The sequence below is a fragment of the Ruditapes philippinarum genome, unplaced genomic scaffold (genome assembly GCF_026571515.1).
Source record: "Ruditapes philippinarum isolate M1 unplaced genomic scaffold, ASM2657151v2 ctg1794_1_1_1_1, whole genome shotgun sequence".
NCBI classification, from domain to species: Eukaryota; Metazoa; Mollusca; class Bivalvia; order Venerida; family Veneridae; genus Ruditapes; species Ruditapes philippinarum.
The window spans coordinates 87439-212641 of record NW_026855931.1 but is presented as its reverse complement, the minus strand read 5'-3'; the positions used below and the strand labels follow the sequence as shown (position 1 = coordinate 212641).

At 33.2% G+C, this 125203-nt stretch overlaps 3 protein-coding genes across 3 annotated transcripts; 1 reads left to right on the top strand and 2 right to left on the bottom strand.

Annotated features, from left to right (window-relative positions):
• Positions 1-3650: 3650 nt before the first annotated feature.
• On the top strand, positions 3651-19898 carry LOC132744895 (uncharacterized). Its single transcript, XM_060733688.1, has 6 exons — positions 3651-4540; positions 8993-9260; positions 11857-11980; positions 14215-14375; positions 16106-16299; positions 17905-19898. The coding sequence occupies exons 1-6, from the start codon at positions 3932-3934 to the stop codon at positions 18169-18171; spliced, it is 1623 nt and encodes a 540-aa protein (XP_060589671.1). The 5' UTR covers positions 3651-3931; the 3' UTR covers positions 18172-19898.
• A 3612-nt stretch (positions 19899-23510) lies between these two features.
• LOC132744894 (phospholipase A and acyltransferase 3-like) lies at positions 23511-70239 on the bottom strand. Its single transcript, XM_060733687.1, has 4 exons — positions 70097-70239; positions 41696-41882; positions 36538-36667; positions 23511-23865 (listed from the first exon to the last, which is right to left on the bottom strand). Exons 1-4 carry the CDS (start codon positions 70209-70211, stop codon positions 23764-23766), a joined length of 534 nt encoding a protein of 177 aa, XP_060589670.1. The 5' UTR covers positions 70212-70239; the 3' UTR covers positions 23511-23763.
• A 39773-nt stretch (positions 70240-110012) lies between these two features.
• On the bottom strand, positions 110013-117737 carry LOC132744897 (phospholipase A and acyltransferase 2-like). Its single transcript, XM_060733691.1, has 4 exons — positions 117620-117737; positions 116002-116170; positions 112454-112586; positions 110013-110090 (listed from the first exon to the last, which is right to left on the bottom strand). Exons 1-4 carry the CDS (start codon positions 117735-117737, stop codon positions 110013-110015), a joined length of 498 nt encoding a protein of 165 aa, XP_060589674.1.
• Positions 117738-125203: the final 7466 nt, after the last annotated feature.

The window sequence follows — 125203 nt, the reverse complement described above, 5'->3', positions numbered from 1 at the left end:
ACAAGTAGAGAAACAAACTGATAGCGAACAGCATGGATGCGCAGGCTGGTCTGGATCCATGCTGGTCGCAAACCCATTATGTTGGTTTTGTCGTGACGCGGCTGATTTCTTCTGTATAATTCTTCTGATAGTACATCTCGGAAGGTACCCATTCCTAGTATCCCAACATATAATTGTAAACACGTTAGAGTGTTTAGAATATTCGGTACTTATGTGTCTTTTCCGTTGATTTTTCCCCAGCCATTTTTAGTCACACAGGGACACACAAGTAAATACGGAATGAATAGGATCTCCAAGTCACAGAACCTCTGGGTTGACGTTATTACCTGAGATGCGACAGTCTGAAGTATGACGTAGAGCCGAAAAAATATGCGAGTCGTATAATATATAAAATATTTAAAAGTTATTTTTACATATACTGCGTGTTTTTAAACAAACTATTGACAAAACTGTTTATTATTTCCAAATTCACAAAGAACCTTGAAACGTAACTCGAAACCTATAGATCTATTTCATTAATTTTTCAATGAACTCATTTACGCCCAGCTCGTGATGTTTACAACGTTCAGCCCACTAAAGGGGGATTGTGTGATGATTGTACCAAAAAGAAATTTTACAAAATAACTTCAGTGCAATTATCTATAACTATATGTAATAAATCAGAGGAAGAATAAATAAATGATTACGTCATCATACAGTCATTATACATGTAGTTACATGAACAGAACAAAGTCCTTTTCAAAATGCAATTAGAAAAAAAAACATTGAATCGTTCTTACTGTCCATAATTATGACATAGGCCAATTCAAAGAATGTAAAAATTCGGTATATATTTTAATGCACATGTTTTAACGATTCGCATTTTTTTTGAGATACTTTCTCTATATGCACTGTGGCAGACTTGCCGGAGTACTGCATTTGATAAAATGGTCGGAAAACAATTTAAATAATAGTGTCTAAAACGGATATATGTTTTACAATTTCTGTACTCATATATATACTGAGCTGTTTGAACCTGAAAAACTAGAACAAATAAATGATAATAATCTAAATGCACATATCGTGAGAAATACTGAAAAAGGCGGAGATATGGTATTAATTGATTTTCATCGATATACTCTCACATTCCACAACAATGAGTGAGTGTCTTACACATGTGTACATGAATCACTATTTCATTTCCTCAATAATTATCCCATACCCGACCACAATAATTTAAACACTTAAACATTGTGTGTAATAAATACAAATGTAGACCAAAAGGCGGGACAGGGGAACTGTGACTAAAGCGGACCAGTTTGTTTCATAAGTTTCTATTGCTTTTGTGAACTATGATAACATGTATAGCGTTCGTATCGTATTAAATTGAATTGTATAATGTTTACTATTTATTATTTAAAAACAAATAGTTTTCTATCTAAATACAAATAAACGAAATCGTTTATCTTTATTAGATAATAATAATAATAATCATGATAATGATGATCAAAATAATAATAATAATTATAATTATAATAATAATAATAATGATAAACAAAACCAAACAAGCAAAATAACCAATAAGACAAACAAGAATGACTAGAAAATCACGCTCACCAACATTCTTGTAAATTTTCATGCCTTCAAGTCAAATAATATGCATGAACAAGTTGAAAATTGCAAATTTATTCTAAGTCAAGGGCATTAACAAAACTGAAAAAAAAAATGAAATGCAAAACTCCAGGTTCACTTCTTCACAGTGATCATTTGGTCATTATTTCTCTAAAGTTGGTTGATTCTAACTCAAGCACTTGATGTGAAAGGAACACATAACATAACATAATGGAACGAGTTTAACTTAGTCACGGGTAATTACTCTTCAAATACTGAATAAATCCACATTCAAACCCCAAGGTGCACAACTACATATGCCAACCAACATTTCTGTAAAGTTTCATGACTTTATATCAAATACATTTTAGCTACACACAACCCATGTTGAAAAAGGCATTCTTTTACAAATTCAAGCGCAATGACTGTAGAAATGCTGAATAAATCCACAAGCGAACCCACAAGTGCACAACTACACATGCTGAGCAACATTCCTGTAAAGTTTCATGACACTAGGTCAAATACTTTTTGAGCTATGTGCGACAACATTTTGAAAATTGCAAGCGACACGCCAGGTGCACAACTTCACATGTCCCAGGTTCACAACTTCACATGCTGCTGAACGACATTCCTGTAAAGTTTCATGACTCTGGGTCACATACTTTTGAGTTTCGTGAGACACAAGTTGAAAATTGCAAATTTTTACTAAGTCAAATAACTCCACACGCAAATACTTACATTTCTGTGAAGTTGCATGACTCTAGGTCAAATACTTTTGAGCTACTGCCACACAACATTAGAACGGACGGACGGACAATGGTAAATCTAAACCCCCCCCCCCCCCCCCCCCACACACACACGCACACATAAAAAAGATGAAATGAAAGAAATCGGCATGTTTTGTTTTTGAACTTGTTTAAAGCTGTAAAGCGTGTTTTATTTAATTATATGAGATATGTCCACATGTAATCTGGATCATGTCCCAGATATATGTATTTATTCTTGGTAGAGCTATTAAGTTACGCTGTAATATATAGCAATTGTGTAAAGATTGTGTTGCACGAGATTTTCGTGCATCAACTAAGCATATCTGATTTCTATATAAAGTATCGAAAGGTTTTTTTTTTTCAAATCAATCGCATTGCTTTATTCGCATGTCTATTTTCCCATCCCATGCCTCCCACCCCTACAATTTGATTGAGGACACCGGTATCATATCAGGTTATTGTTGTAAAGAAAAAGCTCATTTCGATGGGTATTCATTTCCTGTTATATTTAATAGTTGATGCTTTCGTTCAAGTATGGAGTGAGAAGAGGCAAAGTTCAATTAATGATTTATATTTAAATTTATTTCTGTATTTCTGATATAAAAAAGCAATGAAATTGGCCAATCCTAATTATGTCTCGTTGTTTGTTATGCTTAATAGCTTTTAAAGAGAATAAATAATTTATTTTCGTTTGAACAAGCGAATTAGAAAATAAAATACATACCTTACAGTTATATAGATATTCGAAATATGAACTCTATTTACAGCATTACGTACTTTCATTAATTAAAGACTATACATGCTGTATATGAGATCATATGTGAGTTATTTTGGTATCATTTGCTAATATGTGTAATTTTTCTTTTCGAGTATAAATGTATAAGTAGAATCTATAAACATATGTTGATCATTGTATAAAGCTGTTCCCTATACTAGTAATTAGTTTTTATTGTAAGCGTCTTTTATATCAATCCCCTCCCTCTCTCGAGTTGTTTATATCAAAAGATTCATTAACGATCTCTGTCAGGTGGCGATTCTATTGATCTATTAACACCGCTGTGAACCCCAATCTTTTTATTTACTATTTACGCGCCACCTACTAAATATTAGGCCAAAACCAATTTTCTTTGGTTTTTAAGAATGCGCAAAAATACTGTATAAATATTACAATATAAAATCTAATAAAAATGTAAATCGAGGACAAAAAGAGCTGTTTATCAATGTTTATTTTTCCTGGGGATAGAGAAATAAATAGTTTTGTAATATTTTGGTGTCGTTGAGAACAATAAAATCACTTGATATGCTGGTGAAGTGGTCGTAAACGGGGTGTTTCCTTTTAAGAAGTGTATACATGCGCTCGTCATAACCGCATGAACATTAATGACGTATCCATATCGATTTATTTATACCTGACTTTAGTCAAGCATATTTCAATTCAGCTTCATCACTCGAGGCGAAAGGAAGAGATCGTTTCATTATTTTGGTGTATTAGTAAATAATCACTTTAAACGCTCTGTTTTGCGATAATAAGAATTCAACATTTATTTCACCTGTGTTTAAACGGAAAAAGAAGTATGTGGACTTACAGTTTTTTGGTTTTAATATTTGTCGTCGTCGGCGTTTTAGCTGAGGATAAGTCCGTGACTGTCGGTAATATAACGACAAAGGTTAAAGGTCAGTCTGGGAAAATTGCAGTCTACAGAGGAATGAATGAGAGCGATGGTATAACGATCACTTTCGACGCAATTGAAGAAATAGACACCAACGACGTCAAAATTCAAAGCCATTCGTACAACAACTTTGCTCAGCTTACGTTTACCTTCTCCAACCCTGAAAATACTACTTACATCGATTCCAACGTTACCGTCACACAATTTTCATTCACGTCGAGTATAACGATAGACGGAACTACCGCAATGCTGACTTCATACGTTTTTATATTTACGTCGGATGGTAATATTACAGTAGACGGGAAAAGCGAAGAGGTCATGGCCGGGGATATGAAGTTTAACGCGGAGATTGAGAATTGGCCATTTTGTAATACTTGTCAGAAAGGAAATCAGCAATATACTGGAAAGTACCTCGATTTTTCGGTTGAAATCAAGGGAAAGAAATCGCCGAACGCCACAAGCGGTGGCAAGTACGATCTTGGGGACGGATTATCAGTGCTGACACCAAAACAGGTGAGATTTATTTTCTGTTATAGATGTACATCAAAAATGACGTACAACGTATGAATGTACCTGGAGATGAATGCCAAATTGTATTTTGTAGCAATAACTTTTACTATCTTATAAGTGAAGACGTACTTAAGTTAGCTATGGCATAATTATATCATTAAAATTGGAATAAACTATGTTTTTAGATTATCATAGTACTGCACGTTTGTAACGTCGCTTTTCATTGGATAATTGTGACGTTTATATAGTTTTATATACACGGTTGCTGTCGATTAATTAAAAGAAATCTCGCTTTAAATATTCCTCATAAAATGATGCTTGCTGTATTATAAATTCGTTATAAATATTTCTGACAGGTTATATGGCCGTTTATACACAAGATTTACTCATGAAGTACGCAGAGTGGTTTAATTTGACTAGTACGAGTTTAAGAAAAATAATATATAATTGGTTGCTCATCCCATATAATGAAAAATACTCATTTTCAACTGTCACGACTGTTGATTATTTGGACCACAAGTTAAGGAACACATAGTAGAGCTGTTCTTGCCACTAGATCTAGAAGAAAAAAATATCATAAAATAACGTTGAAATCCAATTCCTTGAGTTAGTTAACTGTATCAAGACGTACACAATTTTGGGTAAAAACAATGAAAGTTTGGTCAACGTTAATACTAGGTTATTTTGATCCAGTGTCAGGTGTAGTTTTATGGACTAAATACGAAGCTTTGATCAAGTGGAAATAACTTTATATAACCATTGGTATAAAGCCTATCTCATAAAGAATACGACACATTTCCTTTTAACTTTGTCTTCAAATGGAGATTTAATGCATTTGAATATGCATAAAAATGTCATAAAATTGCTATCCACTCGTGACTTTCAAGATTACAAATGTACTTCCGGATTTACCTTATTCATAGCACGCGGCGGGTGACGCCACCTCTATATTATTGTATATGTTACCTCTACATACTGATTAGTCGCCGGTAGAAACCGGCGACTATATTTGTAATAGTTTAATATTATACCTATGGTAGGAGAAGCCCTTAAAATCTGAAAATAAAAGCATATCAATCATTGAACAATTAAAGACAACAATTCTTTTTCAGTTATCACAAAAAATCAAACATATGATAACTTTGCTCAGTGGAATGAAATATGTACATACTGACGTCTTAAAAAGCAACATTACAATTTTCATAAAATGAATCAATAACGTATCCCAAAGGATCAGTCATTGAATATTAGAGATATTTTTACTTTTTTCTATGTGTCAAGCATTGCTATTTTATAATAAATAAATCATGAATGATATTTGAAATGACACTTTAGAATTATTTGGTTGTTTATTTTTTATGAGACCTTTTATATTACATTATTTTATCTAATTATAAACAAATGCTCCCTGGTCTTTCGTAAGGGGGCAGGGGACCTAAAAATGAACAATTTTGTATTTCAGTGTGACCAGAAACACAATTCCAAATATTTCAAAATCTGTTTCACAGGCAGATAACCAGTTGCACAGCATTATTCAATGATATATGACATACATTGAAGAAAATAATAGTTTGCATGCATTGCTCCTTCAAAAAATGACTGACAGCAATTTATATTTACCCCCACCCAGCGAAAATCACACCTAAAATATACCAATATGAGCAATCTTCGTGAAGGTGCAGCATACTCTAGAATCCGCCCGATTCCTTTAAAAATATCAGTAACACGCAGTGCAAGCTATGGCATTTTCAGAAATGACCAATAAAGTGTCTGTCATACGTTTAGATTTTTCACAAAATTTATCTGAAATTTCTTACTTGTTTGGCGCCAACTGTCAAAGCTTGATTTTTAACTTTTTCACCTCCATTCGGAGAGTCAGAAATACATATAAAGCTACCAAAATGCTTAGTTTCGGGTAAAAACCCAAAAATACTTCTCATTTCCTACACACAAACAAGAAAGAATTACAATGACAGAGAAATATCAGAAGTTATCAGTACCTTCAAAACACCATGTCTGAGTTATAAAAAAATTTGAATATGTCATTCGAATATGTCCCCTGCCCCCTAAGAATCACGTGACTACATGTTTATATATGTTGTATATCGTTATAAAATCTATTAATAGTTACAGATTGCTGATAAGACAGGTAACTTGTTAATGGTGGTAACTGATAAGATGTACATGTATATCATTGCAATTTTGTACAGATAATTACATAAGTTATTTTTCATTAATCAGGTTCATACTTTATATCATAAGAGAAACCTGTTTACATTAAAAATACATTTTCAAAACCTTTTCCTTTCTTCTTGGTAAAGGGTTTAACTTGGCCCTTTCTGTCAAACATTCGACAAGAAAGTTCATTTGTTTACTTTAGGTTGAACATCCCAAAGTAATGTTTAAGAGGCACATTATTGAAATATATAATGGTAATAGTTGATTTCGGTATATTCCGTCGGTTTCCGTCACCCAGGTTTCCAAAACGGTATGACGTCAGGGGTCCGGAATCGTATTAGATACATGAAAAATTTAATAAACTATCTTTGTGTTGATAGTTTATCGCACTGAAGGGCAATTAAACGTTAATTTTATATATCGTATGTAACGATTGGAATACGTGTATTGATTTCAACTAAATAATATATTTTTTTATAGCACATAATAATGATGTACAGCACTTTTACAGTAAAATTGTATTGTTTCATGTAATAATTAAATATATATTTTCATAGTTACTTTGCAAATATTTGATGATCGGTAATTATTTGTCGGAAAGTATCTGAATCTGAAAAAGTCTAGTAACCTATACGGATTTCAATGTATGGTACAACAGTATATGCTTAAAGTATAATTACAAGAAGAATTACCAGCATAGCACTTGCCTTACAAGCCTCAGTGGCAAACATTACTCAACTCATTGTTCCTCTTATTTTAATTTTATACTTGAACCATTTAACTTATATTGTACCATCTTATTTCCTACAAAACTTCTACAAATAAAAACTAAAAACACTCGAATGCAATATGCGAGAACGCTTGTATTTAGGGACAGTACACAAGATGACATAATAAACGTGCAAATACATGTATAGCATAAAGCAATAAATATTGTAATTGGTTAATAAATTTTATCTCTGTCATATAAATGTTTTGCAAATCGTGGTCGACTCGTCCAGGAAAAACCAAAAACAAAAAACCCCTTTTAAAGTTTTTGAATTGATTTCAGTGTTATTTAAGGGAAAATATTTTTGGAAACCTGTGCCCATTTGCCATCACAGGAAAGTGACTGTCAAATACCACCGAATGTTGGGCCTCATCCTTGCAAAACATTTAACATTTATACAAAACGATGTAAAATGTCTACACTATGTTTCCGTTAAAAATTAAACAATACATTTTATTTAGGCAAAGCTTGTACGCTTTTAAAATATTGTACATTTCACATAATAATTTTGGCATTGAATTTGAATGTGTGAGTGTCCCTAAGAGTTGCTCGCTAGAAACTGATTTCCGAATATGAAAACCCCGATTAAATACAGCTCGAATCATTCGAGCGAACAAAGAATGTACATAAACCGGTTTTGTATTAAAAACGCTAGTACAAAGGTACTCATCTATACGTTGTAACGATGAGTACCAAATATTCTTATATTTATGATAATACAATCGTTTTTCTATCCGGCGATTTGATGCTTTAGCATCAAAATCTCTACTTGTTGTCACCTTTTACAATATAATTAACATTGTATCGATCTTGAATGCAATCTATGATAAGAACCATTAAATCACCATGGAAACTTGTAATTCATCATATCACGTCTTATAGATTGATTATAAGAGCTTGTGATAACGGTTCATTATTCCATCGTATTTCACAAACCAATCAGCATTAATTAGATAGACTGGTTTTGTTATAGACGGATGTATATGTCAAATAAGCACGACAATTTGTGACACAGTCTGTCCAAGCACGTGTCATAAGAATGCCATTGCATGCAAGTAATTTAGGCGCGGGGAACATCCAGTAACATAAAAAAAACTCCTTCATCGATTTTATAATGATTTAGTTGATTTTTCAGTTGTAGACTGATTGTTTCGCCGTAACTTCCGGTATATTTATCTGGTTTAATTGTCCCTTTCCTTTTTTCGCAGACAAATTTGCTGGTTATTCACCATCATTTACCCAGTACCCATGCAGTATTTTCTGCATAATGCCATTACTAAATATCAGACAAAATTATTGCTTTTATTTTGGTGTCAACAGACAAGGATAAAGTTGGATCTATTGTTGACGATGTACTAAGCAGCCAATGTTTCATGCACGACTATCTATTTTTAAAGATACATCGTGTGTAAGAAAGACTTCATAGCTGGCACCTTTTTTAAGCGACAGCTAGCAATACAATGTTAGATCTACTTAATACAATGAAGTTGGGTTTTTTTCATCTCAAGGTGATATTTGACAACACGACTACTGAGGACATGCCAAGTGGCTACCCAAAACTAGAAGTGAAAGGCTCTAAACAAACTTTCATATTCCGTTTCCGAAAATTCGACAAGTCAGCACTTTATGACCCAATTGTCTCCGTAGGAAATGAAGATGGCGGTGACGATGGTGGAGATGACTCCGGCACTGACACAGAAACCGATGTTGCAACATCAGGAATTTCTGCAAAAGTATTGGGGAAATCCGGAAAAATCACTTTGGCACAGACTAAAGGTATATCGTTATTTCATCTACATCATAAGTCAAGATATGTTTTAATAAAGCTAAGGAATGAATTCTAAAAAGAAATCAAGTCTTGTACAAATTATAATATTAAGATAAATTTATAAAACATGCATCATAAACTTGTAAATGTTCGTCGTATTTCCTCACTTTCATTGTCTGTATCTGACCGCTGTCGGAATAATTGATACGGAAAATGACGGAACTCGCCGAATATATACTTAAACGAATTTTTATATTATATTGATTATTGACAAGGTATTCTGCCTCTGACACTTAGTACTTATTTTAATGTTTGGTATTAGTATGTTTTATTTTGTAAACCAGTGTACCAATCATAATATTACATAACCCCCTAACTTGATCATAGCTCTTTTAGCTTAGTGCAAAATATTCACTTTAAACAGGATATTCATTAAAAGAAATTTATTTAATTGTTGTTATATCTTTTTGTTTTCACCGACGCAAATTTTATTTTTGTTTATTGGAACATATCACTATGCAACATGGAGTTAAGGCTTTAAATTATATATAACCCATCATAACTGTAAACAACTCATTTAATTATGTCTTGTTAACTTCGGCATCAAATATTGGAATAAGGCTAAGCACGATTCTAAAGTTAACGCTTTACTAGCACTAGTATATAAAATTTTCTTTGTTGAAACCAAAATTTGAATAACTGTTTGTATAAAACTTTAAATAAGGGAGAAGGAAGAAATGAAGGCTGTAATCATTTTTATTAAGTTTATTGTCAAGTTTCGAATATGAATTAAGAAGTTTCTGTAATTGGCTCACCCGCACAAAGCTCCCTTTAAGATATTTCTGCCTGTATGAATTAAATTGAATTTCATTTCGGCAAACGGCCAACTATCTTTTCATATTCTTTAAAATTTTAACTTTATATAAAAGAATGAATAAATAGAAAATTTATGGAATATTTAGTAACTGCGCAAATTATGTGTCAAAAATATTGATTCATGGTGTATTTCAACATCGCAAATAAAGTATGGAGTGTCTGTATTGGTGTACACATGATGATATCTCAATAGATGTCCATCACTGATTGCCAAAGTTATGGCGTCTAAATGTCACGAATGTGGTTCATTATATTGTCGTAAATGAGATCACTTGGCTACCGGAAGTAGATATTCATATCTCACAGTCAGGAAACACATTTCTAGCCACACTTAGACAGATCAATGCTTGTTTATGGACAAACTATGATCACTTAAATATATTTCAAATGTTTATCATTAGCTTTGATATATAAGAAGGAAGTTAACGGAACGTTCAAATATATTATTCATAATTCAAAAATAACAGCAAAGGATATAAAATGAAAACCTTACACCAATACACTCACGTTATGTGAACTTATGATTATGATACTTTGACGATATTTTTCCAATTTACGTTCCAATTCATGCATTTGTTATAAATGGGTGTTACTCATAATGAGTGTAAACCATTTTACATGTTAACGCTTCGGTACAACTTTGATTGCCATCATCTCTCGAAAATAGTTTAAATATTTCGACAATCCTGTTCTTTCAAAATAGCTGAAATGAACGTTTTTGAATGAATGAGTTTCGCGCATCACTTCATTTGACGCTACTCTTCCTTGTTTAATTTAACGCGGCTAATAGTTAAAACAAAATCCCCGTGTTTTGGCTCGTCTGCTTCGATTAAAAAGTCGAGCTGCGGCGTCGTTGTAATGTAATCGTCGTCTCGTGCAAAAACTATTTTGTAGCACATTATTAAAACAATTTAAAAGGTATCAACACGAAACTTTGAATACTTGATTATTATGACAATTCACGAATTAACAATTGTGAGTCTTGAGGCATTATCCTTAAAGCAATATTTCTAGGAAGACATGCCCTTTTTAACTTGAATGTTGGTTCTTGACAGCCGTTGGTCTTAACAGACGAGAGTTTTATTGTACGTTATGTAGTTTCTGTAATTTGTACCATTGCTCACACTGTGCAACAAGCGTTGTCCAAATTTGATAATTTAACGAAGGATATATGTGCCTTGATATATTATATGAATATGACCAATTAGAACTTTATTATTTTTCTGACGTAACAAATGTTCCATTTACGGTTACAGCGAAAAAAATACCCCACCCACACCTGCAGAGCGTAAACAAATATTTTGAAGTAAATTACCAGCGCAAACTGATGATAAATTATTCAGTCATTCTCGTAGGGAAGGAAAACTTCCCTTTTATTTCTTTTACCAGCATTTCATGATACATTTCATTAGTGAAATTAAAGCGAATAAGTTATGTATTTGTTGATAGTGACTTTTTTGAAGGGAAAAGGGTGTGTATGTGTGCGTGCGTAGTTTTGCATGTATAAGGTATCAAATAAATGTAACATAACTGATCACTTCAGGCGAAAGTAAATGGGGTTAAGTCTTTTTAATTTAAAAAGATGTGAATTTGTTTTTCACTCTTTAATATTTTATCCATTTATTTTGAAGGGGTGAACTTTTCAATATACATATTAACAGAATAAGTACCAAAACAAACGTGATCATCCCTGTTTCATTATCAAAATTCCTTTTTTTATAAATTCAGGGGAAGACAAGAAGAGTGTTACTATAGAATTTGATAACCTCAAGGAGAAGAAGGACAACGGAGACGCCGTCAAAGATTCCGGCCACTTATTAAATACATTTGCGAATCAGGACTTTACATTCGAGTAAGTACATCTACTTAATTAACATAATTATGTTGTTGTTCCGGGTCAGAGTTTATGACAATAATAATCCTATAGGTTTCAAATTATGCTTTTCCGTCATGGATTTAGATTACATACAACGAACTAAATTAACGAATCTTATGACAGTATGTAATTAGAATATAGCTGTTGCTTTATTTTATATACTAATCCATTTTATTCCCAAGAAACTGGCTAAATCCCGTCACAATGCACCGTCACAATGTACCGCTGTTGTGCTACCATTGTGAATATGATTTTTCTTGATTCATCCGAAATCATACATCATATTATTTATTTATTAATTTATGTATTTATTTATTTGTTTATTCATTCATTCATTCATTCATTCATTCATTCATTCATTCATTCATTCATTCATTCATTCATTCATTCATTCATTATCCCCCGCCGAAAAAGCGGCGGGGGATATAGTAATAGTCTCCGTCCCTCCGTCCGACCTTCCGTCCGTCCGTCCGTCCTTCCGTCCGACATTTTTGTCCGGAGCATATCTCTAAATGTATTTGAGTTATCAACTTGAAACTTCATAGGTGGATAGACCTCATTGAGGAGGAGTGCAGTGCACAAGAATGATAACTCTACCCTGCATAATTTTTGAGTTATTGCCCTTTGTTATTTTTCAAAATTGATTTTTGTCCAGAGCATAACTCAAAAAGCCTATGAGATATCAACATGAAACTTCATAGGTGCATAGATCTCACTCAGGAGGTGTGCAGTGCACAAGAATGATAACTCTACCTTTCATAATTTTTGAGTTATTGCCCTTTGTTATTTTTCATACTTAATTTTTCACCTGAGTGGAGCATAACTCAAAAAGTGTTTGAGATATCAACATGAAATGTCATAGGTGGATAGATCTTATTGAGGAGGAATGCTGTGCGCAAGAATGGTAACTCTTCCCTATACAATTTTTTAGTTTTGGCCCTTTGTTCTTTTTCATGCTATTTTGTCCTGAGCTTATCTCAAAAAGTATTTGAAGTATAAACTTGAAACTTCATAGCTGGATGGATCTCATTGAGGAGGAGTGCAGTGCACAAGAATGATAACTCTACCCTGCATAATTTTTTAGTTATTGCCCTTTGTTATTTTTCAAAATTAATTTTTGTCCAGAGCATAACTCAAAAAGCCTTTGAGATATCAACATGAAACTTCATAGGTGCATAGATCTCACTCAGGAGGTGTGCAGTGCACAAGAATGATAACTCTACCTTTCATAATTTTTGAGTTATTGCCCTTTGTTATTTTTCATACCTAATTTTTCACCCGAGTGGAGCATAACTCAAAAGTGTTTGAGATGTCAACATGAAATGTCATAGGTGGATAGATATTATTGAGGAGGAATGCTGTGCACAAGAATGATAACTCTTCCCTATACAATATTTGAGTTATTCCTCTTTGTGCTTTTTCATAATATTTTGTCCGGAGCTTATCTCAAAAAGTATTTGAAGTATCAACTTGAAACTTCATAGCTGGATGGATCTCATTAAGGAGGTGTGCAGTGCACAAGAACGATAACTCTACCCTGCATAATTGTTTAGTTATTGCCCTTTGTTATTTTTCAAAATTAATTTTTGTCCAGAGCATAACTCAAAAGGCCTTTGAGATATCATTATGAAACTTCATAGGTGCATAGATCTAACTCAGGAGGTTTGCAGTGCACAAGAACGATAACTATACCTTTTATAATTTTTGAGTTATTGCCCTTTGTTATTTTTCATACTTAATTTTTCAATTCAATTTTTTTCTTAAAAGTATTTGAGGTATCAACTTGAAACTTCATAGGTGGATAGATTTTACTGAGGAGGGATGCAGCACACAAGAATGATAACCTACCCTGCATTATTTTTCAGTAATTGCCCTTTGTTATTTTCAGCCATCAGTATTCACATAGGTTTCAAATCTGTAATCACTATAGCCATCAGTTTTCATTACCAAAAGACCTTAAAATGGAGTTATTCTGCTCTTCTACACATACATTCTTCCAATGAGCAAACACATTCAGCGGGGGATGGCCATGTTGACATGGCTCTTGTTCATTTTTAAATCAACTGTCAACAAGGATCCCAACGGGATTCCCTACAGCTTATACTTATTACTTGTGTTCAATACTTATTCACGACTTTGTGACGGAGAAAGTTTGATGTGGGCACTATTTGTGTAATATTATAAAATGCATTTCTAACTATTTGAAACAGGGCTCCAGCAGACGACACATATCCGGGTACCAGTATTTCGGTCAAACGATTGACCTTCCAGTCAACTTTGAATAACGGAGCGTCCCTTAAAATTCATATTTATATCTTTAAACAAGCTGGCAACATTACCCAGGAAAATGAAACTGTGGCCGTTACAGAAGGTATTCAGTTTTTCTCTTTCATTTTTAATGAAAATTCTAGTTTTTATAAACATTTGAGCCGTGTCACGACAAAACCAACATAATGGGTTTGCGACCAGCATGGATCCAGACCAGCCTGCGCATCCGCGCAGTCTGATCAGGATTCATGCTGTTCGCTTACAAACCCTATAACAAGTAGAGAAACTGATAGCGAACAGCATGGATCCTGATCAGACTGCGCGGATGCGCATGCTGGTCTGGACCCATGCTGGTCGCAAACCCATTATGTTGGTTTTGTCGTGACGCGGCTCATTTGATTATGATTGTGATCTTGTAACATGTAAGTTTCGTTAATATGCATGATTATAAACTTGTTATTTTAGGGCCACTTGAAACATTTGTTAAACACTAAATATTAAGTTTATAGAATGGACATCTAATATTTAATATAATTTTAAAAGGTCAATGTTAAGATTATAAAAATATAATAAAACATGTTACGATATAAAGTTCATTAATGAGTTGAGCAAAATTCGTTGTTTTTGTATTTTCTGATCGCAAGATCAGTAAATACATAGCTAACATCCACGGTCTAACACAAATTTTCCTAACAGACCTAACAACGCAAAGTAGTTCTCACTCAGAACTGCTTAAAAACCAGCAATTTAAAATAAAGAATAATTTTTAATGTATGCATTTAACGAATTACAGTGCATTAAAAGTTTAGAGTAGTTAATAGAAACATGAGGTTACAATCACAAATTTCGCGGATGAATATCTTTTTTACCCAATGAAAAATGTTCGGCTATTTCCGTAAAGCTTAATCAATGAAAATGCTATTTTTAGCTATGTCGATTACCGAATACTCCAGAGCGTAGTACACATAAATCTGACTGTCGAGTAGTGGAATATATACATGTCGTACTGTTTTAGCGAGAAGATTTTCGCTAAATTATTTTCATCAGTGTTAAACAATAGGTTTATAGTGAAGAAAATACCTTGAAATTAGTAAGGATTACAAGCACGGAATGGAAATTCTCAATTTAGAATTACAATGTATTTGTTATTATTCAAGCTACATATGTATTACTTCACCGTGGTGCAGAGGTAGCGCGCTCGTTTTGGGTGTGAGAGGCCCAAGGTTCAAATCCTAGTCGAGGCAACTTTTTTTTTTTTGAAGTGTCTTTTTTAAGGAAGTAGCCACGATATGCAAGGATAAAGTATGGCTGTCATAAAAAATGAAAATGACCCTTTTATGCAACTCTAGTCATGCAAAATTCCATATGTATCAATCTCAAACTGTTATAGACGCAGTCGCTGCGTAAGATTAATTATAGTATATAAAAATAAACTTATATAGGAAAATACATACAGATAGTCAGTATGATTTAGATTGCAAAGATCAGAAAATACCACAGAGGTTGCAGCCCTTTGATTGTTTAATGGAATGTCAAATGTTTTTATTAGATGGGAAAATGTCATAAAACGTTATTTTCAGATGTCCGAAATGCAATATTTAGATAATATAATGGTCATTAAATTTTTTACAGAATGCAAAGTGAAATATTAAAATTCAGTTTAAAGAAGGAATTAAATTTTTTAAAATAGTAAATGCCAAATTCAATATTAAAAAAATATATAAACTTGAAGTATCCATTATCGAGAATTCACAGTTCAACGATTAAATTACGAGTAATCTGGAATTGTCAATTTAATATTTTAATTTCACGAGCTAATTATTTATATTTCAGGAAATGTCAAGTTCAATATTGAAATAATGAACTGGAAATTCTGCGGTGGAGCAGTATCCTGCCAGCAAAGCGAAGTAGGCAAATACCTGGACATTGATATTGTGATGAAGGGTAAAAGTGGCAGCACCAAGAAAGACGATACTGATGCCAAATACACCTTGGGCGACAGTGGAAGTGTGATGCTGTCAAGAAAGGTAAATACTTTATACATTACTTTACATTGCACCGCATCAGGTCACATTACTGTACATTACATTACATTACATTACAGTACAGTACATTACATTGTAGTACATTACAGTACAGTACATTACAGTACATTATATTACAGTACATTACAGTATAGTACAGTACATACACATTACAGTATAGTATATTATAGTATATTTAAGATAAGTGAATTATTAACTTACACAGAAATGATATACTCACTATAAGCTGTAAGGAGTATCTTATCGTCTATTTATTATGTTTATGTTCTTATTTTTGTTTCATTATATTTATTTTTGGGGGCGGTGTGGGGTGCTATCTTGCCGTCAATTACAAGCGCCAGTTTTTCTCCGGCCAGGAGCCTGTTTTACCTGAAGTAATACAGAGAGGATTGCCGTAGTTTTCTCAAAAATCCAAACAAATATATATTGCTTTTCATTGTCACCGTGTTGACTTATGACATGTATGAAGCATGCTTTTATTAGGGCTTTTCCCTATGCTGTAAATTCATTGAAGAGGTTAGGTTTCTACATAAATTATTAAGTGTTAAGTAATTGTGTCTTAGATTTATAACTTGTTTGAACAAAAGTTTTGACTCAAGGAGATAACAACATGTTGTAAAAATGTCAATCGTTAAAATATTAGTGAATTAGTATTTTGTATGGAAGTCAAAATACTACTTTGTTTACATTTTGCTACCTTTACAACTAATAACTACATGTATGGCGCTACTTTTTCAGTTGTTAAACATCTAACATGCACTTAATCCATTATTTAAACATTATTAGGCGCATGTTTGACATCTTTAAAAAAAAATAAAAATATGGATTTCTGAGGCATAATGTACCATTAAAGCCGATATTCACTTTGACAATATATGTTTGAAAATTTCCCATATGTTGTGAGTCATATGATATGATAGGAATCAGTAACAGATGTTTTACGTTCATGTAAATGTATATATATAAAACCCAGTTGTCGCATGTATAATCATTGTGACTAATTAAAATCGATCAGTCTATAGGAAAAAAATAATTCAGTAAAGTTAATTACAATTGTAAATTTTTATGATCTCAAGTGTTATACATGTATATACATTGTAGTATAAATTACCTGGTTTTGCTTAACACTATGTACTTCGCTAAGGGAAACAAAACAAAGATTGAACTATATAGTATATATCAATCATTTCCGCCATCTTTACAAGTTTCACTATCATGACGTTAATTAATTAAAACTGGCTTATGCTCGTATTTTCTTACTTTTACATGAAGGACAGTAAAATGTCAAGAATGAGCTGATTTTAATCAGACTGTTATCACCTACTTGACCTTAACCTTGTTCAATTTATATGATAGACTCGTCCATTTAGAAATGATTAGTGTTGATTAATTGCGATTCAGAATACATCAGACGAGAATATAAGGTTTTATCAGAATGTCGTCACGTGTATTCAAGCTTTTAAATGGCGACGTACATAAATCATTGTCGCTGATAGCGTTCTGTACAGGAAGCTGGCCCAGTCTATTTCGTATTGATCGAATTTGATAATTTACTGAATTAATTGAATATTTGATTTCTGCTTTTAGATTAAAGTAGATGGTGCAAGCGATCTTGTTGATATGGAACCTTCCTATCCGATGTTTATGAAGCAGGGAAGCAAAGACATCTTCCGGTTCCGGTTTCCCAAATTCACAACCAGCGTTCTTTATGATCCAACTATTTATTTGGCTGTTTCTGACGACACAAGCAGCGCTGTTCAACAAACCGTGTCCGTTTTTATGTTTGCAACGATGGCCTTTTTTGTATTTTTTGTTATAATTGAACCGATTGAGGTAGAAATGTTGTCCTTTTAAATACAAAAAGCAATAAGAAGTGAAACCACTTCGTCAAGAAAAAAGTGTGATCTTGGTATCATGTTTAACTTCAACATTCGTTCTCTTTGATTAGAAACTATATTGGACACAATAATTCTAAATCATCTAAGCCAGGAGTAGTATTAACAGATAAATTTAGGAATTTACAGGACACAACTGAATGAATGCATTAACAATGTGATCTATTAGATGAAAACAAAAATTAAACCGAAATAATACGAACTTTCTTTTAAAACACATTATACTGTGAACATTAAACTGTCGACTGGCGAAATGTATGCACAGATGATCAGTCACAACAAAGCGCATGTTTTTATTCTCTTACCTGTTTATTTCCCTTTTCACACAACGCCAGTAAGTATTTCAGCATTACATCCCTTTGTATTTCTATTTCGTCAACGAAACTATGCGATACAATAAAACTCGTTTCGTCGTTTAGTGGTATTCGTTAATGAGCTAATTTTTGTATTTGATACAATATTTGAGCCGTGCCATGATAAAACCAACATAATGGGTTTGCGACCAGCATAGATCCAGATCAGTCTGCGCATCCTCACAGTCTGATCAGGATCCATGCTGTTCGCCTACCAACCCTATTACAAGTAGAGAAACTGAGAGCGAACAACATGGATCCTGATCAGACTGCGCAGATGCGCAGGCTGGTCTTGATCCATGCTGGTCGCAAACGCATTATGTTGGTTTTGTCGTGACGCGGCTCATTTTATAAATAATGTTGATGTTTTTTCTCCTTTTGCTATAAGGGTGAATGGTGAAATTTGATCTTTATGTTAACTGTTAGAAAGGTGTATTTCTGTTCGTTGTTCAAATCTGTTTGTTGTTCAAATATCATGTGTTCTTTAAAACGTTTTCTACAAGTTTTGCTTGAAGTTATAAGCATTTCATTAGTATATGTACTTCATTGACTCGGACATAGGGAATTGTCTATGAATCATCTTATATTGCAATTTCATCTTACACTTCATTCTATTATATCTTAATTATTTTTACTCAACAAAGATATATAAACTTATCTGAAACATTGTTTAAAGTGGAGTGGTCTACAATGGACATAATTATTTTCCATAAGTATTTTAAATATTAATACAAACAATAGCAATGTATTATTATAATATTTATATTTATATTGCTTGAAAAAAAGTTGATTATTTAGTATGAACATTTTATGATGAATAATAAATTTTATCGGAACATTTTATTTTCTACTATGTAAAGAAACTTGTTAGATCGGATCACGAATCGAACATTTACCGACAACATCCATATATAATTATTTCGTTGTTTAAGTCTGATACTAAATACTATCACAGTAATTATTTATTGCATTACAAACCTGCCATTATAGACCAATTCACTTTAAATATAGATTAATGTTTACAAATAAACATTAATAAAATTAAGTAAGTAAAGAACGACGTAGCCATTTGACCAATTTAATTTGGCAACTGCTTACTAATGAACGCTTACCAATTTAGTGTTTGGAATTATTTCATAAACTGGCGTTTTACTAAACTGATTGAACCGCCTACGTGGTCGAGGGGTTAGAGTCGATGACTTCTAATCCAGTTACCTCTCTGGCGTGGGTTCGATCCCCGGGAGATGCTTTGGTAGTTTAGCGCGGAGGAAGGTAATCTAGTACTGGTGTAACTCTCCAGGAACGATGGTTAGGAAACTACCCGCCTATATGACTGAAATACTGTTGGGAAAAGGCGTAACATGAAACAAACAAACAAACAAACAAACAAACTAAACTGATTAATAGTTAAGCAATTTACCAAACTAAGTATTTATGATTTATTTGGAATACTTCAATCATTTTGGTCAACAAAACAATTTAAATACTAAACAATTGAATGGTGCGAAGTTGGCACAACTTTTAATGCATGAAGATATAAAAAATATATATCTGACATTAAGTTAGTTGTTATTTCGCATTAATAATGAATGATAATAAAACATTAAGGTTACGAATATATTGGAACATTTTGAAATTGAGGTAAATTGAAATGTTTTTGTTTTCTCCTATAGTTATTTGGTATTGTTACAGTTTTTCTTCCAGATGTAGTTTAATTGTCGTTAAAATTACATACGAAATGCCTTCACCACGTTTGTGAATTTGGTATTAATTAAAGATATTTACATGAAATACATTTTGTCTCAGATTTCATGTATAGGTTAGTGTTAATTAGTAAGCATTTCAGCTATTGGACCAATTTTATTTGGTAAATGCTTGCTAATGAACCCAACCAATTTAGTGTTTGAAATTATTTTAATTAACAATCGATATAAGATATAATAAATGATTACTAGTTAGCCGATTTACTAAAGGAAATGTAAATTTATTTGAAATGCTATTATCCTATTGGACAACAAATAATTTCAAACACTAACACTGTTTTGTATTTTTTCATCACACTCTCATAGTTTTGTTAATATCAAAATGTAAAATAGTCTCTTTTTGTAATAAAACAATATGTTATGTTTATTTGGTTTAGTTTGTTATATGTTATCAAACTCCGGAAAAAAAACACATTTCCAAAATTTGGATTTTGTTGAATAAATATTTTTAACCTGTCGTTGCTTTGGAAGATGGAGACTCATTGCTATTTTAAGTACAATATTTTTGACTTTCTGATATATGCTGATGGTATTCTAAAAAACGAAACGTATTTTTCTTGCCTCGTCATAGGGGAAAATGTAAATAATAGTTTCACTTATCCCATTAATGCTCGTCTTGAAGTTTTACATGTTCAACACACCACCTTGCCTGAGCAATGATTAATTTAAAGCGTTGCTACTGAGTAACAATAATGTATTAAGTAACATCAATTATCATATTTATGTAACATTAATCAAACTCAGAAATACAAAGCTCTTTAAAGTAGTAAATCGTACATAGATGCAAAACCCTGCCGTATATGTTACACCGTCTTGGTTTTGGAAGTTTGAATATTTCACCGCATGGCGCTTATTCTTCTTGACGGTTGGCACAACGATAAAGAGTCTTATTCTACGCCTAAATGGGTATCTTATGTCGTATCACAAGGTTCTTTATTTGTTCGTCCGTCCGATTGTACATACTGTGTATCGGTGAAAGGGACAGAGATTAAAAATATGAATTATAAATGCAAGGGAAGATCAAGGAGCCTTCTTATACATGACAACGCCTCTGTTAAACAATCTTCTCTGGCTTCCGTTGTGCACCCTCTCCTGGTGAACAAAATCTTAAAGATATGTCATATAAAAGATGGCAGTGTTTTATATCGGTCCCTCTAACAGTAACATGTACTGGAGGACGATTCTTATCTGCTTTTTACGATTTAGAAGAAGGCGTGTTTTGGTAAATGTTAAATACGTTAAGAGGAGGTGGGCCATATCTTATCTCAAAGTATGTATAATAATAATGATAACTCGTAGCTATTAAAAATTCTAACCAAAGAACAGAACTTTGTGCAGGACTTTTGTATCTCTTGAAAGTGGAGAGATATTTTAATATATATTAAACTATTATTGATGTCGAGAATAAGTGAAAAACTTGTTTTATGGACGATCCATTTTATGGATAAGGTCATTTGTGTTTACTATAAGGAACATTGTTGCAATTACATACTCAACGACAGACACACATCTAGTATTACAAATTAGCTACGTATACCAAAATATAAACAACAATATCAACAAAGAAGGACAGCTTCAATGAACGCATCCCTAAACACCGGCAGGGAATCCAGCAGGACACCATACAGTACAGGACACATGGGCAAAACCACGCAAATGCAGTTGGTCTTTGCACATGGTTTGTTGTTGCTTTAACAAGGGTTTTATCTGCTGAAGTTTGAAGTGACCTTCAAAATCTAGGTAAACTCGGTACTGGGTCATTTTTAATAATCCGACAAACATCTCACCAACTTGTCGGGTTTATTTCACAGGGTTCAACAACGAAACTCATTTTTATGTATTTAATAGTAACAAAAAGAACATGAATTGCAAACAAGTGTCACACTTTATTTAGTCAAAAATTCACATGAAATCTACAAATAAATTTTATCAAGTCAGTCTTTATAATAAAACTCGACAATGAACTAGAAATAAACAACTTAACAAGGAGAATATATCAAAGCTTTATACATGCATATTTATGAAAAATGAACAAAAAAGTTAGTAAATCTACACCGGGTATTCTGATATTTGCACATGAGATTTAAACCATAAGGGATAGATTTGGTGCCGATTCTATTGCCCATTGTCAGGGGAAAAAAAACACTCCATTAAAATCGTATTTTACTTAACTAGAGTTTGCACTTATATTAAAATTTCTCATAATGATATAACTTTCTTAGGAGAAAAATATAACGCCTTTTATTTCCATATGACTATTTTATTAAAAGTGCCTTTATTCATGATTCTCCCAGCACAGAATTTCAAGAGCTTTTGTTGGATGCCGGTGTATAGCCAATGACTTTCCGTTTCCCATTACCCACAAGATATCCCATTATCCACAAGATATGTTAATAGTCAAAACAACGAAACTTCATTAAAACTTATACAAGCAAAAATTCAATCACGTTAGTAAATGTAAGAGCACGAGTCAAGACCACCTAATTATGAAACCATACACATTCCAATTCATAGAAAATAGACAATAAAAACAAAACTGAAAACAGTTGAAAATAAATTTAACACCACAACCTGATTGTAAATATCACAAAACTACCGTAATCTATGACAATAATCTATATACAACACTTTAATTAGTAGTAGAAAGAGCATCGGAACACGAGGCTATCTGAATATTTATAGATTGCCGAGTGTTTTTTTAAGAAAGTCTAACTTTATTTGACCTATGATAGGGAACGCAGCTTCCCATTCATAGTTTATTCATTTGGACATGTTCAGTAAGAATTTCATAGTTTTCAATAAATTTCTATGATAAAAATATTTAACTAAAGGATGAGCAAAGTATAGCTTTATGATTCAAATTTATTTGTTAAAGTAAGTTAAATAAAATTTAACCTTTGACATCTATAAGACCGAATGCAATTATCAATGCAACAAAGACATAATATATTCTTCAGTATTTTTTCGCAGACCTTAAACCTGCACATAAAATATTTTTTGCTAAAAAAAATCAAGATATAAAATTCAAATACCTTTTTGCCTTTTGTCCTAAATATTTAATATTTTCATCCCTACAGCACCTAACAGTTTAGAATTTTCATGCCTTATCCAATAAAAAGTTTTTCATGTCTTTTCCCCCAAAAAATTAAGTATCATATGCCTTTGATTGAAAAAAATATTTGACAATATGAGAGTATATAAATAAAAAATTAAAAATGCACATTGGCTGGTTTATATGTCAAGATGATTTATTACATTATCTATTTATAACTACTATAAGTACGTTCATGTATATTCATTATGGTGAAATGTTTTTTTGACATATGATATAAAAGCTGGACAGTCCAGTTGACGATGAGAGTTGAGTTGAGCTTACAGACAATAAGGCTCGACGTAGATTTTATATTGTTAAAACAATGCCACATCACAAAGAGTCTATCTGTTTTGTCTTCGCACAAGTACAACACCGACACTCGCAGCAAACGATAAAACACTCGATACAAGTGTTAGTATGCCTGACAATATTGCAAAATCTGCCTAAAATATACAGAAACAAGATAATTACGGTCATAAAAATTACTTTTTTAAAATTGCATGCTCACAGAAAATGTTTTACATCTCATTAAATTATTAAGATGGCTATAATTGCCCTTACTGCTCACCTGAGATCCATTGCCAGTCCACAATAAGGCTGGGCAACATTTTAAACAAGAATGTCATTATTCATATAACTTTAATAGAGGTTCACAAAGCAATACTACAAGCAAATTCTAACCTTTAAGGCAATGTAATCTTAAACAAGAAGATTTAAATGTGTTTTCCTATATTCAATTCTATATTAAACATGATACCTTAAGGAGTTGAGCAAATGCAGACACCATGGTTATAAGATAAATATCCCAGGAAAATACCGCATGCTATATACAAGTATCTAAGCAGGAAGCATTGTAATGTAGTTTCTGATGAATGGATTTGAAAAAGTTACTTTTCTATGTTATCTAATGAAGCCTAAGAGACTTCAGTGACATGCATTTTTTTACAACAGGAGTAAGACTTATAGGTCATGCTAGATAGAGAATACTGAAACAGTTCATTAAAATGTATTTTTAACTGTCTGCCATTACCCCATTTGGTGCCTATTTTGGTGCAGTTACTGTCGGATACTTTGGAAGACGGTCTTTAAAGCTTGCCCTGCCTTTTTGATCTTTATTTTCTTATTTTTGTTCAGGGCATGACTCATTTTGACCAATTGGCATGATTTATAACGTTTTTTTTTTTTAAAAAAAACCCACAAAATCACACTTGCCATAGCTTTAGCGGAAGCGGTGGGTCCATGGCAGCGGCATTGGACTCTTAACATGTTCGTAATTAACATTGACTTGTATAAGATATAGACTATTAAACTATCTTCCAGTAAACATCAATGTCCATAGAATCGAAATCTTAAACAAAGCAAAATTTTCACACTGGCAATAGTTTTCGCAGTAGCAGTAGGTCTTTGGCAGCGCCTATAGAATGTTCGTCGTAGAAGCGATGAGAAAAAGTGGGTTTGCTTCTGCCGGTAAGTTTATGACTGAATTATACTTTATGTTCTAATGTTTTACTGGAGACGATTTGAGGGACAGGAGCCCGCATTTGTACTCTCCAAATTTATTACACGTACACGGTGCAGTTCATTGCCATTTATATGCAAATACTACTTTACTGTCTGACCAGAGACGTTACTTTTGTCTTATATAGGTTGGACCACGTACAAATGAGTGCAAAGCGACTGCTAAATACACTGGCATTGCATCGTATGTATTATACTTAAACAAAAACATCTATATCTTTTAAATACTGGAAATTGTAACTGCCTGTTTATACCGGAATTGACAAATATGGTTACAACACAGACGGCGGTGAATAGTGCGGTGGGCCAAATACTATTTATGTAAATGTTAAGGGTTTAACTTGACATAATGCAATAAGTTATTGAGTACAACCCTATTGTCACTTAGACATCAATTAAACGTGTTTATTAGGTGCTTAAAACAATATACATAAATAGATGTCCGATCTTGCTTCCATTCGAATTTCTTTAGCGGTATTATCATAGAAAAGTCCACGTTCAACAAAGTTTTTTTTTCCATACAAATATATAAAAAAGCATACTCGTAAGGATTTACATAATATGCCACTGTTTTATATTACCATACTGTGAAGTAGTACTTTCATTAATCAATTTTTATTTACTTCATCCTGACAGCGGAAGTTATATTTGTGGAAAGATTTTCTGTTCATTACTTAAAATCACATGCGCGTAATAAAGATTTGGCAATGATATTGTTATAAACTGAGCTCGTCATGCGAAGCTGCATGTCTTATTATAAATTAATTTTGTTTTGAATGGTACACTTTTTCGGGAGATCTACTGCCTGTTTTAGAGAATTTATAAATGAAAGTATATTCTGCAATAAAAGGGTTACTTTTGAAGCACACAGTGGGGATCACTTACCTCCATGCCATGTCTATGGAGTATTAGCCAATGATATGAATTTTGAGTCGAAAAAAGGTCACTATACGGAGGTCAATAAGAACCTAAATGTACAGTAACCTGAGACAATAATGAAAAGAGGGGGTGCCACAAAGTAAACCATTTCGTAAATGCTCAGAAGTGCTTTCAGTACTTTGATTTTTACATAATTCATAAATGCTCAGAAGTGCTTTCAGTACTTTGATTTTTGTAGTATTCTATTTTCATGCCGAACCTCAGTTTTATTCTTAATCCAATGTAAATTATTGTATCATCTTTTTGTAAAATTCAGAGTTATCGAGTGAAATTACTTATTTCACTATTTTTTTTATTGCTTAAACTTCTTGGTATCATTTCAAGCATTTTGATATATTTTTCATAAAATTCGGTCCAGTAATAAGAAAGTTTGATTTTTGTGATAAAGTGCAAATTTATTTATGGTCTAAACATTTGTTATTACGGGCCTGTATATTTTGTTAAACATGCTGTCTGGAATGCAAGAAAAAATGAAAGTTATGTTTCACGCTTTCCACTCAGGGTAACTATGCATATATATTGAACGATTTTAAATCTTCTTTGGGACTCACATATAGACGTTTAAAGACGCACAAGGTCATTATGACAGACATATATATTCTTGTGATGTAAATTTTTAAGCTTGCGCAAGGTAAATTTTTCTTTTCTTGTTGTTTTATTTAGTAAACTTTTGATATTTCAGAATATCGTATTTCAGTTAAATTTTTCATTAAATATTCGCTTAATAGAAATTTTATTTTGCATTTTGACAGTAATTTTTCGTTCTCTAATATTTCGTCTTCTGTTGATTTATGACTCTAGTGTTTCATTAATTACTTGAATATTGGTAATCTGTTTATTATTACTGATAGTTGTTGTTATGTATGGAAGTCCGTAAACGCCTTGAATGCACGTTATTTTATCATGCATATGTTTCATTTATATTTACTTAAATAAGTTTTCATGTTCTTGTTTAATACAGAAAAAGTCATTTAAAATTTAGCCTGCTGCAGATGTTCTCTTTATATAATTTCCTATTTCTTTAAGTAATTTTCTTATCACTTCATCATCATTATTTTTTGTACGAAATAATATGGATTCGATTTAAAGATTTCGTGGCAACCGGTCTGGCTTCGTGTTTTATATCTTACAAAGTGATACGATATATAATCAACGTTGAATACATAATACCAGTGTGTATGGCGTTCCATAAGGGACATTATATTTTTAGAAGCTTTGTTTATAGGAATCCGACAAAGGTCCGGCTATTCTAAAGGGACATACTTATATCCTTATATTTGTGTACAATGGATATTTACTGTGTTTTATATTTTGTAGCTTCTACTCGGAGGATTCACCTTCAATTTTGAATCACGCATGTGTTCAACATAGCGACGATAGTGGAGATTGTGACGTAGCGAAGCAGTCTTCGATCTTTCTGCTTTGAATGGGTCACATCTGGAGATTGTGACGTAGAGACCATACATCCACAGTCTTGGATCTACACTCTGTAGACAGTACATAATCGATCTTTCTGCTTTGGATGAGTCACATCTCAAGCATCAGTGAATACGCCACCGGGAAAAAGTGCTTTTCGACAGGACATTAGAAACGTGACACGGAACTTTATTTCTTTTTCTTTTTTCAGTCATTTATATCATTTGTTTTCATTATAAATAATCATTTATTTTTTGTAAATAAATTTGTTAAATAGTTTGCACTGAGTTGTGCTTTGTTTTGTATGGTAGTTGTGATCAGCCTGTGTTCCACCGTAGTCCATATTGTGACAGGGAGTTGGTTTTTAAAAGTATCATACATACGATGCAATGCCGGGTTATTAAGTTGTCGCTTTACACTCATTTGAACGTGTTTTACCCAACATGTCTTGGCTGTGATATGCAGGCTTCATAACCTCAGATCCCCCTTGAAAATTCCATTATATTTAGTTCCGCCCATTGTTTTCTAGTTTAGGGCACACACATTCTTTTATGTGGGGACCATACGCCGCTTTTCATGGAATGGCACTACTGTGTCACATTGAAGGTTCCATGAAAACCGCCGTATGAACACATCTACGGATGTTTTTACATTCAAAATTTATCATTTTCGTATTTTAATGTTGAATTCTGCTTAAGCCGGTGCTAGGGGGCGTGAACGGTTACCTGCACTTTCCATTACCGTTCATGAACAGGCTCAATCAAACCGAGCCTGCAACATTTTCAATTTTGCCATGTTGGGCTTTCTTTAGGGATTCTGTTTTTCTCTATTTTACCCAAATAAGGTAAAAGTGAAGTCCATCGTCAAACAGAAGAGTTTGCCTAAATGGCAATAAATTGCCCTCTGTGCGTGTTATAAATTGAAAGAGTACATATGTTGGCACCTGACCCGCTAAACGTTTCCAGTATAAAGCATCATTCAGTCTACCAACATTAGCAAACGGCTTCTTCCTACCGCTTCTGCGACGAATACTCCTTAGTCGTTGCCACAGACCAACCGCTATTGCAAAAGCTATAGCCAGTGTAACAATTTTGCTTTCTTTTAGATTTGGTAGCTGTGGACATTGTTATTTAAGGGAAGATAATTTTATAGTGTATACCCAATATTAGTCAATATAAAATACGAGAATATTTAAATACTGCATTTGTATATCCTAACAGATTGTGGCCTTTGAGAGGGTGGGATGTATGGGTAGACAGTGTCTTATCTCTCACAACTAACGCGAATGATATGTATACACAAGTTAAAGGCTACCTATTTTCGGTAGGAACCACAAATCAGTTCAAATTGATTACCAAGTTCATAGCACAATCGATTCATTCGATGTAGAACATTTTTCAAAAAAGATTGCATTTTTATTTCTGTTTAAGGGCCTGCTATTTTATTTTACATAAAACGTGAACCAAATTGTACATTTATGTAGTTTTTGTCGATTGTCAACTAAGTGTACTCCTATAAATTTTGTCAGAATCTACAAGGCAGATGTTGTGTAAAGATTTTAAGCCTCGGTCTCACTTACTCCCGGCAGAGCCCAGGACCATCCCGGTAAGTTACCGGGATGATCCGGGACGATCCGGGATGAAATTATTTTTGCAGTCACACTTACCCCGGCAGCACTACGGTAGTTCCCTACTAACCACCCAGGATGCGCTCCGAATCATCCAGGCAGAGCCCAGGTGAAGCTACGGATCATGCCGGTGCTTCCCCGGTCGTTCCCGGATGACGCCGGAAGAGCCCCGGTTGACCCAGGCAGAGCCCCGGTCGATCCAGGCAGAGCCCCGGTCGATCCAGGCAGAGCCCCGGCAGAGCCCATGACGATCCAGGTAGAGACCCGGTAGAACCCCGGTGGATTGAAAACGCCCGAAAATGATAACATTGATACATAATTTTTATTTAAAGGAATAGGAATGGATGGATTGATGTCTGTCTAATATAAATATTCATCATTTAAAAAGAGGTACCATGACAGTTTTTCTGTCGACATCAAAACCCTATAAGTGTAGAAATTCGTGTTTTTAAGACAGCTATTTTTCACTTGAGAACCCGATCCATTTTGTTAACGTTCTTGATCATTCTTCTCATCCATCAGAAGGCAAGACGAGACGATCGTAGATTTAGTGCACCGTGTCCTACATGTCACCCCACAATACTACCGGTTAATAGACGGTGTTAAAACAACAGATCTGTACATAGACCAGATATGCGACATATCTATGATTACTTCATCTGCTAGATAAGACGGAAAATAGATCCAACCCCAAAATAATTAACAACATCTATATAAGATACACAATACTCTAATTAAAAATCACCACAAATGTAATTCGATGACACAATCACTTAATACATATATACTAGATATAGATATCATAAAAGTAATACAAATGCAATCACAAACGTCTAGAAGATATAAGTTGGGCAAATCATAACATAAGTGTCAAAATTTACCTGAAATAGTGAACATTTTAACAATATATTGTGGCCTTTTCAAATAAATCGGCTATTCAATAATATTCTTATGTCAACATACAAAAGTCATTGCACCTTATATATAATATAAGACATTTCCAACCCCCTTTTGATGCCCGACCTTGAGAATAACTTCATTCGGGCTCAATAATCTCGCGATAATATATTGCACTGACAACATAATCTAAAAAAACTCTGGTATAAAATCCTCAATTTATCCATACATTTATGACAGAACACATTAAGTCAGTTTACTTCATAACAGAAATCAGAAACATTGAACATCTACTTTCACTCACTAGAATAAATAACATTCAAATATCACACATTACTACGTCTTAACTGAACTACATGACTCTCTTACGCACTCCGACGGAATTAAAATCCTCAGGATCATCTATTCATTCTTTTTTGCGTCTACTTTGCCCTTTATAATTGCTTGCTTGGAACTCTTATTCTGCAGCCAACTGCACTTTCGTCGGTGGAAACTGTCCTTACAATATCGATATAACTGTCACCTTCTGGTTTCGCATCCTCTAAACTGATCTGGTGACCCTCAAGCTCCGAATCACTTAAGTGAACCCGTAACATCCTCTTGCAAAATTAGAGGTACTCCGTGATACTTAAATTACCTGTTTCCAAATAATTAGATTGTAATCGTAACCCAATCATCTTCCAGACCTGATAGCGTACTCTCGGCATTCCCATTACTCTAAGGACGCATATATATAGCTCCATAAGCCTGCTCGACATAATTAGAGACATCTTTAATGGTACATCTGCCGCGCGCATGTGTCTTATTCCCCTGTGACATACTCTGTACATCTGATTTGACACGATGCTCTGATATAAATATCAACTCACTAACCTTTCCAACTCCGAATATTGTACAAGATACACTCCCTCTCTGGATAGATCGAGCCGATTAATTAGTCCGCCTTCATTTTACGCTTATGAAAAGTAGTTCCAAACATATTTAAATAGTCACAATCCATTACGATCTCATTTCGATCATACAGAATATCCACATATTAGACAGCATAATAACTATTATTCCACATCTCCATCTAACGGACTTAAAACATTCACACAAAAAAAGAAAAAGTACCCCTCGACGTATTCATTCATCAACAACGCTCACTCACACATAATGTACGGCATCTAACTAAAGGACTTTCGGCATCCAAACGAATTTATATCGCACTTCTTGTGTACAAACTATACTCTCGCGCTACTATTTAGCTACATTCATTTCTACAAACAGTGCTCGGCTTCCCTCAACTAGAGCAGTCATATGGAATACAGTCTCATCAACAATAAAATCATTCTCCCTTAACCCAATAACCGTCTCACCCGCGCGCTCCCCCTCCTCCTCCTAGAGAGAGACACTCACTCCGTGTAATAAGTTGTACTCTATTTTAGGCATCCTAGTAACATTGCTGCCTTATACCAACTCCTCAGCAACAGGTTGTCCCAGTGTCCCCTAGATAACTAATTTAAAGGCATTTATTTTCTCTTCTTGGAGACTTTGGAGAGAGCCCTAAGCTTTTTTTGCATTCTGTAATATTATATCTTAGCTCGCGAATGCGCTTATCGCCATACTATGTTCACGCAAGTACTAACGTTTAAACATTACTATCCATCGTATCGTTAATTTAAGTCACTGATGTAGAATCTAGACATGAGAAATTGTAATAGAAATCTTTTGTAGATATAGTCATCTTCACGGAAAACATGAGACTCTATGTACTGTAAAACAATTATATCTAATATACTTGTTCCATTTCATCTAGGCCAGTTAATAACAACTCTCTAAGGATATATTGCATATTGTCCACTCTCGTCATCGCAAGCTTGCTAACATTTTATATGTGTTATTTGACGCTCTACGATACAATAAGAAACTCAAACAATGCATCATTATCACCAGTTTTAACTTCGCGCACGTATCTTTTTAAAGTATAATTCTTTGTATACTTTATACTATTTCAATATAATTATAATCTTAACAGTCATAAAAGCTTCAAGTAGATTGGTAACAGAATAAAACTATGCAATTGCAAATACGGAAAATCGTGTAAGTAATTGTGTGCAAATCTTTCGGATCAGTGTAATATTATTGGGAGTTACTGTGACAACACACTATTGCATCGTTCTGTATGAATAAATGACCGTGTTAATTCATAAATCTTGTGCAGTTAAAGAGTCAGACACATTGCGTTCGAGTCCTATTCGGTTGGGACTTATGCATCATCGCAATGTAACCTGTCCTTACATGTAATCACTGTTAGCACCACACGCGTAGTGCCATATCTCTAATATATTATAACATAGCCCCTTAATAATCGAAGTACCACAAGCACAACTCAGAATTATTTGTAGATGAATTTTAGATCAATCTAAACATTTATGATATTAGTTATGTCTCTAAAAACGTCATGATTCTTCATAACTCAGAAAATATTAATGGACAAGGGACCGTGAGTTAACCCAATCCTGAAGGGTGTAACACTCGTGTAATAAATCTCCACGCTCCTCCTCCAGCTTGTACAAACACTTAAGCCGTCCTATCGTTAATACATGCACAGAGATACAAGACAATTGTTTGTCGAACATTTCATATCAAAATCGTCTACAGTACACAGTGTATAGCGCGACGCGCAGAAGACTCTCTGCGCTCGGCCAAATAAGACTCCCTTTTTTTCTTCACAGATGTTGGGTGTATCAGTAAAATGGATTTTTTGATGATTATAATGAACCAAAAAAATATAAGAGAATAGATGTGGACATAATGACACCATCTCCCCTTGTAGATTATATAATAGATAATAAGCTCCCGTCAAGTAACAGTAATACTCTTCTAGCATTGAGTGAATAATACATCTGATAAATTCCGCCATAATTTATCTAGATTATTCTCTATCTTGAGCAGCCAATATAGAAAGACATGTTTTGCACTGCCATTTAATTATTAGGTCTGTTTGTGGTGGCTACTCTGATTGCGTCAGCATCATCGCCTTGAATCAGACTTGGTTTACAATTTACTTTTTCAAAAGAGAATTAAGCTAGATGAGTAGAGCTTTTGATAAATGTCTTGTACTTCAGCTATTATACATTCATGTTCATACGCTCTTTTAAATCGAATAGCTCTTGGAATCTATAACTGATCGAGAGAGATAACTCATTGTAATCATACATCGATAGAATCACAAAGTTTTTGATACTCTTATTTAGTGTCTCATTGACACTAAGGCATGTTGATAGAGACTCTATACTCGTATGCTCCCAGTATTGAATAAATCAACGCTAATGTCTGAAGTGAATGTTTATATACTAATAGATTGATCCCGCTCAGAATTGACGAAACTATTTAACATGCCAATATTCGCGATCGCAAGTATTCGATTATGGTAAACTTAATTTACCTCATCTCGACATGTGCATTAACTTGACTATATATCATCCGTGACAACCTTAGTAGCTTAAACCCCTCACATGTGTAGTAGGATTCCCTCCACTCCTGAGTGTGATAAGAAACCGGTATGCTCTGTAGGTCTAACATTTCCTAAGATGAGCATTTAATGAACCACTAACATTGTTGAGCAACCAGTGAGATTATTACGAGGCGCGAGTGCGATTCTGACGCTCGACAGGGTGGTGTGCTAGAACCTGAGTAGCCGGCGCGCTCTGATGTGTATTTTCTAATGTTTTTCCTTACTCTTTATCTTTCTGGCTTATTGCATTCGTCTGTGTATTACTATTGATTACTCTGTGTATGTATGGAAATCTCACCATGAAGGAAAACCAATATCTCCCGTCGCATATACCGCTTCCACTCTCCGTGGATTTACAAATATTAATTAGTTCTAGGTCAATATCACCGTAGCTTGTAGTGTTGATACTTCAATATTTCCCGTAACGTATTATACGTGAGAGTTATATCATAAATCTAAAGGAGTATGTATAGGCATGCCAGATAGACCATCTCATCACCGTGCCGCAACATGCGTCTTATCTATGCACGGCCGCGAAAGTACACAAAACACTAGGACGCGGGTCCCTGGGGTACTTGATTCTAGTTAGTACATCGTCGAGACTGGTCATCGACGTGTTCAGTCGGAGTTGTACAATTTTGTTAAGGTCATTCGATATTCCAATGAGGTATGTGCATTATGCCGAGGCAGAGCAGAAGAAATATTGTATAAAGACTTTATGATAGTTAGAGACTATAGGTATTTCTTATTTCGTGAAGCTCCCAAGTTTTCTAATATGTGTGCTTTATATACCTGTCTCTGTCTCGCTCCCTCATAAATATGCACCCTCAAGATATGTTGTCCAGACAATGTACAGAGGACAGCAGCCCCGTGAGATAAAGTAACTACGGTTGATCCAGAATAGCACCTGACAACCCGATCATTTCATACTTGAAAATAGCCGCATCACAACTATTATGCGACATATTGCACTAATTATAAGACCGCTTTCCATTTCCCTCTATCCAGTAATGGCACCAAACCAAAAATCATCATGAATACTTCGGAAACCAATAATATATCAAAATAACTCTAAACAGGGAAGAAAGACAAGAGTTATTAGAATAAACTTGATTCTCAGGAAAAAAAAGGAATAATACTATAAATAATTAAAATTCTACAAATTCGGCCGGCCAAATAAAATTAAAACCGAAAACAAAAACAAATAAACCTAAACAAACCACCATCAAACAACCCCTAAACACAAAAACCTAAACCAGAAAATTATAAAATAAAATAACCAGAACAATAATTCCCAGAGAAATACGTCAAAACGAAAAAAAAAAATAAAAAAAAACCCAACGACCAGCCACATCACCCATTTTCTTCTCCCAACCACACCCAATAACCAAACAAAACAAACAAAACACAACCAACACCACACACCAAACAAACACCAAACAAAACAAAAACAATAGAAAAAACTCAAGTGCCCGATCCTAGCTATGAACCAGAAAACCTCCATAGTACAATAAGTCCTGGGAAATCCACACACCATGAGCGAGCTAACAAAACGCTCAATGGCCAACCCCTAACCGAATAGTAAAACCAATTGCACCTTCTTAACCGAGTAATCACACACACCAACAAAAAAAAAAACTCGATAAAAACAAAAAACAAAAAACACAAAAAACAAACAAGCAAACAACACGAACATGTGTTGATCTTCCAAAACCCAATAAATAAATACTTAATAGAAAAAACACTAATATGAAAAACTTAAAAAAAAGGAATCTCATATCAATCAGCGACTCAATCTTTCTCAACCAGATATCTACAAACTAACTTCCGCTTCGAAATTGTTTGGATGATTTTTTCAACTACAATTCATGATTGATTTTCTGAAAAATCTTATGCACATACTGGATAGTAAGGGAAATGGAATGGCAATTTAATAATAACAACCACAAGTAGCCAAATCATTTCGCAAATTGTCGTTTCATTCTGTTTAGAACCATGACCCGGGCTTTGCCAGGGCTCTTAACCCCGGATCAACGTCGTACAGCTCTACCTTTATCCTCCGGGGCTCTGCCTGTACCGATTTACCGGGGCTCTGCCGGCATATACCGGGGCTTCTTACCGTAGCTCTACTTGCTATATCATACCCGGATCATCCCCGGTTTGTGCCGGCAGGAGCAGCTACGCGTGGCTTTTCCCGGTATAACCCCCGGTCGTTTCCCGGCAGCAGCTATAGGGATGAAGCCGGCAAAGCTATACCTTCCCGGATAATCCCGGACCACCTGACTCCAACGAAGAGTGTAATTAGAATTTTGTCATCCGGGATGCGTAAAATGCTGCGGATTGTATTCTCACGGTATTTCTATAACCCGGATCAATTCAATGTGGAGTCTTGTTGCCGGCAGAAAGTTACGGATGTATCCCGGTATGATATCCCGGTTCGTACCCCTGTATCTCGTATCCAGCGAAGGATTACCGGACAGTCTACCGGGGCTCTACGGCGGCTCTGACCGGGATGTAAGTGAGACTTAGCCTTTACTGATTTGAAAAATCAAAGATTCTATTAACAGAACATGCTATTCCCATAAGAGAAGTGTGAACATTTTAAAAGCTAGACGTAAGGAATACATGCTTATCTGAAGCCATGCCATTCAAAACACAGATTCAAGACTCCCAAGATGATGTCTAACTCGAAGTGTCAATTAATAATGTTCTTATTGACTTAAAAAATTACAGGCTAGAATTAGTTTAGAAATAATTGTGAAAGTATGCATATGATACTACAGCAAGTACTAAAAGGTGTCATAAATTATGCTAAAGATATGGGTAATGTTTAGCTCACTATTTATTATTCTGTTTTTTTATTTCTATTTGCTTCGATACCGTTCATATTGTGTGTATATATATGTGAGAAAAATAAGAGGATTACCAATTGGAAGGTCTTGCGCTCCTTTATCTCCATGTAATAAAATGCCCAAAATGTTTTTTCTTCAACGGGTCTTATTTATATGAATATTATATAACTACTTCGTATCACCTGCATTATCAGAGGATAATTCTCGCCGCCTAAAGCATGATGTCCTACGATCTACGTTTTTAGAACATGTGTTGATCTAAAATTCATCACACAATAATTCCCTGTGTTGTGTCTTGGAATTGAAGGCATAATTTAAGCTCGTCCATATTTTAACAGAGGACATGATGTTCAAAACTATAACTCACCTGGTCACTTTTATACTTTCCATATCTACAGAACGATGCAAAATGTTCACAGTTACTCCATAAAACATTGTAGTCAATATTACCGAGCATTTCAAGGCCTTTTTGTACAATCTCTTGAGCTTTGTGAGGACTAATAATGAAAAGAAAGAAGAATTATCTTTAAAAAAAGATACTCGGCCGAAGTAAAACTGGTTAAATTGCATACTTTAGTTCTTAGTATTCTACGCAAAAACACATAAAAATGTTAGCAAAGCTTGCATGACAATGACATACAAATTTCTTTTAGGGTTATTAATCTTGAGAAATGGAACAGTATAAGATTTATAATTATGTTTCTTAACGAACATGTCCTGTTTCGGTAAGTGAACTCAATTTCTTACACCAATATCTACACAGTCGATGGCTAGATATTTTAATTAATACTTGAACAATATCGTCCGACAAAATTACAAGTAGCGTTAAGAATTTGTTTATTTCAGATGGAAAGTGCAATAAGTAGTAAAGAGATATTTTGTTTTTCTTACAGTTAAAGCGACATGTTTAAAAACATGTACGCAAAATTAACAGAAACATAAATTTCGTCAAAGTCCTTTTAGATGGTACATATGGAGACTGTGAATGAACGACTTGCTGTGAATGAACGACTTGAGGATAAAGTGAATAATATTATAAAGAATCAATTGAAAATTAGTGACATTAAAGTGACTTCAGTACAGCATATTCCTAACCATAATTCCGATTCTCAAACGCCTGGAGTTGTGATAGCAAAATTTAACAGTGAAAGTGAGCGGAACAAAATATTACAAGTGAAGGGAAAACTCCAGATAATAGTATATAAAGACATGTTTATCCATGCAGATCAGTCGAAGGATGAACGACTGAATCCAGTAATTTACGCGCAATGGTGAATGCTGTGAATAGGGGAATGATGAGTCACACACTCAGAATAATAGTACCTATCAAGCAGGCACACAAACTCAGAATTACAGTACCAATCAAGCAGGCAATAATCAGTTACCTTCGAATAGTGCTTCACAGGGTAACGCGGGTTCTAGTCATCGAGGTCGGGGGAACTGGGGTCAGCAAGGTCGTGGGAAAAGCAACAGAGGACAAGGACATGGCGGTCAAAGGGGTCAAAGTCAAGGATATAGAGGGCAAGGACGAGGAGGAAGAAGATAGATGGCTTCCGGTTTCTGGAGTGTAAATGGGTGGAGTACAGTTAAAGACAGTGATAATTTTATTTTAAGAAGTGAATGTGTTCAGTTTTTAAATGTTGACATTTTAGGTGTAACTGAGACTCATTTGTGTAATAATGATATAATTGAATTACCAGAGTTTGTTTGGTTTGGTAATAATCGCAAATCATTACATATAAATGCAAGGTCGGGCTCAGGGGGCGTTGGATTTTTAATTAAAAAGGAAATGTTGGATTTTGTGACATAGAAATTATTGATAGCAGTTTTGAAGGCATATTATGGTTAAAATTTTCAGATAAAGTTTCAGGGTTAAAATTTTACACATGTGTATGATATTTGCCAACTTATAACTCTTCTAGACGTTTGATTGATGTTAATAACTTTTATGATACTCTATTATCTAGTATATATGTATATCAAGTGATTGTCCATTATACATTTGTGGTGATTTTAATAGTCGTATTGGTGACAATAGTGATTTTATTATTGGGGTTGACGATTTGCCAGATAGAAATAATGTTGATTTTTCTTGTAACGCTTATGGTGACAAGTTATTAGCTTTCCTGATAGATAGTAACATGTGTTTATTGAATGGTCAAAATTATATAAAGGATGATTTTACATCAATACCTGCTAAAGGATGTGCTGTTGTTGATAATTGTATAGTCGCACATGATAAAGATTTCACAGTTATTAGAAGTACTGAAATTATTTCTTACATTCAGGTAAATACTGGCCTTATACCTGTATCCACACCAGACCACAACCTATCTCGCCTATGGAACAAACTATGTGAAGCTGGAAGAAAATGGTTGAAGGTTCTATTGGACCAGTTAAAAATCATTTAAAGGGTGTTTTCATATCTGCTAGAAAAGATTTTGACGGAGAAGTTCAAAAGTGTAAGAGAGCATATTGGGTTTCTTTACAGAATGAGTTACTTCTTGATTGTGAACATAATCAACAGAAGTTTTGGAAAACCATAGGCAAGATAGGTGTTGAGCAATCAAAGTAAAAGGGTATACCATTAGAAGTAATTTGTGAAGATGGTTCTATTACCAACAATATTAGTACAGTTTTAGATAAATGGACAAATGATTATAGCAGTTTGTAAGTAGACAATGCAATGCTGAAACTACCGTACTTAATAATGGTTGTCAAAGTAATCGCTCTTGTGATAGTTTGAATGAAAATATATCTATAATGGAAGTAGAGAAGGCTGTTACCAAAGGGAAGTCTGGTAAATCATGTGGTATAGACTCAATACCAGTAGACATTTTGAAAAACCAGTGTCCAGTGTCGTTTTTACAAATTTTATATAATGTTTGTTATAGATAAAAGTATACTAATATTATTGATACTAGAAAAAGGCCAAAAATCTACTTTTTGTGCATTTATTGATTTAAAAAAAACTGTGATTTTATAAATAGGACTATTTTATGGGACAAATTAATGAATTCGGAAATTGGGTTTAATGGAAAAGTGATGAATGCTATGAAATCTCTTTATAATAGTCAAGTAACAACTAGTGTTAGGGTTAAGGGTTTTTATACAGATTGGTTCGATGTTAAGTGTGGCTTAAGACAGGGCTGCTCCTTATCACCTTTGTTATTTAATTTATTCGTAAATGATCTGGCAGTATCTATAAAAGCAGCCGGAAAGGGTATTGTATTGATAATGAAAAACTATGCATCCTTTTATATGCAGATGATATTGTACTTATAGCTGAAAACGCAGAAGATTTACAGTTCATGTTAGATATGTTAAATAATTGGTGTAATAAGAATAATATGATTTAAATCCTATGAAGAGTAATATCGTTCATTTTAGTCCTGTTTCTGTTCCCAGAACTGCATACAGTTTCACATGTAGTTAACACAGTCTGAAAGTCGTTGCCAACTATACTTACCGAGGTCTGTTACTGACCGAGATGCTTGATTTTAATATCATGGTGAAATCTGTCGCTCAGAGTGCTGGTAGAGCCCTTGGTCTCCTTATAGCTAAGTCCAAGTCCTATGGTGGCATGCCATATAAGGCATTCACAAAACTTTACGACAGTACAGTATGCCCTGTTATTGCATATGGGACATCTGTTTGGGGAACAAGATCCTATTCTTGCATAAATTCAGTGCAGAGTCGAGAAATGAGATTCTTTATGGGGTTGGGTAAATATATATATAAATATGCAATTTATGGTGAGTTTTGTTGGCGCCCCCCTCATGTGAAACAGTGAAGATCTGTGTCTCAACATTGGCAAAGAGTGAAGTTAATGGATAGTGAGAGAATTAATTTCAAGATTTTTAGATTTTGTGACAGTAAGAGTAATAATAGTTGCAAAAATTGGCAAATTCTGTATAAGAAACATCTACATGATCTATTGTCAAACAATTTATTGAATATATTAAAAGATTGTATTAACATGTCTTCCAAACAGTTTTGTGATAAGATAAGTAAGTGTACCATGGATACTTTCATTCATGATTGGAGAACCAGTTTACAAACTGTCACGGGTCCCTCTGGTAGAGGTAGGAATAAACTTAGGACTTATACGCAGTTTAAATCTGTTTATGAAACTGAAAAGTATGTTGAATGTACAACTTTGTCTAGTAAATACAAGTCTGCGTTAGCTAAGTTTAGATATGGAGTTGCCCCCTCCGTTTAGAAACCGGGAGATATGTATATATCCCAGAAGAACAGCGTCTATGTCCAATTTGTGATCTTGCAGTGGAAAATGAAGTTCATGTGTTATTCCCTGCCCATTTTATCAGAGTCTCAGAAATGATATTGTTAAAAAGGCTATTGAGATGAATGCCTCATTTAACAATTAAAGTGATCAGGATAAATTAAACTTTGTACTCTCAAATGAACATATGTTAAAAGAAAGTTCCAAAACATGCTTTTTGATTTTAAAAGCCAGAAACAACCATTTATATAAATAGGTAAACAGACTACATTTCAGGATTAGTCATATATCCTTTTTATTACAAGTATTAGTAGCGTAAATAGTGAAAAGCAAGTTATATTATTTCATTCTATGTAGGAGATGGGGTATGTATACAGATACTGACAGTTTAATTTTTTTCCTGAAAATAATATTGTATTAAATAAGTGTTAGTCTTTAGAACATTTCTAAATTCATAAACAAGAGTGTCCGTCATGTCTGTATCTCACCTCCTGCCTGGAGTGAACAATTAATATAATTTTAAACACATAGAAATTTTAATATAGAAATATGATATATTTTAAATTACATAAATAAGTTGTTTTATCCCTGTGTTTTGATAACAAACAATTTTCTGAATGAAAGACATATCTCTATCAGTATTAACCTGTGTTTTGAAAGAACATAATTATATGTCAAATATAAACGAAACATGTGATACCTGTGAGTCTATGGACTCACTTAGGGGATAGACATAATTGTGTTGTTACTTTGACCTTCTTGATCTTTTTCAACCCTACAAGCTACCTTTTATATTTTCAACTAAATAACTACTGGCTGTACTCAATGAACATCATAATGCTTAACGAAATGGAATAAGGGACTTTTTCTTTTGTTATTATCTTTTGTTTAGTAGAGGAGAATTGGTCCTTTATTTTTATTCCTGAATGAACTTTATTCTGCGTAATTCCTAAATACGTCATGAAGGTATTGAGGCGTATAGTTATTATTGTTTTATATAAAGAAAATCCTTTGCTAAAGCCGTTTCAACGACACACCATTTTTCCTTTGTTTTAGGTTGTACTAAATTTAAGTAACATCGGTACGTTTTATTCACAGGTCAACTTCTCAGCTTTATTGATAGAGGAAGACGTCAGCTGAGTGCATTATGTCAAGACTGCCTTCCGTTTATCATTAAAATTTAAAGTAAATATCTGTTTCATGCACTTACACGATTAACCGTAATTTGATTTTATAAATCAATTATAATACCGGTAAATTCTACTAAAAGCCGAAAGCCTACCTCAATTTCTTATCTTTGGAATTATTTTTGACGCATTTGCAGCCATCTACAACTTCCCAAAACTCTTCGAGTTTGACACGAGCCTTGTCAAATGTTTTACCACAGATGGTAAACACACTGCCAGGAGTGCTAAATGCAGAAGATCCACTATTGTCATCACCAGTCAAGTGAATGACCATTTCCTCACCTGAAAAGGAAAACAACAACATAATTTTACACAGCTCTCACGGATTCAGTGCAAGGCATACCAATTATATATTGATATCGGATGACAAAATTTATGATCAACAATACACCGATATATCGACATTGATTTATTAATTCACTTTCATACGCGTGCACATGATTCAATAAAATACATGTTCTGTGCATACAATTATGATGATCTTGTTTAATTAATGCCTTTTGTCATCACAGCTATAAAATATTTCCATAACGTATTGACAGCATAGTTTAAGACAAGAATACCTGTTTCTGTAAATGTTTAGTGAATTTCCATAATTTCTTGACATCTAATTAATAAGTAACATTTGTTGATTTGTTTACATGTGTTCAGATTATTGATCAACAGAAAATAAATTGATATTGTTTCTATCGATGACAGCTGTACGAAATACCATTCTTTAGTATAATATTATGAGGCTATAATTATGAGCTAAGTAGAATTTGTCAAGAGTTGTCGTCCTAGGATACGCAGGTTCAATTAATCTGAGATCTAGATAGTAAACTCACAAAACATTTTCTAGATAAAAATACTATTTGATTTACAGATTATCTTGATCATGATCAGAGCTGCATCAGTACTAAGGATGTAGCACTTAAGTACAAGTGCCAGTGCTTGCCAAATTATGCAGTACTATTACCAGTACCAGTACAAGATTTTAGTTCGGTTCTTCAGTACCAGTACATTTTTTAGGGGGGGGGGGGGGTGGTGGGGAGTAATTAAGTATCAGTACATTACTTTTATTTATTCATCAAAGTTTGAATAAATACACAGTGTCAAAGAAAATAATTGTAAACATTATTTATAAAATAAATAAAATCATTATCTACTTTAAAGTAAACATAAATTTTTACAGCTTTAATGATTTAACATACTTTTTACAAACAATATTTTCATGTTATATCTTACTGCGTTAACTGCCCTTTCCGGGTAGAGGCATGGATTTTCAGCTCTCGTTATTTTTCGGAATAAAGTGTAAAATAAAAGGAATTTTAGTCACATTTTGTTGACATTTGGACTACCTTATAAATATTCTCATGCCACCGAAAGAACACAACAAATAGAAAAAACAAGTGGAAATAAGAAACGCAAGTATATTTCGCCTTTATCGGATACATGTATACATCCATGTGTAAGTACAGCTGATAGTAGTAGTCACGTTGATAGTACTCAGCAAACCGGTTTGACGGGTACTAGCTCAGCAGATAAACAACTTAGTAAAAGGGTCAAAGATAAGCCTTGCTCGCCTGAGTACTTTACATTTGACAGTTCGCACACAGTTTATTATCAGCCTGCAATGATGAATCGTGGTCAACAATACGACAAGGCCCTTTCATGCAGGCTTTGCAGTCGCCTTATACATCGCCACCATCGACACAATTTTTACAGCCGGTACCAAAAGAAAAAATACCTTTTCCACCCTGAGCGATCTCTATTACTGAGGACATCAATAGCATGAATAATCTGCTTAAGGTATCTATGGCTAAAATTTGTTATGTCGCAAAAAACAGTAAATTCTATTAGACTAAGTACTAAACTCACTGATTTGAAAATTAAAGTGAAAAATATAGCTGAAAGGGTGGCGGACGTTGAAAAAATCACAAGCGTTCGTAAGCAACCAATATGATGAAAAAGCGTAGACATAAAAAATACTCAAGATCGAATTGGCAGTTTAAAGAAAATTTGTGAGATATCAAATAATTTGATGAAAAACAGAAAACGATGAATAATTTAATGTGTGATGCTGAAAATAGTAGTATGCGAGAAAATCTCATTTTCATAAAGACATTCGAAATTTGAAAGTACAAAAATCGCATATTGATAGCATGGACATTGCCCAACCGGAACTGGAAGTGGAGAACTGTAAGCTGGAGATGAAAGCATTCATAGAGGATAAATTAGTAATTGATTGCAGTAAAATGCTTTTTGACAGCGCTCATCGACTTGGAAATCCGTACAAATCAAAGAAACCTCGCCCAATAATTGTCAAATTTCATATAGTTATGTTGAGCGTGAACGTGTTCGTACATCAGCAGTCAATTTAAAAGACGAGCTAAAACAAAAGATCTCGGGTTCGAGTTGAAATTCCTAAGGAGTGGCGTGATGCGCGTAAACCATTATATTCTATAGTCGATCAGGAGCGAAGAAGGGGGAAAAGTGCGATTTGTTGGCGATCAACTGCTAGTCAGTGGAAAACCATGTGTTTTATAATCAACATAGAGAGGTCACAAGGAGCAATTAGACATCGTCTCGTGGAACATTAACGGACTTGTTCGCAAATTATTAGATATTGACGTTTTAGAACTAATTAAATCACATGATATAATTATTTTGAGTAAGACTTGGTTGTCAAAAAACTTGCACTAAATTTAGATATTGATGGTTTTTGTTCGTACCATTTGTTTGGTAACAAATCACATGGAACGAAAAAGGGTGATCTAGTGGGGGTATATCAATTTATTACAGAACATTTTTACGCGATGAGATACAGATAATTGATACACATAAATGTGGATAGTTTTGGTTAAAATTATACAAAACTCTTTATCATTTCAATGTTGATATATATCTATGTTGTGTTTTTATTCCACAGTTATTGTTAGAAATGAATTTGATATTTTTGAACAAATTGAATTAGGAATAGAAAAACAAAAATTACTAGGTATAGTTGTGTTAAACGGAGACTGTAATAATAGAACTGGTACTAAGGTAGATTTTTAAAATTTTGATAAATTTTTGGATAGCAATACCGAATAAGAAAGAAATTCATTTATTTTTCACAGAAGCAATATATATAAAATCTTAGATGTTCAAGGCAAACGACTTATTGAAATGTGTAAGACAACTAACTTATTAATAGGAAATTGTCTGCTTTTTATGAGCACATTTGTCTCGGATCACATTTGTCTCACGAGGTGTGACCGATGTGCTCGTAAACATTCATATTTCGACAATTTCGAAATGTGACAAATGTGTTCGACACACAATAGAAATGACAATCGAAGCACATTTGTCTCACATTCTTCCGTAAAATTCTAAAAAGGTAATAATCATGCCCGTCCGTTCACCGGCTACCAGCCATAGTTCTGTGTTCTCTGTATTAATAATACCGTTTTAGGTCACTTCCGGGCAATAAAAAACTTTCTGCCTCTGCATATGGGTCATATATTAAGTTAGAGAATATCCCTGCTCTGAAAATTTATGCTGGTGCAGAACCCAAACACATATTCAGAGAGTTTATTTTCATCGTTAATTGTGACACGTTTCTTTCCGATACGTAAAGTTTTATAATATTTAAGAAATATTCTAAGACACAACAAGGTAGTATCTATGGTGGCATAAAAGGAACATACTAGGCTGATCTTATTCATTACTTGAGCACGCGATAGCTATTACGTGGGCACGCGGCGATACTATTACATGCGCACGCGATAGCTATTACGGTCTAAGGCCGCTATTCCATTTATACGTGATCAGTGGTCCGCGTCCGTCATCCGCATCCGTTACCGATTCGCTAATCAAAGAATACGTTGAATCTATTCCTTTTGTCCGTTTACCATCCGCTTCCGCGACGGCATCCGCGACGTTTCGCAGGATGAGCGATTTTTTACGGACGCGGACAGTCGCTGACATGTCTCATCCCTACAAAATACCTTGAACGAAATTAAATACTTTATCGATTTCGAAAGAAAAAACTAAAGAAGTCACCAAAATAGTGTAGGAGAACATATAAGCTTATGATGCAGCAATGACAGATTAAAAAAAACAACATCTGGTCATCGGTTGCTAAAGAGATGTTATTTGAAAGCCTAACTGATATTCAATGTTTGTTACCTAATTCTTTGATGTTACAACTGTTTTTGGTATTAGAATGAAATTATATCATATTCTATAAATAATTATCCTCTGTTCGCTATACTTCAATAATAAGTATATAGAAAATAACGTACCTATGGAATAATACCCACGGACATGCCCGGACACGGATCACTGACGCGGACCACTGATCACGTATAAATGGAATAGCGGCCTAAAGGAGTAGATATTGCGTGCGCATGCGATAACTATTACGTGCGGATACGGATACAAATTCCGCGTTTGGACCATGGGCGCGCTTTCTCGCCCCGAGTGAGTGTTGGACCTTCAGCGGTTAGAGGCAAGTGTTTTTTCTCACTCGACCACGGAGGCTCGTAAATGATCTAATACCCCGGTCACATATTCACGGAATACGGCCACGGAAGAACCATGGATTAATTCCGACATCGTCCGTAGCTACCCGGACTGGTCATTAGCTCTCCGTATTGTAACCGTACAATCGTATTAGTACTTGTATATCCGTAGTGATCCTTAACAATTTTTGAACATGCATAAAAAATTGCTATGGAAGAATCAACCGTAGCGTATTCCTACTAATCCGTATTAAAGCGTACTGATACGTACTGTTCCGTACGAAAACCGTACTAGTCCGTACTGATTTGTAGGCCCCAACGTGTCAAGGATTTCCACGGTTTGATACGGATACCTACGTATTTGTACGGTTATCCTACGTATAAGCTACGGTTTAATAAGGATTAATACGGCATTGTCACGGAATGCCACGATCGCAATACGTAATACTACAGAGAGACAGGGATTAGCACGGTCTTATTCGGTTTATTGCGTTGCAACATGAAACGGTATGGAATGGTACGACCCACCACTGTTTAGTACGGATAAATTAAGTATCATGAACTTATTAAGGGTATAAATACTACCTTCTTGTTAAAAACAGACATACATGTATTGCGTTTCCATGTCATTCAATAAAAGATATTTGCCATTAACTGGCTGTAACTGTACATTGATATGGCCCAGAATGCGGAGGCAGTGGTCCAGCTGCTTTATTACATGCATAGAGGTATAATATGTTTGAATATCGTACTACAATTCATTAGTAATACAATAACATTTAATGTTACATATTTTACAAAAAAAATGGATCGTGAAATTGGAGTAAATATGTACATAAAACGACGTGTCTCATAAGTCTCAGACGCTGGCCGTTGAGTGATAATAAGATTAATAAACAAGTTTTTTAAAACATAAACATTCACGATAATTAATTTAATTGTAAAATGAACAGCCAATTTTGGAATCAAAAGAGTATTGATCAGCATTTTTCATTAATAATTATTTATGTGATCAGGTAAGAGAAGATAGAGGAGATGGTGGACTAGAGATTGGCATTTACGAAAACCCCGTCATGGCCACTATGAGGCTCTCATGGCCTACCTTGTTGCTGAGAATCCGGCGTTCTACAAGAAACTCACTAGAATCGGACCTAAAATGTCGGACGCGATGAGGCCGAATCCTCTCCGCTAGAAACATTGAACTCTGCAATAAGTTTTTCTAGATGTTCTTTTCTTGTGAGGCATTTTGAAAATGAGCATGAAAGAGGTTGTGGACGGATATAATAGGTCCGTATAGATCCGTGGCTATTCGTTCTTCTCAGTATCAGACCGTACTTATTCGGACTTACCCGTGCTTATTCCGTAGCAGACCGTAGTGTATCCGCAAAATGTCCGTCCTGATTCGTGTCGCTCCGTATCAAATCGTGTCGATCCGTAGCAATCCGTGTCTCTCCCGGGGCTTTTACCTACATTTTGGCGGTAAATCCGTCGAACTCCGTACTCATACCGTTGTGTTTCCGTACTGGAACCGTGGCGGTCTACGGAATTTGACATTTCCGTTGAAATTCGTGACCGATTTTAGACTGTTATAGTAGCTCTTCCGTGGCGTTATCCGTGAATATGTGACGGGGCATTATAGGAAGAAAATGAGAAAACCATCCCACATTTTGTTTTCATCATATATTAATATATATAATCGCCATTTTCCAAGAATTGCTGCTTTCATTGATGCCAGCACTATTAAGTGTTGAGAATTGAGTACCGCTCAAGCCGGTGCTAGGGGGCGTGAGGGATGTTGCACGAATCCATTATCCCTCATGTACAGACTCAATCAAACCGAGTCTGCGATTCTCTTGTAATTTTGTTGTGATTAATGCTTCCGAGGGATCACTTTGTTTCCAGATTTTTATACATCACAACAGCAGGTGTCAAGTGTTGTGTGGCAGCTGTAAAAAGTTGCCCCGTACTTCAGTTCAGTGATGTTATATTTTTCTGGTCCTTCGGGATCATTGATGCAAGTACTATAAAGTGTTGCGGATTGAGTACCGCCCATGCCGGTTCTAGTGGGCGTGAGGGATGTTGCACTTTACATTATTCCTCATGTACAGACTCAATCAAATCGAGCCTGCAATTCTCTTGCAATTTTGTTGTGATTTCGAGGGATCACATTGTTTTCAGATTTTTATACATCACAACAGCAGGTGTCAAGTGCTGTATGGCAGCCGTAAAAAGTTGCCCGTACTTCACTTCAGTGTTGTTATTTATTCTGGTCCTTCGGGATCGTTGATTTCAGCACTTTTAAGTTTTGAAATTTGAGTACCGCTCAAGCCGATGCTAGGGGAAGTGAGGGATGTTGCATTTTTTTTCATTATTCCTCATGTACAGACTCAATCAAACCGAGTCTGCGATTCTCTTGTAATTTTGTTGTGATTAATGCTTCCGAGGGATCACTTTGTTTCCAGATTTTTATACATCACAACAGCAGGTGTCAAGTGCTGTGTGGCAGCTGTAAAAAGTTGCCCCGTACTTCACTTCAGTGTTGTTATATTTTTCTGGTCCTTCGGGATCATTGATGCCAGCACTATTAAGTGTTGAGAATTGAGTACCGCTCAAGCCGGTGCTAGGGGGCGTGAGGGATGTTGCACGAATCCATTATCCCTCATGTACAGACTCAATCAAACCGAGTCTGCGATTCTCTTGTAATTTTGTTGTGATTAATGCTTCCGAGGGATCACGTACTTTGTTTCCAGATTTTTATACTGCAAAACAGCAGGTCAAGCGCTGTGTGGCAGCTGTAAAAAGTTGCCCTTTACTTCACTTCGGTGTTGTTATATTTTTTTGGTCCTTCGGGATCATTGATGCCATCACTATTAAGTGTTGAGAATTGAATACCGCTCAAGCCGGTGCTAAGGGGCGTGAGGGATGTTGCACGAATCCATTATCCCTCATGTACAGACTCAATCAAACCGAGTCTGCGATTCTCTTGTAATTTTGTTGTGATTAATGCTTCCGAGGGATCACTTTGTTTCCAGATTTTCAGATCCGCCATTGAAAAAACAATTACAACGTGCATGAGTTTTAAAAAGAATCCGGATAATGCCATAATTATTGAATATCGGGTCTCGCAGAATCGGTTGAGACGGCACGATAATAAGTATCCCGTACCTGGAGATTTCACGGTAGAATATCGTGTCCCGCTTCATGTTTTGACGGAATTACGCTTTCCGTGTCTCTCAGTATTGCGCATCGCTTCGTGTATGTGCTTCTCAAAGGCCCGATTGTGGTAAAAGAACCAGCTTGGGAACCATCTGGTCTTTTTGCTAAATGGCGGACAGGTTATTGGACACTATTTTTTGTTACTCTGCATGGCCATAGAGGTCTAAATGTAAGCTGTTTTCTGTTTAAATTTCGTCATGCATATGTTTTTGACATTTTGGTCGAAAAATGCGAGCAAATGTTGTATTTGATCAAGTGAATTTAAATTAGAATATTGGTAGTTCTTCCACGTCATACGAGAGTAACAAATGTGATGCTAGGAATTTTTCATAGAATATACATGACCCCTACTTTTCTCATCATTTTATATCAGTTTTGTCAAAACTCTTTAAAATGAGATGAAGATTTGTTCTCGAAAAATGGGTCTAGCTATGTTTTGTAGCTCTGACGCAAGAATCCGGCGAGACGTGAAACGATAAAATAGAGAAAATACCTATCCCCAAAGAAAGTACAAAACGGCAAGATTGAAAATGTTGCAGGCTTGGTTTGATTGAGCCTGTCTATTAACGGTACTGTCAAATGCAAACTTTCATCCATGCCCGCTAGCACCGGCTTAAGCAGAATTCAACATTTTAACATGAAAATGGTGAAATTTTGTATAAGAAACAGCCGATGATCGTTTAATTATCACCCAATTACGGTGTTCCGTTTTGACATAAGTAACATTTTTGTCTCCCTGAACCGCTATGTACGATAGTTCAATGATTAAGGCGTGATGGTACAAGGAACAATGATGAAACAACGATGGCACGATGGTGAAATCACAATAATGCGATGACTCAATGGTGAAAATAATATCGCGTTTTCATCATGATACCATCGTATTTTTACCATCGTAGTATTGTCTTTTCATCATCGTACCATCACGTTTTTATCATTGTGCCTTTGTTGCTTCATCATCGTACCATCGTTGTTTCGCCATCGAGCTTTCACCGTTGTACAATCATGAACGGGATTGCATATATTTCAATGTACGACTTCAGGTTCAGCTAATCAAATTTCTTGAATTAGAGATATTAGAATTAATAGTTTAATTGTAGGTTTTAAGTTTAAGATTTCATAAAAAAGCAGTAGCAAACCTATTGATGATTATAATTGGACATGAGGTAATACGGCGAACCTCGAAAACTTTATCAGAGCACATTTGTCACACAAATGAGTTTTTTTGGTTAGACATTTGAGTTCCCATTTGTCTCATGTGGGACATATGCGACCGCATCGGTCTTACGGAAGACAAATATGCTCGGATACGAATGTTCTCCTACACTGCTTAATGAAAATGATTTTACATTTAACAATCGAAATGGAGAAAGTGTTGTAGACTACTTACTATTATGTAAACCTGATTTTCCATATATTACTTAGTTTAGTATTTTGCCAATAACTGAGTTTTCGGATCACTGCCCGTTTAATTTTTATATAGAACGTAGAAGCGTGCCGAATGAATCACGTGACAATGACCCGGATCAGGAACAATTTCTCGCATTGGATGACACGCGTGTTGATATGTTTAGATCGAAACTGTTGAATGATATATCAATTCTTGATCAATTGGTTACGGATTTAAATAGCAATTCTATTGATGAATCGGTTAGCAAATTTACTGTTTTAATGCAAAACAACTCGTTTTGTGTATTCGGAAAACACAGGTTTAAAAAATCTACTACAAATATTGCAGGGAAAAAGAAATGGTCTTAAAAAGAAATGTTATGACGCGCGTAAGCTGCTAAATAATGCAAGAAATATTTTCCTAAGAAAAAAGTCTGTTCAAAATAAAATGAGTTTTTGAAAAAAAAACTAAGTTATACAAAAATAAAAAAAAATGTAAACGCATATTTCAGCGAAATGAAGGTGAACGAATCTCTAAATTATCAAAATTGATTTTTGAGTTATGTCCCAGACAAAGTTGAAAGTGTGATCATTCCAAACTTAGGCAATGCAGAGTTACTGTTCTTTGCACTGCACTTCTACTCAATTAGATCTATCTACCGACTAGCGCGACACGTTGTCTAAATATGTTGATCATTTCTATGAAATAGTTGTAAAATCCGACTTAAAATACCAAAGTTATGGGCCAGACACGAGTTTGCTTCAATGTCATGCTGTGACCTTGACCTTCAAGGTAGCGACCCAAATGTTGCGTGCGACACATTGTCTCAATATAGTGATCATTTCTGTGAAATAGTTGTAAAAATCCAACTTCAAATAACGAAGTTATAGGCCGGACACGATTTTGCTGCAAGGTCATGTTGTGACCTTGACCTTAAAAGTAGCGACCCAAATGTGAGCGTGACACGTCGTCTTAATATGATGATCATTTCTGTGAAATTGTTGTAAAATCCGACTTCAAATAACGAAGTTATGGGCCGGACACGATTTTGCTGCAAGGTCATGCTGTGACCTTGACCTTCAAGGTAGCGACCCATATGTTGCTCGCGACACATCGTCTCAATATTCTGATCATTTCTGTGAAATAGTTGTAAAATCCGACTTCAAATAACAAAGTTATGGGCCGGACACGATTTTGCTTCAATGTATGCTGTGACCTTGACCTACAAGGTAGTGACCCAAATGTTGCGCGCGACACGTCGTCTCAATATGGTGATTATTCCTGTGAAATAGTTGTAAAATCCGACTTAATAACAAAGTTATGGGCCGGACACGAATTAGGGACGTACGTACGTACTGACGACTGACGGACGGACGGACAACCCGTCGACTATATGCTCCCCCGAAATTTTTCGGGGAACATAATAAAGCAATAAATGGGGCTTACGTCTTAATGCCAGCAAAACAAAAGCCATGATTTTTGAAAAAGGCCGCCATAAAATATTTGATTTTTATCTTTATAACAATCATATAGAATTAGTAGATTCTTTTAAATATTTGGGCGTTCATTTATATAAAAATGGCAGTTGGAGCCGAACACAAAAGCGAATAGCCCAGCGCGGTTCGTTCTCATTACATAATTTGTTCATTGTTTTTAACCAACTTGATTTACCCGTGTCCAAACAATGTGGCTTATTCGATTTATTGGTAGCTTTTACGTTAAATTACGCGGCTGAAATCTGAGGCATCATGTCGGACCTGATGTTGAATTCATTCACTCGAAACTCTGTAGAAAAGTATTATCTGTCAAACGTTCTACAAATTTAGACGCTCTTTACGACAAATAAACTAGGATCCCGATGTGCATTCACAATTAATCATGGTAAAATATTGGACAAAATCATTGACAAGAATTATTGTAAGAAAGAATCGCTTCTTTTCAAAACCTATAAGATGCTTAGTATCGATGTTGAAGGATACAACACATATAACAAATGTAATGGGGCTTATCAAATTAAGATTATACCTGCTAAATGCGGACTTTCGAATATTTGGCAAAACCAATATAGCATGTTAATTGACTACAATATTATTGAACGAAGCATATTAGCTATTTATTATCAAAGTTGGTATTGTTCTATCAATAATTCTAGACGTCTAGATACATACATGTCTATAAAATATCAATTTAAATTTGAAAGTTATCTTGACTATATTAAGGACAAAAGATTTCGAGTTGCGCTTACAAAAAATTCGCACATCATCTCACGACTTGTTTATTGAAACGGGAAGATATACAAACGTACCTAGAATGGAAAGAATATGCAATAATTGTTCTTCGAGATAAATTGAAAACGAATTTCACTTTTTGTTTATATGTTCACAAATCGCTGCCCTCCGCAAAAAATATCTTAGAGGCTACTATTATACATGGCCTACATTGCAGAAATTTACTAATTTATTATTGTCTGAATCTAAACTATTTGTAAGAGATCTTTCTCAGTATTCATATTATGCAAATTTAATTAGAAAATAGTTTTACAGAATTTCAAACACGTCATAGTTATGAATGCATATATTTTATATTGTATTTTTGTGCTCCTTGAAAAATCCATGTCTTCTGCCTTAAGATATGTTGTATGTGCTATAAACATATATTGTTTCGGACAAACACGAACAACACGAACTGTATCTATAAATAAAGTATTAAAGAAAAAACCATGGTTCAATGCTGACTGTTACACTGCTAGAGCTGAATTCAAAAAAGCAAAAATGCTTTTGTAAAAAACAAAGACAATGATAACCTTCGTAATCTATATATAAATTATAAAAATAATTATAACAAAATTAAACGAACCCAAAAGAAAAAAATATAATAACTTTAATGAGAGGCAAAACTTAAATGAAATGAGCAAATCTCAACCACGTAAATTCTGGAATAAGATAAGAAGTCAGTACAAGGGCTGAAACTTTAACAACACAAGATCTATATAAGCATTTTAAAACACTGTATAGCACAGAGACAACAACTGGAAATATATCTTATAATCAAAATATTATAGATGAAGATTTATATAAAGAAACTAATATGTCAGAATTACATAAAGCAGTATTTTCACAAAACAATAGTAAAAGTAATGGAATAGATACACTTATATCGGAAATATATAAAATTTCTTTTAATGAAACGTCTGATTTTATTCTAAGACTTTTTAACAGGATATTTCATACCGGAGAATATCCCAGTGAGTGGGGATCAGGAATTATTGTTCCTATACATAAGGGAGGTGACCCGGAAGATGCCAAAAATTATAGGGGTTTAACTTTGATAAACACTATTGCTACAATATATTCACAGGTATTACTTAATCGCCGAACATCATGGACTATAAAACATAAAACCATAATAGATAATCAATACGGATTCCAAAAAGGAAACTCAACTACAGATTGCATATTTATACTTCACTCAATAACAGTAAAAACTCTTTCTGATAAAAATAAATTATACGTAGCCTTTGTAGACTTTGAAAAATGCTTTGATAAATTACAACGTTCGTTTATCTTTCAAAAACTAATCCAGGAAAATGTTAGTTCAAAATTTATAAAAGAAATTGAAAGCATGTACAGCAGCGTAAAAGGCGGAGCATTATATGCCCGAAAGTGTTGTTTTTTTAGTAAAGATGAAGCATTTGTAAGACAGGGGAATTAGCTATTCATTCTATAAAATTTTACAGCTGTAGGTTGATTAATACTTAAATATTGACCTTAACCATTGACCTTGTGACCCCAAAATCAATAGGGGTCTTCTACCTTATATGGACAATCATCCTAAGAAGTTTGAATATTGTGGGGCAATTGGAACTTTAATTATGCTCTAGAAACTGTTTTCAGTATTAAGGTAAAAGTGACTTTGACCTTGTGACCGTTAAAATCAATAGGGGTCTTCTACCCAATATGGACAATCATCCTATGCAGTTTGAATATTGTGGGCCCTTACGTTATGCTCCGAAAACTGTTTTCAGTTTTAAGGATATAGTACCCTTGACCTTTTGACCCCAAAATCAATAGAGGTCTTCTACCCAATATGGACAATCATCCTATGAGGTTTGAACATTGTGGGCCAAATGGAACATAAGTTATGCTCCAGAAACTGTTTTCAGTTTTTAGTTAATAGTGACTTTGACCTTTTGACCCCAAAATCAATAGGGGTCTCCTACCCAATATGGACAATCATCCTATGAAGTTTGAACATTGTTGGTCAAATGGAACTTAAGTTATGCCCCGGAAACTGTTTTCAGTATCAAGGTAATAGTGACCTTGACCTTTGACCTTGTCACCCCAAAATCAATAGGGGTCTCCTACCCAATATGGACAATCATCCTATGAAGTTTGAACATTGTGGGTTAAATGGAACTAAAGTTATGCTCCGGAAACTGTTTTCAGTTTTAAGATAATAGTGACCTTGACCTTTGACCTTTTGACCCCAAAATCAATAGGGGTCTTCTACCCAATATGGACAATCATCCTATGAAGTTTGAACATTGTGGGCCAAATGGAACTTAAGTTATGCTCCGGAAACCAAATTGCTAACAGACGGACGGACATACGGACGGACGGACGGACATACAGACAGACAGACGGACGCCAGGGGGTATAACATAACATGCCCTTTTGGGCATATAAAAAGAGATATCACCAAACTTCACCTCAAACATAGGTGCAAAACAAGGTGACCCAAGTTCAAGTCTTTTATTTTTATTCTTTGTTAATGACATAATTCATAACATTAATAGTAACATTGGTGGAATTTTTACCATACATGAATTAAAATTATTTATGCTACTTTTTGCTGATGATACAGCTCTTTTTGCCAATACACCCAATTCATTACAATCAATGTTAAATGATTTGAATTTATACTGCCAAACATGGAATCTAAAAGTTAACACATCTAAAACTAATATTCAGTTTAAGCGCTTGAGTTTAAACTCTTTATTTTTACACTTTACGTCACAGTATTTTTGCAATGACCTGTATATTTGGCTCCTCCTCCTAACAAGTCATTCAATCTCGTTCGCGCATGCTTAGTAGACTGGGTATATAAACCGAGCACGCTTCTGCAAATTCCTTTTCGATCCAGTCTCCGAGCTCCAGAAGCTGCCGTGAACTAACACGGAAAATTATATTGGAGAAAAAATTATGTAGCGGTTCTGAACAAACATGGCAATAAGACTTCATTTTTGTGTTTTTTAAAGTAGCCGAAGGTAGAGTTGCTTTTCTTTATTATCTTTAATATTGTGTTAAATTTATCTTACAAACCAATTTTTCAAATTTTATTACGACCACGAGATTTAGACAATCTAGATCTATTACCGATACTGTAGGCTTAAGGGCAGAGAAAGGTCTGAGAAAAAGTGATCCTACTAAAGACATTGTTGATACTATTTTGCAATACTGCAGTAGGTTTATTTAGCCTAATAAAAACAAAAATTATTTGATCACGTCATCACTAGACTTTATGACGTAACAAATACCTTGTGACTAGTGGAGTATACAGTGTAATAAATGCCCTGGCAGTATGTTATTGTGTTAATGTTTATAAAGTATTGATAAAGAAACTTTATCTACCCATAAATTATGTTGAAAGATTGTCCAGGTAGATCTATCCTTAATATATTAAACTTTTCACGTAGGGATGCTTCATAATGGTTAGTAATGTCATTCGTAGACATTATAAGTCGTGATAACGTAATACGTTAACCTTGTATTTGTTGTAGACTCAGCATTTTAATTCTGATTTTATTCTACTTCTTTTACAAATTGCTGGGGCCATGCCAAACGACAACCTAACCTGTCACAAGTTTTTCTGGCTGTCAAGGTTTCTTTGAAGAGACTGGTCAACATTATGTTCTAGACAATGGCACCAGAACAGAACACAGAAGTCGGTAGAACCAGCAGAAGTTGTGATGCCTAAATCAAGCTAATTGTTGATTCAGATTAACCGATAGACAGGTGACGTCACTGTTTTTAAATACAAATTATAGTTAAAATTTAATCTATGCTGTTTGTGACAAAAATGACATTATCAATTAAATACACATATATTCCTTATTACAGAAGAGTTCTTCAAAAATGCAGAATATTAACAAAATGTCGGTACCTATTTAACATAAAATATTCTTAAAAGCAACTGTCACAACTGTAAGAAAATGTTTTAAACTTGGGCGGATACCTTGGAGTGATGTATTTTTGTAATTTTGCACATTAGTAATTATCTATTACTGTATCAAATAATACGATAATTAAAAAAAAAATATTTCCAGTACTGTCATGTCAAAAATCTCTTCAGTCGTGTACATTTAAGTTATAAGACATCAAGGACCTTTAATTCAGAAAATGACAATAATAATAAAATATTGGGGGAGACAGGAAAAAGAAAAGTCAATTAATGATTTAAAATGGGAAAACATGTGACTATTGATACACTTACATCTAGTCATCACAATATTATTCTTTACCTTTTTGAACATTTCCCCTGTCTTCCAGAGATGTAAAATTATGTCTATAATTAGTATATTACAATACATTCGAGTTAACATGAACTTGATATACGCTCTTGGTTTTGCTCTTAAATATAGTTTAAATCTAGGGAATATGCCTATTTGGATATTAAATCTGCATTCATCATTTGCGGGAACATTAATTGTAAATAAACATTTGCCATTTTAAAGGGTCGGGTTGCACAATTTTCATTTTCAAAGTCAAGCAATAATTTCTAAAATTTTATAGATATCGTTCAAATCGCAGTAGTACTAGTTTAAACATATGACTTTCTGTCATTAGGTTAGGATTTTGGTTTTCTTACATTATAACATGTGACGTTTAGTTAAGTATTTACATATTAAGTGACTGAAATCGACGCCGAAAACTAAGCCATCCGAATTCCTCAGCATAATTTGCACAAATTCATGGTCTTGAGTGTGAGCATCAGTTTTGAGTTTTATTACTAAATGCAAAAAAAGAAAAGAAAAAAAAGTAATAATAATTATTATAATAATACTAATAATAAGAATGACAATAATGATGCAATGGTATGGATGCTATTGCTCAACGGTTTCGTCGTATCAATTTTAATGAGTTAAGGTTAAATAAGTTTTTGAATTTTATATTAAAGGCGATCATTGGTAATTAACGACATGGCTTATGGGGAGAATAGCATTTCTTGAGAAATTTTCTTTTAAGAATTCGTACCAAGTGGAATTGTTGCATGTATACATCTGTTAGGAAACGATGTGAAAAATAAAAATAATATAATTAATACTGCTGAGAAATATGAAATTGTCATATAGACAAAATATATGGATCCATGAAGAATAAATGAACGTGTGATGAAATTTGCTTTCATCTAATATTTGTTTATCTTAGAAATAAACACTAAAATAAAAAAATAAAATAAATAAAAATAAAAAATAATAATAAAAAAAAAATAAATAAATAATAATAAATATATGTTCAATACAGAATACTATTGCTGATTCAATGACACGTTTTCAATGGTCAAGGTTATTCCGGGAATAGCCATTATGGCTATTCCCGGATTAACCACAACAGGCATCTAGGCTTCCCTCCAATACCATTAAAGATCCTGTTTCATATTTTGTTCATGGTTTTATTTCATAAATATGATGCTAAAATTAAGATCTGTCAATATTGTAAGTTCCAATAATTATTATTTATAACGATATTACCTAATTTAACATTTCATGTAAATAAAGGGAGGTAATTAGAAATGTATTTCCTATAATAAAGTCAAATTTTCCAATAAGAAATGAATACATATAATCTATTGATTAAATATAATATGCACAAATGTTTGCAGTACACATTTTACATATTCTTCGATGTTTGAAATTTTTTTTATTTGCATAATTATATAGTATATATAATACATATATAATTTTTTGCAAGTGTGGTATACACTCAGTAACAATATCAATTACAAAACATACAGGATCTTTAAGCATTTCTTCAGATATTCAACCGGAAGTAGAAAGATTAGTTAATTATCAATTAGTTCGTCACCCTCGGGCTACAGAAAATCTGGAATTGAGTGATATGTTTATTTTCGGTTCTGTTTTAATATAGCCACCCTCAGTCTTACATAAACTGATATAAATGGCATACCTGCTTTTGTAACAATACGCATGTCACAAACGTTGTTGCATTTGCCTCAATTACCTAATGTAAACTATAAAGCCTTGTTTATAATACAAAGGAATTCATTGTGTGACAGTAGCATATCGAGGTTGAAGAATACTAGTTTGGACTAGAAATTAAACGTAAACTTACTTAGAAAATCTAATAAATTACTTAAGAGATATTTATGCCTTCAGTTTGAAGAAATTCTCTACTTTTCGTCACGTGTTACTGACAATATCCAAATTTCCATCTTGAAACATCTTACTAAAAAGTACATGTTTGGCTATAATGATATATTTATTAATTAGCTATAGGCAAAATGTCCGTTTTTTAACCGCACACAAATGATCTAGATTCTAGAGTGTATTGGTACGTTTAATAGCATCGCTTAAACGACAAAATAGAAAAGGAAACGTATTGATGATATACAATTGTATCTTTAATAGATATCCCAATACAAATGATAACGCTTCAATGGCTGTACTTTCATGCCATTTAATTTAAAGCAGCATGCCTCCAGATTCATGCAAATTTTCATGAAAATTTAAAAAAAAAAAAAAATTCATGTTGGATACAGCACTTACAAACTATGTAATTCAGCAAAATAAAAGAAGTCAAAATATGCAAAATAACCCTCATTGCGTTAGTAACGCAGTAGAAATATGGTGGAAAATACTGCAAAACATATAAATGCATATTATAAAGATATTACTTCAGTTTTGAATCTTTTATTGTTCTTATAAATCAAGTACTTCTTTTGTTTGATTTTCTTGAAATATTTTGATTTCATCTGGGGGAGTGCAGCTTTAATGTAAATTGCATTAAATTTATAAGCATATGTTTTTAATAACATTAAACCCAACTCATTCAGAATAGGCTATGTATCCAGTTGTACATGTAGTCAAGTAAAAGGTAGATAGCCGTCAAATATTCGTTCAACACGTATGATTCTTGTACAATATATGTTTATAGTAGTATTTTAAGTAAACTTGATAACAGGGTGTTTCTAACTAAGGAAGACACTGCTTTCAAAATAATAAAGAGAAACAAAAGGTTCTGCCAATTGCCCGTAATGATATATTGGGCCGGCAGTCCGCCTTTGGGTTTAAATTTGCAGTGTCTATAATAAATATAATTATGGGTGCAGTTTACCCACATTTAAATGTATTTGTGATACCGTCGACGGATTACAATGCAGTAATTTAACTTCACTTAATAATTAATATATCACCCTGGAAAGAAAGAAAAAAAAAATTCATAATGGGTGCATGCAGTTTACCCAGATATATTTTATAATGGGTGCAGTTTACCCAGATATATTTCTATCAGATTATCATATTGAACATGGGTGCAGTTTACCCAGATATATTTTGTTATGGGTGCAGTTTACCCAGATATATTTTTATTATGGGTGTAGTTTACCCAGATTTATTTCTATTATCATATGGGTGCAGTTTACCCAGATATATTTCTATCAGATTGAACATGGGTGCAGTTTACCCAGACTTATTGCACTTTTGGGTGCAGTTTACCCAGATATATTTTTATTATGGGTGCAGTTTACCCACTTATATTTCCTAATTTTGAACATATATGGGTGCAAATTACACAAGGATATTCATGGAATTTTGAACATTTATAGCTGCATTTTCCCAAATACAATAATGTAATTTTGTACATTTATTGGTGAATTTTGGCCAAGTATTGGTACATTTTTCATTGCAGATAATTCACGTAAAAATTACCAATAATATGTTATTAAATTGTATCGTTGTGAAGAACAAATTCGTTATAACAATAACATGTTTAAAAATAGGTTTTCCGGCGACCCAATTCCTTGCATGGGTGGTTGGCTCATCTCTAGTAAAGACACTTTTCATTAGTTTTTCGTTTTGTGTGGCATGTCCTCTTGTATGTGAAGTTTTTGTGTGACATGTGCATTTCATTTCATAGAGCCTACAATTTAGTATCTTCTTATTTAAATCTACCTGCATATTTGCTTGAACATTACGGTGTGATTCAAATGGGTTCTTCTTCGTCAGCGACTGCTGATGAAGAAGAAACTTTCTTTTAAGCCTAGATAAATACAAATTTTCCTATGGTTGTGCAACATCTTTCCAAGCACTTAATTAATTCAGTCTCAGATTTGTTTGCGACATTCTTATAGATATATGGCTGTTCTCTTTGGTGGAACGTATCTATAGTGACATACAAAATAGTACAAACTTTATTAGAAATAGGGATTGTTGATAAAGTCCTAAAACCCCGTGATCTTTTTGAGTAGATGGTGCCATTAACTCCTGTCTGGTCACAATACTACGTTAATTAATTAAATTTCGTTCGTGGTGTATGCTTAAACACACCAGTATCTGCAATTAAATCGTCATGACTGAGTCATTTATTTTGGTTTATGTTAGCCCGCTTTTGGCGGAAGGCTCTCTCAATTCTTCGAGACCCTTTTGGCGAAAATCTAACATAAAATTACAGGTTTTTTGCAATCGATGACGAAGCAAAACCTATTTTATAATATTCTATTTTATATAAAGGTTCAAACTCTATTAACTTTATGTTACTTTATGACCAGTCATGACGGAAATTTTATGCCAACCATAAATAAAATAAGTTAAACATATATGTTGCATTTATTATCATTTGTTCCTTTAAAGTGACTATGTTGGAAAAATAATATTCAGTTTAAGCGCTTGAGTTTAAACTCTTTATTTTTACACTATACGTCACAGTATTTTTGCAATGACCTGTATATTTGGCTCCTCCTCCTAACAAGTCATTCAATCTCGTTCGCGCATGCTTAGTAGACTGGGTATATAAACCGAGCACGCTTCTGCAAATTCCTTTTCGATCCAGTCTCCGAGCTCCAGAAGCTGCCGTGAACTAACACGGAAAAATACCCACCCGCCCTTCCCATTTGCTTTGCTGTTGTCTCTTTTTTCTGTTTTCAGGTAATAATGACCGCCGCGATACTTAGCCCTTCTTCGTCATGGCTGGAATTATCATTTCAACAGTCAATATTTGTTTTGCGACATCCGGAAATTTGCCAACGTCGACTGCCAGACCCCTGTCATTTGAATCCGACGTCGGTTTAAAACATACATTTAACTGGCCTGTACATAAGCATAAACATTTCGAACACCTGTGGGATGCAACTGACTTTCGGATATTTGTAGAATAGTCATTAGATAACCTGTAACCGATGTCGGTACAAAACAAAACACTGTTAACTAACTTAACCTATGTGTAAATAAAACACATATTGTCTTTAAAAAAGTATTGATATAATGGTTATTATCATATCATTACATTGTTATACATGGTTTCAAGCAAGTTTACTTACATTATATATCACACTACTATTTAATTAAAATAATAATTTTTCTTATATAAAGAACGTTTCTCTTTATTGAGCTGTATGTTTTTTGTATTTTATGTGTTTACTGGCATATCTGAGCAGGTCCGTTGTTCTATATTCCGAGGAATAGTCTGAGGAGGTTTCCTCCGTGCATGCCAACGGATGCTACGGTTCCTCTTAAAAAAGGGGTTTTACGTAGGCGGCCAGTATTCCTAAGACGAATATACGATCAAATCTGTTGAGTAATTGTTCTGGTTTGGAATATCCTAGACATTCTATGGCAGTTTTGATCGTGATATGCTTGATAAATGTATTTATATATACAAATGGCTGTATCAGTCTTTTCAAAATTTAACTAATTTTTATTGATAATATTTATAAAACATATTTTATAAGCTTCGGATATCAAGTGTTTATCATATCTGGCATTGTCAGCACATTGTCTCTTTTTCGAAACATAATTTTAATTGATTATATCTTGTTACGAGCCAGGCGTAACGAGAAAGAAAAGCCAGCAACAAACTTGTAACAATAACAAATTTATTACAGTAAAATTATTAAAGAAAAATAAAATAACAAATTATGTTTACAAATACCTGAAGTCCAAATAAAAATTACAAATGTCTAGTCTGATCCTGGAATGATCCTTTTTCAATAGCACAGTTAAATCCAAGTTAAATCCAAGAACACTTTAGAATAAATTCCCACAATAAAATCCACAAGAATTATTAATAATCCAAGCTCCAATAAATCACTTAATTTCCAAATTGAATAATACTCCAAATATATTGATGACTTAAAAGATCACTGATGACTAAAAAGGTAACTGATGACTTAAAGATAAGATTAATGAAAAATGTCTCCTTATATATATTAACTAAGAAGTTTCCAGAAAGGTCTATTATGTTCTCAAGTAATCATAATCTAGCAACTTCAACAATAAAGATCATTCCAGAAGTTTCTATCTAAATATAATGCATGAGTTTTCTACAACAGTTAAGAACCTTCTAGTACATACATGTAGTTTATGTTCTAAAAATAGAACAATGATAATATTGGAAATACCAACTGGTCAGATATAAATTATATACATGTAATATGTTGCATACATAACAATCTGAATAAACATATTAAGCTACCGAAGCATATATAAGCAATATATAAAATGTCACTTCCGACTGTTGGGATATGAGTATTAGTCATATAATATTATAATTGATATACATGTAATTGTTAATATTATTCTATAACAGATTGTCTGGAATATTTAATGCTCTTATTCAGCCGTCGATATGGCGAAAATCTAACATAAAATTACAGGTTTTTTCAAATCGATGACGAAGCAAAACCTATTTTATAATATTCTACTTTATATAAAGGTTCAAACTCTATTAACTTTATGTTACTTAATGACCAGTCATGACGGAAATTTTATGCCAACCATAAATAACATAAGTTAAACATATATGTTGCATTTATTATCATTTGTTCCTTTAAAGTGACTATGTTGGAACAATAAAATAATGATATTTGAACAAGGTAGACATTCAACATTTAACTTCATTTTCAACGGTCAGACTTTAGAAATTGTTAAAAGCTTTAAATATTTAGGGGATTATTTCTTTAAAAATGGACATTGGAATCGGACACAAAAGCATCTTGGTCAACATTCATCATTTTCTATGCATAACCTTTTTACAGTATTTAACCAACTTGATCTAAAGATTCAAGATAAATGTTAACTGTTTGATACACTAGTTGGATCCGTCTTAAATTATAGCGCAGAAGTGTTTGGATACTACGATTGTAAAAATATAGAACTTGTACATTGTAAATTTATTCGAAAGATCCTTTGTGTCCGTAAATCAACAAATCTAGATGCATTATATGGAGAAATAGGGATAGATAGATATCTATCTATCTACCGTAAATCAACAAATCTAGATGCATTATATGGAGAAATAGGGAGATATCCAATGGCAATATACCGTAAAATCATAATGTTCAAATACTGGATTAAAATACTTAGGACACCTGATAACTCAATTCTTAAAAAAATGTATAACATGCTAAAAGAAGATGCAGATAGTGAGCTATCATACAGAGAAAAAAACTGGGCTTATCAAATAAAAAATATACTGAACCAAATAGGAATGTCTTACTTTTGGCTACAACAAGATAATTTAAATATAAATGTATATGTCATAAAGCAAAGAATTTTAGATATCTACAAACAAAATTGGTATTCAAGCATTAATAATTCTAACAGACTTTCGTCTTACAGTCATTTTAAACACGAATTTCAGTGCGAAAAGTATTTAAGCGTTATAAACAAACATAGCCATAGGATTATTTTAACCAAAATTAGACTATCAGCTCATAATCTCGAAATAGAAAAAGGATGGCACGATAATATTCCAAGAGAAAACAGAAAATGTCGAAATTGTTCATTAATTTTAGTAGAGACAGAACATCATTTCTTATTAATATGCCCGAAATATTACAATTTACGTAGAAAGTTTTTTAAACCATATTTTTGTAGATGGCCTTCAATGCAAAAATTCGAAACACTAATGACAATCACAAATATCAAAACAATTAATAATCTGGCAAGTTGTCTGTACTATGCATTGAAAGAGAGGAAATAACTTAAGATTTAAATATCCGATAACATACATTTTTTCTTATGATTACAAGTAAATGGGAGATAACTACGACAATAAATGATTAGTACATATACAACGGTTATGTCATCTTAGAAATATTATAATTGCCGTTTTATTTGTGGATATCGATATGATATAACGTTAACAAATATCTTTCTACATAGCTTCTTACATATTTTAGTGTATTTATGTTTATACTTGTCACCAATAATAATCGGCACGTGAACAAATCTCGTTCTACTGTGTACATGCATGCATAAGTATTTTTTATGCAATTGTGTCGTAACCTTTATTCATATTTGTCAACAATACTTCTCGGCAACGTTAACAAATATTTTTTCTTCTTTGTTGAAGTACATTTTTTTCTTACTTGTATAAGTATTTCTTATGCAAACTCTGTTACATATATCATAACATTTGTTCATACTGGTTAACAATACTTCTCGGCTAATTGTAACTTGTAACACTTTACACTATACAGAATATGATTTGACTATAAATTTTATGTTTACAATTATATGTTAAATAAAATTTATGTTATGTTATGTTATGTTTAACGCAAAAAAAATAATTGAGATTTTTTTTTTTTTTTTTTTTTTTTTTTTTTGAGTGTAGTAACCAGTCAACTGTAATACAATGCAATCATCTTTCATTTAAAAAAACAACAGTCTTTGGTTGCCTTTCACATCTTCACACCTCTGTTCAATTATTATAACAAAGTAAATAACAACTTTTTATGGTGCTAACAAGAATACTTGAAATAGGATTATTTAGAATAGCAGCAATTAATAAGTGTTTATATTTTTGCTCTTTTGTACTAGTAAATACAAAGTAATAAAAAATTGTAATAAGGATATTTTGAGGTAAATAGTTATTGAGACGGTTTATCTCAATTTAATGTTTACTTCAAGTATTTTGTGCTTCTTAAGATGAATATTATTATGTTAACATTTGAAGGAACATTACAGAAAATTTATTATCATTTGGCCTCAAGATATTATATTGTGCCTACAACTTATTATCTTGTGACCAAAACTTATCATCTTGTTGCCACAACTACTATCTTGTGGCCTCAAGATATTATACTGTGGCCACAAGTTATGATTTTGTGTCCAAAACTGATCATCTTGTTGTCACAACTAATTATCATGTGGCCATAACTTATTATTTTGAGGTAAGACTTATATTAGCCAAAGGGAATGGTCGTTTGTTTTCAATGAATTTTAATATCACACAGACCACACAGAAGCGGTGGGTCACATGCTGTGGTGGTGAAGCATTCGTCAAAGAGTCAGTGTTCCAGTAAAACACACAGGGACATGTTTATATTATTGTACTTTTTTGTACGATCGGGCGTTTCTTTCATTATTCATGAAAGTATTAAATTAAATGCACATTGTGCCTCACATAAGTTTTCCTTCTTTTTTCCTTCTTTAAAGGTGCAAATATTATTTTTATTATGTCAACATAATGGATAAAAGCATGTTTGAATATGAATGTGAAATCATTTGTCATACTCGTAAACGTAGCAAAATGAAAAGTAGTATTTTTACTTACTGTCCCTGTGATAATTGCCAAAAAAGTGAAACAGAAACAATAGATGGTAAGGTAACCGGCAAATTAGTATTTTAAAACTATTCCAAGACACTAAGATGTAAAGTTTTTGAGAAATATATATTAGAGCATGTTTGGAACATTATGGGCTTTCAAGAAATAAAAGCTATAAATTTATACCTTTAAGGTCGCTGAATCAATTCACTTGCCCCCTACCAAACCCCTTATCCCGTTTTTGAATTCGAATCCCTTTAGTGACTTGTTTTCAGACAATTATTATTAATGATATATAACGATGTTACACTGAAAGATACCAGTTTCAAGGACATATGTCAATTCTTTTATGAATTTCCTTCTTTATTCCTGTTTGTTTATAAATCAAATATACGGCTGTGTTATGTTGTCGTTGTTCTTGTTGTTGTTGTGTCTGTGTGCGTGCGCATGTACGTGAGCGTGTGTGTGTGCGTGTGTGTGTGTTGGTGTGTGTGCGTTCTTAAATGTTTTAAGTTAAATGGTAATGACGAATACATTACTTAAGTCAAAGGACCGCCAATATGTAAACCACATTCACCATGCTGCGCTGAATATACCATATTACATTTAATCATAACTTTTGTACGTCGTCATTGAACATATGCAATAACTTTTTCATCATTTTGTGTTCTTTAAGAGAAATCAAAATATATTTCTCTTAATAAAGTCTAAGACAAATCTACCATACATACAAATGTAACTTAATGTATTTGCCACGTTTATTATATGACTATTGTAATTTATTTTGATGATAATTCGGTATAAAGAAAAAATAACATATTTATATTTAACTTTGTTAGCGGTGATGCTGTCGGACCGTACATGTCACGGAACGTATATGTCACACGTGTGGGACATATTCGGCCGAATTAATTACAGCTGTGTTTATATGCCATATACGTTTCTGCAATTTGGTAGTAAATGCCTGACCGTATATGTAAAACGTACACAGTAATCTAACATAATCGTCGACGTTTTAACCTACCTTCATCAACTTTAATAATATACCATCATCATCATCATTATCATCATCATCATTATCATCATCATCATCATCATCCACAACAACAACAAAACATCATTATCATAAATGATGAATCATCATCGTTATCGTTAATTTGTAATAGATATATATTTGTTTTAGTCCACATCGCCTTGCTTATCATGCCCCCTACTCTAAAGGGGGAGGGGAGATTTAAACGTTTACTTGTTCGTGCGCCTGAGCCCGAGTACGTGCAGCTGTCTGTCCCGGAATCTTTAGTGTTGCTCCATAAATACTTTAATTAGGGGTCATGAAATTTTACATGAACGTTGGCCAGCATTATGTTATTGTACATCGGATTGTGTTTGTCGATTCGGACAGTCATGCCAGAGTGACTGCCCTTTTCTTAGACAAATCGGAAATCGTCAGCTTGTGTCCCGTGTAACATAAACAGTATTTGATCTAGGGGCATGGTTATGAAACTTGTAAGTTGATCTTACGCGTTAAAAGCGTGATTTTGACATGCACTTTACAAATGACGTTATACCACGAAAAAAAAATAATTTACGCCGTGACTTTTTAAGCAAAATCAAAACTTTATTAATCACGAAAAAGAAAAACATATTCTCCAAACTGCAAACCATGTATAATTTTACAGTGGTGCGCACAAGAGGGGATAATATGAATGGCGTTCTGTTCATATGACATTTATAACTAAATTGCTCCTATGCCTTAAACCGTCATGACCATTTTCGAAATGGCGATTTCAAGAACGCGTTAAAGTTGTTTCAAACAAACTGTTTGACAGAGTTAAACATGCATTCGACGTTTGCTTTGTTGCAGCATATATGTCATTTAAGCTCTAGCAAGATGTGATTGCTTTCCTGATGAATCACAAAGTATGGATGATACAATGATAAGGGGTAGTGGTGATCTAATGACCAAGATGTTTGCCTCTCAATCCCAAGATTGTGAGTGCGAGCCCAACTCGGGTCACGACTATGTTTCTTCATTTGATACCAGTATTGGTTAGTTCCAGGAAGTGGACTTTAAAGTGATGTATATAAGTTGAAAGAACTTGCTTCGCAATTGAGCATAAATAAATACATTTAAACTAATAGCTTGTAGATTAATCAAGGACTCTTGAATCATTTATTTGTTTGTTCAAGCAGCTAGAAATATACAAAAATAAAAACATATTTTAGTACAAGACGAATGTATGTTTTTGTTTACAGGGATATTGCAGTACGATACTCACCAAATATGTTTGGTGAATTTTTTTGTTTATTATATACTTTTAAAAAAATCGATGAAAAATTTGTTTATCATACACTTTTAACAAATTTTATGAAATATATGTTCATTATACACTTTAAAAAAAATTCGGTGAAATATTTGTTTATTATACACTTTTAAAAAAATTCGGTGAAATATTTGTTTATTATACACTTGTGATGATGATTATAATTCTGCTGCTGATGATGACGTTGATGAAGATGGCGGTTGTGGTATTTGCGATTCTGTCATTAGTTTTTGTTTTTTAATAAACATTATTGTGCAAAACGGACTTATTTATAAACAAAAATCTAAAAGTGACGTACACGTTTGTATTTTTATTTTATGCGCATTTTTGGTAAGTGACAAATACGTTTAAGTGATCATAAAAAAATCTCAACCCAACCGAATATGGCACATTTTATGTTTTATTTTCGGCTGAGGAGTATGCAATATTTAACCGAATATGCCACACGTCCGACAAATTCGACCCGAATAAGTCACACGTGTGCCATATTCGGTCCGTGACATATAAGGTCAAACAGATGGGTCCGCTGAAAATGAAACGAAAATTGTATTGCTTCAAATAAGTCGTGGGCTGAAGATAATAATTCGTGGCCACAAGATACTGAAACGTCGCTTCTAGATCATAAGTTGTGAGCACAAGATAATAAGTCGAAAAAAAGATAATAAATCGTGGCCGCAATATAATGTTTTGATGCTTCAAGGTAATTAGTTGTGGCCTATGGATAATGTCTTGAGGCCACAAGGTATGTCTTGCGGCATCAAATTAGTAATAAGAGGAGGCCACAAGATAAAAGTTTTTTTCACACGATTATATCTTAAGGCTTTAAGACAATAAGTAGCCATAATATTATATCTAAAAGCTCAAGATAATACGTTTTGACCTCAAGAAAATAGATACTGCAAATATCACCTCTGCCATCTTACATTACAAAACTTTATATCAAAACAAAAAAGCATGTTATTTTCTTATTTGAGAATAGAGAAATAATCTAAATTTAATTTTAATTTAATTTATTGTGGTCTATTGCTTAACATTTTGTTATTATTGTTTGTATTAGTTGACAATAAATAAACATATCATGTATTTCGTCTCATGATGGTAATATAAATAATGTTTTGTTATTAGTGTATTTGCTGGTGGCTTTATTGTACAATGGTTTCAATAAATTAAATGTGAATGAAACTGTTTCATTTTGGTAAAACATTTTGAACAATGATATATATTCAGCGCTCATTTTCAGCTCCAAAAAAAATACAACTTTACAAAGAAATAAAAGGAAACATAAATAATTTAATACCTGCATACACCGCCCAGTGTGAGTATAAAACACTCCTTTTGACCTCCACTAAATCTCCTTTTTTGAGGCTCTTCAAAACATTGGTGTTGTGTTCCTTAATTGAGTTTGCTCCCATTGCCAAACAGACGTTTTACCCTGATAAAACCTGGAATGAAAACACCTTATAATAAGATATGTTACATGGTATATATTTCTTTCTAATTGAACTTCTATAATAGAGACTGAACAGAGTACTATATTACCGAATCAAAAGAAAATATGAGTAACTGAATTTCATTCCTTTTTAGTAGATAATAAAAACAAGTTCTACAGAACTGTCAAACTAATATTATCAAAACTATATTTTGAATGCAGATAAAAGAATATATTCTATATAAATGGAAATAAGAATATTTTATTTTGTTTTGTTTTTTCTTGTTATTTCTGCGAATATTGTGGTAACATATCCTAGCAGTTGATCAACCTAGAGTACTTAACAGTAACTAACGATTTCTATTCAAGTTGCCTCTTAGACAGTCTTCTCATGATATACATGTATCTGTATATACAACTATTTGAAGTAAAATGTACAGTTACCGAAAGCATACTTATTTGCACACATATGTACGGTGTTCCGTTTGGACATTCGTGATTTATTATTTAGTCTGTACCCTCGATGCACGATGGCACGATGGTGAAAACGCGATGGCACAATGATACGATGGTGAAAACGCGATGTTATGATGATGAAAACACAATAGTGCGATGGTGAAATCGCGATGGCACGAAAACACGATAATGAAAAAGCAATGGTACGATGGTGAATGCACGATGGTAAGATGGTGAAAACACGATGGCACGACGGTGAAAGCGCGATGACACGATGGTGAAAACGCCATGTCACGATGGTAAAAACGCAGATGGTACGATGATGAAAACACGATGGTGCGATGGTACGATGGTGAAAAAGCAAGAGTACGATGGTGAAATCGCGATGGTATGATGGTGAAAACGGGATGGCACGATCGTGAAAACGTGATGGTACGATGGTGAAAGCGCGATGGTGCGATGGCGAAGACGCGATTGTACAATGGTGAAAGCGCGATGGTACTATGGTGAATGCAAAATGGTACGATGGTGAAAACACGATGGCACGACGGTGAAAGCGCGATGGTACAATGGTGAAAACGCGATGGCACGATGGTGAAAACACGATGGCGCGAATATACTATGGCGAAAACGCGATGGTACGATGGCGTAAACGCAATATAAAATCGCGTTTTCACCATCGTACCATTGCGACATTGCGATCGTACCATCGTGTTTTCACCATCGTACCATCGTGTTTTCGTCATCGTGCCATCGCGTTTTCACCATCGTACCATCGTGCATCGCGGATAATGAAAAAATAAAAAATCACGATTGTCCAAACTATGTAACAAAATTAGATAAATAGAATAATATTTTTTAATATGAACATTGCTGAAAGTAATCTAATCATCTTGCTTTGACTAAAAATCTGGAAACAAAGTCGCATTAATTTTTTTTAGGGCGTGGACGGTTACTTGTACTTTCTATTAACGTCAACGCACAGATTCAATCAAACCGTGCCTGCAACATTTTCAATTGTGTCGTTTTCTGCGTTCTTTAGGGACTGTGTATATCTCTCCATTTTAAAATTTAAATCTTGAATAGTGTTCTGTGAGAGTAGGAATTTATTGTTTGTTTTTGATATCTTTTATACTCTTTGGACCTTTAACAACTCGGTACGTTGGTTTGAATATTCGTTCGGATGTAGCATTTTCATGCGCATGCGCAATCTGCGTAGGACAAAAGATCATCGCACTACATAGAAATGCAGTAGAAGTTAATAGAAAACTCTAGGCTTGTTGACGGTAAAGAAGTTAAAGAACAACATTAAATAGCTTTGAACAAAAAAAACAAAACAAAAAAACATGCCTCTATAGCTTTGTGGCCAAGATGAACAAGAAGAACCCCTTAGCGACTACGTCTGACGTAAAAACCTTTTCATAATTGTTGCAAAAAGGTGGATTTATAATTACTACATAAAAAAAATCTACTTTATTTTTCTTTAAATGATTCTTATAAAAGAAACTTAAGAGATTTCTATATCAAATTCAAATATCTTTATTCACTCAGGTTTCAATAAAATACATAAGGTTTCAACAAAATAATAGTTGACAATATAAATGTTCCGGTTGTAAAGTCCTGAAAAGAAAATGCACTATAGACATTTAGTTATCATTAGACAGAGATAAAATAACAATAGACATTTTAAATGTTTTAAAGAAAGAAATGGGGGTTCAGTTGAGGATATATGAGCATCTTATATAATTGAAAAAATCAACATAACTTATCGTTCAACACTACTTGAACGTACACAACACCTAATTGCACGCTCTAAACGGAAGCCCATTGAGGCCGTTTTGAGTTAAAAGATAACAATTTAAACTTAGATGTTAGATCTTAAGTCTTATATCTAAGAACTTAGGTCTTAGTTCTTATAACTAGAGGTTCCGTAAAACTACCATTGTCGTTATTTTAACCAAACCTTCCAACCTGTCTTTGTGTAATTCACAAATTGTCAAATTGGGAACAGTATTCAAAATTGTGTAACTACGGAAGCCCATTGAGGCCGTTTTGAGTTAGAAGTTAGAACTTAAATGTTAGATCTTAGAACTTAGATCTTAGAACTTAGGTCTTAGTTCTTAGAACAAGAGGTTCCGTGTAGGCGGGAAAACGCCATATTGAATGCAAGATAGACATGAAGATGTATGGTAGGTAAATTTTTAATTATATTTCTTTAATTTATATTTTATCTTTAAGAATTGCAGAGATATAGCTATTATGTTATAAGATTAGGTGATCTTATCTGTATAACTTAAAAAGCGTGGTGAAACGCAACGAATTTCAATAGGAAGCAAAGGAGGCTTTTTAGCCCATTGTAGCTATTTTAGCCAAACCTTGCAACAAAAAAGACCTACGATAAGGGACACAAGCATCAAAACTGATATATGTTGCCTGTCTTAGTGCGTTATTCCCCAACTTTGGAACAGTATTTAAATTGTGTAATAGTCAGTTTGGTTGGTTTCGTAATGTGAACAAAAATTTGATAATTTTTCCAATTGCAGAATCTTCTTTATTCCTTTAAGGACGACGAAAATGGTGTGTACATGGGCATGGATGTTTTGAATTGGCTGTTATAACACCAGTATCTACCAGTATCTAGTGTTGTGATCATGGATTTAGCTGTCATTCTCAGAGGGGCACATTTAACAAGATTAGAACTGATTACAAATTACTTATTCATAGTTTATTTTACAAGGCTAACAATCATGTCCGACGCAAAACACGTTCACCTATTAGGACGAAGTAAGGGACCCAATTATTGTAGTAATCCTGAGGAGTGTCAAGTGTTTTGGTTTCGATCGATGTTGCACAAATTAGAGACTGACTACCGGTTGCAATGTTTACGGATTCTGTAATGAGGCTAATGCCACAAATCGATCCCGAAAGAACTAATGAACGCAAAACCACTGACCATCTCAGCGAAGATATGTCTCAAAAGGTCCTAACATTGTGTGGCATGTAAATCGTTACGAAATGTTAAAGCCATATGGATTCTGCATCCAAGTAGCGATAGACGGGTACAGTTCTTTATGCCTCGAAGTATCAAACAGCAAAAATTGCCCGCAACGATAGCGTCATTTTCATTGACACATTAAACGAATTAGACATTTTACAGAAATGTTTATCAAAGTTCTTAGTTCATCGTTCTGGTTTAAGTTCAAATGTATGTTTTGAATATATGAAGTATTAAGAAACGCTATATTTTCTAAATCTTTTAACAAAACGTTTAAAAATACGTATTTTGTTAACTCTTTATTTTCTATGTTTTATTTCATCTGAACCATGCTTAGGAACATCCATCGTACACTTTACAGCCTTGGTTTGGAGTTTTTTCAATATAAGGGAAATTTGTTGGAACTAGATTTTATTGGATTTTACCATAACATTAGAATTTCTTGACTTTTTTGTCTCATGGTATCCCTGAGATCAAAGGAACTTCTTTTTTTCTATAAATAGTCGATGTAGACCTACATATATCATTGATCTTTACCATAAATATTTTTGTAACAGACCTGTAAGTATTAATTATTAATTGAGTGTGCAGCACGGGGGTATGCCATTGACAAGTTCTTGTCGAGATTATGTTATTCTTTTTTGAGATAAATGAGATAAGTGTCTTGTATCATGTTTTGCAGTTTACTGTAACTTGAAAAAAGTTTTATGTTTGAGAACGGAGTTATATGTCCTTCTTTTAGCTCTTTCAAAACCGATTTTCTAAGTTGTAATAACTAAGTTCTAATGATTTAGTTCTAATAACTAAGTTCTAATCACTAAGTTATAATGTCTAAGTTCTAATGTCTAAGTTCTAATGTCTATGTTCTAAGAACTAAGTTCTAATGTCTAAGTTCTAATATCTAAGTTCTAAGATAGAATTATGCCCCTTTGTCACCTTAGGAAATTGTAGCAAATGGCATTGTTTTCAATATTATATAAGACAAATGTTTGTCTTTTAATATTCTTATATCATGGTAGCCCCAATCAGTATCAAACCGCTGATAATTTCGTCAAATATTAATACAGAAGTGCAGTTCGATAAAATTAGGGCAATTATTATTTTTCATTTAAGTGGCCACAGTGATCTTGACCTAGTAGAAATGGAAACACGAAAGGATTGATCGCTGATGCAAAGTGCACATACATGTAATTTTAAATGTAAAATAAACACATAATTTGATCGGACCATTTATTGAAGCTTTGACTACACCAGACGTTCACCATAAACAATTATCTTGAAACAGTTCAATAGGTTTTTTAACAATATTCCTGACATCATTAAGCACAACAGATATTATTAGGACACACAGGTTGTAATATCTGAAATCACATAAATCTTATGTTAAAATTACAAATATATATTTAACAATAAAATCAATATAATAATTAATAAATATTATGACTTATAATTAATAATTGTGAATGCCAACACGAACCCCAATTGAATGTTCATTGTAAGTCATTGTTAAAATGTTCCAAGATCATCTGTAAAAATTCAAGGTTCGTTAATGGCTGTCAAAAACTTTCCTTTATTCGACGACAACACTCGAACAAGTTTCAAGTTACAATGCGGTCCTTTAAGTGATCTATAAAGTTCTGCTATATCTTTATGTTTTCTTGATCAACACGATGACCACAGTTATGCCCACCATAGATTTCAGGTAAAGATACATTATATTAGGTCTTCCGAAAGGTATTTCAAAATTCTTTTGGGTTTAGCTTGTCATGTAGAGTTCTGCTTGGATCCATAAACAATATCTTATACATTCCATGGGTACACGATTTGTTATATCCAAACATTGAAATCGATAAGATCCTTGAATAATGAAGTCCGCCGATACGAAGTAATCCCTACAAGGATTCTAAACGCTGATTTGCTACACTCTTTCCATACATAAAACTGTTCATCCCTGCTACGCTTTATGTGCCGTTAAAGCTGAAAAAAATGTTGAAGCAATGTTAGCGTTGAATTTTCAGCTCCTCTTATGTCTCTACGTAGTATGACGCTATCACTTCCGGCGAGTTGTCGCTGTTTGCCATAAAACGAGTCGACTGTACAGATCGCTCCGATGATGCAGACTCAACATGGCTATAACTTGTCGTAACCGTTTACATGTCAAACAAAGTTGATCAGTTCTAGTCTTGTTAAATGCGCCCCTCCGAGAATGACAGCTAAATATGTGATTACAACACTTGTTGCTGGTGTATTAACAAACAGCCAAATTCCAAACCTCCATGCTAATTTAGAGTCCACTTTAATAATCCGGAAAAAGGATAACGAAGACTCTGTAATAGGAAAAATAATCAAATTATTTTAATACACATTAGAAAACCGACATTTTTGAATTATTATAAATTATTAGTAACAAATTCAAATACTATTTAAAATTTGATAATTGGGGAATACATAAATACAGGCAACAGATATATCAGTTTTAAAGCTTGTGTCTCGCATCGAAGATTTTTTTCAGCTTGTTGAAGATAGATTGGTCGACCTTTGTCTCCTCTTGAAATTGGTTGTTTTTTATCCGGTCCTTATATATAATATATAATAACTCAATCTTTTAACGTTCTAGCTATATCTCTGCAATTCTTTAAATTAAAAACTAGAATTAAAGAAATATAATAAAAAGTTTTATCTCACATCTTCTTGCCTATCTGGAAGTTAATATGGCGTGTTCCCGCCAATATGGAACCTCTAAGTTCTAAGAGCTAAGACCTAAGTTCTAAGATCTAAGTTCTTAGATCTAACATCTAAGTTCTAACTTCTATCTCAAAACGGCCTCAATGGGCTTCCGTAGGCTTCCGTATATAATCGAACATAAAGCCAAAAAAAAAAACCGGTTCTTTACAAAATTTACATATGAAAGGGGTAAAAAGCATAGCATTCTTTAAACTTTGATGGGAATTGTATCGTTGCTCGCTTAGTTTAATAGACAGCAGAACGTAGGTTCGTTCGTCCCGGCGAGGCGATATCGTTTGACTTTTAAGTGAAATGGTCATTTGTATCTCCCCGCTGTTTCAAAAATAGAGTTGGATTAATAGTCCTCCACTTACAGGGATGTTGGTATTTACCCGTTAATTGTCTAGGAAAGCAAATTAAGTGGACCGACCCCATAGATATGAACAAAACAATATATTAAAATTGGCGTAAAACCAGAAAAAAAAACAAGATGCTAATCATAAAAGTCTTAATGGTCATTACAAAACTGGAAAAGCGAGGTTTTAGTGGAATTATGTAACAAATTTTCATTTCTCTTAAACCGGTTCTTTAAGTGAAAATGGTAAAAAAATCATATTTAAGAGAGTTCGTTTGAATATTCTTGAGCAATTGTGAGCGGTACTAAAATTATTGAGACTATCGAGTTTATTTTTATTTCTTAAATATTTTGATATAAAAAGATCTATCGATACCGCGTTTATATACTAAACAATGATTTGTGCCAATCGTGTCTTCGCCCTGCGACCCCGCCAAGCGAAAAGTCGAGAATTAACAAGTTAAAATGGCGTGATCGCGGGGCGAAAACACACTAATTAGCGGGGGCGCTGGACGTGATTTAAGAAATAAAACGGTCGGAGCGCGGAGCGAAAACACACTTATTAGAACCCCCGCTAATTAGCGTGTTTTTGCTCCGCGCCATCGCCATTTTAACTTTTAATTATCGGCTTTTCGAATATAAAACTTCGCCCCGAGCCCCCGCTAATGAGCGTGATTTCGTACCGCGACCCCGCCGTTTTATTTCTTAAATCTCGTTCCGCCCCTCGCGGGAAGAAATTTTATTTATTAAACTTTGCCCCGCGCCCTCGCAAATAAGCGAGTTTTCGCTCCGCACCCCGTCATTTTAACTTGTTAATTTTCGACTTTGCGCTTGGCGGGTTCGCGGGGCGAAATCAGGAATGGCACATATCAGCCACCATACTAAACAGTTAAAAAATAAATAAATGAATAAAATGAAATAAAATAGAAATCTTACTTGGTCAATATCAGTCCTTTTCCGTACAAAATAATAGCATATACTCTTAATAGCATCAACTTAATCTATCGTAGGTCTTTATAGTGTGTTTCTTTTCAATGGCTTTCAATGGATAGATCAATTAGAAGATATTTTATGAATAGCAGATTTGTCAGAGAAAAATGTAAACAAACAAAACATATTTACTACGCATAAGTCAAATATATTATATGACCTAAAAGAAGACTGCACTCTCATTACCGAAAGTACAAAATGCATATTCGTATTTGGTTACAACTGCATATCAATAGGCATTTATAAATTGATATTTTTTTCAATCGTTATTCAATCAGAAGAGGTTTTCTGTTCATTTGATATCAAATGTATACAATCGTATAAATTATAATGTTTGATTTTATTGACTTCTCAATTCATACTTCAACAGATATTTGGTACATGTAAGTTCCGTGAGGTGTAGGCATTAAAATGTGATTGACAGCGGAAATCGAAATTCAGTTTATAGTAAAATAAGGTGATAATCTACTTTTATATTGCTATTTCAGTTCTATACATTGGTAAAACAGTTCCATATATAGAAAAAAATTAATATATTGTAATTCGGACTTATCTAAAGACATCTGGTTCCATATATGGCTTCTTTGATATCATATAATGTGATTATTAACTTATATATTGCTCCTTTGGATATATTGGCTCATGTTCTGTTACAATGAATTAATATATTGATAATTCGGATTCATATAAGGAAAACTGGTTCCATATATTGAAGAACTGGTATCATACAATGTGATAACAAACTTATATATTGCTACTTCGTTTCCATACATTAATTAAATGGTTTCGTTTTATTTAATAAATTTAAAAATGAATAAATATATTGATAATTCGGTTTCATATAAGGAAATCTGGTTCCATATATGGCTACTTTGGTACCATATATTAAAGAACAGGTACATGTATCATATAATGTGATTATCAACTTATATATTGCTTCTTTGGTTTATGGTTTAACACCAGTATATTTTGACTCAGAATAAATATAAAGACATCTGGTTCCATGTATTGAAGAAATTGTACCGGTATCATATATAGAGGAAATCGACTTATATATTGCTACCTTGGTTTCATACACTGACGGTTTGATTTCGTGTTAAATTGTAACTGTGGATTAATACAATGGCTTCCGGTTTAATAAGAAGGTGTTTTCAATTCATGCATATATAGTGGAAGTGAATCTATATATTATCCCAATGGTTAAATTATTTGAAAAAGAACGGTATGAGACAGCCACGATATTCCATATTTTAGTGTAACAATAAGTTGTAATGCATTATCGCGCGATCGTTTCTAAAGGTCCCTTAGAATATTCTATGTCAATGTTAATAATTTGTTGTATTTAACAGTTTTCTTGATCAATTCATCTGTTTCAAATTTTATTTTTTGGATAATTTCATTTCGTGGTAGATAAAATGCCTAAAGCACATAAGTGTAAGCAGGACTCGCCAACTAATGGTGGCTGATTTGTGCCAAATGTCTATGACGCGACGCCCTTATGGAATGAAAAAGGGCAAATGCAATTTCTCGAGCCTTTTTGTCGGCCATAATAGCCGAACATTCCGATTGGTATGAGTGTTTGATTATCAAAAATGAAATGTTGCGATTTGTAAAATGAATAGCAAACTGGATAATTTCGCAATGTAAACATATTCAAATGAAATTATCTTATCCGTCAATTAATCGCGCTCTTCGGTATTTTTATTAATCATTTTGTAGTACACAGTGGGTTATTATGTGTGTTAACTATTGCTTTACCTTAAATAGAATGATGACCTGAACATTGTGAGAGTCCGAAAATCTATTTAAAGAAGTAGTTTCGGTCATTCGTGTCGCAACGAACTGGAGAATTTTGCAGGAAATGAAATGCAAACATATTAAAACAATTAATTGCAATCTTTAAGTTAGGCAATTTTTACGAATTGTTTTATCATAGTATTATAATTCTTCGTCTGCAATTTTAACATGAGTTGTTATGGGTTTTTACTTTATTGATAGGCATGTAAACACGCTGATGGGTCAGACTAGGTCATTAAAATAGTAGATTGACCTCCCAAATTAATCAATTAACAGACTTTGTTCATTTTGACTATAATGTTGTATGTTCCAAAAAAAAAAAAAAAAACATGAACATGAAATTCTATCAAATAACCAATATTAATGATAATATCCAAAAATAACCCTATATAGTATAAATAAACTTATACCATATAGGGGGTATATTTTGGATATTATAGGCCTGTATATTTTGGATATTATCGTTAACATAGATAGAAGTAAAGTTCTGTGGAAAAAATAAACACTTTTAATTTTCAAATCTCTAGCATGCCTACCAAAGTTCATGATGAACAATGTCTTTCGTCCGCCCATTCATAAATGATATACAATACTGGTTAAAACCAATTAACCATTGAAAAGTTTATAATAATATCTAGTCATCAGATGTCTACTAGTTCATCTTTACTTGTTGCATTACTTGCTTGGACGCCCTTTGATGCTTTGCATTGTTGTTTATTGAGACAGGTACTGGTACCTGTCATCTTACATGAAATAAGGAGAGGGTGGGATAAGAAAACCCGTCAGATTTTGTCGAATGTAATCTGACACCAAACTATTTTTAATAATAATTATCTGGTTTGTTCTAGAAGCATATGGTTTCAGCTAGGAGTGTAAAGGTAAGCAAAACGCCTAACCGTTTAAATGGCAACCAAAAAAGCATATTAAACATTAAACCGACCTTACAAAAAGATCTCTTTGATTTGAAACATTAACCTTGTTTTTAAGTTAAATGTTATGACAATGAGTTTGTATTTTGTTGTTCTACACAAAATAACAAACGATGTCCTACTAAAGTAAACATTTACCTATACACACAATAAAATCAATAAAACACAAAAATGTACATCTAAAACCTCTGTCACACTAAAGCGGCGTTCTCACGGCGTCCAATGAAAATTCAGAACGCCGAGGTGAGCGCAGTAAGATCGCAAACATCGCCACAGCATCGCAGTGATATCGCATAGAACGCCGACCGACGGCGAGCATTTTCAACAACCTCAAAACAAACGCCGTCACTCGGCGTTCTGATAAGAGCGCAGTTGGATCGCAGTAAGGACGCCGTAGCAATTCAGTAGCATCTCCTACAACGGAACAGGAGCGTCGCGAAAGTTCAGAAGGATCGCCAAATGAACGCAGTGGTTAGCCACGGCGCTTGTACGGAGATTGTGCAGCTTCTCTACCGCGCTTTAACTGCGTGTGTACGGCGCTTTTACGGAGCTTTATTTTTCTAAAACACTCTTACTGCGACTTTACGGCACTGTCACGGCGACCATTGCGCACTCGAGGCGATTCTACTGCGTCAATCTGAAATTGGGGAATACTTTACTGTAGAATCCCTACTTCAGACCACCCCGGAATTAAGAACACTCTATTTAGACCAATTTTTCAAAGAAAGAAATTTTCTGTTCTTTATGTGAAGTGTAACATGATCCACAATTAAAACCACCGCACTTATACTTTTTAAGACCAACAGTTTCAGTCCAAATTCTTTGTTTAATTTATCTAACGCCACTATGATAGCGAGTTTGTTGTTATTCATCTACTTGAATTTTTTAAAGCATGACACTTTATGAACCAATATGTAATTGAAATAAAAGGCGAAGAAAACTTCAGATTAGTTTATTGTTACTTTCTGCTCATTTTTGTGAAGAATTAATTTCTAAATTAATAGGCGATTTACGTACATGAAACAAGACCTATTAAAATTTAATCTATAATTTAAATATCTTCAGACTTATTTTAGGATTAAATATTATAACATCAGTTTATAGTAATATTTGAAGGTTATTATATAATTGTTTAAACATGTTTATAAATAAAAATTCAAATAGAGTGGACATTAAATATGTGCCTTGATAATTATATCCACAACTAAGACCACTCGCAATTAAGACAACTTTAGTACAGTCCCTTCGATGGTCTAAATAGGGGGTTTTCACTGTATAAATGTAAATGTTCTTTTAACCATGGATGTTGAACGACAGCAAGCTGGAATATTGCTTGCTTGCATGCTAGTGAAGTAGGTATACGACTATACAGAATAAGTAATACCTGGTATACGAAGCACGATTACAGCGCAAATAGAGCGCCGCGTGAGCGCAGTGTAAACGCTCTGAAAGCGCAATGGAAGCGCAAAAAATGCAGTATAAGCGCAGTCCGAACGCATACAATCTCCGATAAAAATGCCGTAAGAACGCACTGCAACGCCGTGGAAGCTCCGTAGAAACGCCATTATCGCCGTGAGGACGCCCTGAAGACGCCTTGAAGTCTCAATGTCATCAAAAACATTATATTTTTCTTGCGATCTCGCGGCGCTTTATTAAATTCAACAACGCCGTGCAAACGCAATAAAAGCGCGGTCAAGTGTGACAGGGCCTTAAATAAAAAACAGAAGAAATCATACCTTGTGAAAGTAAAACAAAGACACTAGATCTATATAAAAACATTGCGTGGCTATTCGTCTAATACTAACCTGGTTTCCGGTTTCGTGTTTTGGCTTAAACAGTACATTCCCAGTGACCCTAGATTTATATGTATATACTTGGTTTATTTATATCTAATACCCCTGTCACACTAGGGCGGCGTTCTCACGGTGAATAAAAAAAACAGCAGACATTTTCACAAAAAATCTTACGACATTTTTTATCGTAAGAGAAACCTTACGATAAATCTTCTTTTCACAAAAAATCTTAAGAAAATATGAAGTGCAAAATTTGTTGAAACATTACGATAGGTCTTCCCCGTTCGTAAGTGTATTAAATCTCTCTTAAGGATAAAATGTCATGTATCTCTTACCTAAACTGAATAAAAACAAACAAAAAGTAGGGAGGACAAATATATATTAAGCAAACAGTATGCTATAAATAACACAAATTGAGGTATAATTATTTTTCAACATAACATTTGTGACGTCATGACTTGATGACGTCACGATGGAGAGGGTTATGAATAGTTTAAATGTGACCTATACTGAAGTATTATTGAAAACTAATAATTTATACATTTTGTGAGTTCGATTTCATTGCCAGCATGTACTAGTGGTACCTTTTTATTTATTAATAACATAGTAGACCTTCTTTCTGAATCTTTTAGATATATATAATTGTCTTCAAATAAGATATACAACTCTAGCACAAAATTTATTAGAATTACCTCCCTTGAACTTAAAATTTTCATGAAAAAAATATTGTTTTTTTAATAACTTCTTTTTTTTTCCTGAATGTATCACTTCAAACTTCATACATATGTTTCTTATTATCACTCAACATTTGTGAGAAAGTTCAATACTCTAGCAAGACTATTTCCAGAATTATGCCGCTTTTGAACTTTTGAACTCTAGTTACATGGAAACGTAACATCTTTAAAATTATTGATTCACGTATTAATTTTTATCGTGGAAATGAACATCTTTTGCCACCTAAACCAAGACTTACTTTAAGACATCTGAAAAAAGATATTCTAGCTTTTCATTCAAAATTTGTTTTGGTGCCAGCGGACAAGGCGGCTAATAATATTATAATTGTTTGACGAATCCATTACATTAACGTTTTGCATAAGGAACTAAATAGCACTAATGCGTATTCTAAAACCTCTGCCTCCGAAAAAGACATTGTAAACAATCATATTACTAATATTTCCAATCTTAAAGTCCAAATTAATGAAAAAGAACTCAAACTTCCTATTATGTATTGGATTCCTAAATTACATAAAAAACCTTACAAAGCCAGATTTATTGCTAATTCTACATCTTGCACTACAAGTAAACTTTCTATTTTATTGACGTCTTGTTTGACTGCCATTAAAACACATGTAATTAGATATTGTGATAAAGTCTATGAAAACACAGGCCAATTGGTCAATTAAAAATTCTGGTGAAATCTTGGATAAATTCAAAATTAATAACTTTCAAGCTTCAACTGTCAGTACATACGATTTTTCTACACTTTATACAACTTTGCCACATAAATTAATCAATGACAAACTAATTTCCCTAATTCAGAAAACTTTTGCACGGGCAAAGTTACCTTTCTAGCATGTAATTCTAAAAAAGCTTTTTTTACTAACGGTATTGTTAAACATTATACTATGTGGACTTGTGACGAAGTTTGTAGAGCACTCTCTTTTCTTTTAGACAACATTTATGTCAGGTTTGGTAATACCTTATTTAAACAGATCATAGGAATTCCTATGGGTACTAATTGTGCACCCCTGGTCGCCGATTTGTTTTTGTACTGCTATGAAAGAGACTTTATGTTGAGTCTCTCTGAAGAGAAACAACAAGATGTTATAGTCGCATTTAATAATACTTCCAGATACCTTGTTGATATTTTTAATTTAGATAATCCTTATTTTGATCAAATGGTGTCTGACATTTATCCGCATGAACTACAACTTAATAAAACGAACTCTTGAAATTTTAGTACATCATTTTTGGATCTTCATATTACTATCAACAACAATTCTATTCACACAAAAATTTATGATAAAAGAGATGACTTTGACTTTTGTATAGTTAATTATCCACATTTGGATGGAGACGTACCCCATGCAACATCCTACGGGGTTTATGTTTCTCAGTTAATTAGATTCGCTAGAGCTTGTAACAACGTAAAGGATTTCAACGAGCGGAATATTTTCATTACCAGCAAGCTTCTAAAACAGGGCTACCGCTATCATAAATTACGGAAATATTTTACAAAATTTTACAATCGTAACTTTGATTTAATTTCTAAATTCAATAGTGATTTAAAAACTCTTCTGCGACAAGGGATTAGCCAGCCTGGTTTTTATGGCGATGTGGTTTACAAACTTCGTAAGATTTTGGGTCATGGTAATTTTTCTGCTGTTTTTACTAAAATCATTAAACGTTTTATTAAAAGAGGTTATGACCCTACTATTTTAATACATACTGCATATTTAGTGTTCAACCCTTTTACAGTTGGACACTACGCTTTCCTCTTTTGATTGCATCTGACGGACAAAGTGGGAGACTCTATGATGGATAGTTCGTAAAGCCCTTTGGGACTGAATTGTCTTAATGTTCGTCTTCTGCCTTGCTTCGTCGGGCCCTTGTAGGTGATTTTCTTGTTGCTCTGTCTTCCTTTAGGACATTGAGTACTTTTGTTATGGTCATTGGGTTTACTTTTATATGTTTCTACATGATAATTTTTGTGTTTTACTTATTTAACCTTTTGTAACCATGACTACTGTTAGAATTTCACTTGGCGGGGATTCATTTTATTTAAACTGTCTCGTTTATAGAAACAAGGTGGGGCTAAGACCGAGGTTTGGTGCACCATTAGCCGGTTTAAACTCCCCAGCAGTCATTATTATGCTGCTGACCGTTCCAAGGCGGCGCCCCACTGTGTTCCTCAGATGTATGTCTATGTTGTTTCATACTGTTTTGGTGACACTTTTGCTTGTGTCCCTTGTTGTTTTCTCGTCTACGGTAAGTATCTTCCCCATTGCCTCTAGTTTTTATTTCTTTGATTAACCCCCCCCCCCCTTCCCCCGGTCTTCTGTCCCCTTCCCCTTTGTGGGCCTATTATTATTTTCTTTGAATTAAAAAATAACTTTAGAGTGTCCTTCAGTGCGTCTGTCTGTCTGTACATAAAAACTGTTTCCTGTGATCACTTTTAAAGAACTTTTTTCAACAAATTTACTTAAAATAGAAACATAAGTGAATGGCCAATGGCCCTTCCGAATGTTGCTGGGGTTCTAACCGGTAGGGGACTTATGGATTGCTTGCAATACTATGATAATTGCTTGTTAAATTTGTCTTTTGACGTCTTATCTGTGATATGCAGGCTTCATAACCTCAGATCCCCTTTCAAAATTCAATTTTATTTAGTTCCGCCCATTGTTTTCTCGTTTAGGGCACGCGCATTCTTTTACTTGGGGACCATACGCCGCTTTTCATGGAATGACACTACTGTGTAACATTGAAGGTTCAATGATAACCGCCGTATGAACACATCTGCGGATGTTTCTAAATTGAAAATTTCACCATTCTAGTGTTTAAATGTTGAATTCTGCTTAAGCCGGTGCTAGGGGGCGTGGTCGGTAACTTGCAATTTCCATAACAGTCCATGAACATGCTCAATCAAACCGAGCCTGCAACATTTTACACTTTACCTTGTTGGACCTTTTTTAGGGATTCTGTTTAGGGATTTTGCCCTGTCCTATTTTTGTTTGGGGTCCGCCTGGGCTCCTTGCCATTGGTTCTTGTTGCTGGGTCATATGGGGGTTGCGTTCATTGAACGCCACCTTTCCTTGTTGATCTTGTTTATCATATTTTTACTATTTCATCGTCACATCCGTGTTATTTGTGCCGTGTGGCGGCTGTAAAAAGTCTCCCCGTACATTTAATCAATGATGTTATATTTTCGATCCTTTAGATCGTTCAGCACGACATTATTGTTGTGTATTCATTTTCCCTGGTATTTTTTGTTTCTGGTATTTGGCCTTTTTCAATTTGGGTGGTTCCAGTATTCCTACTTGAATACTGTATAATCACCCTAAGGATATGTTGCCTGCTTTTTAAATTTGTCTTTTGACGTCTTATCTGTGATATGCAGGCTTCATAACCTCAGATCCCCTTTTAAAATTCCATTTTATTTGGTTCCGCCCATTGTTTTCTTGTTAAGGGCACACGCATTCTTTTACTTGGGGACCATACGCCGCTTTTCATGGAATGACACTACTGTGTCACATTGAAGGTTCCATGATAACCTCCGTATGAACACATCTTCGGATGTTTCTAAATTGAAAATTTCACCATTTTAGTGTTTAAATGTTGAATTCTGCTTAAGCCGGTGCTAGGGGGCGTGGATTCTGTTTTTCACTATTGTGAAAATGACTTAATATTTAACTTACGATTATAGTAAGTAAGAAACTTAAGATAAATCGTAAGAATTTTGTGAACATGTCTGCAGAACGCCGAGGTGAGTGCAGAAAGATCAGCAGACATTTTCATAAAAAAACTTACGACAAATATTTATCGTTTACAAGTGAGATCTTACGATAAATCTCCTTTTTACAAAATATCTTAAGAAAATGTGTAAAATCTGTCTTAACTTTACGATAGGTAGAATCTATTCCCCGTTCGTAAGTGTATTTTTTTTTTATCTCTTTAGAGTAAAATATCATGTAAACAGAATGAAAACAAACAAAACATTGAAGAAAAAATATATTATAAGCAAACAGTATGTTACAAATAACAAAAATTAAGTAAAATATTTTTTCCAACATTAAATTTGTTACGTCATGACTTGATGACGTCATGGTGGAGAGGGTTATGAATAGTTGATATGTGAACTATAACTAATGTTTTGTACATTTGGTGAGTTCGATTTCATTGCCAGCATGTACTAGTGGTACCTTTTTATTTATTACACCTTCTTTCTGAATCTTTTAGATATACATGTATATATATTAATATTTTCAATCAATATAGAAAATATATCAGTTTGAATCTTTTTTCCTTCTTAATGTGACTTGATTGTCTTCAATACATATTTCAAGCTCTTTCAATGTCCACCTGTTCAAAAAGGCCTGCAATATGATTGATTATTGTTTCAAGATTACATAAGCCTAATCGGTTTTCGCTCGTTTTTATTTCTTTGGTCCAAAATATTCGTATCAAATAGCATTGCTTTCATTCTGCGTGTACCCTTTAGAAACCGTTGAAATTGAAAGGCCCTGAGCGATGGCCCTTATATCGCTCACCTGATTATAAAGGATTAATCCAAAAAATTCAATGATATTTGGGCTGGAACAGTTTACCCTAAGTATTCCTTATTTGGGCTGTGTGACCTAGTTTTTGACATCAGATGACCCATATTCGAACTTGACCTAGAAATCACCAATAAAACATTTTTGATAAATTTCCAGGGTTTTTAGATCAAAATACATGTAGTAACCTCTCGAGTGTTAACAAGGTTTTTCCATATTTGGGCTGTGTGACCTTGTTTTTTTACAATGGTTACCCATATTATTCGAACTTGGCCTAGAAATCTTCAAAAACAACTTTTCTGAACAATGTCCAAGATATTTGGATCAAACAGTTGACACTAGAGTGTTTACATAATTTTCTGTGTTTAGCTCCTGTGACCTAGTTTTTGAACCGAGATGACCGATATTCCAACTTGACCTGTATTGTATTGCGACAAACATTATTACAAAGTTTGATTATGACCTAATTAAAACTGTGACTGCTAGTCATACTTGGAGTTTTGTCCAAGTATCAATCATTTCAATACATTAATCAAAGTTCAATTTTACACCTAAAACTGTGCACATGGTAGAGATTAGTTAGCTTTACACTAAGGACAATAAGATAGGTAACTTTGCCAAAATCTATGTCAGTTGATATCAAAGTAATTTTTGATTTCATAAATTCATAGTAACTGTTGTACATCAAAGGACAAGGAAGTACGTCATATCATCAAGATATAGGTCAACTGATATTAAAGTTCAATTTTACAAGTAAAAACTGTATTTACACTTTGATGTTTTATCACTTTGATGTTTTATCATTGATCATTTGCTTATTAAGAGAATAAATATAGTTTAATCGGGATATAATTAATTAATGATAAACCATTACGAGCAACACTGTCTACATATAAGTAAACACATGGTGTCCGATTAGTGGTACACCACGGCATTGACTGAAGCGTACCCGTCATGCCACAGTATAGACGAGTACTACTAGAACTCTTGGATAATGTAAAACGAATGTGTATATTTGACATCCTAAGGAAAATTCAGTCTGTTCCGGTACAATTATGATATAAAATATGTCTGGTAACCATTTTTTTGATTTGAATATGCGCGCCGATGTACAATTTTAAACAAATCAAACTCAATATCAACAGGTTGGCCATAGTAATAAATATATAAATAAGGGATTATTTGCTTTTGTATCTATGAATTATTCAAGATGGGCGTTTACTTAATATACTGGAAATAAACTTGTTCATTAAATTACTATTTGTTAACATGTTTATTTTCTTAGCGTAGGTTAGGCTAAATAACGTATTCGTTCTGTGTATTCGAGGTCCTTATCCGAAGACTGACGGAAAGGGCCGAAAAGCTGCGATTGACACGAAGGCAAAATGTGTCGTAACTTAGTCTAAAAGGTTCGCTTTTAAAATGGCTGGTTTTGTCATTTCCATTTCATTGGGTGTGCATAAATGTCAAATTGACAGCTGTCTCTCTCTTAGTTTTCCAGTAACCTGGATAGTAATAAAATTAACAAAGTGGAATATTACAATCATATTGAGGGGGCAATTGGCCTGAGGACTAAAGATATCAAGATGTATCCACATAAAACGAATCAAGTCCCTATGTATACACACTTTCCCTTTATGGCCGTTGAAATTTTGATATATCAAGTCACAGTGACCTTGACTTTTTGACCTGAAAATGTATGTGGTAGGTAGAACTCACCAAGGTGTCTCCGAATATAAAGTTTAATTGTTACATGTTAATAAGTATTGGAATGAGTGACAAGTCCATGATAATGAAGTACCCCATTCGATAGGCCAAAAGTATAGGGTTTCCACATCCATGGTTTGTATAGAATGCATTTGTGAAGCGGCATTATCCTCCAAAATATTGTTATTAGTGCTATCTTCACTTGCAGAATGTCGTAAACAACTTGTTAACAACTGTTACATTTAATCAATGTAAAATGTTTGAGGTGAAGTCCTCTTTGAAGTCATTTTGTAAAGAAAATTGGTTGGATACCCCTGTATAACAAGATAACTTTTATGTGTCAACCATTTCATTCATAAAAAATCCCCTCTTTAGCATGATAAGTAATATTTCTCTCACAATGTAAGTCTATGGGAAAATCAATTCGAGAGTCAGCGTAAATATGATTGTTTAAAAAGAATTCATAAAAACTTATTTTCTTTTAGATTTTACATGATCATATCTTTGCGCTTAAAGCAATTCTTGCTGTTTTTTTTTTTTTTAAATGGTGTCAAAAGTGAAGGTTTAAAGCCGCTATGTAAGATTAAATTTGATTGGCTTAATATATTTTTGAGTCAATCTCAGACAGATTTATCATGTAAAACGCCGGTTAAAATTCGAATAGATTTGGAAAAATGTATTTTGTTTTCTATTGCTTCCTCATTAAATTTCTTAAGTTATACCGGCTCGCCGTTTTTTTTCGCGTGACACCCCGCGGATTTAGGAACAAAGTGAGCACTTTGTGTTATTTTTGCCAAACGCCCCGCGAAACAATGTTAGACAAAGTGCTAACTTTGTCCTATTCTTACGAGACACGACATGGCACAAATCAGCCGCCATAATTGAGACGTATTAATTTCTCAAAAATCAAACGCGTATAAGACATTATATAGTTTGCCAAAAACAAGACAATATCATTTGCGTGTTTGATAGTACGTCTCATGGAAATAAAAGATTTGAATTTCAATAGTTTATACTAACGAATAATAGGGCATTTCATGCGACTTACAACTGGGGTTATTTGCGTCGCAGAAAATTAAGACGCAAAACGCTTATGAAAGATTTAAACTTATGAACAAACAAATAGCATAATCATACATGTAACCAAATTTTACATGAATTTTGAATTGAAAAGGGATAAAAAGCATAGCATTCGTTAAACTTTGATGGAAATGGTAACGTTCCTCGCTTTGCTTAATGGACAGTGAAACGTAGGTTCTTTCGCCCGGCGTGGCAAAATGGTCATTTGTCTCTCCCTGCTGTTTCAGAAATCGAGTTGGATTAATAGTCGTGCACTGGTTAGTTGTCCAGGTAAGTCAATTAAGTGAACCGACACCAGATATATGTTAAAAACTGGCAAACAAAACAGAAACAAACTCAAGGAACAAATAACATAACATAATGAAACGGCTTTTACTTAGTCAAAAATATACCACATACTCTAAATTTAATCTATCACATGTCTTTATAGTTATTTTTCCAATGACTTTAAATGGATTGATCGATCAAAAGATATTTTATGAATAGCGGATTTGTCATAGAAAAATATAAACAAACAAACCATGTTTACTACGCATTTGTCAAATATATATTTGATCTAAAAATAGCTGCAATCTCATTCCCGAAAGTACAAAAAGTATATTCGTTTATGGTTTAATACCAGTATATTATGACACTGAATAAATACATTGATAATTCGGTTTAATATCTGGTTCCATGTTTTGACGAAGTTGTACCGATATCATATATTGAGGAAATCAACTTATATATAGTTACCTTGTTTTCATACACTTACGGTATGGTTTCATGCTAAATTCTAACTACGGATTAATATAATAATGGCTTCCGGTTAAATAAGAATGTGTTTTTAATTCATATATATATATATAGTCGAAGTGAATTTATATATTATCTAAATGATTAAATTATTTGAAAAAGAACGATATAACACAGCTACGACTTTCCATATTTTAGTGTAACAATAAGCTACAGTATTTATTGCCAAATGCATCGAGCGATCGTTTTCAAAGGTCCCTAAAACTATTCTTAAAATGCGTATAATGTCAATTTTAATAATTTATTGTCTTTATCAGTTTTTTTTTATAAATTCTTCTGTTTTAATTTTCATTTATTGGAATATTTCATTTCGTGGTAGATAAAACGCCTAACGCACATAAGTGTACACTGTTTGTCAATCTTGTGAATCTAGGTCAAATATGTTTTGGGCTACATGTTCCACAAGTTGAAAACTAAAAATCATTTACTAATTTAAGAGAACGAACTTTACAAATGCTGAATATATTCACATGCGAACCCCAAGGTGCAACAGAACACATGATGACCAACATTTTTGTAAACTTTCAGGTCTACAGGTCAAATACTTTTTGAACATTGCATAAACAAGTTGAAAATTGCAAATATATACGAAGTCAAGGGCAAATACTCTAACCAAACTGAAAAAATCCACATGAAAAATCCTAGGTGCATTGCTTCACAGTGATATTGATCATAACTTTTAAAATTGTCCGGGACATAACTCTAAAACTATAATAGGTAACAACATAAAACTTTGTATGTAGATAGATCTCATTGGGTAGAAGTGCAGTCCAAAAGAAACATAACTCTATCTGGCCTAATGATGGAGTAATTGCCCTTTGTTCATTTTTACATTTTGAACATTGTCCGGGACATAACTCTAAAACTATAAGAGATATCAACATGAAACTTTGTAGAAAAATAGATCTCATTAAGTAGAAGTTCAGTGCAAAGAAAACTCTATCTTGCCTAATATTGGAGTTATTGCCCTTTGTTCATTTCTACACTTTGAACCTTGTCCGGGTCATTACTTTAAAACTATAAGATATATCAACATGAAACTTTGTAGGTAGATAGATCTCATTGGATAGAGGTTCACTGCAAAAAACATAACTCTGTACTGCCATAATATTCGAGTTATTGCCATTTGTTTATTTTTACACTTTGAACTTCGTCTGGGACATATCTCTAAACCTTTAAGAGACATCAACATGACATGAAACTTTGTAACTGGGTAGAGGTGCAGCGCAAGAAAAAACGGAACTCTGCCTTGTCTAATTTTGGAGTTATTGCCCTTTGTTCATTTTTACTCTTTGAACTTTGTGACATAACTCAGACACTACAACAGGTATACTTTCCTGTGTTCAAAACCAATTCAGGGAGGATCACCCGGTTCAACCAGTTCTTGTTTTATAAATAATGTTGGTAATAAAATAATAATGTCTAAGATCATGGTCATCTACAGGTGGTTAAGGTCGTATATTCACAGTTAAAGTGGTCAAGAATTGTGACGTGTGGATCCAAACTAAAAAGGTCAACAGCTTGTCATTCTCAAGTTAAAAAGGTCAAAAGGAATTTCTTACCACTAGGATGGTTATGTGTGAATTTGAGCAAAATGGCAAATTAATAAATGTAACATAAGCTTATGTTAAATATTTAATATCATAAAATGCTGCTTGTTATTAAAAGGAAAATGCAAATCACAATATCTCATGGTAAGGTATGTAATTCATGTCTAAATTGTTAACTGTTATAGATTGAACTCAAACGAAATGGAGTTAGAAAAGACAAATGATATGCTAAGAATTATAGAGCCACCAAGTACTTCTGTAATGGTTGGGTTCTTACGAAATCTTCACGCATCGTCATGTCGAACGAACTTTACAAAACCTCAAAAATACGCACCAGACAAACAATATAGACTGAAATTGAAACAGACAAATATTTTCTTCATTGAAAAAAAGATATCAAAATAAATTAGATAAGTAAGTACAAAGTTGAAATTCTAAATTACTACGGTTTGTAAAATTGAGTATTTCTTGAACTGTTTTGGCTTATATTCACATAAACTGGCCATATATTTCATTAAATTTTACAATAACTTTAGCTTTTCGTGACCTTTTTTGGCTCATGGTATCCCTGAGATCATACGCACTTCTCTTTTGTCTATGAAAAGTTGATGTTGACCTTCAGATAACATTGATCTTTACCATTAATATAATTCTAATAGAAATGAAGTATTAACTATTTTTTTGAATCCAGAAATTGGTTATAACATCGACAAGTTCTGTCGAATTTGTGATTATCATTTTAGTGATTAATAAGATAAGCGTTTTGTATCATATTTTGTAGTTACTTGAATAAAATTTAATGTATGAGAATGGAGTTATGTTTCGTTCCTTGAGCTCTTTCAAAACTAGTTTTTTAAGTAATATAATAACTAAAACTAAGTTTTAATGTCTAAGTTCTTATGTCTAAGTTCTACTGTCTAAGTTCTGATGTCTAAGGTGAAATGGCTAAGTTCTAATGTATAAGTTCTAATGTCTAAGCTGTAATGACTAAGTTATAATGTCTATGTTCTAATGTCTTAGTTTTAATGTCTAAGTTCTAAGATAGTCGGGCCACGTTTGGGCAATTTATTAGGTCTTTCACTGCCTAGGCCCCCTTTGGACCACCTATTACAAGCCCTTTATTTCGGTCGATCGAGACAAGATCTTCGCCTGGTTATACTTCGATTTTGTTTGACTGCATTGTTATACCCGTTGCCCCGCACATTTAAACATTAGTCTGAAAGGCAGGCGCAAGTGCAAATGATTGGCGTAATATTCTGTTGATATCGTTCTTCTGACCAAAAGGCAGACAGAATAATAGAAGAAAAAACCTTTCGGCATAATTAAAATACTTCTGCTATCTGGGATTTGATTTATAACAATTATGACATGCGGCTGTTATGAAATCATTATGGATTCATCCATTTTTTTGCATGCTTTACATCTAGTTGTATAGCAGTATTTCAAACATTTGCTTGATAATTATCATTCGGTACCCTGCCAATTTGACGTTGTAAGAATATATTGTGTCTTTACATTCCTTGATGGTCCCAATTTGAAGCAAAGAGCAGGTCACACTATCAATCATTTGTGCAGTAATTTTATAAATAAAATTAATGTAATAAATAATTAACCAATAACATAATTTATATTTGATCATTATGAATGCAATAACGAAACTACGGAATCCCATAAGGGCTTTTTGTCTTAGTAATTTTGAATTTCCCAAGACATAAAAGCTAACACCGAAGAAGTAAATAACTAATTCGCAATAACTAAGTTCTAATGTCTAAGTTCTAATGTCTAAAGTCTAACGTCAAAGTTCTAATAACTATGTTCTAAGATAGTTGGACCATGTTTACGCCACTTTGTAGGTCATTCACTGCCATGGCCCCCTTTTGACCACCTTTTGAAGCCTTTTATTTTGACAGATTAAAAAGACAAGGTCTCTGCTTGGTTATACTTCAATTTTGTCTGCACAGCATTGTTATACCTGTTGGCCCGCACATTTAAACACACGTCCTAACTAGTCTGTAAGGAAGGTGCAAGTGCAGCACACACAACAAAAAATAAAAAAAAACGCACTGCATACCCATTTTTTTTTTTTTTGCAATCTGTGATTTGCCTTGTCACTGAGACTGAAGGGAAATGCAACTATAGCCACAATAATGGCATGTGGTTTTTATAAGATCGCTATGAATTCTTTTATTATTTTTCCACGCTTTACATCTAGTATTATAGCTAGTTATACAACGTTTGCTGTATATATTCGACGACCATATACTTTCTTTGTAAAATTATATTGTGCTTATTCAGTAATGCGATTCCTTGTGAATATCCTGATGGCCCCAATTTGTAACCAAGAGCAGGTCACACCAATAATTCATTTGACTGTGAAGAATAATGCCCATAGGAAATTGCAGCAAGTGGCAATTTAGTCAATACTATATAAAACAAATCCATGTGTTTTAATATTCTTATATATCATAGTAACCCCAATCAGTATCAAACTGCTGATAATTTCATCAAATATTAATACAGAAGTGCACGTCGTTAAAATTAAGGCAATGGTTATCTTTTATTTAAGAAGCCACTGTGATCTTGACCAAGATGAAATGGAAAAACGGAAATATTGACCGCTAATGCAAAGTGCGCATAATTTTAAATGTAGAATAGACACACAATTTGATCGGGACATTTAATAAAGCTCTGACCACAATTGACGTTTTTCATTGAACAGTTCAATAGGTTTTTCAACAAGATTCCTGGCACCATTTAGCACAACGGATATTATTGGGACACACAGGTTAAATGGTTTGAAAGCACATAAATCTTGTGTTAGAAGTATAATATAATTAATTTTATAATTAATATAATAACTAATTAATCAATCTTATTCGGTGAGACTGGGGTTATACCGTTATCAATTATAATTAAAAATAGGATGATTTCATTTTGGAATAGGCTAGTTACTGGGAAAGTCTCAAAAGTATCTCACAAAATTTATCAATTTATGCTTAAACATCCAGAAAAGGAGTTTAAATGACTGAAACATATTTTTATCTTGTGGTAGAGCAGATTGTGGTTTCTTCAACCTGTCCTTAATACTCCAAACTTATGTAATTCTATGAATAAATTCTTATTGACCAGTATTATCAGGAATGGAATACACAAGTCCAGCCATCTTATAAAAGTAGAAATTATATATTCTACAAAAAAACAGAGTATTGAAAAAACTAATACGTTTACCTTAGTACGAACGCGAAATAATGTTTGAATTTCGTATAAATAGCATGTACTTTCCAGAAGAAACGGGACGCTGGGATGGGACGGCTTTAAAAAAAGGCGATTGAAAATAATGACCTTAACTTTAAACGATTTGTTACTATACAGTCGGAAAATGAGCTTAAAATACTTTGTAATTCTTATCAATATTGCTAAAGCGTTTGCGTTAGGTGAGTCCCGCAGACGTTTAAAGGATAGCCATTATATTGTTATAAATGTAATGATAAAATATAATGTTGACATGCTTGTGTTTTTGTTTGTTTTTATTTTCGTTTTTCTATTGTGTTATGTGTCATTTGATAAAATAAGATGATCTTATTGAATGTGTCATTTGATATGCATGTCTTTAAATAAGCTAGATATGTCTCACCGGGAGTACGCCTATGTTTAATAAATCCTAGTTAAAGCTTTTCAAAGATGTCCCAGACGCCCGACGGCACTCATACATTGTAAAATTATTAATTCCTGTATTACTTATTACATTATATTTACTATTACTGGATAAAGACAGAACCTTATTGTTCATATATGTATAAAAACAACCAATTTCAACAGTAGGCAAAGGTCGATCAAAGCTTTCTTCAACAGGCTGGGACAAACTCCATAAGTGGCTATTAAAGCCAATTCTAGCTCTTTTAGCCGAACCTGGCTAGCACAATCCCTCCGATGAGGGACGCAATCGTCGAAACCGATATCTATTGCATGCATTCATGTAATTTCCCAATTACCAAATTAGGAACAGTATTTAAAATTGTGTATCTGTTAGTTTTATAATAATTATAATGTCGGTTTTCTTATGCGTATTAAAATAATTTGATTATTTTTCCTTTGGCGGAATCTTCTTCATCCTTTTTCCGGACGAAGAAAATGGTCTCTCAATAAGTTTATAACATTAATACTGCGCATTTATTTTTATATAAGTTAAAATGCGACGGTACAAGCGGTGTACAACCAACGACAAATACAATTTACCACAGACATGATTATATATTTCGTGTAATGATAAATTGATCAAATTGTTATATATATACGTGTTTATGATTTCTTGGACAGTCTTTTACAGGTCGTGATAAGTAGCATCTTTTTTAATCAACAAACCGTCACCGTGGGCTTAAGCCGGTGCTAGGGGCGTGGACGGTAACTTGCACTTTCCAGTACCGTCCATGAACAGGCTCAATCAAAGCGAGCCTGCAACATTTTCAATTATGCCGTGTTTGGGCTTTCTTTAGGGATTCTTATTTTCTCTATTTTAAATTTAATATATCTTTTAATTGAACGCTATCAACTTTTATTCATTTTTTCTAGACTTTTTAAATCGAACCAACGTCTTGAACAGAGCGAGAAACGTCCTGTATAAGGCTAGAGTTGGCTTGAAAAGTAAGGGCTATCCGAGTGTATTTATCAACGAATCCTTAACACAGATATGTTTGTCTCTCTTTTACAAGGCAAGGCAGCAGGTCAAAAGTCGGTTCTTAAATGGCGCCTGGACAAACAATCGAAATATCATGATTAAAAATGCCAGCCATAAGATACCCCGAGTTAGTACTTTTTCTGAACTCGTACAACACAAAAGTGGAACACCTATTCCATGAGTACTCCGCTTAAATAACATAAAAATGTCATATGACACGTTAAAGTGTTCAGAAGTTCTTGCGAGAAGTATATTTGTGTTGTCATCGGCTCAGTGAATTTACTAACCTAGATATAATGCTACAGTGTATAAAGTGTAACATTTGTAGTAACTATCTCATATTCGATGACCCGTTGGTCTATAAATTTACATTTAATTATGTGTATTTGACTAAATTACAAGTAATTATGATTTATTAAATAAAAAGGGTTAAAATGAACTTAACAAGTGACTGAACATTCTTACTGACAATATATATTCTTTTTATAAAAAATACAGTTAACGTGTCTGGAGAAATTGGCCGTCCTGGGGGTCACATGCCATATGTAGTATATAGTATATAGTATATGATATATAATGAAAGGCATCAAAACCTATAATGTTCAGAGCATCATTATATATTTGGCATCATACTGCCTAGTAGACCTCTTAAAAGTATCAAAGATCAATTTACATTCAAACTGTGCATATGTTCCAAATTTGAAAGCTGTACATCAAAGAACAAAAAAGTAGGTCACATCATCAAAATATAGGTCAGCTCTTGTTTAACTTTACATGTAAAACACTGTGCACATGGTACAAATTTCATACTGTACATGTACATTGAAAGGACAAGTAAGTAGGTAACTTTGTCAAAATCTATGTCAGTTAATATCAACATTTTATTTTAATTTCATAGCTAGAGGAAAGTATAAGATAATTTAAATAATTTGACATTGACGATCAAAATGACGGTCAATATCAAGGTCTATGCCACATCTAAATTATTAAATACGTTTATTTTGTTACAAGTCTTGTTTTTTCAAATTGCAAATAAAATCCGTATAGAAATAACAATATTATGACAATTTGATCTTGATGGTTAAGGTCATTTAAAGTAAATGGTCAAGGTTAGTTCAAGCTGTTAGAAAGTCTGGTTCAAAAGTTATTTTATCTTAGCACTAATACGATCCATTATTAATTGTTATGTTGCAGTCAATTATAGCAATGATTCAGTATTTTTTTTTTAATATCTAACCTTCCTTCATAAATGATCCAAGGTCAATTTGAGTTTTATAATCCTGAAGGTTGTATCCAAAAGAATATTGTGTCTATATATGAGTCAACCAATTCATTAATAACAAAGAACAGTTATAGCGAAAAAAAGAAAATTTCGATAATTTAACTATCAAGGTCAAGGCCATTTATGAGTGAAGAACAAGGCCTGTCTATCCCAAAATACTGTTTAGTTTAAGTTTGAATGCCCATTTATAAATGAAGATCAATGTTTGTTATGTTATACTTGTAGGTCTTGTTTAATGGGTTGATGTGGTTAAGAATGAACCATAAAATAAAAAAGTATGATCTTCGAAAAAAGTCGAACTAAAAATTCCTTTTAATTTTTGGTGAACTTTTGTCAACGGGTCAAACAAATTTGCAGAGCTCTTGTTCTTAGTTGCTATATGTGTCCTTAAAATATATACATGATATAGATAAAATAAAAAAGTAGGGTTTATTATTGATATTGTTATAATATAAAGTCGAAGGACACGAAGCTAAAATGTGTCGTAACTTCGCCTTTGATATGTCGAGTGATAGTGTGTTCGACTTGTGCCCCGCGGAGCAAAAGTTCGACAAAATGCCCACTTTGTCTTATTTTTGTGTTTTCATTGACGCTCCGCGGAGCGAAAATACGACACAAATCATTCACAATGATTGAGATATATTCATTTTCTGTTAAAATTTACGTAAAACCAGAAAAGCAGACAAACAAGATGCTTATCAAAATAATTTAAATGGTCATTACAATTCTGGAAAGGCGAGGTTCCATGGTAGTTCTGAAACAAATTATTATTGTTTCTCGAACCGGTGTTTAAGTGAAAATGGAAGGAATAAACTTCATATTTAAGAAAATTCATTTAAATATGCATAATCTATCGAAAGCGGTACCACAATTATTGTAATTATGGAATATTGTCCTTTCTTAAATATTTTGTTATGATAAAATCTATAGATACTGCGTAACGTACACGCAAAACAGGTAGTAAATAAATAAAATAAAATAAACTTACTTGGTTAATATTGGTGATTTTCCAAACAAAAATATATCATATACTCTATATCTTAATTAATAAGTCATGTACAGTCCTATATAGTTCTTTTCAATGACTTGTATAAACGAAAGCAGAAATGCCGTTGGATTTAAATATAGTAAAAATATTTCAAAAAACCCAAACAAACGTATTGCGCAATTATCGACCCGTTTTGGAATGACCTCGATACAGTGAAGTAAGGTTATTAAAACAGAATAGATCGATTATTCAAATATATCGTGTAAAAACACAACAGTAAAGTAGATATAAAAGTAAAATATGGTTGTACAAAATGTATACCTTCTGAGATAAATTCGTATTTGATTACAACGGCGTTTTTAAATTGATAATGATTGTAAGAATATATTTGGTACATTATATTATTTGGTTTTATTAACCTGTCAATCGCATGCAGATTATAGGGTCAATGCACACAATGCATTAGTTAATCTTCAAACGATGTAAGATGTAGGCAGTAAGATGTGATTATCTATGAAACAGTTGTACAACGCGTTATAGCGTAATAAGGTAGACTACGGTTTAATTTTTTTCTGATTCCCTGTCCATGTTTTTTTTTTTTTTTTGTATTTTCAGCATAGTAAAAGCTATGATTGTTTTTTTTATGTTTTGTTTTAATATGTTTTGGAACAATCTATACTAAATGTTTTTTAAATAACGTGATTTTTTTGTATTTGTTTTGTTATTTGATCCTAGAATAGGGTTGTTTCTAAGCAAATTTTTAACTATTTGTTTGTGTACCATTAATTTCCATTCCAGTAAATTTGATATAATTTTTTTCACATAGAAAATGACATTTATTTAGCAGTTGTATACATTGCACCAGAACATTCCCCGATTCATGATAGGTACGATGAAGATATTTATAGGCACATTGAAAATGATATAAATATATTTAGCAATAAAGGAAAAATATTCATTACTGGAGACACTAATTCGCGCATTGGCCAGAAAAGTGATTATATAACATATGATAGACATATAGGACAAACAGATATTTATACGATTGACCCATATTTGCCACGGACTTCTTGTGATTTTGGTTCAAATCGCTTTGGCGATCGTTTACTTGACCTTTGTAAATCAACCAATTTTCGGGTAGTTAATGGTAGATTGTATAGAGATAAAAGGCATAAGCAAATTTACCTGTATGACATATAACGGGGAAAGCGTGGTCGATTATCTGGTGACGTCACAGTTAAACTTTCAAGATTTAGCCGATTTTTATGTGCATGATTTCAATGAATTTTCTAACCATGCCCCGATGTCATTTTCATTCAAAGTTAACTCGATTCCAAGTACGATAAAAAAGGAGCCAACTATTTCTTATAAATGGAAACCATCACAAAGGGATGCATTTATAAATGACGTATCACATGATATACAAAACATAGAAACTATTTTACAAGAGCAAATAAACAACGGAGATAGTACCGATACATTAACTAAGACTTTCACGACTTTTTAAACGATAAAGGCAAACAGTACTTTTGAAACTAAATCAGTTGCACGAAATAATTATTGTGTGCATAATGACTCAAATCTGAAGAAATGGTTTAGTGATGAATGTAAATTAAAGAGAGAAAGTTATTTACAGGCAATTTATGACTATAATTTAGAAAAAAAAAAAAGCACTAGAAATACCCTGCCATGAAAAGAAACGTGATTACAAAAACACTTGTAAAAAAGCATAAAAGAAGCTTTAAATAAAAATGTTGGTAAAAAATGAATGATATGAGAAGAAAAAAATCCACGAGAGTTTTTGGAAAACATTTAAAAAGAAATCTTCAAATCCAAATGGTGAAAATATAACTGTTGAAGAATTTTATGATCATTTCAAAAACTTGTCTTCTAATACAATGCTTAGTGAAAATATGGAATGTAATGACTTTTTGTCGCAATTTGATACAGCCCCAGACTCCTATGGAAGTTCCTTCGCTGAACTGGATCAACCAATCACAAAAGAGGAAATAATATCCGCCACCAAGAAACTCGGTTGTAATAAGGCGTGTTCATTAGACAATATCCTATATGAATATTTCAAAGAAAGTGTATTTGTAACGGCACGTTCAATTGAATTATTGTTTAACCACATATTAAATACAAAAGTGTTTCCTCGTAGCTGGTCAACAGGAGTAATAATACCAATATATAAAAAAGGTGATTCGTCTGACCCGAATAATTATAGAGGAATAACATTGATCAGCTGTTTTGCTAAATTGTTTACAGTTATCATATCTGAACGATTGAAACGTTGGGCTGAAAACACAGAAAACTTTGACAGACGCACAATTCGGTTTTAAACCGAATTACGTACTATTGATCCTATTTTTATATTAAATGCTTTAATAGAAAGACAATTTAGAACGAAAAAAAAGCTCTTTTTTGTTGTTTTGTGGATTATAAAAAGGCGTATGACTTAATTGACAGAAATTACCTTTGGTATAAGCTCATAAAGACCGGGGTGGACGGAAAACTGTTCTCTATTATACGGTCAATGTACGAAGATGTTAAACTTTGTGTAAGACATTTAAATAGTTTGTCAGATTTTTTCAGCTGTGATGTAGGTCTCTTTCATGGGGAGATCACCTCGCCGATCATGTTCTCTATATTTTTGAATGATATTGAAATGTTTTTACAAGAAGACCCAAATGCTTGCATTACACTAGACCAGATATCTATGTATTTGTTGTTGTTTGCGGATGATGCCGTTCTTTTTTCTGAATCCAAAGAAGGTCTACAAAACAATATAAATAATTTACAATTGTATTGCAAAAAATGGAATTTAACTGTAAATGTTGATAAAACTAGAATTGTTGTTTTTAGAAAAGGCGGTCAATTAAGTAGAGAGTTCAAATGGTCATATGACGGAATTGATATAAAAATTGTTCAAAACTTTAATTATTTAGGAATTGTATTTTCTAGTGGCGGTTCATTTGTACCAGCAACAAATACCCTTAGTGGAAAAGGCTTAAGGGCAATGAACTCTTTACTTAACATTACAAAAGAGTTAGATATATCTATAGAAATAATGTTCAATTTGTTCGATGCGTATGTTTTATCTATTTTGAATTATAATTGTGAAGTATGGGGCTTTAATAAAGCAGAAAATATTGAACGTGTGCAAAGAAAATTTTGTAAATGGTTATTAAATGTTAAAATGTCAACAAACACTCTATCATTGTATTCTGAACTAGGTAGATTTCCTCTGTATATTGAAAGATATGTTAGGATAGCAAAATATTGGTTAAAGTTACACGGCGATAAGAGTCAAAACTGTATTTTAACAACTATTCTAAGTTCTCAAAGAAATGATATATCAAATAACTCAAATGTTGTCAACTGGTCATCAAAAGTTCGAGACATGTTACAAAACGCTGGATTTGCCGAAGTATGGTTATATCCAGAATCGGTTAATATTAAAATTTTTATACCAGTATTCAGATCACGTCTCAGGTATATATATGTAACCCAATGGCGAGCAGACATGGCGTTATGCTCTTCCTTGCAACTGTATTCAAATGTTAAAGTTAAATATGAAAGGTCTATTTATCTTAAATTATTAGAAAATGCAAAATACAGATCAGTTCTTGCAAAAATTGGATTAAGTTCCCATAAACTACTTATTGAATCTGGAAGACACAGGGGTATTGAAAGAAGTCAGAGAAAATGCACATTATGTACGTCCGGGGATATAGAGGATGAATTTCATTTTATATTAATATGTCCAATTTATAGTGATTTTACAAGTATGTACATTTCAAGATACTTTACTGTTAATAAATTCATACAATTGTTAAACGCAGATAGAAAATTGGTTATTAGAAAATTAGCATTATTTTGTATTAAAGCATTTGAAAGACGAGATAATTTGGTAGATTAGCATATCAATATGATATTATTAATGTAGAAATTTATTTTTGGCATTCTCAATCAATATGTTAGCTATGTCATAATATTTGAATATGACTGATTGAATTTGTTATGATATGATTCTTGACGCATGCATTGTAATAATTATACATGTATATGTATGTTATGATGATGGGTGTTGAGCCCAAGTCAGAAATAAAGTATATGTTCTGTTCTGTTCTATAATTAATGAAATTAAAACCATGATCACTTGATCGTGTAAAAAAAACATTAATCACTTGATCGTGTAAGTTAAATCTTAAGTCAATTTCACAAGAGTGACACTATAAAAGTGTCGTATATTACGGGAAAGGAAAACGCACAAGTAACTTTTTACATTTTAAATCTACACAAGTGTACAACTACTTTGGTCAATCCCGAACTCCAGGTGGGTGCATTTTTAACCTAGGTGGATGATTATATCATAGAACTTTTATGGACGTCTACTAGGCAATGCTTTGTGTCAAACATAGAAACACTGGATAAAGTAGCTATCTACACAAAGATAAGATGTGTGTTTTCCTAAACATAAGTCTACATAAAGGAAGTGAGTCTCAGGGCAGGGCTAACTTTGACTTGAGGATCATGTGTAATGAGGTTACATGCCAAATTTATAAGTTCTGGGCATTGAAGTTTCACTCAAATGCAAATGTGATTCATACCATGTCTACACACACCAAGTGACTTCTGGGACACCCATATGCATGTTTCATTACAGTTTTGTAAAGGTTAATGAGGCAATGCAATATGCTTAATATCTGAACTCTAGGCACTGAAATTTCATTCATTTATATTTAAATGATTTCTCCTGTGTGTGTCTCTATAAATCAAGTAATCCGAGGGGTGGGGCAATTTCGATCTCGGGAAGCCCAAACCCATGTTCTGTAAATCGCCCGATTATGAGTCATATTTCTGAGCAAACGTTTTTAATTCTTTCTATCAGAATTTTGAAATTCATACAAAATGACAAAGTGTGACATTGGCATGAGTTGGGTTAAACCTGCGCCCTGCATATCCTCTCATGATGGTTAACATTGCTGCCAAGTAGTTTTAATTTAAAAGATACGAGATTGCCAACATATGGATGGTCAGATGTATAACAATATTTATGTCGAAATTGGTTCAGGGGTATAAAAAGAAAACAAAATAGCACTCCATTGGTTTAATGCATAAAACAACCCATTTCATCCAAAATGAAATTAACAACACATTTAAAAATAGAGGACAATATAATAAAATATATACAGGAAACTATAATAGAATAAACACCACAACATTATACATTAATGTCACAAAACAACGACTTTAAAATTTACCTATGTAAAACAGAGAAGTAATTATAAGAAAAGCATTAATATGATAGCAAGACTGCTAACGTTCAAAATAAATGCCACTACATCATATAAAATTAAATAAAAGTAAGACTCATCTAACAATCACCTTCCTCAAATAGAACTCAATGGAAATATTTCAGCATGTGAAACAAAATAAATGGTTATCATATGTATCTATAAATAAAATACAAATTTCACTGTATAAACCAATAAGTTATGAAGACTTGAACACTTGATCATTGACCAGTAGATCTAATGGTCAATACTGAATATAAGTTAGGCTGTTATTAAGCATGTCAAATGAATATCTGGCCTTCATAACAAAGTACATGTACATCATTTTTAAATATAAATAAATTTTCCCTTTGACCACAACGTTCATATTGGGCTCAAAGTAAAATATCATAAAATGAAAAACGTTGTTCAGGTGTATCATAAGTTGGATGTATCTGAATTATCAAGATAAAAAGGTTTATTACTTTGTCCTTTTGACATCAGGGGTTGACAAACTTGATTCCTAAGGTCTTGATCTAAACAAACTTTGTACAGGTGTACAGGTGTACTAGGTATTGCTACATGCAAAATGTCAAAGTACAAGTTTCTCTTTAAAATACAACAAGTATCTCATATACATGCACAATAAGCACAAAATATGGGGACGATTTGGCCCTATGGTCCATGTTTCAAAGATTCTTTGTTGAGATTAACAAGACAATATCTGATGCAAAATGTCAAAGCACTAAACCTAGCAGTCCTGAAGATGATTTTTAAAGTTAATGTGACCACAGGGTCTGTGATTTATTAAACCTAGGTAATGCTGCATGTAAAATCACAAAGCTGTAAGCATTGTGATTCTCGAGAAAAAGATTTTATCAGTTTTGTTCAATTATTTATCTTAGTCGCCAAACATAATTGAAAGTCCTGAGCCCTAAGGTTTGTTTGAAACCAGACTTGTGGGTTTAGGAAAAAAATTGAAGTTCACTACATAATCTGTATAGCAGAAACACCCATGAACGTGCAGTTGCTAAAAGAATAGTAGCAAGACAGTGCTTTTTCCCCTATAATCACCTAATGACTTATCTATGCTTTATAGTAACATAACACGGCTTAAATTTCATTGACTGTTCACAAAATTTGATATCCTCCATATACATATTGATTAAATATTGCTACTTAAATAGAAAACAATTACTCTGTAAATAACAAGAGGGTCATGATGACCCTTAAATGCTCAGAAAAGGTAAAAAAATAATATACAACAAATACAAATGCAAAAATCTGTTCCATATTAAGATAAACAATTTAAGACATCACAGAATCTTTATATCACAACATAACAGGTCATACAGACTGTTTAAAGATATATTAAAACTTATGTTAAAAATCTATTTATGTAAATAAATCAGATATAAGAATGGGGGCTAGCAAGTGCCATGTCTAACAATGCTAATGCATTACTTTCACTTTATAATTTCAGAATGAAATAGCAAGCTTTTTTCTATAAAGTTTAAGAATGAAAAACATGCAGTACTACATTAAAAGATAAAGGGGCTAAAGATAATTATGCTTTTGTAAGATTTCAATAAAGGTAATAGGATGGTACTAACAAAGCATATTTTGTAATGGGCATAATATAAGGGTTTCCATATGTCTCAATTTGAAGAAACAACAAAGCACATACTACCATAATAAAGTAATTATTTCCAGTAAATATCAATTGTGAGTTGAACATGCCATCTTAAACATAAAATTTACACAATAAAAAATTACCATGATATTAATCAACAAATGCCATCTTAAACACAAAATTTACACAATAAAAAAAATATCATGATATTAATCAGCAATAACAAAAATTTTAAAACATTTAGGAAATAAAAATAAAAGCACTTCTGTGTCAAAATGGAAACATCCCATTTGAGATCCTAAGTATAAAAATTCTACAAACTAACCTCAATTTGCTTCCATGTACAATATTAAAATAAATGACAACAGAAGAAAACAACTTTTTTTACCAATTAACAATTATCATACTTGACAAATAATAGCCTATGTTTAAGTAGTTACTTCAGACATCTGAAAAGCATCACAAAATTAATACAGCTACTTGTCACTTACATTATCTTTATAACATGTATTATAGTCAAATTTATATTAGCTGAAATTTGGAAGATGACAAAGGGAGATAATTGTGGTTTATTCACAGTATTACTTTATGTGTGCATTATCTTTTTGAATGCACACATTTTCTAATGATAGAAAGAAATATATTCAAATATACTATGTTAACCACCCAAGCTCTCATAAGTTAAAGGAACTTATAAATTTACAAAGACTTAACATTTTACTGCACTAAGATGACAACATGAATATCTTAATGTTAGTTAATTTTCGCTTAGTAAGCTATCCATTACTAATAATAGAATTTTTTTAGATGAAACAGGTTTAAAATGGTACAAAATATTTACCTATCTAATTAGCAAAAAATAAAATACCATACTGAATAAACTTTAAAATAAATATTTTAAAAAATATATGTATCAAATATCAGTTACAAAATGTTTTCTTTTAATAAGATAAACAACAGTATAACAAATTCATAAATCTTTAAATAATATCCATAAAAACCCACAAAAATGACGGTTACCCAATTTAATTCCGCAAAATAGCTGCATCGATGAAGAAAAAATAAAAACGAATTACATTTCGATATAAATCATAACAAAAATCATATATAATAACAGTATTTAACAATTCATGGTATTTTGTACAATACTTCAAACACTATTTTACAGAATTATATAATTAAAACAAAAAGAAGTTTTATATAAATAAAGAAATATATACATGTAATATTAGAAGTGTATTAATACTATAAGTAATGATATCTGGATTGTATATATGCACAAGTATACATTAAATTCAGATATACGAGGTGTTATCCAAAGATTCGTGGACTTTGTTAATATTTCGTATTTGTTCAAATAAATTAAATTCAATGCAATCTGAAGGACAGCTAAATTCCTTTCGCAGCGGGTATGACTGTGTACTTCTTGACCATTAACCAACCACGACCTTGTCGTTGTGCCATGCATATCATAAGCATATTTGCTCATCACGAAAGTCTGATTCAGTTATTGACCTATTATCAGTGATTATCTTCCATATCTAGAGCGTTGAAACCTTTGTAAATCATCTTATTGTGTTTGAATTTATAGGTCAAGGTCTTAGTAATCACGGGTTAGACTTCATATATTGACAAGTTTCTTACTTATTTGGTTGCATCATGCTTTACGCAAAATTGCTGTTCCGTGGGCTCTAGTGATATGTCCTGTTTTAATTTAGAATACTATATTGTTACTCTGTTTCTGTTTTAATTTAGAATACTTTTATTGTTACTCTAATGTATTTTTTGTTATAGTTTTCATGTTTTACAAACCATTAAGGTGGGAATTACAATAGTGCTGGTTATGTTATAACATTGACCTTTGGGTAGCCATCTGAATGGTGCTCTCTGTAGGTGACGATAGTGATCGTTTGTGCCAATTAACAAATGGACTAGTAATTCAAATTAAAATCAGTAGTTAAAATGTTATGAAGAAAACACAAAATTGTTGACTTATAACATTTGACCTTTATGTGTGATCTAGACCTTGGGGTAACGACCTGAATATTGCACTCCACGCATCATGTCATTATGATAACCATTTGTGAAATCATTTCTAAAAAATTTCAGTAGTTTAGAAGTTAAGGAGCGAACAAGAAAATGTGGACTTTATCATTTGACCTTTAAATGTGACCTTGACCATCGGGGTAGCAACCTGGATGTATATTGGCAGTAACAACCTAGATGTTGCGCTTTACAGATTATGTCATGGTGGTCATTTCTGCCAAGTCATTTAAAAACCTTTATTGTTAATAAGTTACAGAGCGGACACGAAACATACTAGATGTTTTAACATTGGACCTTTGAGGGTGACATTGACCGTGTGGGTAGTGACTTTGTTGTTGTGCTCTGCATATCTTTTCATAATGGTTATTTATTCTGCAAAGTTATTCTAAAAACATTGCAGTTGAATGTTATGGAGCGGACACGGAATTTAGACTTTCTAAGTTTGACTTTGACCTTTGGGATAGCAACCCAATTATTGTACATTATTATTTGCACATCGTCTCATAAGGTTGATCACTTATAACAATTTATAATCAAATTATTTTACAGCAGTTTAAAAGGTATGGAGCGAACACGAAAGTGTTACGGACGGACAAGCGGAAGAACGGATTGACTGACAGACGGAGGCCATTCCTATAATTCACCCTCCGTTTTGCGCAAATGGATTAAAAATTAAACTTTTGACATCTTTAAGACCGAATGCAATTAGAATTGCAACAAAGACATATTATATTCTTTAGTATTATTTCACAAACATTAAAAATGCACATTAACTTATTTTGCTGAACAATTTTAAGAAAATTCAAATATTTAATGCCTCCTTTTCTGAAAATAAGAATTTTATCCCCAAAGCACGTAAAAGTCTAAATTATTTTGCGTTATCTTCTAAAGGTAAGGTTTTTATGTCTTTTTCCTCTTAAAAAAGTTCGTATTTTTTATGCTTTTCATTAAAATAATTGTGTTCTAATGGTTGTCTTCTACTACTTCTAAAATGTATAACTTGTTTATGCAGTCTGCAACCTATGGCAAGAATCATATTTCGTGACGTTCTTCATGATGTGTCTACATATGTAGTAAATCATCATATATATTTATGAGTCAAATGTCGCACACAGTTTTTAGGGCGAGATATTTTATTTCATAACGGGAACGTTAACCATAACATTACTATTAGATTTAAATTGTGTTATTTGACAATATGAGAGTATATAAATAACAGAAATGCACATTGGTTGGTTAATATGTCAGGATGTTTAATCAAAGTTCCTATTTACAACTATAAGTAAGTACATGAATAATCGTTATAACAAAATGTTTTGTTGCCATATGATATAAAAGCTGGGCAATCCAGTTGAAGAAGATAGTTGAGTTGAGCGTACGAACTTAGATTGTAATTTGTTTGTAATAAAGAAATGCCACATCACAAAGTGTCTCTGTTCACTCTCGCACTACACGATATAAACTGACAGCGAAAGCGAGAATACCTCCTACAAGTATAGATCTACCAACAAATACCTATAATATACAGAAATAATAAATTGATAAATTACAATTGCATGTCAATGGGAATTGTTTTACATCTTATTATATTATTTAAAAGTTCATAACTGCCCTAGACTGCTCACCTTAAATTCATTGCCAGAAAAGTTTAAAAACAATTCAGTGCAGCAAGGCAATAGTTCACATTAGGATGGGCACCATTTTTAACAATAATGTCATGATATAGAGGTTCGCTAAACAATACATCATGGCAAAGTCCTAAGCTCTAAGTGGATGTAGTTTTAACCAAGATCTTATTCTATGATATTCATGATACTTAAGGGAGCTGAGCAAAAGCTGACACTATGGTTATATGACGATGACTGTTGTAGACCTTCTCAGGAAAATGGCACATGCTGTATAAGAGTAATTAAGCAGGAGGCATTGAAATGTAGAGTTACCTGTTTATAAAATGTTATGTAGCAAACATGACTTCAGGGGCATGAAATTTTTGACACCAGGTTGAGTAGGACTTTAAAATTTCTAAAAGTCCACTACGTCATGCTAGATTCAGAATAGTTAAAACAAATCATTAAAACTGTTTTCTGCAACAAGACTTTGACAGCTTGTCATTGCCCATTTTAGTGCCCATTCGGGTGTAGATGCTATTGGATATTGTGGTGGAACGGTCTCCTGAACGTTGCTTTGCCTTGCTGATCTTCATTTTCTTATTTAAATGCTATCTAAATGACATTCTGGAAATGGCAAATTTTGAACTTGATAGCATGAGTTATAATAGTTCTTAAAAAACCCTAAAATAATACTGGCCATAGCTTTCGCCCACCGCAGCAGTTATGGAGTATTCATCACAGAAGCCCTGAAAAAAATGCCGTTTGCATTTCTCGACTAGTTTATGACTGAATAATGCTTTATGTTTTACTGGAAATGCTCTGTGAGACAGTAGCCCACATATGTGCTCGTCCAACTTGTTACACGCACACGGTGCCAGTTAGGGAAACAATCATGTACAGTTTGAAGAGTGGACGTCACTTTTCACTTATTTTGATTTAAACGTGTACAAATATGTGCAAAACTATCCCTAAATACACTGACATTACATTGTGTCGTATGTACTGACATTACATTGCATCGTAACTATGTATGAAACTTAAAAAATATCTATTTTGAATTTTTTGAAATTGTTAAATATTGTCTGCTTATTAAAGAATTGACAAAATATTATTACAATGCTCACGTTGTTGATTCGATTACAACGCAGTGTAGTGGACCCGATAGCATTAATTTTATTTATGAGGGTTTAACATGAAACAAAGCTCTTTTCAATCGAGTACATCTTTTACGTTGACATCAGAAAAGACGTGTTTTTCGGAAAATAAAATAAACTATTTTTTTTAAAATGATGCTTTGTTTTAGATATCGAATCTATAAACATTGTTGTAAATGGGAAAAATATTTTATAGGCTATATCCTATACAAGTCAATGAAAAGTAAGGGATTATTTAAAGTCTGCATTTGTATTTTCTAAAAGTAAATGGCCTTTTAAGAGATAGGGGTGTGTGGGAGCACATTGTTTTAAACTTTCGGGGATGAAAATAACATGGGCTATTTTGATGAGGACCATACAAATCTGGAAACAAAGTGATCAGTCGGTGCGAAATATTTAATTTTAGACAATGGAATTTCTGAGTTGAAGATTTTTAAAGATTTCATTGTAAGTCTTTTTAGCCCATGGAAAACTGAAACAATATTGTATATCTATGTACCTTTTGTAGAGTGTTACCTAATGATTATTATTAAACATTATTGATCATGAAGAATGGCACAATACTGATATTATATCACAAAACAGAAGCTTTAACGTTGAGCTAATGATGGTAGAAAATAAGATACATCAATCTTAGCTTTTATCATCATATTTTGACCATCAAAAACAAGTAAACTTATATCAAATGATATAAATTTCAAAATTTTGAAAACTGAAAGTTTGTAAATTAAGCATGAATGTGCTTGCCTATAGAATGAAGAAAGATAGATCGCATATTTTTACAGACTGACAGACCTGCATCTCAATGAAATAGACGATTATTTTTCGTTAAATCAAGCAGGTCTTTGTCATGGTCCACGCAAAATGCAGGTATGCATAATTATATATCATATATGTATATTTATCAAGGAATTGCAAAGCATATTTTCACTCTGTTTTCAAAAAAATTGATTCAAAATTTGGTCCAAGTTTAATCAAGAAATCATGCAATAAGTATTTGTGTTGGAGGTGCAGGGCATTAGACTTAAAGTTAAATTCATCCAAGAAAACAAGAAATTATGTTTTCAATTCGGGATGCTTTATTACAAGATTAAATTTCAGTACTATAACTTACCGCCTGGTCACTTTGATGAGTATCATATCTACAGTAGGATGCAAAATGTTCACAGTTACTCCATAAAACATGAAAGCGAATGTCCCCCAGTCTAGCCCTAGCTCTTCTTACAATCTCCTCAGCTGTGAAAGGACTATTAATGAAAAGAAAAACTTTGTTGACTCTTAATCCGCTTGCACTAAAAGTGACAAGCCTGTAACCAGGCATATAAGTCAGTCTGATCATGTTCTATATTGTTGGTAGCTGTATTTGACCTAAGAATTTTATAAAATGTATAAAATGCAAGTTAACGCCTTCAGTGGTTTTGAAGGCAAACGTTACATGCAAAATGTTAACCAAGAAATTATTCAGTACACTTCAGGCCATTTTATTCTGTCAAAATAGATGATTAAGCCATGGGCCTCAGACAGTGACCTTTTATTATGATCGAAATCAGTGAATGACTTACAAAAGTCTGTAGTGGTTCATTAGTTATGACATTGAAGAAGAAGTTGCACAAATAACTGTACATAGTCTTTATAGGTTACCCAAGTGCCAACACATGGTGAGTTTGATATCGAGAGCTCAAGCAGAAACTAGTCTATGTGCATATTTTCAAATGTTCAGGAGAAGGGAAAACTTTAAATTTTCATAATTGTTCGATATAATATAGATATAATTTGTATTTAAGAAAGATTTAACCATACTTATTTTAGTTTTGAAAATCTGTTCATAAAAAACATGTTTTAGCAGGTAATGTCATAAATTAAAGTTTTGCGGCAGAAAATTGACGTATACAAGTATGACTAAAATAATCGCGAAACTATTGTATATGATATTATTAACAGAAAACACATTATTGCTTTAGAGTATGTTATAATGACAATACATGATAGGGAAAAAATTAATGATCTTATGAAAAGTACACATATGCTTGTTTTGCTCTGAAATTTGTGGGACAAAAAGAGAGAGAAAACTGACAAAAGATTGGTGCGAAACTAGTTTGGAATTTATAATGATAGTATATGGCAATAAAGTTTCTATTTTCCTGTTATATCAATTAAAACAAAGCTGTGATTATTTTCATGTTTTATCAATATTTTAACGTAATTAACGTGCGTTATGCCCTTTCGTTTGGAGGCAAAGTTGATACAGAAATGTTGCGATAAAAGGCAGTTCAGGTTTATCCTTGACCGATTTTTCTTCTTATTTACACTATACTCAATTATCAAGGTAATTGTAAGTCATCTTCAATTATTTCAATAATACAAAGGTTGCTTCTCCAACTTCACTCTCAGCAATGTCTGCAATCCTTAAATAACACGGAAGTACACGGAAGCCTGCTTACCAGTGACCATTAATGAATCGATGCATCAAAATTTGTTTTGGATCTTGATGAAGAAAGAAATTAAGATTGGCAAAACGCATTTCATCTTACAATAATTTATAAAAAAAATGAATAAAAATAAAAACAAAAAAGAAAGAAAGTATCAATACATGTTTTGAAAATTATATGACGCTACTTACATGTATAGCTTATATAGTAATATGCATCCCAGTAAACTTAGCAAATGGTGGTCAGCAAATTTCATATGATAACCTTCGATGGTTTTGAAATCATTCAACTTAATAAGCAATTTTAACAAAAATTGTTTTGTTTAAAATGGGCATGACTCTAATTATATAGCTTTTAAAGTAATGTCCCTTGTGTTACAACTAAATATTATCACGATAAGCAAGTATCCCAGGTTTAATACGGTAAACTCTTGAACTGTTTGGGTTATTGACTACATTCAATGTTTTTACAATCCCAACATTTTAACAGCACCAACTCAGTCATTTTTATAGCTTGAAACTACTTCGCTTCGAAACGGAAGAGGTAAGAAAGGAACGTAGGCAGTCCACAATGACATTTAAAATTTCTATTTGATGCATACATAAAGAACTAAGCATATCACAATACAATTATTCATACATACATCTTACACATCTTACACCTATAATGCAAACCCTATGTCTTGGAGGTGTAAAGCAAATAATGTATTATGTATGCTTTTGATTGGAGTAAAGAACAAGATAACTCTAAAAACCTGATACAATTACTATGTTATGTTAATCTTATTTGCTATAATGATGTATAAGTGAATTCAAAAATAGAAAACTGATATGATTCAAAGTTCAGATATCATGAATTCTATGGACCTTGTCAAGTGTAAATCTCCTCTCTTTCCTAAGAACAATAACGTGGACAAAGATCACTTCATTGATCTGACTGGCAGAAGCTCATTTTCATAAATACTTACTTGTGGAGAAGCAAGATGTATTGTATTGAACGATTTATAAAAATTTAAAAAGTTTCTTGGATACATGGATACTAGTGTACATGTATTAATTTAAACTGATACGATAAGCAAGTTAATATTTATGATACTCATGTTCTTGACCAAAAAGATAAAACTATTGGCGATAATTTATGGAAGCTATTAATTGATTTATATGACATGTATGAGTAAATAAGTTATCGGTGTTTTACATGACAGTTTAATTTTAATTAACAAAATGTTAAATGTTTAGTTTTATTTTACTATGTGTGATTTTTTTAACTTACACGATGCAAGTTTCGTATATTTGTCAATTTGCATTTGCGATCAAAATTAAATTCATAAATTTGGTAATATGTGTAAGTCACTCAAACCATATCTTTAAACATACATTCTAGTTAGTCGCTGGACTGTGAGATTGGTGCACTTGATTTAATTCAAGGGGTTCGGGGCATTTTAATATGCCATTGTCCCCGTATGTTGTCCCGTTGTCATGTCGGACGTCCTTACATGCACAAAACCTTGACATATCTAAATAGAAAAGTCAAGGTCATATTAGATAATTTCAACATGTGAAGTTTGTCATTTACCTGTATGTTTTTTTTTCGAGTATAAATCGACTCCGTAAACATATTACAAAGTTATGACAATTAAAGCAAATTTCAATAATTTGACCTTCATGGTAAAACTCCATCTAACGTCATGGTAATATCAGAATAATTCAACATGTCGCTTTTGTCAAATGTTTTTTTTTAACTTTTTTTGTACAAGTATAAATCGAATCCGTACATGAATAACAAAGGTATTAAAAATCTAAGCTAAATTCGCTAATTTAACCTTTATTGTCAAAGTAAAATTAAGGTCAATGTCTTCTTTTATATGTCTTGTCACATAGACTGTTGTGTTATAGACGAATATAGAGAGAAAAAAGTTGTGAAATTACAATCATTTGACCTTCAAGGCCAATGTGAATTTCGAGTTAATGTCATATTTGGTTTGGTCTGCTTTTCTTTTGAACAATGTTCAAGATTACGGTAGATGTACTCAAGTATGAAAACAAAACATTCATGAATAACAAAGTTCTAAACAATTATAACTACGCCTCGGGTAACAGTATTTTCCTCGGGATGATATTTTTACTGTTACCCACAAACCCATGTGTTATTTATATACTGTTACTACCATGATTGGTTATTATTTCTTGTAACTGATTTTAAGTAATTATACTAATATTGATCAAGACCATACCTCACTCTATTATCTCTGAAGAATTTGCGGCCGTCTGCAACTTCCCAAATGTTATCCTCGCGGACAATAGCATTTATATAAAATATACCACAGATTGAAAACAAAGGACCAGAGCTGATATTTTCACTTGACACTCCATCACCTGTTAAGTGAATGACTTGTTCATTGCCTGAAATGTAACACGAGAATGTAAAAAGCATAAAAGACCTTGAACAATAGATTTATTACTTTGAATGTAACAATTTCAGTTTTGTTAAAGAAAGTTTGAAAAAATGCATATATCTAGCATTCCACTTCAGCCCCAAACAGATTTAACAAGAATTGTCGTTGGAAACAGACAACAATTGTCCCAACACCGCACCCAAGCAGGGTCAATAGAGGAACCATGACCTTGACTTGCATCAAACCCAAGGTTATCACAAATGTTTCTCAATAATATAGAAACATTAACGAGTAATTTCTCATGCTCTTAGTTAGCCCATTTTTTAAAAACAAATCCGCAAAAGAATGACAAAAGTATGTCTAGAAACAAACATCCATATACTATTTTGACATTATTTACCAACCATCTATTAAATACAAAATAGTCGGCCTTGGCTTTGAATATAACAAGTTTTCGTAATGTGTCACATAAGTATGTCTAGTTATGATGGATGAAATAATTGATGACTTGATATTATTATCGATGTCCTTTAATTTATTAATTTATGAACCTTTAAAGCCTTGCGTGACCTTGATCGTTAAGAAACAAACTCATCACAAACTGTTTAAGAATGTCATAACATATGCTTGAAGTTTCTTGTGCAGTATAGAGAAGTCAACTGTATCAACTGCCTATTGTAGATCTTAAAGTATCATGCATACAATACTGCATTTGTTCATTTCAAATGTAATACAATCAGTTAAATTAATCAAACAAGTGTAATGTAACAAACTGATTCTAAAGCCTGACTGAAACTGATAACACAAACCCCTGTCCTTAAAAAAATAATCAACTTGGTCATAAACAACTCTAAAACATTTTGGAAACAATACTTAAAATTGAAACAGGTGTATAATTACCAATTAGATTGTCACTTTTCTAATACAGAGGGACAACACTAGACATTTTAGATCATCACATTGTATCAGTGTTAAGTTGACAACATGTACAATGAGTTGCTATAATGGATGCACCATCTTTGACAAAACGGGATGGAATATCATTCGGACCTGTAGCTCTATTTAAATGAGTTAAAATATTTAAAAACCTTGTTTGGAGTTACAAGTGAAAAAGAATGATTATTTAATATAAATAATTTGCCAGCTTTAAATTTGCCATACATATTTGCAGGCAATTTGTCAACAACCTTAAGCTGCAACAGCGGTGCATGAACATCAGTGCAGTATCATTTATTAAGTTCTTTAAAGCCAGAGTGTTAAATTGCCCTTTAAGCTGCAGACGTAGATGTTGCACATCACACACTAGCCCCTTGTGCCACAAATTATTACACAATCAAGTTATAGACCTGACAAAGTTCGGACGGAAGGACGGACGGACGCTATCAAAAACACATGTCTTCCAATTATTGGGCATAACAAGCACTTAGAAATAAAACGAAAGAAAAAAAAGTAATACCAACAAACACCGCCCAGTGTGAGTAAAGTCGCCTTCTGAACTCTACTAAATCTCCTGCTTCAAGGCTCTCTAAAACAGCAGTGTTGTGTTGCTGAACTAAGTCTTGTTGTTCTGCCATCACTAAACAGTCTTAAAGATTATATAGTAATAGCTTTCATTAACAACAGAAAAGAATGTAAAACTACAGTAAAATACTTTTACAAAATATGTCTTCTGTTCCTTTTGTACATCGTAAAAAGTAACACGAAATGTTTATAATGATAATGACATAGTAAAACTGTAAAACATATCAACATCTGACAGCAAAAACTGTATGTTTGAATGAAAATGAAAATTTATATTCTAAATTTATAAAAAATACCGCAAGAAAATGTTTGCTAATTTGTTTTTCTGGTTTATGCAGCAAATTTATACACATTTCTTATATGTAACTTAATAACTTAACAGTCTATAAAAAACACATGGGTTTGTGGGTAACAGTAAAAATATCATCCCGAGGAAAATACTGTTACCCGAGGCGTAGTTATAACTTGTTTATAACTTTGTTTTAACTACACCTCGAGTAACAGTATTTTTACGAGGGCATACAAAGGCATAATTTGTTTCCCAAATAACGAATAGTCGTTATTATAGAAAGAGAACGGAATTCATGTTTCTTCGCATTTGTAACCAATTCTGAAAACTGCTTTAAACTGTAGTCCAAATTTTTGGCTTGGAACTGGTGCAATAGCTAATTGTCAATTGAAGAAAAAGTTCAGATTTACGCCATAAATAATTGCAATATAAACATATTTAAGTAGGATTTTGCCTTCAGTACACCCGGTTGATGTAACCACGACTTTTAAATCATCGCGTAGATCAGATAACACAAGAAAACGCAATAGCTTGCAACTGAAGTCCGCTCGTATACAAGCAACTTTCAAGGTTATACAAAGTGTTTGATAAAACGGCTCATATACTGAAGGAAAAACCTATTCTATGGCAAGCTTATATTTTTCTCCGAAGAATGGTGCATTTCCCAAAGAAATCGGCGCAGAAATAACATACTTACGGCTATTTTCCTTTTCGAATCGAGCAATATTTGTCTTGGAAATGATGCCGAAAATGACGTCCAGGTCACGTGGTATTGCTACACTGTTTATGGGAAGCCAATAATGATAATACTAATTTGCAAATACTTAATAAAATTAGAGAAATACCACAATTATTATTTACAAATGAGCATTGCAGTAATAAACAAATTAAATGCTGATGCTGCACATCAAAGCTGTCGCTAAATGTAAGTAATGTACAAAATCAGCCTTGAAAATTGTTCTCTATTACAGTTGAATATTTTTCAAAACGTTACAAATTATAATTTCCTGTGTTCATAAAAACGGGGGGAATAACAAAATCATAATCTAGGGGGTCAGAAATTAGAACATCAATATAATTTACATAGAATGGGAAACGACCTGTCCTACTTCAATCATTAGAATATAAACTGGCACATTGACACGTCATTTATTAGGTTAATTAAACAAATGATAAAAATAAAAATAATACTATATTCAAACATGCACTTACTTATTACTTAATTTGAACGTTTATTTTAATTCCTTAAAGCTCGGTGACATGTTTAACATCAGAAAAGCTATTTTTATCAGAGAATCTGAAAACAGTGTAATTTTGTTAAAACGAAAACAAATAAACAAAACCAAAACTAAAATTTTCCACATTGCTAAAGGGACAAATGTACATGTATATCTAATAGCCGCCGTCTATAATGTCTTAAAGCACATGTTACATAGTAAAAATCAATTAAATGAATTGCGTGTGATAATTGTAATACAGCGCGTTGCCCCTGTACTTGTTAAGGGTATAAAGCTATATCTCTTGGAGTAAATAATCTATATGAAATTTAACGGTAAAATTATGTTGTTCGTTTTGCCAAAGACTTTTGGTTGTAACATGGAATCTCTCTATAGTTCAACAGACATGAATATTGTACATAAACAGAATAAAATGTCCAATATTAATAATATGTTGCAATCAATGTTGGTTTTGATTATTAAGTAATGATCTAATGCATGCAACACGGTATTAATTAAAGAAATTTGTGACATACTACAGTAGGGCATGCAAAAACTGACTACATAAGCAGTCTAATGTTGGCGTCTCATTTACAGAAACTTGGGATATGGACCTCCAAACGCATTAAAATTTAAATAAACGGTATATTTGTCAATTGAAGCACATAAATACTTTCAAAGCCGTACAATTGCATTACATGTATGTAAATGTAGATATAAATTTATAAAATGACATCTCAAACAGTGGACACTTTCTAATTTTATAGAATAAGAAAATTACGGACATTTTAACAGTTTGGTTATCAGAGTTTAAATTATCATTTTTGATTATAGGAATAGCTTTGTAGGAGCACATTTGTCTCGGAGCACATTTGTCTCACGAGGTGTGACAGATGTGCTTGTAAACATTCATATTTGCGAGAAACTGGATATGAGACGGATGTGTTCGACATACAATAGAAAGGACACTCGAAGAACATTTGTCTCACATTCTTCCATAAAATTCTACTTAAAAAGAAAACTGTTTCTGCTTAGTACATTGTAATTGTCCGAAAAGGCAGATGGGTTTTCTGTATTTTCTATAATACCGTTTTTATGTCACTTCCGGTCAATCAATAACTTCCTGCCGCTGCATTGGAGTCATATATTACCTTAAAGAATATCCCTCTTCTGCGTGTCACAGTGAAAGTTTCTGCAAATGCAGTATCCAGAACCCAAACACATATACAGCAAAACCATTCTTATCGTTATTTATTGGTACACGTTTCATTCCGATGCTGAAAGGTTTTTTTAAATGATTTAAGATATATTCTAAGCAACAACAAGGTAGTTTCTACGGCGGCATAAAGGGAACATATAATTTTTTTTATTTTTTACGTGCGCATGCGATAACTATTACCTGGCCACGCGATACTATTACGTACGCACGCGATAGCTATTATGTTCTAAAGGGATAAGTATTGTGTGCACACGCGATACATTTTACGTGCGCACGCGGATAGGTATTCTCCATTTGGACCCTGGACGGGCTTCCTCGCCTGTATAGTTCGACGCCCCGATTGAGTGTTGAACCTACTGCGGTTAGGAACAAGGGGTTTTGAAATCATTCGGCCACGGAGGCGCTTAAATGATCTGAGGAAGAAAATGAAAAGACCACACCACACGTATTTTGTGTTCATCAGAATGTAATATATATATATAAATATCGCCATTTTCCGAGAACTGCTGCTTTTAGATCCGCCATTGAAAAAGCACTTACAACGTGCATGAGTTCCTAAATGAATCCAGGTAATGCCATAATTATGATATCAGGTCTCGCAGAATCGGACGAGACGCGACATTCCGACGACATACGAAGCGAGGCACGATATCGTAACACAAGATCTTGCAATGTCGAAGTATCCCGTACCACATATTTCACGATATAATATCGTGCCTCCATTTCATGTTTTCCGGAATTTCGATTTTCGTGTCTCTCGGTAATAGACGTCTAAATTTAAGCTGTTTTCTGTTTAAATATCATCATGAATATTTTTGTAACATTTTGGTTGAAAATATGCGGGCAAATGTTGTACTTGATAAAGTGAATTTCAATTTTAGTATTGGTGGTTCTTCCACATCACAGCAGTGTGATTTTAAACTGATTTTACAGTTGCACATGTGATTCTAGAAAATGTTCTTAGAAGATACATGACCCCTACTTTTCTCATCATTTTATATCAGTTTTATCATAACTCTTTACAATTAGATAAAAATTGTTCTCTAAAATTGGTCTAGCTATGTTTTAACTCTTTTCGTCAGTTTTATAAATACTATTTAGCGGTATTTGGCCTCAAATTATTTTCTTGTCTCGCGTCGACGTACGAGATGCGAAGCGAGACGCGAAATTCCGGCGAGATGCGAAACGACTCACAATATTGTATCGGTCAAATATCGCTCGATTACGGTGTTACATTTGGACATAAGTAAAAATCACGATGATGCAATGACACAATGGTCAAAATGATATCGAGCCATCGCAGTTTCATTATCGTACCATCGTATTTCCACCATCGCAATTATCGTCATTATCGTGTCTTCGTTGTTCCACCATCGTGCCATCGTTGTTTCACGTTCGTACAGTGGTGAAACACGATGGTACGAACGTCGTGTTTTCACCTTCGTACCATCGCGCTTTCACAATTGTACCACTGGGTACATAAACGGGATTTCGTATGTTTCAGTGATCAAATTTCTTAAATAAGAGGTATTAGAATTAATAGTTCCACGGTAGTTTTTAGGTTTTAGATTTAGAAAAAAAGATTCGCAAACCTTTTGACGATTACGGCGAACCTAAACACAATTCTGCCGTAGCAAAATATGTTACAAATAATTCATATAAAATGACATGAGACAAATGTGCTTTCTTGTCCCTTAAAAAGAATGAGACAAATGTGCTTTCTTGTCCCTTAAAAAACTTGACCGGAGCACATTTGTCACACAAATTAGTTTTTTGGTGTAGACATATGAGGTCCCATTTGTCTCATGTGGGACAAATGCGACCGCATCTGTCTTACGTAAGACAAATGTGCTCCGAGACAAATGTGCTCCTACATAGCTTTGTAACACCACACTTTGGGGTCAAACGCACTTTGGGGTCGTTTTTGACATTGTATACATTTTCATTATCTATATCATGTGGTCCAAATATTTAAGAAATTGTGAAATAAGATTATAATGAAGATCATCTGTAGCCATCACGCAAATTTATTTTTAAATTTATTTTTAATTTACCTGTTACAAGTCATTTAAACAGAAAATAAGATACACTGAGATGATATTATTTTCATGCATTTTATTACATCCATATCATATTTAAAATAACACCAAAAGTAAATGGGTGCCAGGTCAGGATATTTTTCGATTTTTTTTTTTAGAAATACATTCACAATTTAAGTACTAGTATTCTTTGATTGTAATATGGTCACAATTTTATATATTTGAAGTGGTAAAATTAATAAAACGTTTTCCACTTAAGCATCAAACACATATATAATTCGAATATTGTATTTTAGCCAATTGTTGTATATGGCTTTGCAAAGGGTATTGTGATATAAATAGAAAAAAATAAAACCGATTTTATATAAAGATTGTTTATGTTACAGTCATACAATCGCATATGTTGGCAAAATATTTGATATATTCTATAGATGTATTGTTTCTTACCCTGGTATGATAAGAACAGTTTTCAAGAACAGTTTTCTAGAGCCTTTTATCATTCCATACAATGGACTGATTGTCTGGATTTAACCTGACATATACATTGGTTCATATAGTTTGTAATGATACTCATTATACAAAAATATACAAGTGAAATTGTTTATCATTTTATATGTACATTTTTAAGTTTTGTCATGTCATATAATAATTTATCACATAAACTGCGGCGCAGGAGTGTAATAAAGCCATTTAATAAAAACGATATTACACTAGACAATATTACACTAGTGTAATAACACTTTGACGTCACGTCATTTGCACTATAAACATAGCGTTAAAGCGCGCTAATATTTACGTTACACTATAGGCTCGTCAAAGAAAAATGACTTTTGTTAACAGTTTACCGTTCTTATTTTATATATGTGATAAATAGAATATTATATTCGTGTAGATTCAATACTAAATTTATTGAACTCGTTGAATAAAACAATATTATGCTCGCCAGAGGCTCGCATAATATGATTTAATTCAACTCGTTCAATAAATTTAGTATTAAACCTACACTCATTCAATATCCTCTATTCATCACACACCCGTGCAGATTTTGCGACTCCGTAAATATGGTATTGCACGGCCGTGCATATATTTTGACGTGACGTCATTAGCTTTATGCAAACATAGTGTAAAGACGCGCTAAATGTTAGCGTTATACTATAGGCGCGTCAATGAAAAAGGACTCTTATTTCAGTTAATACGGTCTTTATTAAATAGAATATTCGTGTAAGTTCATTACTGAATTTATTGCACTCGTTGAATACAATAATATTATTCAACTCGTGCAATAAATTCAGTATTGAACTTACACTCATTCAATATCCTCTATGTATATTTGTATATATGAAAAAAGTTATACATTAACCTGTACACATTGTTCAAATAATTAAACAATCGCACGCATTGCCCATTGCAAAACTGTGACTGTATTTTGTGCTAAATATGGTGAAGCCTATTTATTTTTCAAAAATGAGCCGCGCGTATAAGACATGATTATTTGATTTGATGTCTTGCCAAAAAATGAAACTATTATATATCAACAGTCGGTAGTACGTCCAATCTAGATGATAATGATAAGTTATATTCAATAACTTTATTGGCCTAAATTTCAAAAGTCTATACCAACGATAAATAGCGCTTTTCATACGATTTGCGTTTTAGGATATTATGCGTCACAAAACTTTTGTGAAAGATTGATATTTACGTAACATCGAATAGCATAATGATACATGTAGACAAAATATACATTGATTTACATATATATTAAAAGAGCTAAAAAGCGTAGCAATCATTAAACTTTGAGGAAAAGTTTATCGTTCCCCGCTTAGCGTATGTTTGTTCGTCCGTCACGCAAAATCTGTTGTGTTAATGAGTGAAATGTTCATATGTCTCTCCCCGCTGTTTCAGAAATCAAGTTGGATTAATAGTTGTAAATTTACAGAGATGTTGGTATTAACTAGTAAGCCAACTAGTAGGACCGTCACCAGAGATATTATAAAAAAATATGTTAAAAATGCTTATAAAAATTTAAATGATCATTACAATTCTGGAAAAGTGAGGTTCCAGGAGACTGGCGTAACAATTTATTATTTCTATCCAAACTGTTTTTAAGTGAATAATGGTAAAAAAGAAAACTTTGTATTAAAGAATATTCGTTTAATATGCACAAACCATTAAAAGCGGTACCAAAAGTATTGAAAGTATTGAGTCTGTCGTCATTTCTTAAATATAATGTTACAATAGATACCGCGTAACAAAAAAAAAAAAAAAAAAAAAAAAAAAAACTTACTTGGTTAATATCTGTGATTTTCAAAACAAAAATCTACCATATACTCTATCTCTCTCTATCTATTAGTCAATCAAGTCTTATATAATTATTTTCAATCACTTGTAAATGGGTTGTTGATCAGCCCGTGAAAGGAGACGATCGACGGATTTGCGTTGGATTTAAATATAGAAAAATGTAAACAAACAAAACACTGTCACTGCGCATTAGATCAGATACCTATAAATAGCCCTGAAAGTACAAAATAATTATTCGTACTTGGTTACAACTGCACATCGATAGACGTTTTTAAATTGATAATGATTGTCAGAATTTTGTTTCAATCATAATTCTACATGTTCCTTTGGATATCAAATATTTGATATATTAAGTATAGGTTATAGTTTATAAGTACGTATTTACAAACTTTATTTTTACTTAAACCGGCTAAGTGTTTGAAATTATTTTTATTTGTTTGGGTCGTCAGACCAAACA

Bases quoted from the DNA above. Each gene is read 5' to 3' on its own strand.
- LOC132744895 (XM_060733688.1), top strand. From the start codon at position 3,932: ATGTGGACTTACAGTTTTTTGGTTTTAATATTTGTCGTCGTCGGCGTT. The intron at 4,541-8,992 runs GTGAGATTTATT...TTTCATCTCAAG, and splicing joins CAGTGCTGACACCAAAACAG to GTGATATTTGACAACACGAC. The intron at 9,261-11,856 runs GTATATCGTTAT...TTATAAATTCAG, and splicing joins CACTTTGGCACAGACTAAAG to GGGAAGACAAGAAGAGTGTT.
- LOC132744894 (XM_060733687.1), bottom strand. From the start codon at position 70,211: ATGGGAGCAAACTCAATTAAGGAACACAACACCAATGTTTTGAAGAGC. The intron at 41,883-70,096 runs GTATTAAATTAT...TTTCCTTTTCAG, and splicing joins ACACTGGGCGGTGTATGCAG to GTGAGGAAATGGTCATTCAC. The intron at 23,866-36,537 runs GTGAGTTATAGT...TGTATATTTTAG, and splicing joins GAAAGTATAAAAGTGACCAG to GCAGATTTTGCAATATTGTC.
- LOC132744897 (XM_060733691.1), bottom strand. From the start codon at position 117,737: ATGGCAGAACAACAAGACTTAGTTCAGCAACACAACACTGCTGTTTTA. The intron at 116,171-117,619 runs GTATTACTTTTT...GTTACATTTCAG, and splicing joins ACACTGGGCGGTGTTTGTTG to GCAATGAACAAGTCATTCAC. The intron at 112,587-116,001 runs GTATGGTCTTGA...TTTCATTAATAG, and splicing joins TTCAGAGATAATAGAGTGAG to TCCTTTCACAGCTGAGGAGA.